At 36.0% G+C, this 144179-nt stretch overlaps 2 protein-coding genes across 3 annotated transcripts; one reads left to right on the plus strand and one right to left on the minus strand.

Annotated features, from left to right (window-relative positions):
- The first annotated feature begins 6839 nt into the window (after window positions 1-6839).
- SERINC1 (serine incorporator 1) lies at window positions 6840-39430 on the plus strand. The gene is made up of 10 exons (XM_068551120.1): window positions 6840-6974; window positions 23291-23452; window positions 26325-26494; window positions 31315-31394; window positions 31639-31776; window positions 33488-33657; window positions 33763-33853; window positions 35426-35570; window positions 35686-35916; window positions 37844-39430. Exons 1-10 carry the CDS (start codon window positions 6936-6938, stop codon window positions 37977-37979), a joined length of 1362 nt encoding a protein of 453 aa, XP_068407221.1. The 5' UTR covers window positions 6840-6935; the 3' UTR covers window positions 37980-39430.
- A 4401-nt stretch (window positions 39431-43831) lies between these two features.
- On the minus strand, window positions 43832-79584 carry HSF2 (heat shock transcription factor 2). Of its 2 annotated transcripts, XM_068551334.1 has the most exons (13): window positions 79390-79584; window positions 64581-64689; window positions 64279-64406; window positions 63299-63423; window positions 61041-61116; window positions 57688-57749; window positions 56704-56791; window positions 55020-55168; window positions 54360-54599; window positions 53600-53705; window positions 48114-48167; window positions 45294-45375; window positions 43832-44856 (listed from the first exon to the last, which is right to left on the minus strand). In XM_068551334.1, the coding sequence occupies exons 1-13, from the start codon at window positions 79480-79482 to the stop codon at window positions 44564-44566; spliced, it is 1605 nt and encodes a 534-aa protein (XP_068407435.1). In that variant the 5' UTR covers window positions 79483-79584; the 3' UTR covers window positions 43832-44563. The 2 variants fall into 2 exon arrangements, with proteins under 2 accessions (XP_068407435.1, XP_068407436.1); XM_068551335.1 differs by lacking the exon at window positions 48114-48167.
- Window positions 79585-144179: the final 64595 nt, after the last annotated feature.

The following is a 144179-nucleotide window of genomic DNA, read 5'->3' on the forward strand; positions in this document are numbered from 1 at the left end:
ATGACACAACTGGATGCTACCAACAGCTACACATAGGATTTATGCAGGTGATGCAGAATGGGTTACATATATGAAGACCGTGGTACTAGGAAATGCTGCGATGCTTTATGAAGAAATTAGGACCTTACCAGTTAATTATTGGGTTGAGTAAAACTTGGTAGGGAAAGTGTGGAAGGGTGTCCACACTTTTGTTCTAACTGCTTTTGAAGCTAAAGCAAATCTTCAAGAAAGGAAAGACTGTGAAAAAAAGAGTACCCAAAGTTCTTGATCACTCAGCAAAAAGAGAACAAGAAGAGATCAGCTTTATGTAAGAATTTGCAGAAGTGTTATATGGGGTAACAGAGAATACAGGTAGTGGAATGAGGTGTGGAGAGCTGAGTGAGAATCAACAAGCACTGTCTGGAATTATTTGAAATCAGGCTGCCTAAAATGTCAGGGACTTCCTGGGAGCACCCAATTGTTACAATTAACTCTGGAGGGAGGAAAGCTAAGGCCATAGAAACTCAGATGATAAGTTGGTTAAAACAGAATTATGGATTATTTGGAATGCTTGAAAATCAAATCTGCTGAATTTCATACATATAAAAATAGCAGTATGATAGCCTAAATAATGATAAGAACTTAACATTTACCCTTCATTCAAGTCTATTGGATTTGATTTTTATACAAAATATTAATTAGATGAAACAGATTTGATACCTGAAGTAAATGTACAGGCTTAAAACCACTTTATCCTGAAATAGCTTAATAATTTATCCAAAGAAAAGTATGTTTTGCTTGTTTGTTTAGCCTGAACTGGATCACCTGGATAACTGCCTCAATTTTTTCTCTCAGCATTTAGATATGTGTTGTCCAATATGTGAGCTATTGAACTCTTATAATGTGGCTGATCTGAATTGAGATGCGCTATAAGTTATAATACAAACCAGATTTAGAAGACTTATGAAAAATACTGTAAAACATCTTATTAATAATTTTTATATTAATGTCATGTTGAAATGATAATATTTTGGATGTATTGGGTTAAATGTATTGTTAAAATTAATTTCATCTGCTTTTTTTCTTTTTAATGCGGCTACTAGAAAATTTTAAATTACGGATGTGCCGTATATTTCTATTGCACAGTACTGATTTAGACCTTACCTTCATAACATATTTAATAAGAATTCAAAAATCTGATGAATATCCAAACAGAAATAGTTGGCTCTTTTCTGTAGCATAATAAATAACATTTTTGGGTAAATGAATGCTTGATTTTAATATTTTAATATATCTTCAATATAGTAACATTATACTTGATCAGTTTCTATGTGTGATCAGTAAATACTAAACATATTTCAGCTAACTGCCCTTGAGATGCAAAATGTTTTAGAATGCCATTAACGTTTCTTCAAGTAGTCACTATCAATGATTATAAAACATTAAACATTAGAAACATTTGAATTCTCTACCCACTTCATTATTTACATTGTGAATATTTGCTTTTTGTCCCTAAATTTACATATGTTCTGCCTGAAATAAATATTCTATTTTTGTAGTCATCTACTTCACTGGCATAAACACCTGATTGTCCATGAGAATTACTGGCTTAGATTTGGGCAAAAAAAAGAAAATCTGTGTGGAAAGAAAATTATTCATTTATATTTTTAATATTAAGTTAATAGTTTAGGAGAGTGTGCCTTAACATTATTACTATCATTATTTTAAATATCAAGATCACTGAAAAAAGCATATCTTAAATCAGGATATGGTCTCTTCCAATTCTAAGTTTATACTGACCTCTATAGGTTATTATGTCCTAATCTATTTCTGGCTTATTCTTAAAGAACATATGGTGAAATATTTAAACATGTTTACATTTAGGATTAGTCATAAAATACTTTTTTATAGGCCTTTTTTCTCCTTATAAATGCAAAATTTTACTCATCCTTTAAGACAATTTATTTCGAGGGCCCAAGGTGTTTTATCCCTCAATAGTTTCAGTGTTGGCCTACTGAGGACAGGGGAACTAAATAGAAAAATCCCTAATTTACAGTGAAATATGACCTGATTATTTTCCATTAAAAATCTGTTCTATTTTCACAATGTTTCATAGCTATAGTCCATTAAGAAATTAACTTTAAAGTTGATACAGAAATTTGTATAAAGGCAGGAAAACCTTGGGACCAAAGGTAAGTCTGATTTCAGTTAACCTTGATGGAGGGACACTAATTCTAGGTTAAACTGGGAACTTTTAAAGTGTTGTGCAAGATACTAAACCATTTCCTTATGGATATGGGTGAGGAATTACAGGAGAGGGTGAAAGGTTACAGACCGCTGGCTTCTGGGCACAGGCATCTCCAGTAGTGGGGAAGGAATTTTCTGCGGATGACCACTAGACAATATAGAGAGGAGCATGGCAGCAGCAACCAGCCAAGGCAGCAGTGGAAATTGTCCCATAGGTCATCATTGGTAATCTACAACAGGAACTCTATATACTCCGTATGCTTCCTTAAATTGCCAGCACCTGAATGAGATACTGAACTAATTTCTTCCCAGTCTATACATAGATAGTAAGAAAGGGAAAATCTCCACCTCTTAAAAGAAGAGTTTCAACAGTGTTAATTATCAGGGAGCAGGAACTACAGCAGCTCAGCAGTAAGTATGAGGTAGGCTCCAAAAGGTATAATGCCATGAAGTCCAGAATGTCTGTTCTATATTACTCTGTAATAACAAACACTCAAGAAGGAGTAGTGCATGACTTTGAGACATCTATAACTAATGTTTAGAAAGATCTTTCATTATTCATGCTTATTCTGGAGGAAAAAATCAGTCATGGACTATGCTATATGAATTTAATATGAAGCCTGACTACTTTTGTTTTTCTTAAACTTGTACTTTAATCTAATCTGAGAATTAGGGATAATCGAACGGTCTCCTTCCAGATCAGATAGTAATTTCCAGAGTATTATAGAGCAAAGATGTGTTTTGATCCTGTTTATGACTTGAAACTAGGCATGGATTGCCAGAAAAAATATTAAGTATTTTCCTTTACACTGAAGATATGGTTTTATTGCCATACAGGTAAATTCTGAAACCAAAATTATTATTTGGGTAGATACTCTCACAATACTAATGACTGATAGTCAATAAGTCTAAATTTCAGAGTAACTTATTTAGTTACATTAGGGTAAATTTTGTGCCCAGTTCATCCTGGGGATTACACTGGTCTAAGCTGATTTTTATTAATGTATTATTGAAACATTTACTATTAACAGGATAACCTTGGTAACCCTGCTTTACATTTTTCTCAGGCTAAAATTATCACAATCATGCTCTACGTGGGAACTTTGATTCTTTGTTCATCCATATGTGAGAATGAACCCAGAATGTTTCCTGAGGAAAATCTTAAGCCTGCCTATAGTATTCCAGAATTCTCTCAGCCCACTCCTGTGCATGTCTATTCTGACCTGTGTCTTGGTCTTACTCCTGAATTTCCCTGAGACTATTAATTTTAAATTCCATTTATTTTAATGCTGAAGTTTATATCTTGTCTTTAATTGGCAACATAGAGCATGCTCACATTCTTGCCAAAGAATATAACCTTGAGCTGTCTAATGCTCAAAAAGATCTAATCTTTTGATCTAATGATCAAAAGCTCAGTTATGAAAAATGATATTTTAGGAGGATTGCCAGAAGGCTCTGCAGTCCATCCTTTCCTCCATCAGCATATCTTAAACTATCTTCCACAGAATATTAATTATGATAGATATTAATACCTGTTTCTTGGAAAAGAAAAAAGGGTTTTTAAAAGTCAAATGTTTCAAATGTTAACATGCGACATCAATCACAAGAATATAATATGCAGTACCACCCAAACATATTTGAAATCTTTTCGGGGGTGGATACCTATTAGCATTTCTAATATTTTTGGAAATTGCCCACTTGAGATCTTCTAAAGTTGATCTCTGAATCAGGTCACACCATAGGAGAAATGAGCAATTAGCATTTTTTAAAACTCCTGATTTACTTACTTTTACTGATTTGTGCTTTGGCATTATGACTTTGACTTGTACTATAAGAAGTAGCCTGGAGAAACTGCTCCTATTGAATTGCTGATTTGTACTGAAAACATGTTTTGGGTTGTCTTCGAGTACAAATCTAAAAAAGCCATCATTTTAACTCTTTCACAGTTGGCAAGGAGACAATCTGTTAATTATAACTAATAATTCTTTCTTTGCTTTACTATTGGTTTACAACTAATGGTTATATTGTCCCTTAGTGGGTATCACAATAATTAGGAGTAGGGGATAATTCTGACAGTTAGTGAGTGGAGGTTAATAATACTAACAAATCTGTCTCATAAAGCATAATCTCACATAATAAAGTACTGTCTAATCTAAAATGAAAATAATGTCTCTTTGAGAAACTCTTTAGCCACTAAGAAGCTTATAGTCAAATTTATCACACACCTCTAAAATATGATCAAACTCTTATGATTACTGAGGCTATATAATTTATTATCCAAACTTGACAACTTGACTCTAAAATATATATATATATATAAAAAGCATCAAGAACAGCCAAAACAAGTATGAAGAGTAAGGTATAAAAACCCTTCCCGATATCAAGACTTACTTTAAAGCAACTATAATTAAAACCATGTATTTAGAGACGCAACGATAAAACTATGTGTTAGTAAACTATGTATAGATGGACAACTCAATCCATAAAATAGAGTTCAGAAACAGACACGTGTATGAAATGTGACATATGACAGCAATGGTATTGCTGCCATATGAGATGAGGGAGAAAGGATTATTATTCTAAAATTCATACTAGAACAATTGGTTATCCATAAGAAAAACTAGAATACAAGTGAAACTAGTGGTATGTTGGTGCTAGATCAAACCGACCAGTTGCTAAATAAATAGTCAAGAATTTCACAAGTGTATTGTTAAAACAATGGTAGATGGGAATCAGCCACAGTGGGAGTATTTATACTGGAAATCTGCAAATGCTACATATCAGGGCTATTTTTCCCCCCTGGAGAGGCAGTTTACCATCACATCATTGATTGGATTTCTACCTCATACCATACACAAAAATCAGCTCTAAGTGGATTAAAAACCTAAGTGTTTAAGAGCAAAACGTTAAAACTAGAAGAAAATATACAGAGGAAAATATCTTTAAAATCTTGGTACTAGTAAGGAGTTCTAAACAACAAAATCATGTAACTTAAGGATCAAGTCTGTCAAATTTGACTACATTATAGTAAATTTAAAACTACGCTAAGGTGTCATCAAAGGACACCACAAAAAAGTGAAAGAATAAGTCCAGACTGGGAGATGTAATTGCTCCACACGTAACAAAGAATTTGTATCCAAAAACATATTAAAACCATCTACAAATCAATAAAGTATAGATGGATAACCCAACTGATAAATGGGCAAACGACTTGAAAAGGCACTTTATTCAGAAGAGGATGTTGCAATGGTCAATAACAAAAGTTCTCAATCTTACTAGTTATCAGGGAAATGCAAATTGATAGTATAATGAGACATTTCACTTCTCTCATGTTAGCTAAAGTGTGACAAACCCAAGTGCTGAGAAAGATGTGGAGCAATTCTCATGCACTGCTGGAGAAAGTGTACATTGGTAAAACCACTTTGAAGAGCAATTTGCAACAGTCAATAAATTGAAGACATTGTAGCAAGATTGCTAGTTGGTCCCTAACATTCATTCATTATGATCATCTCTTGGTGGAGGGGGAGGAGCAATTCTATTTGTAATGTTTTATTTCTTGAAGACAGGGGAAAGTTCATGGTTATGACGTTATTCTCTTTACCTTTTTGTAGGTCAAAATATTTCAAAATTTAAAGATGTTTGTATTAATAGCTTATTGGGTGATACTTCACTTTCTTACACTTTGCATTTAATTGCCCATTAGGCATCCAGTTGAATCCCCTTACGGAGATGAAAATGTGGATCTGCCCCTCTGTCTTGAAACTCTGTACTACTTGCACGCCACTCCTTCTTAACTGGATTTGGTAGATCTTCTGATCTCCCATAATTGTAGAGCCCCTAAAATGTCTTCCCAAGGATTGTGATAAATCAAACTTGTGTAGAAGCTATGATCTTTATAGTGGAGATACCACTTTATTTTTTGATTGCATACAAGAGGTCGATCTCATATAAGCAACTATAAGCCTACCTGAGGAAAAGACACAGCTCTGCAATCATAAATTGCAACTGAGTAGCTCTCTAGATGATCAATTAAGATTAAGTGCTATATGGGTTTTATACATAAAGGTATCAAGGGGTCTCTTTTCTCAGAATATCTTCAGGGACTAATCACTATAAAAATAACTGGAACTTTTAGTGAATACATTCCATGGAGATGTCCATTATCACCTATGGACAGGGTCTAAATGTTTCCTCAACAGCTCGTGACATTCAGTAGAATCAATAACATGTTTGAGTTATTACTAAGTCTTATCTAACTAATTTAAAAATTTTAAATGTGTAAACATCTTGTAACATCTTAATAGGACAAGAAATTAAAGTGCGTTCTCAATCGCAAACAGTGATAGAACTGGAACCACCCAAATGAGTAGAAATATCCCAGTAAAACCTGGCCTAGGCACTGACCTTCAGAAATAAGTTGAGAACATAAGTGGGAAAAAAAAAGATGCAAAAGTTGAAAAACGAGACGCGTTCGGGAGTTGAATTGGAAGAGTAATCGCGCAAGAAGCTAGCCTCGGGTTCCAGGGTCGCGCATGCGCAACCCTAGTACTCCACCCTCCCCCTCCCCAGGCCACGAAGGAAGTGACGCAAGCTGAGGGGCGGGGTGCGCTCTGCGCCGGAAGTGGCTTGTAGTTAGTAAATAAGCACGAAAAGGCGAGAGGCGCTGTCTCCATCTTGTTGGCATCTGCTATTCCTGCGACGCTGTGGAGATGGGGAGCGTCTTGGGGCTGTGCTCCATGGCGAGCTGGGTAAGGTGGTTTTTAGCGGCCTTCGGGGTGCTAGCGTGAGAGACAGAAGAAAGGCACCAGAGCTGGGCTGGGTGAGGCCCAGCGGGACCGTGGCACCCCACCCAACGGGGAGTGCCTTCCTTCCCCATTTTCTCCCTGTCTCGCCTGGCCACTCCGACTCAGCTTCGGGGCCCTGAGTCTTTCGAAGAGCTGACCGGGGTGGCCGTGAGGAGCAGTGGACATGAGAAGTTGACCCCGGTGGGAGAAGTGTAGCGGAGAGCTGGTGGTCTCCCTCCCCCACCCGTCTTTCGTGAAAGCTTTTCCCGATTCTTCCAGGCCCCTTTTTGTCCTATTTTTCTTATGTCTGCCTAGGCTATTTCTACAAAGGTTTTAGGCCCCTTCCTTTTGTGGAGTACCCCATCTCTTCTCGTCATCTCTTCCCAGCGACCTCAGACTGCAGCACTGTCATCCCTGGAGGCATGTCGGCCTCTTTGTTCTGTCGCGCAGACTACAAATAAGTGACGGATATGTAGGGCAGCTTGGCAGTAATACTGATATAGTTATATCCTTTTTAAATAGTCCTAACTCTGCGACTGGGTCCTCGACCTCAATGGTATGGGAAAATTACGTACTTCTCAAGTAATAATTTATGTATCTGAAAAAGCTGGTCAGTTCTGTTGTATTAAATACCTGTTTTTTGACATAAAGATGCTTGTGTAATTTGACATCTCAGTTTTAATTAGGTGCACGTTGCATTTTGATTAGATAGCGTTGTTAGAGTGACACCATTCTTCATTATAGTGGCAAGATTTCTTGTTTCAGGTGGTGCAAATAAATTTGAGTTTGATATAACCACTCCCCCGCTCCCCAATAGACAAAAATTGACTTTACAGTTAATAAAGATATTTGTAATATGGGGCGAGATATTTGGGTTCAAGTCATATTTCTTTAATCCATGATTTATAAATTCCACTTACAACAATTGCTGGCCTGACTTCTCAGATGACCCCATTATATACATTAGCCAGCATTTTTAGTGTTTTACATACCTTACCTCTTTTTAAAAAGTTTTTGATATGGCTTGAACTATAAGTGTTAAATTTTAGTTAAATAATACATAGAGGTTACTCCAACCCAGGTCATTGTCTTATGTTATTTTTTCTTGTAGTTCGGTGTGGAAAGCTGGTATATTTTTCTTTCTTTCAAAGCTCAGAAAGTAGAGAATCTACTTGAACCCATTGAGTATCTTATAAGAGGCATATTTAGTGTAATAATTTAAATGTATTACAAAATGATTATTATAGAATTGTCTTAATTTGGGGGATGTTTAATTCGGTTTGTAAAGTCAGATTTTGTCCATTTATCAAGTGGGCCTGTTATTTGTATATAGTAAGTCATTAACTTAGATCAGTTAAGCCAGAATTAAAATGAACCTCATTCTTCCCTTGCTCAAGTTTCTTTAGACGTGAAATCAATTTTTGTAAAGGTTTTTTGTTTTATAAGACTGTAGAAAATATCTCAACTATGAAAAAAAGTATAAAAAGATTACATGTAACACTACTATATAGAGATAAGAGTGTTGATTTTTTAATTTCATTTTGTGGTTTTCTTGTTTTGTGTTTTTGTTGTTAAGTGGCCTAGAATTAGATTGATCTTAATCCTTGGTTCAAGCATGGCTATTTGATTGATGATTACTTCAAGCATTATTATAAACATCTGTGGACCTCCTGCCTAATCCTGTAACTACAACATTACCAGCAATTTATGCCTACTTAAGTAAAACCCCAATCTTACAATGCTGTTAGTGAATAACATTGATTTTTTGAATCACTGTACTTTATATACAGTAACTATCATTTTTTGCCCAAGATATTTAATGTAGTTAAGTAATTGAGAAGAAGGAGCTTGTGATTCCTGACTGCTTATTTTGTGCAGCCTCTGCTAGATTTTTATTTTTTAGTACAATGACTTGATTTTGTAGGAATGATTCATAGTTGTTATGAATAGTCAAACAGTGCAGAGTACAAAATGTAAATGTCACCAACAAAGTCCCACCACCAATAACATTTCTTCTCTCTCAATGCATATATACAGTTGGATGAGTGAACAGACAAAAATACCTTGTTAAGGAACGGTAGCATGGTGGACATGTATTTTTAAAGAATTTAATTTTTTTTTTTCTGAGTTTAACAAAAGAATGTAAAAGTAAAGGAATAGCTGAATGTTAAGTAAACATTTCTTCTCAGGAGAGGTTCTGAAAAAGAGTTCTCTAAGGAGGTGTTTCTAGAGCAGTGGTTCTCAGCTGTCCCGCAGGGAATATTTGACAATGTCTGCAGGTATTTTTCATTGTCACAACTTGGGATAAGGGGTGCTAATAGCATCAAGTGGGTAGGATACTGCTAAATATTTCACAATACACAGGATAGTCCTCAACAACAAAGAATTATTTGGCCCAGGATGTCAGTAGTGCCATGGTTGAGAAATCCTGCTTTATCCTCTTCACTTGGCCAGTGTAAGAAAGGGAATGAAATTTAAGAGTCTTAACTGCTCTTTAAAAAGGCATTCAACTAATCATCCTATTTTCACCTCTACCTTCAGCCTCACTTATGGAGGCACCTGGTGCCACCAATTCCTGATGTATATTAGGATTCTATACAAATTTTATTGCTTAACTTTTTCCTTTGATGGTTTATAATTCAACTTTCTTGACCCATTAAATCAGTTATTATTTTGTTCCTTCCAGGTTTATTCTCCTGGGTTTTGTTTTTTTTTACTTTTTAAGTTTATTCTTTCTGTTAAAAATCCTTTTCTTGTTCATTTTATTGGTGTTTCTAAAGTAATTCATATATTCAGTTTGCCATCTTTAACCAGAATTCCTTTGTATTATTTTTTATATATGGCTGTATTGTCTTATAACCATAATTCCCACAGTTGTTTAATCTTAGAACTAAACCAGTCATTCTTAAAATATCCCGGACCCAGTAGCATCAACACACTAGGAGACTTACTGGAAACAGTGACTGGGCCCCAGCATTCTGTTTTAATATGCTCTCCTCATGATTCTGATGGAAAACCACAGTTCTACACTTAAATGGATTCAAAGCTCAAAGCATTCTTTTCTACCATGGCTTCTCCCAGTTTTTTTTTTTTTTTTTAATGTTAATGTCATCTCATAATTGACCAAATTTGGTCATCCAGTAGATTTTTTCAAAAAGGATTTATGGATGATGAAATCCCTGAATTTTTTCATATTTAAAAATGCCTCGTATGTTCTTGAGAGACATTGTAGACTGGTATAATAGTGTACACATTTCCTTCAGGACTTTGTAGTTATTTCTATGAATTGTGTTCTGTCTTATCCCACCCTGGTAGTCATTCCCTTCCAACACATCTCATATACACAATTGACCTGTTTCTTCTGCTTGGGTATCTGAAGAGCTTTACTGATCTTTGAAATTAACCAAGTATGTCTGACTTTAAATCGTTTATCACTTTTTTTTTCTGGAAAATATTGTTCTTTTGAAAATACAGATTTATTTCTTTAAGGAAATTGTTATTGTATTATATCTTTGAATGTCCTTTTTTGTTTTATTTATTTAGAGGATTCTCTCTTTTAAAGGCATGAGTTACTTTCATGTTATATTGTCTTAGTTTTCCTTCCATATTATTTTTCCTATTTTTATTTTTGTCATTTTTTTAGTTGATATAATTTATATAAAATTCATACTTTGTAGTATGTGGTTCTGTGAGTTTTGACAGATCATGTAGTTGTGTAACCACTACAGAACATTTATCACCTTAAAAAATTATGCCGTCCCCATCCTGGAGAATCCCTGTTTTTTTCAGAGTCCTCCCTTTCCAGAATGTCATGTAAATGGAATCATACAGCATATAGGCTTTGGAGTCTGGCTTCTTTTACTTAGTGTAATCCATTTGAGATTCATTCATATTGTGGTGTGTATTAGTAGTTTTTTCCTTATTATTGTTGCATAGTATTCCATTGCTTGGATGTACCACAGCTTGTCTGTCTATTCACCAGTTGAGGGGCATTTCCAGATTTTGGTGATTAAGTAGCTGTAAGCACTGCTGTAAAGTCTTTTTCTGTGACTATATTCTTATCTTGTTTACCTAAATACCTTGCAGTAGGATTGCTAAATCATATGGTAAATATACATTTGACTTATAAGAAATTGCCAAACTGATTTCCAAGATGGTCATATTAGTTTTTAATCCCACCAGCAAATATTTTCTTCAAGTCTGTGGCTTGTCTTTTCATTCTCGTAATGGTGTCTTTCAAAAAGTAGAAGTAATTGTTCTTTCTATATTGATTTGCTTTGGCACTTTTGTCAAAAACTTCTTTACCATATTTGTTTAAGTCTGTTTTTGAACTCTGTTCCTTTTATGTGTCCATACTTTTGCCTAAATTACCCTATTTTAATTACTGTAGCTTTAAAGTTAGTCTTGAAATCAGGTAGTGTGAGTCTTCCAACTCTGTTCTTTTTCAAAATACTTCGGGCTACTCTACTTCTTTTGCCTTTCCATAAAAGTTTTAGAAGCAGCTGGTTTGTTTCTACCAAACTCCTGTTGGAATTATGATTGGAATTGGGTTGAATTCATAGATCAGTTTGGAAAGAATTGATATCTTAATATGGATCCTTCCAATCCATGAGCCCAGTTTATCTTGCCATTTATTTAGATCTTTGATTTCTTTCATTAGTGTTTTTTAATTTTCATCATTTGAAAGCTAGTGTATATTTTATTAGATTTATACCTAAGTATTTCTTTTTGTTGGTTTAATTTCAGTTTCCAATTGTTTGTTGCTAGTACGCAGAAGTATAATTGATATGTCCATACTGATCTTGTGTCCTGTGACCTTATTAAACTTTCTTGTAGTTCTAGTAACATTCTTATAAGTTCTTTGGGGTTTTTCATGTTGACAATTATGTGTGGAAGAAAGCAGTTTTATTTCTTCCTTTCCAAAGTATATACCTTTTCTTTCTTTTTCTTGCCTTGTTATATTGGCTGGGACCTCCAGTGTGCAGTCGAATACAAGTGGTGAGAGCAGAGATTCTTGGCCTTGTTTTGGATCTTAAGGGAAATCATTCAGATTTTCACCATGAAGTATGGGTGACAGCTATGGTTTTTTGTTTTTTGTTTTTTTGGTAAATGTACTTTATCAACTCGAGGATATTCTGTTTGTTTGCCGAAAGTTTTTTAGTTTGTTTTTTAATGAATGGGTATTGAGTTTTTTTCAAATGATTTTTCTGCATTCACTGAGTTGGCCAAAATGGTTATCCTTTAGTCTGTTAATGTGGTGAATTCATTTGATTGATTTTCAAAAGCTTAATCAGCCTTGCTTTTTCCCAGCTAAACAAACCCCACCTGATCACAATGTATCCTTTTGTATGCTTTTTCTATTTTTTTTTAAAGCAGTTTTAGTTTCACAGAAAAATTGAGAGGTAGAGATTTTCCATATATCCCCTGCCCCCACACGTGCATAGCCTCCCCCATTGCCAACATTCCCCACCAGAGTGGTGCATTTGTTACAATTAATGAACCTATCAATACATCAACACATCATAATCACCCAAAGTCTATAGTTTACATTAGAGTTCATTCTTGGTGCTAGACATTCTATGGATTTGGACAAATGTATAATGACATGTATCCACCATTATAGTAGCATACAGAGTAGTTTTCCTGCCCTAAAAATCCTCTCTGTGCTTTGCCTATTCATCCCTCCACCCACTCCCCACTCCTGATCTGTTTGCTGTCTCCATAGTTATGCCTTTTCCAGAATGTCATACAGGTGGAACCATACATGTATGTATGTAGCTTTTTCAGATTGGTTTCTTTCAGTTAGTAATATCTATTTAAGTTTCCTCCGTGTCTTTTCATGGTTTAATAACTCATTTCCTTTTACCATTGAATTATATTCACTGTCTGAATGTACCAGAGTTTATTTATCCATTTACCTACTGAAGGACATCTCATTTGCTTCAGAGTTTGGGCATTTACAAATAAAGCTGCTATAAACATCCATGTGCAGGTTTTTGTGTGAACATAAGTTTTCAACTCCTTTAGTTAAATACCAAGGAATGCAATTGCTGGATTTTATGGTAAGAAATGTTTGGTTTTGTAAGAAACTGCCAAACTGTGGGGATTTTGATTTGGATTGCATTGAGTCTGTAGATCAAGTTTGAGGAACTGACATCTTAACAATATTGAGTCTTCCTAATCCATGAACATGGAATATCTGTCCATTTTTGTAGTTCTTTGATTTTGCTAATCAGAGTTTTGTAATTTTCCTGCTATCGATCTTGTACATACTTTGTTAGATTTATACTAAGTAATTTGTGTTTTTGGATGCTAACATAAATGTTATTGTGTTATTTCAAGTTCCACTTTTTCATTGCTGGTGTATAGGAAAACAATTGACTTTTGTAAATTAACCTTGTATTCTGCAACCTTGCTGTAATCGCTTATTAGTTCCAGGAGTTTTTTTGTTGATTATTTTGCACTTTCTACGTAGGTGACAATGTCATCTGTGAACGAAGACAATTTAATTTTTTTTTTACTAATATGTATACCTTTAATTTCCTTTTCTTGTCTTATTACATTCTGGACCTTCCAGTAAAACGTTGAAAAGAAGTGGTGAAAGGGAACATCTTTGCCTGATTTTAACGGGAAAACTTCCAGTTTCTCACCATTGAATATGATGTTGGCTGTAGGTTTTTTTTTTTTTTTAAATCTGACAAATAGTGGCTTGTTTATTTATTTATTTATTTATGGCTGTGTTGGGTCTTTGTTTCTGTGCGAGGGCTTTCTCTAGTTGTGGCAAGTGGGGGCCACTCTTCATCGTGGTGCGCGGGCCTCTCACTATCGCGGCCTCTCTTGTTGCGGAGCACAGGCTCCAGTCGCGCAGGCTCAGTAATTGTGGCTTATGGGCCCAGTTGCTCCGCGGCATGTGGGATCTTCCCAGACCAGGGATTGAACCTGTGTCCCCTGCACTGGCAGGCAGATTCTCAACCACTGCGCCACCAGGGAAGCCCCCTGGCTGTAGGTATTTTGATGATATTCTTTACCAAGTTCAGAAAGTTCTCCTCTATTCCTAGTTTGAGAGTTTTTATCATGAATGAGTGTTGGGTTTTGTCAACTGCGTTTTCTGTATCTAAAATGTGATCATATAATTTTTCTTATTTTATCGTCTTGATTTGATGGATTACATTAATTGATTTTTGAATGTTGAACCAGTCTTGCATTTCTGCGATAACTTGGTCATGGTGTGGAATTCTTTTTATACATTATTGGATTTGATTTGCTAATGTTTTGTTAAGACTTATGTCTCTATGTTCATGAGAGAGGTTAATCTTTTATTTTCTTGTAATGTGTTTGTCAGGTTTTGTTATTAAAGTAATGCTGACTTCATAGAATAAGTCAGGAGGTATTCCCTCTACTCCTGTTCTCTGAGATTGTAGAGAATTGATATAATTTGCTCCTTAAGTGTTTAGTAGAATTCACCAGTGAACCTGTCTGGGCGTAGTGCTTTCTGTTTTGGAAGGCTATTAATGATTGATTAATTTTCTTTAATAGAGGCCTGTTCAGATTGTCTCTTTCTTGTGTGAGTTTTGGCAGCTTGTATCTTTCAAGGAGTTGGTCCATTTATGAAGGTTATCAAATTTGTTGGCATAGAATTGTTCGTAGTATTCTTTCATTATCCTTTTAATGTCCATAGGACCTGTAGTGACATCCCCTCTTTCATTTCTGGTATTAGTAATTTGTGTTCTCTCTTTTTTTTCTCAGTTAGCCTTGCTGGGGGCTTATCAATTCTGTTGATCCTTTCAAAGAACCAGCTTTTGGTTTCATTGATTTTTCACTATTTTCTATTCCTAATTGCATTGATATCTGATCTAGTTCTTATTTTTTCTGTTTATTTTTGATTTAATCTGCATTTCTTTTTCTAGTTTCCTAAGATAGAAGCTTAGGTGGTTGATTTTAGATTTTCTTTTCTGATAAATGCATTCAATGCTATAAATTTTCCTTAAAGCACTGCTTTCACTGTATCCCACAAGTTTCTATAATTGTGTTATTTTCATTTAGTTCAAAAATTTTAAAAAATTTCTCTTGAGATTTCTTTGACCTATGTGTTTATTTTAAAAAGTGTATTGTTTAATCTCTAAGAAGTTTGGGATTTTTGTTATCTTTTTGCTGTTGATTTTTAGTTAATTTCATTGTAGTCTGAGAGTAGTCAGTGTGTGGTTTCTGCTGTTTTAAGCTTGATAATGTGTTTTATTGTCAAGAATGTGGTTTTGGTGAATGTTCTGTGTGATCTTGGAGAGGAATTGTGTATTCTCTGGTTATTGGATAGAGTAGTCTATAAATGTCAGTTACCCATTTGGTATTGTTGAGTTCAACTGTGTCCTTACTGGTTTTTTGCTTACTAAATCTGTCCATTTCTGAGAGACAGGTGTTGAAGTCTCTTAACTATGATAGTGGATTCATCTATTTTTCCTTGCCGTTTTATCAGTTTTTGCGTTACACAGTTTGATGCTCTGCTGTGAGGTGCATACACATTAAGAATTGTTATGTCTTCTTGGAGAATTGACCCCTGTCATTATGGAATGCCTTTCTTTATTTTGTTGTTTTGAAGTCTGCTCTGTCTGAAACTAATATAGCTATTCTTGCTTTCATTTAGTGTTAGCCTGTTGTATTTTTCTCCATCCATTTACTTTTATTCTGTATATGTGTTTATATTTAAAGTGGGTTTCTTGTAGATGACATAATTGGGTCTTATTTTTTGATCCACTCTGACAGTCTCTGTTTTTTAATTGATAAATTTAGACCTCTGATCTCCAAGATGATTATTGATAGATTTGGATTCATATTTACCATATTCGTTAATGTTTTCTGTTTGTTGCCCTTGTTTTTCCTGTTGTGTGTTGGGGGAGGGGCTGTTTAAGCACTGTATATGATTCCATTTTCTCTCTTATTTAGCATATCAGTTAAACTTTTTTTAACTTCTGTAAAGTTTTATTTATTTACTTATTTTTGGGTTGTTGCCCTATTTATTAGTGCATTTGGGCTGCTGTAAAAAAAGACCACAGACTGGGTGGCATGTAAAGAACAGAAATTTGTTTCTCACAGTTCTAGAGGCTGGTAGTCCAAGATTAGGGTGCCTAAGTGGTTATCTTCTCTGTCTGGTGAAGGCCCTCTTTGGGTTGCAGACTGCGAACTTCTTCATATGTCTTCACATGGCTGAAGGGGTGAGGATCTCTCTCGGGTCTCCTTTGTAAGAGCACTAATCCCATTCATGAGGTCTCTGCCCTTTTGAACTAATTCTTCCCAAAGGCCCTATCTCCTAACATCATCGTATGCATTAGATTTTCAACATATGAATTTCAATCTGTAGCACCATAGGATTTGCAGTGTACGTTTACAATTAACCCACTTTCAAGTAACAGTATATCACTATACACACTTCAGTATAATGCTGTACCAGTTGATGGCTAGTATGAATACCTTGTAATAGCAGAACAGTCCTAATTCTTCCCTCCTTTCCCTTCTACATTACTGTCATTCACTTTATGTGTGTGTGTGTGTGTATATATATATATATAAACAATGTGTGTGTATATATATACCTGCATATACTTATGTATACAGAAGTATGTGTATACGCATATGTGCAGACATAATTTAATACATTGTTTCTCTTGTTATTTTGAGCAAACGTTAGCTTAACTAAGAAAAGTAAGTTTTAATTTCACTTTCATTTACTTTCTTTATGCTCTTTCCTTTTTTATGTAGATTAGAGTTTCTGATCTATATTATTTTCCTCATCTCTAAAGAACTTTGAACATTTCTTGCAAGTAGGTCTACAATTTGGCAACAAATTCCATCAGCTTTAATTTGAGAAAGTATTTCTACTTCTTTCAAAGGATAATTTGCAGAGTAGAGAACTATAGGTGGGTGAGTTTTTTTCTCTCAGTGCTAAAATATTTCACTTCACTCTTGTTTGTGGTGTCTGAGGAGAACTTGGATATAATTTGTTACTTGTTTCTCTATAGGTAAGGTGTTTTTTCCTCTGGCTTCTTTCAGGACTTTTTATTTTCTGTAGTTTCAAGCGATTTATCTAGGTGTAGGGTTTGTTTATTTTGTGGAGGGTGGGGTATATATGTCTGATGTTAATTTGGGAAAATTCTGTCATTTAAAAAAAATGTTTTTTTTCCTTCTTCTTCTGGTATTCCCATTATATTATACCATTTGTAGTTGTCTCACAATTCTTGGATATTCTGTTGAACAGAATATCAGTCTTTACTCTCTTGGCTTTTCAGTTTGGGAAATTTCTATTGAGATAGTCTACAGCTCAGAAATTATTTTCTCAGCCATGTCTGCATACTTCATTTCTGTTAGTGTTCTTTATTTCTAGCATTTCTTTTTGGTTCTTTTTTAGGATTTTCATGTCTGCTTCTTGTAGGCTGTCTACTTTATCCATTAGAACGCTTAACGTATTATAGTTGTTTTAAATTTTTGGTTGGTAAGTCTAACTTACCTGCCATGCTGGTTTTGATGCTTGCTCTGTCTCTTCAAATTGTGTTTTTTGCCTTTTGTTATGCCAGTAATTTTATTCCTAATAGCCAGACACTATGTACCAGCTAAAAGGAACTGCTATAAATAGACTTTGGATCGTGTGATGGGGAGGTGTGGGGAAGGAGAAACATTCCATCATTCTCTGATTAGGTCTTAGTCTTTTAATAAGCCTATGCCTCTGGACTGTGAACTTCACAAGTGTTTCTCAGTTTTTTCCTCCCCCCTTAAATGGGGGAGGATGGCTAGAATAGGCTGGAGTTGAGTATTTCTCTTCCCCTAGATTATTTATCCTCTGATAATACCCTAGCAAGTTAGACTCTATTTAACTAGTTTCTTTTGAGGTCGGGTGTTAAGAACAGTGTTCTAGTATATTTCAAAATGGTTCCTTTTCCCCTTTGCTGCAAGAAGCAGGGGGAATTTTTCTCTCATGTTTACTATGAGAACCTGGTTGAAGTCCTAGAGGAAAAGTTCACAAATTTGTGGGACCTTTGTATAACTGGGTTTTCCTGGAATTTTTAACTCTCAGACTTGTCCACAATGAGGCTCCAGCAATTCTTCAGTTATTCTCCAGGATATCCTTCCTGCACAGTGGTTCCCAAGTCAGTTTCCACTTGTGGGCTCTAGTAAGCCACGACTCCCTATACTCACCTGTCTGTCTCTTCAGTCTTCGGGGCAGTGACTTACCCTGTGTCCTCACCTAGTTTATGGATCCTAGAAGAATTGTTGATTTTTTTAGTCTGCTTGACTTTTTACTTGTTGTTAGGATGGAGTGGGGTTTCTAAGCTCCTTACCTGTGGAAATGGAAACTGGAAATCTTTGTATACTTTTTATATTGTTGACTTGACAAGATATTAGGGATTTTTTTTAATGTCCATAAAAGATATTGGTCTGTTGTTTCCTTATGATATCTTTGGATTTAGTATCAGTTTTTTGCCTCTTCAGTTTTCTGGAAGAATTTGGGTAGAGTGGTTTGATTTATTCTTTAAATGTTTAATGGAATTCACTAGTGAAGCCATCTGTGCTTGCGAAGGTTTGTAACTACAAATTCAGTGTCTTGAATAGATACAGGGCTATTCATCCTATATATTTCTTATTGAATGATTTCTGGTAGTTTGGATTTTTCATGGAGCATGTCCATTTTATCTAAGCTGTTGAATTATTGAATAAAATTGCTCATAGTTTTCTCTCATAATCATTTGATGATTGCAAGATCTGTAATAATGTCTTCTCATTTCCTACACTGATGATTTGTGTGTTCACTCTCTTGCTGTTTTTTATCCTGATCAGTCTGACTATATAGGTTTCTAAATTGTAATGTTCTTCTAAAACTAGCTTCACAGACTTCCTTGTTTACTGTTTTTTACCTCATTGATTTATCTTTATTCTGCCTATTTGGGCTACAATTTGCTCATTTAATAACTTAAGGTGGAAGCTCTGATCAGTGATTTGATATATTTATTCTTATTTAATATAGCCATTTAATGCTATAGGTTTCCTTTAAACACTGCTTTAGGTGCATTCCAAAAATGTGATATGTTATTTTCTTTCTCTTTAATTTATTCTTTTTTTTTTTTAATTTTATTTATTTATTTATGGCTGTGTTGGGTCTTCGTTTCTGTGCAAGGGCTTTCTCTAGTTGTGGCAAGTGGGGGCCACTCTTCATCGCGGTGCGCGGGCCTCTCACTATCGCGGCCTCTCTTGTTGCGGAGCACAGGCTCCAGACGCACAAGCTCAGTAATTGTGGCTCACGGGCCCAGTTGCTCCGCGGCATGTGGGATCTTCCCAGACCAGGGCACGAACCCGTGTCCCCTGCATTTGCAGGCAGATTCTCAACCACTGCGCCACCAGGGAAGCCCCTAATTTATTCTTTGATGTCTTCTGCCTGTGGGTTAATTAGACTATGCTATTTAGTTTCCAGAGATATCTTTCTGTTATTGATCAGTATTTAATTCCATTGTGGATCAAGAATCCATGTATGATTTGAATAATTTTATATTTATTGAGATTTGAGATTTGTTTTATGGCCCAGAATATAGTCTGTTTTGGTTAAGTGTTCTCTGCTTTTGAAAATAGTTTTTACTGTGCTTTCATTAGATGGAGTATTTCCTAAATGTCAGACACAGTTGATTAATAATGTCGTTCAAGTTTTCTATATATTTATTGGGTTTTTTTCATTCTATTTCAGTTAATGAAAGAACATAAATGTGGATTTGTTTGTTACTCCTTTTAGTTTTATTAATTCTTTCCTTGATGCATTTTGAAGTTCTCTTTTAGATGCAGAAATATTTAGGATTGTATGTTGTATGTTTCCTCCCTGAATATCCCATATTTCCATGTATCAATATGTCCCCTTTTATTATGAAATGGCCCTCTTTATCCCTGGTAAAATTCTTTACTCTGAAGTCTACTTTGTCTGATACTGCTGTAGCATGATATGTGTGTATTTAGTTTTTAGTATTTAGTATTTATCTTTAACTTAACTACAGTCTACCTTTGTGTGATATCCACTTTTTTCTAATTTAAGTGTACAGTAGTATAGTTGAATGTCTCCTCTTCCAGCCTATTTGTTTTTTTAAAAAATTAATTAATTAATTTTTTTATTATTTTTTGGCTGCATTGGGCCTTCATTGCTGCACGGGCTTTCTCTCGTTGCGGTGAGCGGGGGCTACTCTTTGTTGCGGTGCATGGGCTTCTCACTGCAGTGGCTTCTCTTGTTGCAGAGCACAGGCTCTAGGCTCATGGCCTCTAGAGCACAGCCTTAGTAGTTGTGGCCCATGGGCTTAGTTGCTCCGCGGCATGTGGGATCTTCCCGGACCAGGGCTTGAACCCGTGTCCCCTGCATTGGCAGGCGGATTCTTAACCACTGTGCCACCAGGGAAGTCCTTCCAGCCTATTTGTAATTGTCACACATTTTACTTCCATCTTTGTTATAACCACCAGAATACATTGCTATTATTTTTGCTTTAAAAAAATAATAATCTTTTAAAGTAACCTTTTTGATGTAAGAAAAAATACACACTACTTCTTTTGTTCATTTCTTTTGTGTAGATCCACATTTCTGCTGGTGTAACTTTCCTTCTTGAAAGACAGTTTAGATTTGTTAGTTTTGGATTCTTTTTTCTATGCCTAAAAATGTCTTCACTTTGCCTTAATTTTTGAAAGATATTTTTGCTGAGTATAAACTTCTGTGCTTACAGGTTTTTTTTTCATTCAGTAATGACGTTTGGCTTGCAGTATTTCTTACTAGAAGTCGATACCTTTCTTTGTTCCTCTTTATATAATGTGCCTTTATTATTTTGCCTGCTTTTAAGATTTTTCTGTTTATCATTGTTTTTCAGCAGTTTATGATGTGACTTGGTGTGTAGTTTTCATTATGTTTGTATCACTAGGGCTTTCTTGAGTTTCTTGGATCTGTGAGTTTATAGTTTTCATTAAATCAGGAACATTTTGGCAATTATTTCCTCAAAAGGACTTTCCTGTCTCCTGTCTCCTTCAGGAGCCCCAATTTCACATATATTAGGCTGTTTGAAATTGTGTCACAACACTAATCCTCTGTTATTTTTTTTTTAGTTTTTTTATCTCTTTAATTTTGGATCATTTCTTTTGCGATGTCTTCAAGTTCATTAGTCTTTTCTGCAGTGTCTTATCAAGTACTTTTTGGTTCAGAGATCTTATTTTTCATCTTCATAAGTTTGATATAGATCTTTTAAATTATCTTCCATATCTTTTCTTGACATGCTGTGTTCTCTATTTGAGCAAATGAAGTATAATTACAATAACATTAGAATACCATTATTTATAACTGAATTAAGTTATCTGTGTAATTTCAGGTTGGTTTTGATTTATTGACTTTTCTCCTCATTTTAGGTTGTTTTTTCCATACTGGCATGCCTACCAATTTTTTTATTAGCTGTTAGATATTGTAAATTTTACCTTGATGGGTGCTGGATGTGTTGTATTTTTAAAAAACATTCTTGGGCCCTATTCTTAGACACAGGTGAGTTATTTGAAGAGAATTTGATCTTTTCAGTGTTTGCTTTTAGGCTTTGTTAAGTGAGACTGGAGTGGTTTTAGCCTTATGGCTTATTCCCCCCCCCCCCCCCCCCCGCCAATACTGTGTAATAATAATAGCCTTATAACTCTGCTCAAGGCCTCATGGATTATAAAGTTCTTCCACTCTGGCTGGTAACACCACCCTCCCCACTCTCCCCACCCCCACTCCACAGAGTAATTTAATCAAATGCATGTACTGATCAGTGCTCTGCTGAAGACACAAGTTGAAGCTTCTGCAGATATCCGGAGCTCACTCTTGGTGTAGCTTTCTCCTCTCCTTGTTTCTGCCCTATGAACTTTAGCTGCCTTCACTTCCCTGAACTCTCAACTCTGTCCCAGCTCTGTCTCCTCAATTCAGTAGACTGCTGTCCTCTGTCTGGATTCTCCTCCCTGCACTGGAAACTCTTTCCCAGGCAGAAAGATTGGGCCAATCATAGAGTTCACACTGTTTCATCTCTCTCAGAAACTAGTGTCCTACATTGCCTATTGTTTTCTGAAAAACCATTGTTTCATTAATTTTTTCCCTTGGATTAAGGCAGTAGGGTAAGTCTGGTCACTGTTACTCTATCTTGGCTTGAGTTTATGGTACTTATCCCAAACTTTATTTATCGATCAGATTTTATTTTCAGCTGTTTTTGTTTTGTTCCATGATAATTACTGTTTTTTTAAGCATGTTGTTCCCCTTCTCGTTTCTTCTCAGCCTTGCAATCCTCCTTTTCAACTTGTTCTATTCCTTTCATTTTGAGCTCTCCTTTTTGCTTCAGATGTACCAATTTTAGGGAATTTCCTCTTCTTACTGAGTTATGTTTTATTTCAGATTGGATTTTTCAAATGCCTTTTTTTTTTTTCTGAGGGGGCATGTTTGCTTATTTTTATGTTTTGCTAAAATGTGTTTGCATTATTTCCACGACATTTATTTTTATCTTACTGAAGTTTAGTGTAAGTGGTTCTTATCCTACCTTATATTGGTTACTATAGTGTGTCTGGCTTCTACAATACTCCCTTCCTGTGGTATCTGATGGTTTGGTGGAGCTCAGCCTAGATTATGTTCAATTCTTTTGAGGATACTTTCATTTTGCCTTTCTGAGATATTGTTAAGTTCCATTACTAGTATTTGCTTCTCCTGCTGAGGGAGATATTCTATTCCCCTAGGATATACTACTAGTTTAGTGTGGAGTTCTGTTAGACAATGCTAGCTAGCCCCACTTGTTCACTTATCCTGTTTCAGCTGATTCTAATAGAAAAATTTTACTGTTATCAGTACCACCAAGTCAGAAGAGGGAAAAGATAAGGATACCAATTCACTTCTTTTCCTCCTCTGGCGTATCTGAGAAATATCAGACTTTTGTGAATTCACCAGCATGATTTCTGGGGTTAAAAGGCAGGAGTTGGAGATCAGCTTGTAATTATGAATATTCCATTCCTTTTCTCAGCTAAACTTTGGTTGCTGCTGCTGGGTTTTTTTCCCCTTTTGTTTTAACTGAGTTTACTCATTTTGCTTGATATAAAGGGCAAGCTTTACTTTGCTTCAGTTTTACCCAGAAGTTACTAAATTTTATAGTTTATAGATAATGTATGTGAACCAAATTTCTTGGTAATTACTTTAACTTCAATCCTTTCTTTTTGAGTAGATAGAATGTAAATTTTCACTGTATCATTTTAAACTATACTGATTTTTAATGTTCTTTTTCCAGATACCATGTTTGTGTGGCAGTGCCCCATGTTTGCTGTGCCGATGCTGTCCTAGTGGAAACAACTCCACTGTAACTAGGTTGATCTATGCACTTTTTTTGCTTGTTGGAGTGTGTGTAGCTTGTGTAATGTTGATACCTGGAATGGAAGAACAACTAAATAAGGTTAGTTTTCTTTTTTTTTTTTAAATGATTAACTGAACCTTTAGTATGTATATGCATAAAACTGCTTCTTGTGTATTGGAAACAGAATACTGTAAAAAGGAAGAATACTTAATCCCAGTTTTAGTAGTTCATGATCATTTAGGAAAGACAAACAGTGAAAGGCAGTTTATTAAAATTCTTTGATGATAGGGCAGAAAATGTGTTGTGTTAATATGAGGAAATCGGTAATTCTAACCGGGGAAATGTCAGAATCACTGGGTCTCATGGAAAAAGGGACATTGTAAGAATCAGTAAATTTTTGTATGCAGAAATTGAAAAATAGGAAGCAGAATGAGGATAAAAGCTTTTTGAGCTAAGTGTGTACGCCTTAGGAAGATTGATCTGAGAATTAGGATAGAAGGCAGCAGTTAAGTATGGCGGCTGTTGGAATGGTGTAATCAAGAAAGGCATAGAGGGCCTGAAATAATTCTCTGAATGTAGAATTGACTGACTCTGGATTTAAATATTGGCAGTGATAGAATAATAAATAATAACCAGGTTCTGATCCTAGATAACTGAGAGGAAACTGTTGCTGTTAACTCAGGAAAAACAAGAAAGAAAAGGTGTTTTATTAAACTTTTTTTTTCCCCCAGGGAGTCAGGTTGTGCAAAGAGATGGGGAAAATATAATCTAGTATATAATATTGTTGGCTTGTGGGTACTGCACTACATTGTGTGTGTGTGTGTCCAGCAGGAAGTAAAAAATTTGGGTGTGTAACTCATAAAAGAAATCAGAGATAGAGATGAAATTCAAACTATGGCAGCATATGCTGAAGAAGACCATTTGGAGTGAGGAGAGCTAGAGCTTTGACAAAAGCTCTTAAGGGAGTTGGTGGAAAAAAGGGAACCTCTGAAGGAACAGTGAAAAAAGAGAACCAAGAACCTGTTTAGTAGGCCTTAGGAACAGAGTCTTAAGAATGACAGCATAATGTCTGTGTGAAAAAAGTAAAGGAGTGTGAGGATTAAGAAGTAGCCTTGGGATTTGACAGCCAGTATATATCTAGTGTCTTGAAAAAGCATTTATAGAGTGCTGGCCTAGAAGGATTGGGAGGGAGAGTTAGATGGCTATGAGGAAATGTATCCAATGAGAATAGACTGCTGATTTAAGGAGTTTTGTAATGCAGATAGTAAGTCTTAGAGGGAGGCTGAATTAAAGAAGTTTTTAGGCTGGGGAGATTTAATTATTTGTATTTTGAGAATAGTCATAAGGGACCTAACCTGTGAGAGAGAATGTGATCAAGAGAAGGCATATAGAAGTTACTTTTCCTCCAAGGAAAAATGAATGATAATAGAAAATTTGAGGTTGAGAGAGTGTTCATGTCAGATAACCTCCATTTTAAACCACAGTTGTCTGCTTAGGGTTGACTTTGGGGTAAGGAAAAATAGTGTAAGTTTGGGAAATGAGCTTATTACAGTTTGAAAGTAGCATTGCACATGGCATATGTAGATGCTCAGTTAATGTTATTCAAGTCCTTGGTATAAGCAGAAGACGTTCATATGGTTTTTGTCATGGATCCAGTTGACTGTTGTTATGAATGGTTTAGTTGATAGATGATAGTTTGTAACCCCCAATATTTCTGCTTCTCTGCTTTCTGAAGGTCATCAGAGAATTGCATTTCCTAGAGTGCTTGTGATATGTAGGGTCATGTCTCTAGTACTGGTCAGTGAGTTATGAGTAGAAGTGATAAACATCACCCTCTACTTGCTAATGCAGATTCTCCTTTCTTTTCTCTCACAACCTGTATATCATTTGAGATGGTGGCTTCTCTGGCAGCCTGGATTCTTTTAGTTGACTACTTAGAACCAACCATGTACATGTACGTGAGCAAGAAATACATCTTTGCTGTTTAAGCCACCTATATTTGGAGGTTGTTACTGTAGCAACTTAACCTGACTAATATAGGTGATTGAATTAAAACTTAATGATGGGAATTAGCCAGGTGGTGTGCTGCTCTCATTTAAGGGCATGGGATAATTAAGGGTGCTAGTGAGTACATGTTGCAAGTGAGTATGGGTAAGTACATATTGCCATAATTGTTAAACTAAGTTGGGAAAGTAGGGTTCAAGTGAGACCAAGAAAGAGCTTATAGATTGTACAGGAACTAGCAAAAAGGAAGTAGCACCTGCATTAACTTAAACATAATTTTAGGTTCTTGATTTTAAAGGCACACATTAACAGTTGTATGTTGGCATATTGGTTTACTTTAACGTTTCTGGAGGCAGTAATTCACTGATATATGTGAATAGTGTATCTACTCCCATTTGTTTCACTTAAAAATATTTTTAAAATACTTTCTTGTACTCTGATTCCAGTGTGATTTTCTGAAATGGTCATCAGTCTTTTTTTAAGATTTTAAGTTAAAAAATAAAAATACAGCCAGCCATTTTGCTGTTAATCCAAATCCATCCATTATCAGAAATAACACTTGTAGAATGAGGGACCTAAACTCAAAATGCCATCATTGTTTTCTTTAGTATTTAGAAACTGATTTAGTTACTCTGTGATTCTTTACACTTTTATTGATTGTATTTTTCTCTTATACATGTGTATATCCCAGTGGAATGCAAGTTTTAAAAAAAACTTAGAATTAAGTCTGCAAGTTAAAATAAGCATCCACTTTAGGATTGACATTTGTAGCTTATCCGGTGCTCACATAAAGTAAAAAAAGAGTTACACTTCTGTCTTATGAAAATGTGTAGACTTACCTTGATTACATTTCAGCATAAACTGTAAAGTGAACTTCAATTTTCTAAACCTTAAACTATTTGATTACACAGAATTTTCATTTTTTCTTGAAAAAATTCTGGATCACAAATTCTTGTTTTGTTTTCAGATTCCTGGATTTTGTGAGAATGAGAAAGGAGTGGTCCCTTGTAATATTCTGGTTGGCTATAAAGCTGTATACCGTTTGTGCTTTGGCTTGGCTATGTTCTACCTTCTCCTATCTCTGTTAATGATCAAAGTGAAGAGCAGCAGTGATCCTAGAGCTGCAGTACACAATGGGTAAGGTTTTTAATAAACTTCAATATAAAGTCTGGATAGTCTCTTCTCAGTAATTTTGAGTCTGTCTAAAGAAAGTTTAAAGTGAAAAAACTTGAACAATCTGCAGAATTATTTTATTCATGAATGACAGGTAAGAAAATCCTCTTGTCTCTACTAGAGAATGTGTTGGAATTTGGAAATATAAATATTAAGTAGTAGCCTTGGGTCATTTATTGGTATAGTCTCTGCATAATGTTTAATAAAGTTGACCCTTGTGAACAACGCAGGTTTGAACTGTGCAGGTCCACTTATACGCAGATATTTTTCAACAGTAAATACTACAGTGTACTACACAATCCATGTTGATCTCTAGTTGGTTGAATTCACAGATGAGGAACCTCGGATACAGAGGGCCGACTATAAGTTATACATGGATTTTCAACCATGCAGAGAGTTGGCACCCCTAACTCCAGCATTGTTCAAGGGTCAACTGTATTTTCATCCTAAAAAGGAAGATTTATCATATCTGTGACTAATAATGAGGAGCTTATTCCTCCTTCTCCTCTTAGCTTTTTGTAGGCCAATCTCACTACATAAAACTGAACTCAGTTCCTAAGACGTACAGTGAAGCCAAAATGAAAAACTTTATTCCTTTGAAACAAGGTGATTGATTGATTTTCTAAATGGTTATACTGAACAACCTAGAAACTTCAGGGTCCCTTTTATCAGTCTCCCTTAATATAGAGCACTACTTCTCACACTCAATTTTGAATGTTTTGAATTTTATCACTGTTTTTTCCCCCCCATAAATTAAAAAATTTTTTTGGAATATCTGCTATCGCTTATCTATTAACATGCTACCAAAGACAGGAAGAATGAACAAGTGAAATATAAATATTAATGAAAAAAGATGTGCTGTGCCAGGTTGATTTTATTTTGTTTATTTTGTTCCCTTAGTCATTGGTTGTTTTAATTTTTTAATTTTAATTTTTTTTGCACTCTTAAAACATCTTTACTAAATGTGTTTTTAAACACTTCTCAAAGTGCATTACAGGATGGCTATCACAGTCATTTCATGAGATAACATTCTTCTCAAAGCATGCACTAAGCACTCATGTCACTGTTAATGTTTTTTTTTAAATTGAGATATAATTGATATATAACATCGTGTTAGGTTTAAAGCGTACAAAGTGCTAATTTCATACTTTTATATATTACAATATGATTACCATCATAGAGTATTAGCTAACACCTCTATCACATCACGTAATTATTATTTCTTAGTTGTGACGAGAACAGTTAAGATCTAGTCTCTTAGAAGCTTTAAAGTACATTTTTCTTTTTCAGATTCCACATATTGGTAATATCATAAATCTTTGTTTTTCTTTGTCTGGCTTATCTCACTTAGCATAATGCCCTCAAGGTCCACCCATGTTGTTGCAAATGACAGGATTTCCTTCTTTCTCATGGCTGAATAATATTCCATTGTGTATATATACTACAGTTTCTTTATTCATCTGTTGACAGATAATTAAGGTTGTTTTTATATCTTGCCAATTATGAATAATTCTGCAATAAACATGGATGTGCAGATATCATTTCAGTACCCTATTTTCACTTTCTTTGGATATATATGTAGAAGTGGGATTGCTGGATTGTATGGTAGTTCCACTTTTATTTTTTTTGAGGAACCTTCATACTATTTTCCATAGTGGCTGAACTAGTGTACATTCCCCTAACAGTGCATAAGGGTTCCCATTTCACCACATTCTTACCAACACTTGTTATTTCTTGTCATCATGATAGCCATTCTAATAGGTCTGAGGTGGTGATATCTCATAATGGTTTTGATTTACATTTTTCTGATGATTAGTGATGTTGAGCACCTTTTCATATGCCTGTTGGCCATTTGTATGCCTTCTTTGGAAAAATATTTAGTTCCTCTGTCCATTTTTTAATTGGATTGTTTGTTTTTTAATGAGTTGTATGAGTTCTTTATATATATTTGATATTAACCATTTTTTGATACATGGTTTGCAAATATTTTCTCCTATTCTGTAGGTTGTCTTTTCATTTTGTTGATTGTTCCTTTTGCTTTGCAGAAGCTTGTTAGTTTGATGTAGTCCCACTTGTTTGATTTTACTTTTGTTGCTTGTACTTTTGCTGTCTCATCCAAAAACTCATTGCCAAGACTAATGTTGTGGAGTTTCTTCCTTACTTTCTTCTTCCCAGTATCAGCATCTTTCTAGTATTGATATCTTTTATGGTATCAGGTCTTAAATGTTTAAGTCTTTAATCCATTTTGAGTTAATTTTGTGAGTCGTGTAATAAAGGAGTCCATTTTCATTTTTCTGTGGTTACCCAGTTTTCTGAAGACTGTTGAAGAGACTCCTTTCCCCATTGAGTGTTCTTGACTCCCTTGTCAAATATTCGTTGATCCAAAATGGAAGGGTTTATTACTAAGCTCTCTCTATTCTATTCCATTGGTCTATGTGTCTTCTTTTATGGTACTACTGTTTTACTTACTGTAGCTTTGTAGTATAGTTTGAAATCAGTAAGTGTGATATTTCCAGCTTTGTCCTTCTCATGACTGATTTGGCTATTTGGGGTCTTTTGTAGTTACATAACAAATTTTAGGATTGTTTTTTCTATTTTTTTTGTAAGTGGCATTGAAATTTTTATAGGGAGTACTTTGAATCTATAGGTGGCTTTGGGTAGTATGGACATTTTAACTATTCTTCAGATCCACAAACACAAGTTATCTTTCCATTTGTTTGTGTCTTTTTCAGTTTTTTTTTAAAATTCATCCAGCCACTGTGCCTTTTGGTTGGTGAATTCATTACATTTACATTTAGCGTAATTATTGATATGAAGGACTTACTGATGTCATCTGATTCATTGCTGTCTGGCTGTTTCATATTTCCATAATTTCTTTTTTCTTTGTTAATGCCTATGTAAATTGGTGATTTTCTTTGTAAATTGGTGGTATGGTCTGCTTCCCTATTTTCTGTAAATCTAGTTTAGGTTTTTGCTTTGTGGTTACCATGAGGCTTACATAAAACATCTTATAGATAAAACAGCCCATTTTAAGCTGATAGCAACTTCAGTTGCATACAAAAGACCTACCCATTTTACCCATTTACTCCTCTTTTATTTTTTTGATATCACAATTTATCTCTTTTTATATTGTATATTTATTAACCAATTATAATAGCTATTGTTTTTTAGTACTCTCTTTAATCTTTATACTACAGTTACATAGTTAACACACCATCCTATTAAAGAATCAGATTCTTCTAAATCTGTGTATTTCCATTTACCAGTGTGTTGTATACTTTTGTATGTTTTTGTGTCACTAATTTAGTGTCTTTTCGTTTCAGCTTGAAGAATTCCTTTCACCATTTTTTACAAGACAAGTTTAGTGGTGGTGAATTCTTTGGATTTTGACTGGGAAAATCTTTATTTCTCCTTCGTATCTGAAGGATAACTTTGCTGGACAGAGTAATCTTGGCTGGCATGTTTTTCCTTTCAACACTTTGAGTATGTCTCTTAAAGTCATTCTACTCTCTCTTGGCCTATACGGTTTTCTACTGAGAAATCCACTGAGAGCCTGATGGAAATGACTTTGTAGATTACAATCTTTTTTTCATCTGGCTGCTTTTAGGATTCTCTCATGTTCTTTGATTTTTGACAGTTTTCATTATATAATATGGCTTAAAAGGTTTGTTTGCATTGAGCTGATAGTGTGATCTATTAGCTTTGTGAACTTGGATGTCCAGATTTAGGAAGTTCTCAGCTATTATTTTAAATAAACTTTCTGCCCCCTTCTTCCTCTCTTCTCCTTCTGGAACCCAATCATTCTAATATTTGAATTCCATAGATTACTGAGGCTTTCTTCCCTCTTTTTCATTTTTTTCTCTGTTCACCCCTGATTGGGTTATATCAAAATTCCTGTCCGCTTTTTCTGTCTTCCATTTGATCTGCCCTTCTGCAGATCTCTATTGTATTTTTTTCATGTCTTTTGTTGAATTCTTCAGCTCCAGAGTATGTTTGGTTCTTTTTTATGATTTCTGTCTCTTTGTTAAATTTCTCATTTTATTCATATATTTTTTTCCCGGTTTTTGTTGAATTATCTTTGTGTTTTCTTATAGCTCATTGAGTTTTCTCAAAACAGCTGTTTTGAATTCTTTATCTGCTAGACTGCAAGATTTTATGCCTTTGTGCTCAATTATTGCAGGATTATTGTTTTCTTTTGGTGGTGAAATGTTTTCTTGATTCTTCATGTTCCTTGTAGTTTTGCATTGCTGCTTCCACATTTGAAGTAGCAGATGCCTCAAATCTCTACCAGTTGTCTTCAGGTAAGTTTATTGATCCTGTTATATCTAGGGTTCTCTCTGACTCTGAACACCTGCTTCTCACTTCTTGCTCCTTTCTGTGGCAGAATTCTTAAGCTTTTATGTCTTCTCTGGTTCTTTCAACTCATCTGGTAGCTAGTGGAAATCTGTTTTCCAGGCATTTATTGTGTGTTTTCAAAACTATTCATTTGTACAGTGTACCTTATTTACACTTTTCATGTACACCAATTATAATAGCTATTGGTGTAATGTAAATAAACCTGTGAAATGAAACTAATATTCTCATTTTATCATAATGAATTAAAACTGTCCTAAAATAGTTTACATGATATTCTTCACTTCTCATTTTCAGGATATCCTCAGAAAGAATAGAATAGTCACATAAAGTGTAGCTGTTCTTTAAGAATAGCTCTTCAAAGATTTCATATGTGAAATTACTTGTTGAATTAATATTTATTAATAAAAAATTATTTCTTTTTGTTTTAGATTCTGGTTCTTTAAATTTGCTGCAGCAGTTGCAATTATTATTGGGGCCTTCTTCATTCCAGAAGGAACTTTTACAACTGGTAAGAAATCTTTTTTTTTTTCTTTGTGTGATGTTGATATTTTATAAGGAAATTGAAATAATTGTTGCCTGGAACTGTAACTATTTGTTTTGTTTTTTCCTTTTCCTCCGCCCCCCCCGGTTGGCAAAATCAAGGCATTTATGTAAAATTTTATTTTTCCTTTTGTGTATTGATTGTGAAAATGAAATAATGAAAAGTGAACCAGTCACTCATTTGTGGTTTTTTGCTTTTTTTTTTCTTTCAGTGTGGTTTTACGTAGGCATGGCAGGTGCCTTTTGCTTCATTCTCATACAGCTAGTCTTACTCATTGATTTTGCCCATTCGTGGAATGAATCATGGGTTGAAAAAATGGAAGAAGGGAACTCAAGATGTTGGTATGCAGGTAAGCTTTTTGTCTTACAGAACATCTTCAAGATAGTTGAACTTTGAAAGTGAGAACAGATATGTAGACTATGGGAAAATCACGATTTTTATGGTATAATTTTCTGTGAGGAGGTTTTTAGCTTAAGTTTGTGAGTGGCATCTTATCACATTATATCAGCAACTTTACTTGTAGAGAGAGTTTTTGGCATGTCAACTAGGAACATACCCAAGAACCAGGAAATAATCCAGAAGACCATGAATGGCTAAAATAGAAGTTCCAAAGCCTATTGCTGAATGCATGTATATTTTACAGCCTAATTTCCTGGGAAGCCTACAGAAGGTTAAAAGTAAAATATTAAAGGGACAAGGACTGCTAGAAATAGATGAACAAACAGTGGTACAATTCTTAAACATCAGCAAGCAGGAAAAATAAAAAAGCAACTCTGAAACATTTTGCCTAAGTGCAAAGAATGCCCTTATGTGTAACTAACACCTAAGGGAATTTTTACAGTAGTGTATTTAATGTTTATTTATAATGATGAGCTTGAGTCCTGTGATTATACTCTAAAACAGGGATCAAAATTCAGATGTTTACAATAGGTAACAAAAATGAGGGAGGAGAACCAGGTTTAAGTGCATTTTCAATCCTTTTGCTAATAGAAGGGACTGTGATGAATTGGAGAATGTAAAGGCCTTTATCTAAAATGCATATAGCTACTGCTCGGTTCCATCTAGTAGTTGCCTTGTGGAAATGTGAACCCAGTGTTGCTTAATTTTTCTGATTTTTCCAAAAGAAGCCATAAATCTGGATTTTTATGTGAAATGATCTGAGTTTCAGCTAAAAAAAAAGAACAATTTTTTTTTTTTAATCAGAATGAAAGCTAAATCCAGCATGTCTGCTAGCTTCATATTTTCTCTCATACAACTAGTTTGTGGTATTTGATCTCAGTGGTTAAAATAAAGGGTTTGGTATTCAAAGAAATGAGCTTTGGTCATTTGGAAAATTTACTTATATAGAATATCTCATTTTTTAATGTTAAATCTAGTGTAAGAGTTTCTGCTTTGTTCCCTACTATATCCCTAGGGCCTTTGTAGGTACTCAGTAAATATTTGTTTGATGGATCCCCTGTCAGTGAGGCACATCGACATAAATACATGTATATTAAGCATACATTAGCACAGAAACTAAAACGTGTGTGTGTGCTAGAAGAAGCTTAGGTTGTCTTACTAAATAATAATGACTTACTCTTGAATAATTTTTTTTTTTTTTTAAGATTTTAGTTGATGAGGAAAAGCATTGTTTTGCAGGCTTAGCATTAACAAAATAATTTTCTTAATGCCCTTGTTTACAACTGAATGATTATCATTCTTTAAAAACCTTAATATTCTCCTCCTAGTTATTTTTTTGTATTTTGAAAATAATGGCTAATACATCTGAATGTGTTTTGGAAACTCTATGTAAATATTACTATAAATGAAGATCATATTAGTATGTTATTGTCCTTGAAAACACATCATCGTAATGAGCTATATGTTAAGACTATAAAATTCTTAATGTGATAAAGCTCAGAATATCTTTATCTACTTATATAGCCTGTGTAATGCTGACACAATGTTAGTTGCTTAAAGTAATATTTTTGAATAAAATAAGATTGCTTGTAAAATGAGCCGTATGCCTAATTCCTAATATTAGTGATAAAATCTAATTGTCCAATGTATTTCTTTCACAGCTTTGTTATCAGCTACAGCTCTGAATTATCTGCTGTCTTTAGTTGCTATCGTCCTATTTTTTGTTTACTATACTCATCCAGCCAGTTGTGCAGAAAATAAAGCGTTTATCAGTGTCAACATGCTCCTCTGCCTTGGTGCTTCTGTAATGTCTATACTGCCAAAGATCCAAGTAAGCTTGGATTAGTTCATTAATTTTTATGAAGCTTCTATTTTTTAAGTTTTTCTAAATCTTGAATGATAACAATATTTTTCTGTTTTGCCTGTTTTTTTGTAGGAATCACAACCAAGATCTGGTTTGTTACAGTCTTCAGTAATTACAGTCTACACAGTGTATTTGACATGGTCTGCTATGACTAATGAACCAGGTATGTTCGTTTGCCTGGATTTGTTTCTTTTTAATGAATCCTACAGCTTTTCGTTTTTCAAAGATGGTCATTTTGTAAAATTAAGCTTACAGAGAAATGAAGAGAATGGGAATAATACTATTTTCATCTTTGATGTATTGCTATATTTTTTCACTTAGTTTCTTCTTTCACTAGCAAAACTGTAAGAAATTATATGAAAATTATAAGAAATATACCTCATTTGTACAGTGCATATGATAGTATATGTAGAAAGAAATAAGAGCTGTTAAAATGTTTGTTGATTCTACTGTAAATAGTTTTTTTCACTTATTATTTTTTGTCTGTGATTACCTTAAAAGTGAATATAATTGGTCTTTGTAATCTTTTTATAGGCCAGTTTTATTGCATTCTGTGGGAGTAGAAGCCCGTATATGTCATTTGTGGTGAAACAAATTAGAAATAATTACAGTCGATCCTTGAACAACAGAGTTTTGAACTGCACAGGTCCACTTATCCATGGATTTTTTTCAAATATATGTACTGCATTACTACACGATCTGCAGATATGAATGGCTGGATATGGAGGCCAGCCATAAAATTATATGCAGATTTTCGACTGTGTGAGGGGGTTGGTGCCCCTAATCCACTTGTTGTTCAAGAGTCAACTGTACTATTTTTTGAAAAGGAAAAAAATGGTCTCTCTTCCTCAGAATAAAGAAAAAGTATAAAATATGTTTTCTGAATCTTATATTTCATTGAGTTTATAAATTTCATAGGTGCTTTATCACTAGTTGGAGAAAATGTTTTTGTTTTTTTTTTTTTTAGTATACTAGAGAAAGATTCCTTATATTTGTCCAGGTAAGTGTCTAGAAAAAAACTAATAGTAATTTGCTTTAGGGATTATCCTTATATGAATGGCTTAAGGATAAAAATCATTTTTCATTGATAAGGTGGCAATTGACATATCTGGCTTTGTGGGAGGAAAACATATGTGGGACACTTAAGTGAATACCAACCCCATTTAAATTCTTTATTTATGGGAGTCAAGAAGCTGAATAAGCATTAGGTCATTATGCCTTATTTGCTCATTTCCACAAACTATTTGCTAAAATTCTAGTAACTGATTTTATGTATAAACTATATAACAATGTAGTTTGACAAATTGATAATAACAATAGTCATTTTATAAAGTTTATCTCACAGTTTGTAATAGAAAAGCCAGTGCATTTTAGTTTAGAATATCTGAATTTTATTCTTGACTCTACTTGAGCTTTACTATGCTTTAGAGAGGTCATCTAAATTTCACCAGTTTCCTGATCAACAAGAAGCTTAATGTCTCAGCTCCTGCATGAGGTTGAAAATGAAATTGTTTTCCAAGCACGTCTATAAAATTAGCACTATAAAATTTTTATAAAAAGGTGTCTATAAATAAATATAAGTTGTCTTAAAGTATTTTTTTGTTATGTTTGTGCCTTTTTCTAACAAAATGTTTTGAATTTGCAAGAGTGTAAGAGTTAAAAAGAACTACATTGTGCTCTGAAAAAATTTTTATACTATTCTAACATTTTAATTTGACCTTAATTTACATTATAGAAACAGAATGCAACCCAAGTCTACTGAGCATAATTGGATATAATACAACAAGCACTGTCCCAAAGGAGGGGCAGTCTGTACAGTGGTGGCATGCTCAAGGAATTATTGGACTAATCCTCTTTTTACTGTGTGTGTTTTATTCAAGGTAAGAAAAGTTATGGATTTTCTTTTTTAAAAAAGAAGTCCAGCTATTATTCATATATGAATCTTTAAATTCCCCTTTTTTTTCCTTCTCTCTTTCTAAACTGTCTTCCATGCAGCATCCGTACTTCAAACAATAGTCAGGTTAATAAACTGACTCTAACAAGTGATGAATCAACATTAATAGAAGATGGTGGAGCCAGAAGTGACGGATCACTGGAGGACAGAGATGATGTTCACCGAGCTATAGATAATGAAAGGGATGGTGTCACTTACAGTTACTCCTTCTTTCACTTTATGCTTTTCCTGGCTTCGCTTTATATCATGATGACCCTTACCAACTGGTACAGGTACTTATATTTCATGAAAACTTTGCATGTGGAAACTGATGGCTTTTTTGTGATTCCATTGTTAAATGTGGTATGGAGTACTTTTTAATCCTCCAATATATTTCAAAATTTACAACTAAATGAATAGTGAGATCAGTTTCAGAAATGCAGGCTTTATTTCCTTGCTTCAGCAATAACAGTCATTGAAATATTTCCAAATCTTGAAGAGACTGAAATAAAGTTTCATGAAACTAACACATTGCTTAGGGAAATACATGTTGACAGTTGATCAAACACAGTGCTTGCTTTTCTTTTTAACACTAACCAGTTCCCAACATAGTACAATAAAAAGATACGTTTCTTCTGTTTTGTTCAAACTTTGTCATTAAAATCTTTGAAGATTTCAAAATTGAGGTGCGAATACATTAACATAGATGGATTCTTAGAATTCTTCAAAACTAATTTTTTTTTTATCACTTCAAAACTAATCTTTTTCTGTTAGTTGGAAGATAGCAGTTTATATTTTGTTTTTAAAAATTCTAATTTTGGGACTTCCTTGGTGGCACAGTGGTTAAGAATCCGCCTGCCAATGCAGGGGACACGGGTTCGAGCCCTGGTCCGGGAAGATCCCACATGCCGCGGAGCAACTAAGCCCGTGAGCCACAACTCCTGAGCCTGTGCCTAGAGCCCATGCTCTGCAACAAAAGAAGCCACTGCAATGAGAAGCCCGCGCACCGCAGCGAAGAGTAGCCCCCTCCTCACCGCAGCTAGAGAAAGCCCACGCACACAGCAACAAACACCCAGTGCAGACAAAAATAAATAAATAAATTAAAAAAAAAATTACGATTTTGTCCAAAGGATTACTGAAAGATTTAAGATTCAAGTTGAACTATATGGTTAGGGCAGTTCTATTTTTAATAATTTTTAATGCATAATATCCTTAACAGTTTGTAAGAGGGCTTTGAATACCAGCAAAACATGTAGAGAAAGGATTATTCTTTGCTTTATTTCTTTGAGAGCAGCCTCTACCAGCATTTATTATTGAAAAATACATATAGTTAAACATTCCTACACTGCAGCTTCTTAAGGTATAAGAACCCAAATAGTTCTCAGTAATTCACAGCTTTGGCTGTCAGGTTAATGGTAAATGTTAAGATTAGATGAAAAATATTTTTGGTATGTTTCATCAACATAAAAGTCAGCTAACTTTGGGATGTATTTCCTTCCCAGTTTCTTAAATCTGAGAAGGTGGAAGGGGTTCCCATATACACTCTGAACAGATTATATTCTTTATTTATTTATTTATTTATTTATGGCTGTGCTGGGTCTTCGTTTCTGTGCAAGGGCTTTCTCTAGTTGTGGCAAGCGGGGGCCGCTCCTCATCGCGATGTGCAGACCTCTCAGTGTCTCGGCCTCTCCTGTTGCGGAGCACAGGCTCCAGACGCGCAGGCTCAGCAGTCGTGGCTCACGGGCCCAGTTGCTCCGTGGCATGTGGGATCTTCCCAGACCAGGGCTCGAACCCGTGTCCCCTGCATTGGCAGGCAGATTCTCAACCACTGCACCACCAGGGAAGCCCCAGATTATATTCTTTATACAGTTTAGAATTGCTAAGTCTTTATGTTATAATGTCTTATTTATCTAGAGGTCACACTCCCATTTCTCTATCTCGTAATTAGTGAGCCAGAAAAACATATTCTCTGAGTATTATCTAAAAGAGCTATTTCAGAGGCCTATGTCGTCTACTCCTTTAAAGGAAATTGATTTTTTTTTATCTTCACATTAGCTATCAAAGTGGTGTGGAAAAGCAAGGCAACAGATAATTAGTCCAGCAACTGTATATCTGTTATCACAAATTATTTACAAAGAATATTTCTGAAGTAATGAAGCCTGATGGCTTGATGACCGATATTCCAACCTCTCTCCCCTTTTTGTTTTCCTTAAATTTTAGGTATGAGCCTTCTCGTGAGATGAAAAGTCAGTGGACAGCTGTCTGGGTGAAAATCTCTTCTAGTTGGATTGGCATTGTGCTGTATGTTTGGACACTGGTGGCACCACTTGTTCTTACAAATCGTGATTTTGACTGAACGGGACTTCTGGCATGAAAGTCTCACTTTGATCATCATTTGAAATTAACAGTATTCCCAACTTTCGTAAAGTTGCGTATATGTGTGCTTCCCATGTAACTTCTCCAGTGTTCTGGCATGAATTAGATTTTACCGCTTGCCATTTTATTCATTATAGTCTTGCCAAGCACATTGATAGGTGTTTTAGATTGAAGCAGAGTTTTGAGTATGTTGGTGGTGGTAAGTTAGGAGAAGTGGACATTGTTAGGTTTATCCTTTGCTCAGTACCTGTGAAAAGAATAAAAACAAAACTGCTTGACAGTTTGATTTTTAAATTGTTAGAACTTAAGCTGTTTTAGAAAAATACGAAAAGAAATGTATGGCTGCCTTCTGAAATATTTGATGCCTTGCCCTACAGGATACTACAAAGAACATGGCTATCCTAAAATTGTATAAACAAGTCAGTTAAATGCCAGTTTTCTAAAAAATCTTTTCAGATTTTTCCCTTGATATGAAGAGAAGGAACTTACACAGGTATGGAGTGTTTGATTGACAACAGTGTAGCTTATGGTGGAGATTGAGACACAGAGCTTTCAAAGAAAGATTGCTGGTGGTGGGTACTAAATTGAATACCCAAGTTGGTTTGTAATGATTCCTGGGTAGGGATGGCCTTCCTCACTTACATAGTGAACTTTGTTTTGGTCATTATAAACACATGCAGATGTGTTAAAATGTGTTCAGTGGGTTCAGTGGAGTGGTTAGGAACTCTGAAGGATTTAGACAAAGGTCTTGAAAAGGATAATCATGGGTTAGAAGGAGGCTGAAAATCACTTGGAAATTTCGTTTTGAAAATCAGAGTTGATAAACTTTTGACAGAACAGGAAGAAACTGCAAAATAGGCTTCAGTAGACAAAGTCTAATTTAGTTTTCTCATTTAAAAAATGAAGAAACTGAAGCATAGGCTTAAACACAGCTAATCAGTGGCAAAGCTGGGAAATCCCAAGTCTGTCAAAATAACTGGCATTCTTTCTGGCATTCAAAGATAATTACTATTCAAAAATATGCATAATAGGTTTTACACCTTGTGAGTGGTGGATAATTTATGTGATGTGAGTTGCTGGTGTCCAGCATGCCTTCTACACACAGACAGGCCAGGAGAATGATGGACTGCTGTAGAGTAAACTCCTGCTTACAGTATACTATACAGTTCAAAAGATGCTTTTGTATTTGCTGCCATCCAATTGAAATATATAGGTTATTATAATCTTTCAACCTGAAAATCAAGCAGTATCAGTGTTAACTTAGGTAGAAACTCTTAGTTACTTGTGTCATTAGTGTCTTAATGAATCTTAAAATCTACATTTGCTTCTTTTAAGTGAATGAAGTGTAACAATTTAATTTCCCACCTGTGTTGATATTGTGTTCATTTCAAATGGCTGTGTTCTATCTTTAAATAAATGAATTCAGAGAAAGTGTGTGGAGTATTAATTCTTTAGCAGTTCGAATTTAGGTAGTACAATATTCAGATCTACATTCTTCGTGTGTATTAAAGAACGTGACACTAAGGGTTAACTGACCATTTTCTGTACTGAAAAACTGAATTGTTTTTAAGATGATAATTCACCCTTTTGGTCCTCTGTAAGAAACTCCTGAGTGGATCTCAAAGGTAATTCAAGTGGTGTTCTCCTAAAGAACCTTCAGGAGGGAGACCAGTTAAGTTTGGAGAATATTTTTAATTCATTTGATTGATTGATAGATATTCTACACTTGCTGTGTCCTCCAGGCATTTTTTCCCTGAGTGGCCAACTGATGCTTCTTTCTCTGACAATTAAGATAGTATTAAAAAAAATAATAATAAAATGCTCTATTCCATAACAATGAAATACCAGGAAGAGAAATTAAAGAAACAATCCCATTTACCTTCGCATCAAAATGAATAAAATACCTAGAAATAAACCTACCTAAGGAGGCAAAAGACCTGTACTCTGAAAACTTAAGATGCAGATGAGGGAAACTGAAGACAACACAAACAGATGGAAAGATATACCATGTTCTTGGCTTGGAAGACTCAGTATTGAAATGACCATACTACCCACAGCAACCTACAGATTCAATGCAATCCCTATCAAATTGCCAATGGCATTCTTCACAGAACTGGAACAAAAAAATTTTTAATTTGTATGGAAACACAAAAAGCCCCAAATAGCCAAAACAGTCTTGAAAAAGAAAACTGGAGCTGGAGGAATCACGTTCCCTGATTTCAGACTATACTACAAAGCTACAGTAATCAAAGCAGTAATGGCACTGGGACAAAAAAACACATAGATCAATGGAACAGGACAGAAAGCCTGGAAATAAACCCACACACTTGTGGACAATCTATGACAAAGGCAAGAATATACAATGGAGAAAAGACAGTCTTCAGTAAGTGGTGCTGGGAAAACTGGACAGCTACATGTAAAAGAATGAAATTAGAACATTGTTTAATACCATATACAAAAATAAAATGGATTAAAGACCTAATGTAAGACTGGATACTATAAAACTCCTAGAGGAAAACATAAGCAAAACACTCTGACATAAATTGCAGCACTTTTTTTTTGGACCCGTCTCCTAGAGTAATGGAAATAAAAGTAAATGAATGTGACCTAATTAAACTTAAAAGCTTTTGCACAGCAAAGGAAACCATAAACAAAAGACAAACTGCAGAATGGGAGAAACTATTTGCAAATGATGCTACTGACATGGGATTAATTTCCAAAAATATACAAACAGCTCATACAGCTTAATATTAAAAAAAAAAACCCAATCAAAAAATGGGCAGAAGACCTAAATAGACAACTTGTCACTATTTGGCCATTGTTACACCCTTTTTAGTACTGTCCTGTTCCAGAGAGACAGACCAATAGGGTATGTGTTTGTGTGTGTGTGTGTGTGTGTGTGTACAAATTACAGAGGCTGACTGGGCTGCTTGGGTTGGTTTTGAGACTGCACAAGAGGTATTACAGCAGCTTTGGGCTCAATTCAGTAAGTCAAGGTTAATAGCAGCAGTGAAAAATCAGGTTGATGATAGCATTTACCTTTCATGTGTTGAAAGTGGCACTTCACTTCTATGATCTTTCCCAAAACTCATAATCCCAGTCTAATGGGAAGAAACATCAGGTAAACCCAAATTGGGGGGCACTACAAAATATGCCAGTATGCCTCAAAATTGTCAAGGTCTAGCTTATTTGTATTGTAGTTAGTCTGTTTGAAACCAATTCCCTGAAATTTGACTTGCTTTATGGCCTAATATGCAACTGATTCTCAAAATATTTCATGTATGCTTGATATTTCAATTAGGCTCTAATTGTCAAATGTAGCATTTTATGTATGTTCATCATGTGTCATTTTCCCAGTCTGTGGACCTTTTGTTCTCACACTTCAGCCTCTTAAGTTCCTGAGTATATACCATCCCTATGAAACACAGTGACACACCCTAAAAGAACACTTAGCTCTAAGTCACAGGCTCTCCTATGGGCCTACCTGTATCCCACTGAGGCAAAAGAAGCTTGGAGGTGGGATGAAGATGAGGGGTACCCTCTAAAGTATTCATACTATGCTATTTATTTTCCAAACAGCACACAGACTCTGCTGTAAACACAAGTTAGGTTACTTTTAAAGGAATCAGTTTCCAGATCTTCAATTTCCATGCGTACATTTTCCTAAAGTTGATGTGCCTGAAAAGATGCCTCAGGACAAGGCATCATCCCTCTTAACAATTACTCTTTTCACATTTGACAAAGGATATAAATACCTCTTAATTCATTCTGAATCTTAATACCAAGGCACTTTGGATAAAATGGCTAAACACAGAAGTAGAGACAATTTTAAATATTGGTAAGAGAACGACACGTTTAAAAAATCCTGAGGTGATTTTTATTTCTTTTCTTTCAATGAAATTGAATCAGGATGATCTAATGAAATTACTAGCTAATAAATTTTAAAATACTTAGTGAATTCTGAAGGACTTCAAATAATTGAGTGACACTGCTGTAACAAAATCCCTTCTATTCTCTTTTTTGTATTACAAAAGTTTCTTAGGACTTTATAGAAACAAAAAAAATTGATGCTCTTATTATATTCATATAAACTTACCCCCAGATAATAAAACATTTGGGGGAAAAAGGATCCCTGAGATCTGTGCACCCCACAAAAAGATGTATTTCTGGTAAAATTTTACTTTGTATGTTTAACAGTTCATCAAAATTTGGACTATATTCTGTTAGTGAACACTAAAATCTCTAACAGATCAGTCCCCCAAAATTCAGAGGCAGAACATAATGAAGGTTTGTCTCCCCCCACCCCACCTGAAGTCTAAATGAATATCCAGGATTGATGGGTGGCTCTCCTCTAAGCGGCGATTCAGGAAGCCAGGTTTCTTCCTTCTCGTGTGTATACTTGGAAGCCACATACTCCTCTGCATCAAGCTAGTAGACGGGTAAGAAGGTGAGGAGGGTTGCATGGGGGAGATGTTCACAGACCAGACCTGCAAGTTCTGAACATCACTTTTCCTGATTTATTAGAATTCAATTACATAGCTACCCTGTTTACAAAGGTGGAAATAATCTAACTGCATGATAGGAAATGGTTCAGCAATCAGTTAACAGTCTCTGCCACATACGTTTATACTGTTTTGATCAACTGTGTATTTATAATCGGAGACAAACTTTAATGCTTAGAATCTTAAGGTTACAGGATGCAATTTCAAATTTAGTTGCAGAGAAGTGCAACAATTATTTTCAATGTATGACTGTCACGCATAATAAAAGTAGGATAAAACTCTTTGGAGGAAGTGGAATGGATGATGAAGAACATCAAATCACTATGGCATTTAGATTCTTTCAGATACATTTAAAAGCACATAACAACTATTTTTTAAAATGGCAGTATTAACAATATCCTAAATTCTTCCCGAATACTTAAGATGAAAAAATTTAAATGTCACCTTAAAAAGTACTAGGAGGTATAAGGTTTTCAAAATTATTTTTTAAATACTTCTCAAGTTATCCCCAAAGGATAAGAAACTTATCCCACAGTGAGGAAGGGAAGCGAAAAAGAAAAAGTCTCTGAAGCTCTCTTCTCCTCAGTCTCTAAGCTCTTCGCACCTTAACAATCTCTAAGAAAGTGACCTCTAAAGCTTACGCAGAAAACTGTTCTGGGTTCTTAAATTAGTTCACCAAGATCCCATTGTCAGAGCCAAGTATTTTAGGATCTGCTAAGGAAGGGTTTCTTATCCCTCTGTGCTACGCTTTATTTGAAATTTTACATCACAGTAAGAGAAGTTCCAAGATACTGAGAGACTATAACCAACAGGAAGGCCATCTTTGCAATTCCTCATCAAGCAGCCCTATAAAATATTCAGATGCTAGCTCACTGCTTTCAGTCCTCTGCTTGAAGGTACAATTCTTCAAGTGATAGTGCCCTGGCCTTGCATTAAGTCTCTCTAATTCTTCTGAGCAAGTGTTCCAAAGGAAAAAAGTGATTTAACTGTTTCTCTTATCTTCTCTCAGGGCAAAAATTATAGGCCCTTGGCATCCAGTGATAATGTTCTTTACCTAATTTGGGACAATTGGAAGCATACTTTTCTCAGTTCTTTAATAGCAACATAGAAAGCAAGCCAGCATAATTTTTAAATTTGGAGGCACTGTATTTCTTCCTTGTTGCAATACACAGTCTCTCCTCTGAGATGAGGCACAAAGATCCTGGTATGACTCATATTAAGAATAACGGACAACAGATAAAGTTTACAGTTTAAGTCTGTCTACTTCCTATGAAAAGGAAAAACTGTCACATGGATGTCACCTCCAAAGAAGACACATAACAGACACTAGTACGCAACATTCATTATATTTATTTTACTAAATAGTATGCTTCAAAAAAACACAAACAAACCAGAAAACTTTTACTTAAAACTAGTCCAGTGAGGTGGATGGGTTGACACCATCCCATCCCCTTTTTCTATGTATATGGAGCTGCAACTGCATCAGACAGCAAGCACTCAAGTATATGTTGCCTTTCCTGTTGAACATGAATGAACTTCTCTGAACCAAGAGAGACAAATGAAGTTTTACAAGATACAGGCACTTTATGTTCCCAGTTTTATAAAGAAGCCAAGTGAAAAATACTTAATAAAAGCAACTGGAACAGAGGAAGCTTTAGGAGTTCTACCATTAGTTATAGTGACTTACACTCAATGCAAACAAGACAGCATCAACAAGTAAAACAAACAAACAAAAAGTTTAACTGGGGTTAATGAACATACATGTAAAAAACAAATCCAATTTGCTGTAATTGGAGAAAAACGGCCATTTGAATCCAACTTAAAGATATGCCAATACTGTGATTTAACGCATCGAATCTTATGTACCTATGTAGCTGAGTAACACCTGAAAGCTTTGCAAGAGTGTGTGGTTAGTGAGAAAAGCAAAAGGTGCTTCTGATTCCACAGTATCTGATTAAACGAAACAAAGCAATTTACAAAAAAAAAGTACCAAATGATACTTTAAAATAAATAGTTCATCATTTTGATGAATATATACACGTAGAGTCCACTTCTTGGGGATTTAGCTATCTAAAAGTGGCATATCACTATCCAGAGGTGCAGGAGCAAGTTCACATAAATAAAACAGTGTGGCTTCACTAGCTTCAGCTTCAGTCAATGGCTCCAGGCGAACAAGCTTACTTTGCGTTGGTTCTGGGTCCAAGCTGCTGTCCAGAAGCTCATCAACTTCTATGGGTTTATCTACAGAGGACATAACTTCTGATGATGCTGTACTCCCCTGTTCAACAGTAGAAGCAGGGCTCCCATCGAGGAATGCAAGAAGTGGAAAGGCAGTGTACTGTATAAGCTGCTTATCTATAACAAAGATAAGAAGACTGGTCTTTTATCACCAGCTTATATAGAGTTCAAGCTATATGGCGGAAAAAACAGAAGCAGATGTGCATATGCGGCAATCATTACCCTTATATAGCAAAACAAGAAATATCACACTTTGTGTCAGTAAATTTAAAAATGTACAAGTCAGAAAATGTATACTTTTATTCAACAATTAAGAACTGAGGGTTCTTTCAGTTCTCCTGAAGTTAAACAGGGGGGAAAAAATGACAATCTTTAAGAACTATTAATACACCAATTCAATTTCCTTTATATGCTGGAACCTTGATACGTTATGCATAGAACTCAGACTAATACAAATCTGTGTTCAATTGTTAAGCATGGCAAAACCTTCCTTCGCCCCCAGTTTCTACATAGAAATCTTTATTTAAAAAAACTAATACTACATTTATACCTACCTGTTTTGGGTTTAGATTTTCTTCCCTCTTCTGAAACTGGCTGAACTACATTGCTCTTGGTTTCTAATCCTTTATTCTCAGACTAAAAGAGAAAAAATAATATAAAAATACTTGTCTCACATTTTATATGTTCCTGAAAAATAGCAAAAAATTAAAAGCTGGTACAGTATAAGAATATTGGTACATTCTCTGAAATATATGGGAAAGGGGAGCATCAGGAAAGATGAACTAGGGAGAGAAAGAGATTTGAGTAGAGGTAATGAAACTGGCTAAGAAAACTACTGCTGTCATCAGGTGGATGAAACAAAGAACCTAAACTAGGATGACACTAAGTACAAAAAGGAGGGAGCATTTCAACAGTAGAACAGACAGAATTTGACAAGAGTAGAAGATGGTAATGAATCAAAGATGGCTAGTTTCTAATTGCTAATGAAGAGATAATTCTTTAAACAATTAAATTCATTTTAAACAGCTTTGATTTAAAACGTATTACACATTTCTTTTCACTCACAAACAGAATATTTAGCATAAGTGAACACGTTTACAGTAACTCAGGATAACATCCTTCAAACTATTTATCCCTATATTTGGAAGCCTCAAAATTGAAGTAGTGTTTCTTCATTTCCTTTTTTGGCTCTTTCAATTCTTTTCTGTCACTTAAATTGCTTCTTTCAACCACTGTCTTCTCTCCTTACATCTGATTGTAAGGGGATTAATCTTTAAATGTTAAGGTCTTCAGTGCTCCTTTCAACGATGTTCAAACTGAGGTGCTGAGGTTCACAATTTTTCCTGAATAGCTGTGAGTCCCAGATATCTGCATGCTTGTAAATTATATATGATGTAACAAACATACTAATTCCTATAATTTCCCTGATATTCATCACAAAATTAAGCAGTACAAGTTTCCAGGCTTCATAGATAATAATGACTCCAAGACATAATAAAAACTACTTAAACTTCCCCCAAAATTTACATTAAAATATTTCTCATTTAGCATTCACAATAAATAAACATTAATGAAATAATACCTTCTGTATTTTTCTACTTCCTAAAATAGGTATTTTCCAAGGATGCCACTGTTGTTATTCTAAAGCATATGAGAACCAGGATGACAAATGGGTTTCATCTCCCATACAAATTGTTGCTTATTAGTAGTGACCACTTAGACTGCTATAGTGAGGAGTATAAGGCATCCTGACTCATTAGTAAAGAGTGCTGTAATACATGTCACATAATACCTGTCATGAGCAAGGGAATGACAGCTGATGTGTCAATTATTTAAAAACAATCTAGATTCTAAAACTATGATAAAAAAATCACTCTCAATTTTAATTTTTCTATAGTACTATAGAGCAATATGTAAACTTGATGTTTAACTGCTATTTCTAAAAGCTTTTGGGAACAGGAGATGATTCAAGAATAGAGAACAACTCAATGTCTAACAATAAACAAACAGTACAGCACATTCACTAAATGAATGCATGATATGGGTTTATTCAACTTAAGGTCTAACATTCAATAATATATTTACTGAAACACAGTACTGACGTGGTCCACAGATTCTTATAATATAAACCTAGCCAAACTATAGTCCAAATGCCAAATTCAGCATCCTGTCTGTTTCTGAAAGTAAAGTTTTACAGAAGCACAGCCATACTCATTCTTTTATGTATTGTCTACGGCTGCTTTTGCACTACAATTGCAGTTGACTAGTTGTGACAGAGAACACCTGGCTTCATGCAAAACCAAAAATATTTAGTCTTCAAAGAAAAAGTATGACAATCCCTGATATAAATCATCCAAATACTGAATGTATAATCAACCTTCTAGTTCAAAAATTCACAAATTCCTTCAACTTTAAGTTACCCAGGCTATAACTTTGAAAATGTAGAAAATGTGGTCAGGCCATCCTCACACATGACAATGGTCAGAAAAATTCCACCTCCTCACTCTAATACCTCATACTTATTTAATATGTGTTCATTTTTTACTATAAAGAACACGAATAAAAATTAAATTTTGATTCCACTAATCTAGAATGTGTACACATTTCAGGGGACCTGATGTACCTTTTCATTCAACGAAAAACAGGGATTACAGAACAATTTGGTATAAATACAAGATAAATGAAGTATATACCTATTCAAGACAATAAGCTACACAACGAAACAGAATGATTTCTAAATGTCTGCTCTAACAACTTCACATTGTTCTTATTACTCATTAAAAACCAGTTCTAAAGAATTTGTTAACATCTGCTAATCCTAACTGCAGGTACTATACATTTAAGAAAATAAAACAATTACTTAAAAAAAAAGTCCAAAATCCATACTTCACTGTTTCAACTCACCTTACCTACAAATAGTATAAATCCCTGTGCTTTTACTGTATGCTAATAAAATGAAGGAACTTATTTTAAAATATTGGTACCCTTAAATTTTCAATAAAAAATGCTGAGAAGTTATTTATAGATGGAATAAGAATGTAAAATGAAGACACAGAACATGAAGAAATCATATTTTAATAATTTTTTTCAGTGACATACCTGACTATGCCAAATTTAGTCAGTTTATCTCCCAGCACATTGAGGGCTGATTTCACACTGGTACTTAATAGCACAAGGCACAGAAGAACTGGGCAATGATTCACCCCATAACCAAAAGCTAACTTTTCATCTAGAATTTTATTATCTTGATCACATGTACTAGGTAAGAATATAAAATGTTTTTTGTAACTGGGAGTGATACTGCTCTCTACTTACTAGGACTTTTTTCAAATTCTTACAGCTACGGGTCCTGAGCAACACAAATTAAAACTTACTTTTGTATTATTGATGTAATCTGTGGGATTCATCTGCACAGAACTAGTGAAAAGCTGAAAGACCAAACAAGAAAGATGATAAGTTTAAAAAATATTTTTAAAAAATTAACTGTGTGTTCAAAATTTTTATACAGCCATGTTGGGTGAAGAGATGTAGCTCCTGCACTAGGAAGTTTCCATATAGTAAAACAAGTTTGGAAGAGAAAAGCAGGAAAGCGGAAAGAAAAACGAACAAAAGCAGAGCAAGCTAGCCCATGCATTAGCTGTTTTAAGAATTTCTATTCTATAAAGTAGTAAGGTAAATCACTTGAGACAAATGGTGGTTTTCCCCACCTCCCCTCTCCTTCATTTCCTTTATTTTTTCCTCCCTAAAAGCCTCTGGCCTTAAATGGCACCCAAGGCTGAGTCCCTTGCCCTGCCAAGAGCCTTCACTGACTACCTGCTAATTATGTGATAAATTTCTAGAATCTGCTCTATGACAGTGGTTCCTAAATTACACCTCAAGTAGAGCCCTCTGACCAAATGGCTTAACTCCGTGTTGGTTCTTTTCACCTCACCTAGCAAGGGAAGCCATGAATGCAAAGACCACTGCCTACTGCTTACTGCACTCCTCAGACCAGCCACTTCACAAACATAACTTTTGTTTATGTCATAAGCTTCAAAGTCATCCAGTCCACAGGGATTTATTGAGCATCTAAGAAATAATTGACATCATGAAGAATACAAGATGAAGACACTATTCCTGCTCTCCAGGAGCTTACAATCTAAAAGGCAAAATAAGAACAACATCAAATAGCAACATATGATCAGATACAATCCAGTATTACAATAATAATGGATGGTGGGGCTCAAAAGTACTAAGGAGCTAAGAGAAAGGAAAACAGACACACACACACACCCCGTCCCTCAGATGAAACAAAAAGTCTTGATAAAACTATGTGACATGTAGTTCCTGGAGAATGGTTAGGACTTAGAAAGGAGAGGATGAAGGAGTACATTGTTACAGCATTAGCAACAACAGAGAGGAAGAAATATTTGTGAGGTAAGTTCTACAAATAAGATGACAAGTCCAAATAATGCAGAAGTTCTGAGTTGAATAGTAAGTTGTATACATAAGGTTCAAAAGGTAAGGCAAGGCCAGTGAATGGACAGGACATTCTGTCAGCAATAAGAGACTTGGGAGTGGCCTGAGTCATGAAATATACTGACTAAAGCATTTTAAGAGAATGAGCACACCAAATGGTTTGCAGGATAGAATGAAATGCAGATAGGCTCCTCCACCCTCTCTAAACACTGATTCCTCTCCTTCAAGTTCCACATTCATTGTAGCCCTAAAAATATCCCCAGCTCTTCTTTTCCTTTCATTAACTTTTCCTCCTTTCATACCACCTACTGATCCATGAAGAGGAAGAGACTCAGTTTCTTAAGAGTAGGTAACTATACATCACTGCCAATCTCTACCAGTTCAGCTTGTACTTGCCTCAGAGGTCTGACCAGATTTTGTCCCTAATGAGAGTGGCATCTGAGGAGGACCAGCAGTATAAACTCCTCACTCCTTCTTTGCCCCAATCCCTCTACCCACTGACTCAGGGATACCTTCATGCATTCCCAGCAGACACATGGTCTGAAGTCGGAAAATAGATCATGTATGAGGAGCTGACACAGTTGAATTCTAAGGTCAAGTCTCTCCTACTGATTCCACACTGGGTCACTTGCACTGAACTCTGCAGCAAGAACCCATGAGCTTCTCAGCATACTTAAGACTCCCACATGTTCTTACCATCTTTGCCATCTCAGAGAACAAGGCAACCTATGGGTAGATTTTTTTATTTATGACAATACCCCATAATTCAAGGATGAAACAATAAACAATAAAGGTCTTAGATGAGAGAGGCAACAGTGAAAATATTGGGTTGGCCCAGAAGTTCGTTTGGTTTTTCTGTTAAGATGGCTCTAGTAGCACTTAGTTGTCTTTAACTTCATTTGAAACAATCTTGCTAGACTGTATTGTGACAGCTGTCATATCAGCGTGTATTTAAAAAAAAAATTAAAATTGGTGAATTTTTATGTAGTCATTTTAATATTGAAGAGGGAAGAAAAAAAGCAACATCTTCAGCATATTATGCTTCACTATTTCAAGAAAGGTAAAAACGCAACTGAAACGCACAAAAAGATTTGTGCAGTGTATGGAGAAGGTGCTGTGACTGACTGAACGTGTCAAAAGTAGTTTGCAAAGTTTCGTGGAGATTTCTCGCTGGACCATGCTCCACGGTTGGGTAGACCAGTTGAAGTTGATAGCGATCAAATCGAGACATTAATTAGAACAAGCAACATTATACCATGCGGCAGATAGCTGACATATTCAAAATATTCAAATTGAGCACTGAAAGTCACTATGAAGTTTGTTATGTTAATATATATATTAATCGCTTAGAAGTTTGGGTTCCACATATGTTAAATGAAAAAACCTTCTCGAACATATTTCTACATGCGATTCTCTACTTAAATGTAACGAAAACATTCCTTTCTAAAACAAATTGTGATGAAAAGTGGATACCATACAATAATGAAAAGTGGATACTGTACAATAATGTGGAACAGAAGAGATCGTGTGGCAAGTGAAATGAACCACCACCAACCACACCAAAGGCCTGTCTTCATCCGAAGGTGATGTTGTGTATATAGTGGGATTGGAAGGGAGTCCTCTATTATGAGCTCCTTCTTGAAAACCAAATGATTAATTCCAACAAGTACTGCTCCCAATTAGACCAACTGAAAGCAGCACTTGACGAAAAGCATCCGGAATTAGTCAACAGAAAATTCATAATCTTTCCATCAGGATAATGCAAGACCACATGTTTCTTTGATATCCAGGCAAAAACTGTTACAGCTTGGCTGGGAAGTTTGGATTCATCAGCCATATTCACCAGATATTGTACCTTCAGATTTCCATTTACTTTGATCTTTACAGAATTCTCTTAATGGAAAAATATTCAATTCCCTGGAAGACTGTAAAAGGTACCTGGAATAATTCTTTGCTCAAAAAGATAAAAAGTTTTGGGAAGATGGAATTACGAAGGTGTATGAAAAATGGCAGAAGGTAGTGGAACAAAACGGTGAATATATGTTGTTCAATAAAGTTCTTGGTGAAAATGAAAAATTGTCTTATTTTTACTTAAAAACCGAAGGCACTTTCTGGCCAACCCAATAGAAAGTAGGGATGGTTTGTGAATGTTATTTTGGGAAATACACAGGCTTGGTGAACAAGGAGATAAAGAAACCAAGATTACTGTGATTACTATCTTGTGTGGGTAAACAGAAGTCTGATACCACTACAGAAAATAAAGCTTAAAAAGGTAGCTAGTTTAGAAAATAAACAAAGGTTTGGTGTTAAACACAAATAATTTAAGGCAAGATCTAACTGATGATCCCAAAGGCAAGGAATTAGAATTCAAGCAAAGGTTACTTTAAAAAATATTAAGAGCTGGAGATATACATTTGAGAGCAATCCTACAAGCCAAAATCCCTCCAGAGAGGCAGGATAGAAAAAAGAAGAGAGGTAGGCAAAAACAGGATAAAAGACTGGGTACCTTGGGGAATATCCACAAGTAGAAGACAGCAAGAAAAAGAAAAGCTCTTAGAGGAAACAGAATGGTTAGGGAGATAGGAAGAGAACAAAGAGGTCCAGTGCCTTTAAAATCACCAGGAAAAGTTCTATAGTAGAAAATCAATAGTGTTAAATAGTAATAGTGTTAATTACTTATAATCCTTACAAAAGCCCTTCATGTCAGGCATCAGCCATATTTAACAGATGGGGAAACTGAGCAAGAGAGGTTAACTTTCCCAAGATTAATAACTTAGCTAGTAAGTAACATGAGCCAAAAATGGAACCCAAATCTGTCTGATTCAAAACAAACCTTCTTCCACTAGCCCAGTGGCTTAATTTGGAGGAAGAAAAAAGAAAAAAAAAAAAAAAGCTGCAGGCTACTTACAGTGGATATACCAAGACAGCACAGGCTTCGAGTAAATAAGCAAGACAATCCAGGGTTTCAAAAGAAATATAGAGTGAAAAAAAAAAAGTAATGAATACAGCCACTCATTTCTACAGTTTTGTAGTGAAAGGATTAGAGAAGCAGAATGGTAAATGAGCAGAGCAACACATCAAAATGGAGATGATCTGTACCCACTGAAGGCAGCTGGAAAAGATCAAAGATAGAGAGAGAAAAACAGAGAGGCGGGGGGCAGGTGTACAAACTGGCTTTAAAAAGGAAGTACTTCCTCTAAGAAGAAAGGATATGAGATTCCACAGCTGATGAGAGTACCAGGGCATGGTGAATTATGCTCTGTGAATAGGGAAGTGTTGGCTGGATAAGGTCGTGAGGACAAAAGAATGTGATAACTGTTCCAAAGTTAAACTAAAATGACCTACTTGAAGACTGTGGGGATTTGCAGAGAGTCAGAATGACAGGATTTTATTTCCTTCTTAGTGATCTAAGGGAGAGATATTCTAAAAGGTCTCTGGATTCAGATTGGGGACAAAGACTGATAGAATCAAGAAGGGCTGTCAAGTTACTGTTAAACAAGTCCAAATAGGTCATTAACATGGATGTTGAATTCATTTAAGAGAATAACATGGAAAGGAAATCTTCAAAGAAGGTGAAATCCATCCTGTGAGGCACTGATGATTTAGGAAAAATAACAGTCATGTGACACTGACAAACTGTAGAATCTTCTGATGTGAGAGAAGCTGTATTTTAAGGAAAAAAATGCAAAACAAAGAACAACAAAACTTTTCAAGAAAAAGAACACAACAGAAAATGTTCACAACAGGAAATGGAAATAGGGGAAAGAACAAGATTCATCTGGATGAGACCAGGCCACATAGAAAGCTTTAGGTAAGAGAGAGAGGAGTGGTAGGAACAAGAGAAAAGAGAGCAAGGTTAGTACCAGAAATGACAGACAAGGATTCAAAGTCCAGACAACATAGGAATCAAGTTCATATAGGTGGTGGTGAGGACTGGAATAGGGGAATCTTAGGACTCAATACAAAAATTTTTTAAATATAATAACATATAATACATTTGACTGAAAAACATTAATTCCCAAAGTATTAGGAAGTGCCTCCATGCTGTTTCCTGGCTAATTATTTATACTATTTCCACTGATTTCTATTCAATGACAATTTACTCTAGAGCAAAACATAACACAGCAACAAGTCCAGACAAGACCTGGATTTAATAGTACTGTTGAACAGAGTTGATATGTTGTTACACAGGGATTAACTGAACTTCTACTCAGAGACGAATAGTGATCACCCTCCTTCACTGTCCTGAACCCATCTGTTCATTCTAATAAACAAAACCATTCAATTAAAAAAATAAACTGCAAAAACAGTGTAGAATTCAAGAATATGATGCATTGATTTATAAATACTATACATAAATACACAAACTGCCGGTACAACAAAGAATATTCAAAGTACCTACATCGACCAGGAGATCTGGGTCTATGCTAAACTGTCTTCCTGACAGCATGGCTTGGAAGTCCTCTAAACTGCAATCAATACTGTCAAGATAATCCAACAGCTCAACCCTAAGGAAAAAAGATTTAAAAAAAATCAAATATTAGGTTTCTTTGCTTTTATGTTTAAAATCACACTGCAGTCTAGCTAGGCAAAATATTCCTAGCAATTGCTGAATCCTTACCAATTCTTAACCTTAAGAGATCCTATTCAGTATTTAGGATTCAAAAAAACTTGGTTAATTGAGAACCCACAGACTTTATACAAAACTTCAGTATTTAAAGAAAAAAGGTTCTGCAATAACCCAGTCTGATTTATCTTTTTCCTCTATACTATAAATTATAAAATGTTTAACCTCTTACTACTGGTTATTGCTACTAACTTCTAGTTTTCTTTTGCTATAAAATAAGTTCCTTCATAGAGATTGTATTATTCCACAGTCCTGATAAGAACACAAATACACACAATCACACACACTTTTAAGACATTCAAAAAGAAGTATTTCATTACAGAAATCTGAGGAATTGACAAGAAAATCCCAAGACTGCTCTTGGGATAATTAAATCTTTCTCAAAATACCATTTGCAGAGCTCAGCACTAACCAGAACAGAAAGGTTGACTACATAGGTTCATAACCTGGAAGGAAAATCATTCAAAGAGAAAAAGAACATGTGAAGTAAACAAAGAAAGCAAATAAATTTAGACAACCTTTAGATGAGACTCACTTTCCCAAAAGATTGATGTTATCATTTAAAATGGAATCCATCATGGTCACAGGATCTTCTGTGGTCAGACTAGATGAGCCATTTAGCTGGACGGCACTAGACATGAGAGGGCTGGTGCCATCACTGCCTGAACTTAGGGATTCTCTGGCTGGTTCACTCTGATCTCCACTCTGAATGACAGGTGCATATTCATCTTCATTGTCATCTTCAACAATGACAATATCAGGGTACTGGCTACAGCTAGATCAGCAATATGAGAAAAAACCAATTACATTCTCAGACTAATTCAATAAATTCACCCTATCCAGTCACTCTCCATGGAAACTCTCTCCCAAAACCACCTGTCAAAAGGCTTTTCTTGGGTGTGTAGTTTAATGAAAAATATTGATACTTCATACAATATAAGACCACAAAGAATCAATTAAAGGTCTTTAACTCCAAACTTTAAAAATAAGAATTAATTCTCATGACTTTTTGCTGGGAGTCTTTTTGCTGGAGGGAGGGCGGTTATGTGCTTGAATAATTTGGCTTAATTTTTCAGTTCAATAATTAAAATATGAGTCAGATATCAGTTTATCAAAGAATAAAGTAGTTTTAAATTTAGATCTCTGATAAAAAAAGAGTAATATTTTCAAAAATTTTATTTCACAATCTCCTTACTTGGAGGGATCAGATATAACATCCTCATTAGTTTCTGGAATAACTGGGATATTTTCTTCATCTGCATTATCATCAGTAACGTCATAAATAATGATATCGTCTGAAATCCGCTCCCTTGGCTTTAAACCTTCAGTCCTACTGTGGGGAACCTAAAAAATCAGGTAGAAAATATATCAAAAAAATGAAATTATTTTGACTACCAAACAACATACCATTTAAAAAATGTTACCTGGGCACTGAGATAAGATGGTAAGCAAAACAGATATGTTTTCTGCCCTTATGGGACTTAATACACTAAATTGGTATTAGAAGTACCAATTTACAGAGGTATGAGATGTATTATCTGCATGCTACTTAACTATTTCTTTTACTGTAAGGGACTTTAAAGATGACATGCCTCAGAATGTTTCTATGAAAAGATCTTCAAATTTTAAAGTATTTTTTATACCCAAAGAGTAAAAAAGTCTTAGGACTTCATCAGAAATCTCAAACATAACCAGATGGCCACTGGGCTGATGGGGATTATTTCATCTTAAGCTACTCTGTTTGACGCCATGTTTTATTCTTACTCATTAAATGGTTTCTTTAATAGGGGGAAACAAACACTTCAACTATTCCACAGCTAAATGTCAGTCTGGCATTTTAGCAATTATTATTTTTCTTAATTCAGCTACAGCTGTATTCAGACTATGGATACACTAATAAAAAAACATTCAATTCTCCAAAGCAAACTAAAGTCATTATTATAATAGAAAATTCTATCAATTTCAACTCTAGATAATACAGAGGCAAAAGATGTAAATCAAGATAAATTAAGAAATCTTCACCCATTTACATGAGTCTTCAATCCTAAAAACAGGTATGCTTGATTATTTAAACAGTGGGAAGAGGAACCAGATGTCAGGTTAACTCTGACTTGCCTGAGAACAAAAATCTCAATACTTTAATAATAAATCTAAAGCAGTATTTAGAATTCTAAGATTTGAAAGTAACAACGATAATCAGGTATTAAAAGAAGTCTGGACTCAACTAATTGCCACTGGGTATAAGTTTGACAATTTATCCAGAGAGCTTGTGAAAAAATGAAGGTAAACAAAAGTATTTTTTGAAATTGCTACAGTAAAAGAGTCTAGGTCTGTACACATTTATAATAAAAGTTGGAAACAACTTAAAATAACCAATGGACAAGTGCATAATTACATTATCATAATATTCAATTAATCTCATATAGTAGTTAAGATCAACTAAATCTCTATGTTTAATAAATCTCAAAAGCAAGACCAAGTGAAAGAAGCCACACTGCAAAATGATATGTACAAAATAATATCATCTATAAAAAGCTTAGACATATGCAAAATAATACCAAATATTGTTCATGGATTCACACATCAAATAGCCATGGGAATGATATATACTAATTCAAGATAGTGATTTATCTCTGGGTGACAGGGGAGACTGGAGAGGGAGAGAAAAATGAACTTGGGAACAGGCAACTGAGACAACTATATTTGTAATAGTTTATTTCTTAAAATAATCTAAAGCAAATGATAAAAAATGTCATGATTTTTAAAAGCTGGAGGATGAACAGTTAGATTATTCACTAAACTTTTTCAAATGCACGACATACTGCTGTAATAAAATTTAGTTTGAGATAATAAATATAAAACAGAATTTTAAAAATTACTTTATGATGGTGATTATCAGCTGGTTCTTTTACTATGTGCTGAAACAAATTCTTCTTTTGAGCTCCATTAGTGTTTAGAAGTAGCGGTCTGAAAATCAGAAGATATACATGAAGTTCAGTGCATGGAGTTTAAATTGCTTCTAATAATTTAGCCACATATAAACACACTCATTTTAATAATGAATAAAAAATTTCAGTACACAAGAAACTCTTAAAAACGATTACCTCTTTGGAGGGGTATGGGGGATGAGTGTATCTACGGCTTTTATTTCTCCATTCTTCTGTGTTATCTTTGTTATAATAAACACTATAAATTACTCTCCCCAAATCTACTTCATTGCTGACTGAACTATATAACTCTTTATGGTACTTACATAGTAAAAAGTAGGTAATATCACAAAGACTCAGTGGAAGTAGAGTTAATTCTACAGCATAAGCTGTAAGTATAACCAAGCTCTGCTAAAATCCTTTGCCTTACAAGATAATCTTTTTCTCCTTCTACTTATTCCTTTGTCCACTGTTTTCCTTATGTTTTAATTGTGACAAAGGTAGTTACTGACATTTATGGGTATCACAACTCATGGCCAATGTACAGGTTTTTAAAGACCCTTGTGAGTGTATTAAACATGAGATATCAAAAATTTTTTTATGCTTTTTTCAGCATGCATCCTCTTTTTAAGAGTTTCTCTCACTGAGGCCTTCTAATGCTACAATAATTTGCTAATGTGAATGGAAGATGAACTCTTTATAAACCGTATGTATGTAAAACGACCATTTAGGCTATCCTAATCTCTCAAAAACAGCAAGATGACAATAGTAGGAAACACCACCACTCTTGAAATGTTAGAAGTATAATTTAACAAGGGAGGACTGTTCATCTGGGACAACACGCATATACTCAGCAAATGTAGACCATTCATGATTAAATTCTAACATGTCTGGTTGTCTATAGATAGGTCAAAATGTATTATCATAAAATCTTACCTTTTGCGTTTTAAACTCACAAGTTGGTTATTCTGAACCAACGTAACAATAAACTGGACAATCTAAAAGGAAAATATAAATAAGAAATACTCCATCATAGAGTCTTAATTCTTTAGTCTATATTACAAGTCTTATAAAATTAATTCAGGTACTGTATGTCCTCTATTCTAAGTCACATAATTTCTCACATATTAACATTTTAAATTTGGATGCATCTTACAATGATATTTAAAGAAATATACCAGCATCCAGGCAGAAGAACAACCTGTGATAAAGTTGCTGCTACCTAAGATATAGAGGTACCTAGGACATCCATCTACCCATCTATCTATCTATATATCTAGCTTCCTACCCACCCATCCATCTATTTATCTATCAAATATTCAGTTCAATTATTTGTCTTGATGATAAGTACCAAGCATGCCTGGATACAGATCCCTATTTTTACTTAAAATTCTTTCAAGAAGATTATGATGCAGAAAAGAAAACTGATGTTTGACAGATATTTTTCTTATACCAGGTAATACAATTCGAGGCAAAAGAAATTGCCAACTCTCTCAGAATAGATCTTAATATTTTCAAGTTAGAAAAAGTTTATTGGCTAACTCTAGAAAAATTATTATTGAGACACCGAACATCTGTCAAAGCTTCCTGCTGACAATCACGGGAAGCTGATTTAATCTTCAAAGTCTGATTAAATTTAGAAAAAGACTATTAAACAGATCAAGACATGCAAACAATCCTTCATATTTTATGATAGTGTTTCTTAAAGTGTGGTCCATGGACCAGCAGCACTGGCCTAGGAGCTTTTTAGACATGCAAATTCTCTGCCTCACTCCAGAATTGCTGAATCTTAAATGCTGAGGATGAGGTCCAGCAACATGTGTTGTTTAGCAAGACCTCCAGGTGATACTGAGGTGAATGTGAGAACCACTGGTTTAGGGTATGCCTTGAAATTATACTGCCTAAAGGAGTTAAAAAAGTAAACTATTAAAAGCAGTATAGGGGCTTCCCTGGTGGCGCAGTGATTAAGAATACGCCTGCCAATGCAGGGGACACAGGTTTGAGCCCTGGCCCGGGAAGATCCCACATGCCGCGGAGCAACTAAGCCCGTGCGCTGCAACTACTGAGCCTGCGCTCTAGAGCCCACGAGCCACAACTACTGAGCCCACGTGCCACAATTACTGAAGCCTGCGCGCCTACAGCCCGTGCTCCGCAACAAGAGAAGCCACCCCAATGAGAAGCTTGCGCACCACAACAAACAGTGGCCCCCGCTCGCCACAACCAGAGAAAGCCCGCATGCAGCAATGAAGACCCGAGGCAGCCCAAGATAAATAAATATTTTTTTAAAAAATTTATTTAAAAAAAAAGCAGCAGTATATCACTGAGGTGTTATGAATAAAGGCCAAGTGACTGATGACAATTTAGACTCTGCAGAAGAGTTCCTTGTACAAGCTTTATGAAATATAATTACGTAATTAAAATAGAGAACTGTCCATTGAAAACACACATTGTATAGCTTTAATATTGTACATTCTCCTCCAAACGAGGCTACTAAATGGTTTGCCTTACAATCAGTATTAACTTTGCCATGGAGAAAAATATAGACATTTTAGTTGAATAGTTAGACAGCATTAGAGTCTATGAAAAGGAGGTTAGCCACTAAATTGCTTATTCAAAAGAAAATGCTGACAGCTGATGAAAAGACAACATTTAACCTTAAAGGTATCTATGAAATAGTCCAATTACTTTTGTTAATTTATAAAAAAGTGTTAGGGAAAATTCTTAAAACATTAGTTGGCTGAATTTACAAGAACATGAATCTCTGGCTAAATTTCTCCTGAAATTTGCTGTGTATTTCAGGTCTCTTTTGACACTTTGGCATTATGTTTTAGAGTTCGTTTCCTGAAGGAGAAGATGAGGCATTTAACATTTACATCACTGGACTTCTTTAGCTGACAAGTTCTATAACAGACACCTCCCATATATTATTCCAATTAATCCAAGGCCAAACAGTAAATGGTAGAGTTAGAAACAAATTCCAGGACTAGAGAAAAAATTATCGCCTGTCATCATGCATTACGTAAACTCCCTAACCCCACTAAAACACATAGATTCAAACTCAAATTTGAGCAGAAAGAATGTTAGCTTTCATGAAAAACTGAAATGTTAAATAAGTATTTTACCAACTATCCTTGCTTTCAAGAAAAAAACCCCAACAAATTATGGAGTACTGTGAGTTGATATTTAACCATAACATTGTTTTCTGAAAAAGATAAACAGATTTTAAAAATAAAGGACAGGTTAAGGTAAACCTATCATTTAAAATCAGGTATTCTTAAACAGGGCTTCAAGTTGGAATCAACTATGGAAGTTTTAAAAATACATGTACTTGGACTAAACACTTAAAGTTGAATCCTACATTCAACCTTCACTTGCATACTTATTTTTAAAAATCAGTATATCTGTTTTGACTATGGGCCAAAGGCTACAGCTACCATTCATCTCTGTGTTCTAAGCCTGCTCCACTACACCCATATCCTTTCAGTCATAACACTATTTTTAGCTAACGGCCTCTGACTAGGAACAAACTGAAGCTCTCCCACCCTCCCTGCCCCCATAAAACCTGTTGCTTAAACTTAGTCCAGTTTACTCATGAGCAAAAAATAGCTGCCTTAATTACTTTTATGTTTCACCTCTTATTAACATATGAAAGCTGATATGAGAAGATTAAATCACAAGGACACAATTGCAGCAGAGAGATTTTCTGTTCCCCCAGTAATTTTCAGCTTATATACTAAAATCTAGGATTTATTTTACAACACTACATTAACTGCTTTTCTGCACATACTAATAGTGGCATACACTTATAACTCATTTTTTTGAACACATAGTTTGATCGACTGACTTGAAAATATTAGTCATTTATCTTCCAAGACCATATCTATGCCTTTTAGAATAAAAAATAGTAAGACAAAAAACAAAAAAAAAATCCCACACAGTAAAGCTATGTCTTTTATATAAAATGTTAAGAAATTGGTAGTATATTGATTATACTACCAAGAATGAAGTATAATAAAGTTGTTATATCAGGCAAAAATATTTTACTAAAAGTTAACGAAACATTATCTGGAGGTATGGAATGACTACATTTAGCTAATAAGAAATTTTTTTTATTACAAAGAATATGTAACACTTGGCTTAATTTGTTTGATTTCATAGTTTTACTTCTGTGTGCCCAATACATAAGAAACTAAGATCAATCACTGACTACTGAATAGAGATTTCTGGGGGGGTCACAAATGGTACTCATTAAACAAATGCAGATTACAGTCACAGAGAAAAAAGCTTACCTTTCGAATAACTTGTTGCTGTTGTGCATGTTTTGCTCGTAATTCTGACACCTCCTTCCAAAGGGACTCATTCTCACTATGTTATCATTTATGAAAAATAAAAATAAAAAAATTCAGTCAGACAAGCCAGACCTCAATATCTTTAATTAAGAATACCAGACTTGAACTAGTTTTTACTATATATCTTTATGAGACTAGGAAAACTTTGGTTCAATTACACAGACTGGCAACTAACCTTGACACAACTCCAGAATCCTTCCTTCCTAACTGTAGTATCTTCTACTCATGGCAATGTATGCACAAAAACTTAAGATTTATGCTTACATCCATACATAGTAGGCCATTTACTCCTCTGACAATCTGCTTCATTACTTCTTGTTTAAAAAATAAGCTAACTTTTCAACTACGGCTACCATGTGAATTCAGGACTTGTGCTTAGGAAACGATTCTTAAAGGGGAAATGACATTTACCCAACACTTGCTATGCCAGGCACTATTCTAAACATTTTATGTGTATTACTTAAACTTCTCTAAAATCTGTCAAGAAAGGAATTATCTCTATTTTATAGATGAGAAGACAGACTCAGAGAACTGAGAAGACTTACCCAAGATCACACAGACAATTTGGTTAAGTATTGATGTCGAGCTAAAGTCTATAAGACTCTAAAACTGTCTAAAGATCTGTCTCAAACACAAGCATATAAATGTTTGGTTTTTTTAAAGCATATTAAAAAATGTGTTTTTTTAAAAGCATATCTAAATACATGACAAACCAATTATATGCCCAGCAGTAATAGTTTTTTTTTTCTTTCATTCACCACCTTCTATTGAAATTGCAGTTATTAAATGTTAGCAGCAATGATAATTTTGAGAAGGCCTGAAAGATAATTCCTCTATTAAATGCTCTAATTTTTGCTCTTTTGTTAATTTACACAAAAGCCATCTTCCTCAATCCAAACTATTACAAAAGGGACTGAATTTAAATATAGAGGGCACAGAAAATAAGATTCTGATACTTACTGAATAACTACTGTACTTTTTCTGACTCAGAAATATAAAGATACTGTCATCTGCCTACTAAAGATAAGTAGGAGAATGGTTACCACTAAGACTTACAGGATGAATTTGGGATCCCACTCCTTAAAAGCTAAACCTGAGATTCAAGGAACTGGGTCAAAGGGCACTTCAACAGACACAAGATACATAGAGTAAACCAACATAAGTGCTTAAATAAAACATGCAAAACAAGCAAACTTCAAATTAAGGCTTACTGAAAAAGGGAATCAAAGTCCAAGGTTACTCTCAATGAAGATACTTGAGTTAAGAATAGCTAAACTAACGTCCCACAATGGAAATGGGACAGACAATACATAAAATAACTACTCTTAAGACCTTGGCGCCTATTTACTGTAAGAGAATTCCAAGTACTTACTAAGAAGAGAAATATAGGTCTACTCTATACACAAGTTGTTACTGTGGCATTAGGATAACGGTGCCAAAAATTGTACTAAAACAAAATACAGCACTTTTCTGTAGATAAAAGGTTTGAATATCACTTTCCCAAGTCTATGTAAAGTAAGTATCAAGTAGGACAAGCCTCTAGTGTCCTTTTTTCCCTATTTTTTGTGTCCTACTTTTTCCTAAAAGATAGGCCACATAGAAAATGTCCTAAGAAACTTCTATGAAAGAAAAGTTAGGTAACGTATGTGGTATTTTTTTTTTTAAGATTTTTTTTATGTGGACTAATTTTAAAGTCTTTATTGAATCTGTTACAATATTGCTTCTGCTTTTTTATGTTTTTTGGCCACGAGGCATGTGGAATCTTAGCTCCCCAACCAGGGATCGAACCCACACCCCTGGCACTGGAAGGTGAAGTCTTAACCACTGGGTCCAGAGAAGTCCCTGTAGTATGGCTTGTGGTCCTCATGTGTGTGTAAACATATGAAAGTCAACCTAAGTAGAATCATAGTTTCCTACACCAACTTAATGATCTATTATTTCATCAGTAACACTTGTGTATCAAATTGTTTTGACTGACCAGGTTTATATATTCTTTCGACACCATCATGAAAATACAATATTGGGGTAAAGTCTATGGCTACAAATAAAAAGTAAAGGGAATCAATACTTAAGAAAAAGGCTTTTGATCTTGGCTTCAACAATGTAATCTAGGTACTTAAAGCACCAACCTCCAAACCTCAACACACACATACACACCAACCCCCATATTAGGATTATATTTGGAAATACTACTTTACCTTTTTAATTCAGAAAGCCTGGACTCAATAGTTTCTTGTTTTACTTGCACCTTCTGAGCACTGCTTATAATTTTTGTTAAATCTTCCTGACGAATTTTATTTTCTTCTGGTTTTGCAGATGAAACCTTTCAAAAAGTAAATGTAGGAAATTAAACAAATACTAAACACCATGATTATAATTCAAAACTTCCCTGTTATAAGACGTTTTTGTAGCCTGTCCAGGAAGTGAGATTTACTTCCAAAAGCCCAGGAAAAGAATAGACTTCATAGCTCAAAGAGAGGATAAGGAATAATCAGTTTATTTATATATTTTTAATGTGGAAAAGTTTCCATGAGCAGGAGCAACTTAAGGGCTTTTTTTTTGTTTTCATTTCCTTCTGTCAAATTCCCTGTAATTTCCCCAAGCCTATTTATTATTGCATTCCACTTTTAATTAAATTTATGTAGAACAGTTGCACGCTAAGACCATGTTCTTTCACGGCCCACTACCCTTTTACCGCCCCCCACCCCACCTTGTGAATGTAGTCAAAATACCTTATTTCAGCAAAACATATCATCCATTCAAAAATGTATTATTAAATTCCTACTATATATAAGGGACTTATTCTGAGCACTAGATATTCAGCAGTGAACTAAAGAAAAAGGCCCTCCAGACAGCTGACTTTCTAGTAGGAACTTATGTTTTTTAAGCTAAATTATAAGGAGTGAGCCATCACAATATAGATGACTCCTTATCCTAAGTCAGAATGTAAACATTTCCTTTCCTCTAAAAAGTGTTTAAAGACTGAGCCCTCCATACAGTTGAGCACAGAGGAAAAAAAAAATAGAGGACAAAATAATTAAAGCTTTATTAGTTTAAGTTGTCCCAACAAGAAAACCTGTGTATTTCAGTACCTTCTTAATTTCAACAAATGAAATATGTCTTGGCCAAGTATACTACATGTTAATGCCCTAATTAAATCATGTTAACAATAGCTCACCTTCCTTTTAATGTTCTCCAACAAGTCATCCTGGCCTTGTTTGAAGTGAGGATGCTGAAATTCAACAGGACCATCTCGTTCTTGCTTCACAATTCCAGAGTCAATATGTACTACTTTACGAAAACCATCTGAAAAAGATTCAAAATTCAGATTTTGAATAAAATTTTAAATAGACAAAAGTAAAAGCTTTAAAAATTAATGGTGCTTCTATGGAATATATTTTCCTTTATCAACCTAATGGGGGAAATGGTTTAATCAGTGACTGATGACAGTACTCCAATTAAACTGCTGTCCATACTTACACATATTTAGTTGCCTCACAAAACTTGCCATGTTATTGTGCTTGAAATATTTGGGAAGAATTTCTTTTGCAAATCTTTGTTCATCCAAAACCAGAAAACTTTGGCCATTCTGAAAAAAATTGAAAACGTCAATTAGTTAAGATCCTCTGAAATTAGGTGATACATATGAACCCCAAAACTTGGCAGTCCTTCCATGACACCTTCAGACCATCATTTTATTCCTGTTAATAGCAGCAAAAACAAACTGCAATTAAGTTACAAATTTCAATTAAGCTCCAAACTGCAATTAACTTTTTGATGTCAATCTCAAAAGTTTAGGAGTATGTATCAAACCAAAAGCTGCATCAAACTTTATAGTTAAATATTAGAAAGATTTCCATTCTTCTAATCAAAAACAAATAAAATACAGTATGTAACTAGTATAATTACTTAACAATGTTTTAAAGCCAATGCAATTAAGACAAAAATAAGATAAAATTTGAAAGTCATATTTTATCAATAAACATAATTATATCTTTGTACAATCAACTGAAAAACCACAAGAGAATTCAGTAAGATATCTAGCTACTAATTAACACACTAATAACGAAAGTTCAGAAAGAAAAATTTTTTAAAAATCCCATTTACCACTGCAACAAAAAGAATAAAATACATAGAAATAAACCTACCTAAGGAGACAAAAGACCTGTACTCTGAAAACTGTAAGACATTCATGAAAGAAATCAAAGATGACACAAATGAAAAGATATAACATATTCTTAAATTGGAAGAATCAGTATTGTCAAAATGACTATACTACCCAAGACAATCTACAGATTCAATGCAATCCCTATCAAATTACCAATGGCGTTATTCACAGAACTAGAACAAAAAAATCTTAAAATCTGTGTGGAGACACAAAAGACCCTGAATAACCAAAGCAATCTTGAGAAAGAAAAAATGAAGCTGGAGGAATCAGGCCCCTTGATTTCAGACTATACTACAAAGCTACAGTTATCAAAATGGTATGGTACTGGCAAAATAACAGAAATATAGATCAATGGAACAGGATAGAAAAGCCCAGAAATAAACCCATGTACCTATGGTCAATTAATCTACAACACAGGAAACAAGACTATACAATACAGGAAAGACAGTCTCTTCAATAAATGGTGCTGGGAAAACTGGACAGCTACCTGTAAAAAAAATGAAATTAGTATACTCTTTAAAACCATACACAAAAATAAACTCTAAATGGATTAAAGACCTAAATGTAAGACCAGATACTATAAAACTCTTAGAGAAAACATAGGCAGAACACTTGACATAAATCACAACAATATCTTTTTCAAGCCATCTCCTAGAGTAATGGAAATAAAACCAAAAATAAACAAATGGGACCTAATTAAATTCCTCTGCACAGCAAAGAAAACCACAGACAAAACAAAAAGACAAACCAAAGAACGGGAGAAAATATTTGCAAACTCCAAAATTTACAAACAGCTCATGGGGCTCAATATCAAAAAAACAAGCAACTCAATCAAAAAATGGGCAGACGATATCACCTCACACCAGTGAGAACAACGATCATCAAAAAACCTACAAACAATAAATGCTGGAGAGAGTGTGGATCAAAAGGAAGCCTCCTACACTGTTGGTGGGAATGTAAATTGGTTCACCCACTACGGGAAACTATGAAGGTTCCCTAAAAAACTAAAAATAGAGCTACAATATGATCCAGCAATCCCATTCCTGGGTATATATCCAGAAGAAAACATGGTTTGAAAGGATTACATGCACCCCAATGTTCACTGCAGCACTGTTTACAATAGCCAAGACATGGAAGCAACCTAAATGTCCATCGACAGATGAATGGATAAAGAAAATGTGGTACATATACCCAATGGAATATTACTCAGCCATCAAAAAGAATGAAATAACGCCATTTGCAGCAACATGGATGGACCCTGAGATTACTATACTAAGTAAAGTAAGTCAGACAAATGTCATACAATATTGCTTATATGCAGAATCAAAAAAAAAAAAAAGATACAAATGAACTTATTTTCAAAACAGAAACAAACTCACAGACTCAGGGAACAAATTTATGGTTACCGGGGGAAGGGTGGGAGGCAAGGGATAGACTGGGATTTGGGGATTGACATGTACACACTACTATATTTAAAATAGATAACCAACAAGAACCTACTGTATAGCACAGAAAACTATACTCAATATTATGTAACAACATAAATGGGAAAAGAAATTGAAGAAGAATAGACACACATATAACTGAATCACTTTGCTGTACACCTGAAACTAACACATGGTTAGTCAACTATGCTCCAATATAAAATAAGAATTAAAAAAATAGTCACTAGTGTATTTCCATATAAAAAATAAACAATTTGAAATTTCCTTCTAAAATAATCAAAATAATATGGTAGTGACATAAAAACAGACCAATCAATGGAACAGAATAGAGAACCCAGGAATGAACCCTCATACATACAGTCCAAGAATTTTTGACAAGGATGCCAAGACAATTCAATGGAGGGACTTCCCTGGTGGCGCAGTGGTTAAGAATCCACCTGCCAATGCAGGGGACATGGGTTTGAGCCCTGGTCCAGAAGATCCCACATGCCGTGGAGCAACTAAGTCCACGCGCCACAACTACTGAGCCTGCGCTCTAGAGCCCACGAGCCACAACTACTGAGCCCGCGTACCACAACTACCGAAGCCTGCACGCCTAGAGCCCGTGCTCTGCAACGAGAAGCCCACGCACTGCAACGAAGAGTAGCCCCTGCTCGCCGCAACTAGAGAAAGCCCGCGCGCAGCAACCAAGACCCAACTCAGCCAAAAAAAAAGGCAATTCAACGGAAAAAGAACAGCCTTTTCAACAAACAATGCTGGTAAAACTGGATACTCACATGCAAAAGAATGAAGTTGACTCCTTACCTTATACAAAAATCAACTCAAAACAGATCAAAGGCTTAAACGTGACAGCTAAAACTATAAAAGTCTTAGAAGAAAACACAAGGGGGAAAAGCCTCATGACAACGGATTTGGCAAAAATTTCTTGGATAACGCCAAAAGCACAGGCAACAAAAGCAAAAACACACAAATGAGGCTACCTCAAACTTAAAAACTTTTGCATAAAGAACACTATCAAGAGAGTGAAAGGGTAACCCACAAAATCGGAGAAAATATTTGCAAATCATACATCTGATAAGGGGTTAATACCCATAACATACATTAAAAAAAACTTCAACTCAACAACAACGAAAAACAAGCCACCTGATTAGCAAAGGGCAAAGGACTTGAATAGATATTTCTTCCCAAAAAAGATACACAAATGTTCAATAAACACATAAGATGCCTAGCATCACTAATCATTAGGGAAATAAAAAGCAAAACCACAATGAGATATCACTTCACTCATTAAGATGGCTATTAAAAAAAAAAAATACAAAAACCCAAAAAATAAGTATTGGTCAGGATGTGGAGAAACTGGAACCCTTTTGCACTGCCGGTGGGAATATAAAATAGTGCAGCTGCTATGGAAAACAGTACAGTCGTTCCTCAAAAAATTAAACACATAATGACTAAATGATCCTAAAATTCTACATATAGATCCAGAAGAATTAAAAGCAGGGGCTCAAAAAGATATTTGTACACCGATGTTCACAGCAGTATTATTCACAATAGCCAGAAGACGGAAGCAACCCAAACGTCCACTGACAGATGAATGGATTAACAAAATGTGGTACATACATACAATGGACTATTATTCACCCTTAAAAAGAAAGAACACATGCTACAATGTGGATGAAACTTAAAGACATTATGCTAAGTTAGACTAGTCACAAGAGGACAAATACTGTATGATTCCACTTATATGAGATATCTAGAATACTCAACTTCAAAAAGACAGAAAGTAGAATGGTTACCAGGGGCTAAGGAGGAGGGGATTGGAAATTACTGTCTAATGAGTATGAAGTTTCAGTTTGGGAAAATGAAAAACATTCTGGAGATGGATGGTAGTGACGGCTGCATAACAAGTGAATGTATTTAAGGTCACTGAACTGTACACGTAAAAATGGTTAAAATGGTTAATCTTAAGATATATGTATTTTACAACAAAAACCTAAAACTAAAATGGAATAAAAAACTCTAACAACAGAAAAATATCAAGTATCTAAAAATAAATTTTAAGACTACACAAGACCTTTAAGGAAATATTAAACTACAGAGAGACAGTGTTGTAAAGATGTCAAGTCTAATTAAGTTAACCAGTGCATTGACTTCTCTCTCAATTAAAAAAAAGTTTTTGGAGACAAGGTGAATAGACGCTAACACAACCAAATATTAGATACTAAAGTTCATTTCATAAAAATTATGTAACAAATAGGCAAGAAAATACTGAAAACAATGGAGAGAGAGGTGTTAACCCTACCTTACACAGACAACAGAATTATAGTGTCTACAAGAGTTTGGTACTAAAGAAGGGATACTCAAATAGCTGAATGGACAGACTAGAGAGAACAGAAGCAGCAGCAAATCTATTTGAGAATTTAATAGGTAATAAGTAAGGGCAGCATTCAAATCAGGAGGAAAAATTAGGAGGGAAAAGGATTAGTTAATAAACTTTCCATTTGGAAGGAAAAAACAAAAGCTCAATGCTAACTCAAAGCTACCTCACTCTTTATAACCAAGCTTTTGAAAGCATCACATAAAAAACCCCAGAAGTCATACAGGTAAAAATTAATAAATGTATTCATGGAGACTACTAGCTGCCTACCTTATCTTCAGATTTCTCTACTTTTTTTTATTTTTTAAAACTAAAATTGTATATATTTAAGATGTACATGATGATTTAACATATATTCACACATGCACAGTGAAATGACTACTACAAGTCAAGCTACTTCACCAAACTAAAAAGCTTCTGCACAGCAAAGAATAATCAACAGAATGAAAAGACAACTTAATGGAATAAAAATATTTGTAAATACATATCTGATAAAGGATTAATATCTAAAATACATAAGGAACTCTCACAACTCAACAGCAAAAAGATGCAACCCAATTAAAAAATGGGCAAAGGATTCGATTAGACATTTTCCCAAAGAATACATACAAATGGGCAACAAGTATGTGAAGAGGTGCTCAACATCACTGATCACCAGGGAAATGCAAATCAAAACCACAATGAGATATCACCTCATACTTTTTAGGATGGCTATTCCTAAAAAAACAAAAAAACGAACCAACAAGTGTTGGTGAGGGATGAAGAGAAAAGGGAACCTTTGTATACTGTCAGTGGGAATGTAAATTGGTAATGTCATTATGGAAAATGGTATGAAGGTTCCTCAAAAAGTTAAAAATAGAACTACCATATGATCCAGCAGCCCTCTTCTGGGTATATACCCAAAGGAAATGAAATCAGTATCTCTAAGAGATATCTGTGCTCCCATGTTCACTGCAGCATTATTCACAATAACCAAGACACAGAAACAACCTAAATGTCCAACAAAGAAAGAATGGATAAAGAAATTGTGAGATATATATATACATACTTTATACATATATTGATATATTTTATACATACATACCCAATGAAACATCATTCAGCCTTAAAAAGAAAAGAGATCCTGCCACTTGCAACAACATGGATGCTCCTCTAATTTCTTACTAACACAATTTTGTCTGATGCTACAAATACATTTCTCAGTCCCTCTTGGAAGCAAAGGTGGCCAAATAACACATCTGGCAAACAAGATATAAGCAAAATGGATTGAGCGGAGCTTCCACAAAAGCTTCTAAAAGGGAAAAGACTCAAAGTGTCAAACCCCTACATCTCATATTCCTGCTCAGAACCTGGAGCCAACGGCTAGAGCTCCAGCAATCACTGAAGTAGAGGAACTAAGTATGGCTGAAAGGTTGAGAAGGTGACTCAGTATCTTCAGATGTAAGAGAAAAATACAGTACATCTCTATTTTGTTTAAGCCATTGTTGTCTGGATTTCTATTACTTGTGTCTGAACTTAAACTTAACTGGCAACAGACATTTAAAAAATTCAATAAAGTTGAAAGCTTACTAACATAAAAATATATCCAACATTTATGACAAACGATTAACTGCATTAATTAAAATTTTTCTAACAAATCAGTAAGATGAAACACCCAATGTGAAATTTAGAAGATCGGATCTCATTCATAATAAAATGTACAGCAAAATAATGATTTTCACTTACTAGATTGGCAAAATTTTTAAAGTTTAAAAATAACCACTGTTGGTTATTAGGTAGTAGCTATTAAAATTTTAAAATGCATACATCTTTTTCTATCTTAAAAGGACTTTCCCTCTACCTTACTTCCTCTCAATCTACCCATCCCATTTGTCTTTTCATTCACTGAAAAATTTGACAAACAAATATTTTAAAGCCCCCTTCTCCAATTCAGGGCCATCTATTTACTCTCACTAAAATTTGGTTTCAGTTTTTGTGCCTCTACTGAAACTGTTTTTTCTAAAATGCCAAATGCCAAATTCAATGCCCTCTTTTCAGTCCTCATCTTCCTACACCTCTCTGTGGCATTTCATTTGGCACTTCTGACACTCCCCTTCTTAAATGCTCTGCTCTTATGCCTTTGAAACTATACATTGGGTCTCCTATCTCTCATATTTCTTTTCAATTGTCTTCCAGCTATCAAGAGGTAGTGGGTTTTTTAAGTTTCTATCCTTGATTATGATACCTTTTATACTCTTTCCTTAGGCAGTCTCATCCACACCAATTTCTCTAATTACTGACTTTATTATGTATAATGATTATCACAACTATACCTCTGCCCCTGACCATCTCAAATTTCCCACTTGAATTTTTCAATCGTTAACATTTTTACACAATGTTCTTTGACTCACTCACTTGTCTATTTCAAACCCATCATCCTACTCCAAAATCAACTTTTTCCTGTATTCTCCATCCCGGCATGCCCTGTCCCCTCTAAGCTACCCAATTAATTTTGTCATCAATAACAAAAAGGCAAATTAAAAATTCTCAATTTTAACAGCTAATAACTTAAAGGGGAAATATTTAAAACATTTCCTTTAAAAATAAGAGAAAGGGATCCCATGATCGCTGCTTCTATCTGACACCCTGAGGTGTCTTAGCCACTGCAAAAAAAAAAACAGAAGGTATAAGGGTCTGAAAATAAGAACAAAACTGTCATATCCAGACACCTATGGATGTACACTTAGAGAATCCAAATCAGTAAAATGATTAGCTCACTGGTTTATTATCCATATACAAATGTTACTTGTATTTCTAATAACCAGCAACAGCAATTATTTTTCATTAAAGGATATCATTTAAAATATCTCTAAAATCTAACAAAGCTGTGCAAGATCTAATTGCAAAAAATATAAAACTTTATTAAATAACAAAATGAATTTAGAAAAATGCCTTGTTCCCATGAATATATCATATCATAAAGATACCTATTTTCCCTAATCTGATTTACAGTTTCAGTACAATTGCAATTAAAAAAATCCTAACAGGTTTGCTTTTTTTCTTTAATGGAACTTGATTTTAAAACATATATGGAAGAGCAAAGACCAATAGTAGTCAAGGCACTCCTGAAGACTAGGTTGCCCTCCCAAAAAGCTTTACAGAGCTACAGTAATTAAGACATGTGATACAGGAAAAAGGATAAATTATCCAGTGGAACAGAATAGAGAACCTAGACACAAAAACACAATCTACATATAATTTTGCTTATAAGACAGAGGTAGCAACACAAATCACTAGAGGAAGAAGAAACTGTTCAATAAAGGGGCTAAAACAACCAAATATGGAAAACAATGAAACAGGATCCCTTATACCACACACAAAAATCAATTCCAGTGAATTAAAGATTTAGATATAAAATTCAAACCTTTAAAACTTTCAGAAGAAAAAAAAAAAAAAAGAGATGGAAAAGTATTTTTCTCTCCTTGGGGTAGGAAAGCAAAAACATCCTGAAGAAACAAAGAACATGAACCACAAAAAAGGCTGATCTATTAAATTATACTAAAATTAAGAACTTATACTCATCAAAAGAAAGTAAAACAAAAAGCCACAACTAGGAGATGACAGAGGCAACACATACATCCAAAAAGATGCAGAATTACAAGTAATTCCTACAAATAATAAAAGATAAACCACCCAATAGAAAAATGGTCAAACATTTCATAGAATACGAAACACAAATGGCCAATAAATATGAAAAAGTGTTTGAACACATTAATTATGAGGGAAATATAAATTAAGACCTCACTGAGATAATATTTTATATCCACTAGATTGGTAAAAACTCAGAAGAATGAGAATATCAAGTTTTGAAGAGACAAATTAATGGGAAATCTCATGCATGGCTAAAAGGAGTACAAGCTGATTTGACTTCTTTGGAAAATAATTTAATCTTGAGGTTGAGCATGTCTTACCTTATTTTCCAGAAATTCTACTCTTCAATGTAGGTGTAACTACCTTAGAGAAATTTTTGCTTATATACACCAGAAGAGGTGTATAAGAAAAGTCAAAACAGCATTTGACATGGTTGATCATCTCTTTCTTGAACCATTTTCTTCCATTAACTTATATGACCTCACTCCCTTGTGTTTTCTCCTTTCTCACTGTTCCTTCTCAATCTCTCTTGCTGGCTTTTTCTTGTCTTCATACCCTCTAAATATCAGAATACCCTATCTTGCAAGTCCTTCTATCTTCATCTGTCTCCCTGGATGATCTCATCCAGTCCCATGGCTTTACCACTCACAAGCTCCAAACTCCACCTTGAATGCCAGAGTGTTACATCATCTAAATAACCTACTCAACATTGCCACTTGAAGGTCTTGGAGTACAGAAGTCATTCATGCTGTTCTCCTTTCCAGCACTGCACTTCCCCAGCTCCTTTGAAATAAGGTGTGGTCGTATGACCAAGTGTGGTCAGTGAAATGCAAGCAAAACAAAACATGTCTGAAGTAATACTAGCGATCCATTTGTAATCTCAAAGTTAACATGGCCAAACAGAATCCCCACCTGCACTTTTCCGAATCTTCCCGCATCTCAGCAAATGGCACCATCATCCATCCGTTGCTCAGGCCAAATACATGAGTCATTCTAATTCTTTTCTATCTCTCCTCCAACTCCAGAAAATTTATCATTAAGATCCGTGACCTTGCCTTCAAAGTAGATATTACATCTGCTGCTCACCACCTCCACTGCTATTACCCTAGTCTCAGCCACGCTATTTTCAATCCCATAGTGGAAAACTGTGATAGTCTTCTAACTAGTTCCCTCAATTCCAATCTCCTTACCATGCCCTAAGGCCCTATACCATCGGCTTCTGCCTACCTCTCTGACCTCACTCTCATGTTATCTAAAGATAATCCAACCACATGGGGCTTCTGCAATCATATGAACATGCTATGCTCAAGGCCTTTACATTTTCCATTCCCCTTTGCCAGACCCATCTTTTCTAATCATTCAGATCTCTGCTCACATATCACCTCCCCAAAGAGGCTTCATCGTCACTCTGCCTAAAATACAACAGATTCCAGTCATTTTACATGCTAGTTATGAACTTACTGCGCCAAATTCATTCTTCAATGTCTGCTCTGCAAATATGGAGCTGAGTCTTAACTATCTTTCTTTTCGAGCACGGTGTTAAGCTTTGTCATGGAAGATACTAGAGAGATATTACAAGAGGAAGGGATTACCCTTCCTGGTTCCAGTGTGTCCTTGGCAGGTTCCTGCTGTGCAGGAAGGTTCTCCAGCACCTAGCTCTTGCAGTGCACAGAAGGCAGCAGCACCCTAAGGCCAGCAGCTTCCCCCAACACTCCCTCTCCCTTGGGAGGGTTCAAATCAGAGTATCTCTGGCCAGGCATCTCTCCATGAATAGCTTTCTAGGGTACCCTAGAGCATAGGTTAACAAACATGTTCTTAAAGGGCTAGACAATAAATATTTTAGGCTTGCAGGTCATAAGGTCGTAACTCTGCCCCTGTAGCAAGAAAGCAACTACAGACAATATGTAAGTAGACTGGGCATGGCTATATTCCAAATAAACTTTACTTTTAAAACACATGGTTGGCCCACAGGCCATAATCTGCCAACCCCTGCCCTAGAAAGCATATTTCCCGGCAAGTTCTGAAGGATGGATTTCTAGTAAGTCCCACTAGTGTGGCATCAGTGAAGTCTTTGCCATTCAGTGAGATATGGTCATTCTCTCTCCAACAAGGTCTTAGACTTCGGGGAAGGGCTCTTACTTGGGCACTCGCTCTTAGGCCTACCAGTGATGGTTGCTTCTTATAACTGCTATTCCTATCTTCTTTAGAGTTTTCTTTACCCCAATTCTCCTGATATAGTTATCCTATTAAACTTTCTCTGTTCAAAATACTGTGTGATTTCTGTCTCCTAATTGCACTCTCTCTTTACCCTGCTTTATTTTGTTACTTATCACTAACTGAAATTATATTATTTGTATTTGCTTACTTCTTAATTATCAGTATCCTTCACTAAAATGTAAGATCTATGAAGGCAGCTATTTTGTTAACTACTGAATGAATTCCTACTACCTAGCACACTGTCTGGTTGTAACAGAGTCACAACTATTTGTGAGTGACAATAAATGAGTCTTTGATCACAGTGGACCAAATTATATTTTTAGAATTTCAACTCTTGGATTATATATATCAAATGAGGAGATGAATGCCTCTTGTTTATATTGCTCTTTCTCTCAAACACACACAACCCTAACTCACTAATATCATTCTGTGTCTCTGCTTATGGTATTCCTTCAGTCTCTACTTCAAAATTAGTAAATAACTTCTTTGAGTGCAAAATTTCTACCTTACTGCTGTTTAAACCTGTGAAGCTTAAGCACTGCAACACAGAACTCTCCCTATGCATTTTATAAGGGACAAAAAGCCACTATTACTCAGTAGGGTGGGAAGGATGGTAGCTTCTCTTTAGGCCTAACCCATAAATGTTAGCAAGCTTCCAAATAGTAATTGTTTCTGCTCAAACTGGTACTCTTGGTTATAAACGTCCAAAATACTCTTAATAATAATCTAATACTTCAGCCCCATTACTTTAAAACAGTTTCCAAAATAGAAATCTCTTTTTTAAACAACCAGTCTATAATTTCTTAATGTTTACCAACCATTCCTTGTGAGTCTCTAGCTCTTTCTCTTACGTATACAAATAAAAAATACTTGTCTGTGAATCAGTCAACTTTTCTGTAGGTCCATCTAAAGTGGATTTAACCCCTATTCTGCCACATTTGTGGCCTTTCTTGTTTTCACTTGAGAGTACTGCTGGGAAATTCAAAACAATACCATAACACTGGCAAGTCTAAAGATCTACTGTTCAAATTCATCCGAAACAGCTAGAAAACACTGGACAAATTCTGGTTTTGCTCCCTTTCCCTCCTGTTTCCTGATTTGTCTCTGCTGACTTGAGATGGATAGGGAAGTAGAGACTGCCATAGGGCACAAAAAGGTGGAACAGATGGGTATGAAGTCTTTAGTGGAAATCCCTTCTTGGTATTCTCAAGCAACCTGAAGAACTGAGACAAAGGCAGTAACACTGGTAAAACAGTGACTTTACAGTTCTTTCTTTTTTTAATATTGCTTCACTTCAACATACACTGAGTATCATATATCAGTAACAGTAAAGGCTGTTCCTTACGATCAATGGCAAGAACTTCCATTCAACTTCCACAACTTCTTGCCCCTGAAGATCAAGTTTCCCCAGTTGCTACCAAGCTAAACCTGTGCCCTCTGTTTAGGACTCTGTTACATTTAAAACAGCTTTAGGTTGTTCAACAGTACTATCCCTGTCCTCGATTCTGGTAACAGACTGCCTACCAGAGCCAAAATAGCTATAGGAAATGTAAAAACAGGCAAAAAAAGAAAGAGAAATATCAGTGGGGAATTTGGGGGATGTACTGTATGTTTTAAAGACACTCAGAATCTAAAGACATTTCTATTATTTGAGTCTATAACAGTATAATTTTGATTGTTCAGAATATTATATTTCTACAATTAATGACATCAATGGGGGTATTAGTTCATTTCTGTCATACTACAAATTTCAAGGAAAACTAAAGTTATATAAGTCTTCAGGAATATTAAGCCAAGCTTTTCAAACTGCAGTTGGTAAGTTTTCTCTCCTTGCCTTATACTCTAGCTAGAGTAAATTATTTTCCACAAGTGAAAACAATTGCATAAAAGATCGCCTCCTTTCCCAAACATCTGCTACTTCTAAAAGGTCTTAATATGATTTTCACTCAGAGAGTATAAATGCTAAATTACCTCAACAGAAGTCCAGCAAAACAAGTTTGAAGGAAACCAGAAACAATCATAAACAGCAACTTATAAAAGATGAGAGTAAATTATTTTGGTTTTTCCATCTAACATCATTGTTCAATTAAAGTTTTACCTTTCATTGTTAACACTGTTTTCGGAAAAATCTGTGGGAATGTAAGACAACTTCCTTAGGCAACTAAGCATAGCCCTAGACATTAATCCAGAATTGTCCACTGACTTGTGGAGGAGTAACATTTTGGTATAAAAACTAAATACTGTGACGACCTGTATTAAGTGTAGGGCCGTTGATGGAAGAATGATCTGGGAGCTCAGAAATCTATGTTAGAGCCCCACCTCCAATAATGCTAGCTTTGTAATTATAGATAAATAATCTAACCTAAGCTTCTAAGCTTCAAATCCTCATCTATATAATGAGACTAAACCAGATGATCTTTGAGATTCTTTTCAGGCATCATTCCACTTTTATCATTCCTACCATTTCCATTACATAGTCCAAGGATTTCACTGCTTCATCAAACATTTATTAAGTACCTACTGGGTCCCTTGGCACAGATACTGTCCCTGTCCTCACTGAATTTATACTTTAATTGTCCCACTATGTGTTTAAAAAATGAGTAGCCAAAACATAAGCTTAGACTTAATAATGGAAAAAAAAATAAGAATGATTTTTAAGTGGTTTGTTTATTTGGCTTAGAATTCATAAAATGATGCATTTATGGATTAGTATGAAACTCTACACATTTAATACTGCCCATAAAATAAAAATATTATTAAAATATTTGGCTAATGAGAATTTATTAGACCTGCTGACAGAATATCCTTTAACTAAAACCAATTTCCAATATATTTAGGTACCATTTCTAGGCAATAAAAACAAGAAGGCCCACCCAAGACAAATAGGTGTGATAAAGTCAGCTTGGGAGTGGGGAGACTCTCAGTCCAATCTCTTACACATGCACAAGGCTCAGTAACTGCAGTCTGTGCTGATCCATCCTTGTCAACTTTTAATCCTTATGACTGATGAAAAGCATGAGACATCTGTTTATTTTTAAGTGTATACTGGTGGCTGGCTTCCTTATTTTCACCCCTTCTTTGTACAACTGTGCAGAATTCATCAAATGCCTAATGCACAACATCCACTCGATGCTACTGACCTTCAAGAAAATTAAGTCCTAGAGGGAGATAAAGAAAATAAACAAATGACAGCAATATAAGGCAGACCGTGGTGTTACAGTAGTCAAAACTTCACGTACTCAATACAGTGCTCCCTGTTAAGGTAAAATAATAAAACTGAGGATTCCTAGCATAGGAAACAGAACAGAAAAGGAACAGAAAAGAAAGTGAGAAAGAGGGGAGATAACATTTACTCAGCACTTAACAGGTGCCAGGCACTGTGCAGGTAGTTTTCACTTACTCTTTTCCAGGCCTCTAAACAAGATAATATCCAAAACAAATGACCATCTAAAATAAGAGAACTCCACTCCCCTTCACAAAACGATTCCAATAGCCTAAGTGTATTGTAACGCGAATGCTCTGTTTGTGTAATAACCATTCTAATTAGAATCAGTATTTGGAACTAGAGGGGGTCTTGGATCACCTAAGTAACCTATTCATCTTATGGACGACGACACTTGGGTCAGACGAGATAAGGAGCCTGTTTAGTGGCAGAATTGGGATCAAACCAATAATCAAGACATCTATACACCACACTGCCGGCAACTGTTTAGTGAAATTCAGTGATTCGTTTTTGCTCTCCACTATGGTACTGAACACCTGTCTATTGGCACTTTTATTAAAGTAACCATAAAAATCCGTTTATGAAAATGGCTCAGAATCGCGAAAGAATAACGTACCATTTTCTATATAATATTTTCAAGCCTCCTGATAAGCAGTAACCTGCGTTTGAACATTTGCCTCCTTCCCTGACTGCCGTCCTCATAAAGATCTCAGATGCGAGGCGGACTGTGTGTCTGTTTTAGGGGCGAGAATCAGGTCGCGAAGGTAAAGACTGCCTCACATAAACCCCGCGTTGAAGATCCCGGCCAGAGCTGCCCGTGCCCCCAGCGAGCCGCAGCCCGCGAGCCCGGCGGGAGGACGGAGGATGAGTGTGCAGTAACGTGGCTCCCGCTCCCTCGGCTCGTCGGCCGCCCTCGTTCCGCCGGGCTGGTTCCGAACGCCGCCCGGGTCGGACCGTTACGGGGTCTCCCGGGCCGCGGCGCCCCGCGCCGGCCGCCCCTCCCCCACCGCGGCCTGAGCCAGCGGCGCCGGCCGGGACCCCCGCGGCTCCCCGCGCGAACAATACCGGGGTCCCCCGCGAGGCTGCACGCCGAGGCCCGTGCCACCCCCGCGCCGCGGGCCTCACAGAGGGCGTCGAGCCGCAGGCCGCGAGAGACAACCCCGCGGGAGAGCGCGAGAGAGGAGGACGTTAGTTAGGGGGTTCGGAGGCCGCCGTGCCCTCACCCTTACCTGACTCCAGGTGATGAACTCGTTCGTGTGGGTTTCCTCCACAAGCGTCCACAGCTTGCTGAGGAAAGCCGGCACGTTCGAACTCTGCTTCATTGTTAACGAGGCGCAGGAATTCTTAATTCTACACCCAAACGCGGCGGTAGCGGCGGAGGCGGAGGCGGCGGCGGAGGCGGAGGCGGCGGCGGCAGCAGCTGCTCCGCGAGAACGGCCACAACGCAGGCGCAGCAGCTCCCGGGCCCCGCCCACCTCGCCCCGCCCCGCCCCGCCAGGCGCGCAGTGAGGCGGGGTAACCCGGCGGCCGCACGTGACTGACCAGTCTCCCCGCTCGGCCTGTGCTCACTGGTCCCGCGCCGGTCCCGTTCCCGACCAATCCCAGGAGCCGACCGCACAACAGAGGAAAGCAATTGGATGCTGCCGATGGGGAGGGGTGGGAGCAAAGGGGGACGCTGCTTTCTCATTTGCCCTGTCTATAGGAGCTCTCGCTGTAGCGGATCTTCTGCTTGTGGGACTGTGTTTGGTTGTTTCACGTGGAAGCAGCTTTGGATGTTTGGGCTATGTCTGCAAGGCTACAGAAAGTCCTCAGGGGCCTTTGAGTCATAAGTTTGGTAGGCAAAGTGTGGGTTGCGCCAGTCAGGCAGGAGGAAGGAGTGTAATAGTTCACGCGGGGGGAAAAAAAGCAGCTTTCAAGCATGATTTGCTAGGCCCCAAATTGAAACTGTGTTAATAATAATGAACCTTGTCCTTAAATTTTCATTAGGAAAAAAATCGTTCCTATAAAACGCGTTTATCAAATAGAGGAATTTAAATAAATCACTCTTTACTAAACACGTACTACAGTGAACCAAGAACTGTAATAGGCAGCTTACATGCTGTTTAACAGACATGGAATGCGCACTATGTGCGCAGCATAAAAAGAAATAGTATCATTTATTCTGTTTTAATCAATTAAAATAATTGTTCCTGTAAGTACTTTACAGGTATGTTCTTAAGATAATTATCCCTGTATGTCCTTTACAGATTTGGAATAGTGGAAGAAATATTGGACAAGGAGTCAGCATATGAGTTTAGACCCAGCTTCAAGGACACATTAGTGGATATTTAATTACACTGGTAGTGTATGTAATTAGAGCTATCCCTTAACCTGTCTGTGCCGGTCTTTCCCATCTCCTCATTGGGAATAAAACTGTCTCTCTTTTCACCCCTTAAGATAACATTAATAACATAGGAGGTTTGAAAATATAAAGAATTGTACAAAATTTAAAATTTTTTATGAGTCAGAATGTAAACATAAGAATGTACAAAAAGTCAGATAATAATTAACATTTTATAAGAAATTCAACATAGGATTGGTTTACCTCCTGGGTACATGTAATTTAATACAATAAAAAATAAAATACAATTTCCAACAAGCATATATTTATTGAAATTTGTGTTTGACTTTGTGTCTAGCAATGATCTGTTTGCTGAAACAAAATCAGGTGTGTGGTGGGAGACATCCAATAAATGAACTAATATTTGATGAGCACTTACATATGCCCAGGGTATTACATATATTATATCATTTAATCCTCACAACAACCCAGTGCAGTAGGTCTTATTAACCCGTTTTTCCAATGAAGATTCTGAGACTCAAGAGCAAATTTACCTATATCACAGCTAGTAAACAAGAGAGGGTATTTACACTCAGGCTTTATTGAGTTTGAAAGCCTATGTTCTTTCCATTGTATGATGATGACACCATCTCAATACTTAAGATGTTTATACTCTGACTTAAGACACAAGAGGAACACAATGATGAGCAATCATTAATATTTTAAAAAGAGCTAAATATGTCATATAACTAGTACTGAAACGTTTAGAAAGAGTTGAGTGAGTTAAGGTCGTAAGGGAAGAATTCTCAGAAGATGGGGACCTTAAGTTGGGTCTTGAAGTACAAATGCATTTGGCTAGCTAAAAAGAAGACAACACTGAGCAAAGATGGGGAGGCCGATGAGCACCGTCCGCCTGTGGAGACTGACAGCACAGGAGGTAGTGTCTGAGGAGAAAATGTGGCCCACTTTCATGGCATTGTATTGTTTCCATCTAAAAACAAAACAAAATGGTGTGGTTAGATACAAGCAAAAACTCCTCTTTGGGCATTCAACCTGTGTAGTTGTAGGCCTGTGCTTAGTAGGGCCCCTTACTTGGTTTAATGCTCTGCTGTCACCGTCTTGAAATTCTTAGTTTTTGATCAAAGGACCCTGTATTTTCATGTTGCTTTGGGCCTCTCAAATTACATAGCTGGTCTGCTTCCAATATATTACACTTATAGACCAGTGGTTCTCAAACTTAAGCATGTATCCAAATCACTTGGAGGCGGAAGACTGTCACTATAACAGATGATCAGGTATCACTTATAATACTCACGAGGCCAGCTATGGGGTTATTAACCAGATAATGTGATGATGGCACCAGGAAATAGATGATGTGTCTAAAATCAAATGTCTGAGGTTGGAATGGAAACCATGTCTTTCATAGTCTGAAACATATGCTTTCTTCCTTTATATCAATGTGCCTCAAGCTTTAACCTACATCAGAATCACCTGGAGGGCTTCTGAAAAAACAGACTGCTGCTTCTCCCCCACTCCCCAGCTCCAGTCAGTAGGTCTGGGGTTCAGGCTAAGAATTTTTATTTCTAACAAGTTCCCAGGTAACGCAGAAACTGTTGACCCTCGGACCACACTTTGAGAACCATTGTTATATAGGAAAAATTAGTAAACTGACTTTCCCTTGCTAACATTTACAGACTTATTGCTACTCACCCTTCACCTCAACAAAATCCAGACTTTCCAGGAATAATTTAAACTACTGTGTTTTCTTTTTCTATGAACATAATCTTTAATATTTATTGTAATTAATAAACTCTTTGAAAACTTTAAGTACTGATTAGAGACATTTGGGGGAAAAGAAAATCATTATTGGCTCGTTTGCACCTAAATATAAAACTGAGAAGGGAAGAAAACCAAATCAAACTAATTCTCAATTATTTGCCACCTACAATATCCCACAAATATCAGAAGAAACATATTTGAGCCAGGGTCAACAATTTTGAAATGTTTACAATATTAGAGGATAAAAATGTCATTTCCTTAAAGTGAATTGCCTCCTGTTGCCTACAAATTAGAAAAGTTGGAATATTTCCATGGCTCACTTGCAGCCTGGAATGTAAGATTTAGAAGATATAGAATAACATTAGAAAATATGAGTGACCCAGACCTTTGCCTAGGAAATAGAAAAGCACACTGTGGTGTGCTTTGAAACTTCAAAGTGTCTGATTCAAATTGAATCAATTCTATCTAATCGATTATGCAAAACTACTTAGAGTCGGCACTACAACCGGAACTAGCTTGTAATTATTATTTTCAAGGGTAGCAAGACTGAAGCCAAAGGCTAACTGCATAGAGGTTCCCAGCTATTTATATTCCTATCTGGACCAAGTGTTGATTTTCGTCAATTTTGGAATGGCCTATGGGCCTTAAGCCAATCACTTGACACCTCTAAATCTTAGATTCTTCTATGTAAAATGTGAGTAAAAATACCTGTTATACTCACTTCACAGAGTGGTTTTGAGAATTCGATAAACCGCTTCTTCCTTCAGTCCACGCTCACAATCTTTACAGAGATCTTTCCAAGACACAAATCTGAAAAGGTCACTTCCTGACTTAAAACTGTTCAGCGGCTTCCCATTATTTTCAGAATAAATCCAAACCCCTTAAAGATGGCATAAAATGACCTTCTGTGATCTGATGCCACCTACAGTTTCAGTCATTGTCTACCACTCTCCACAAACACCTAACCCTTAGCCACACCCAATTCTTGTACTTACCTTGCAGATCCTGTGCTTCCATACCTTTACATATGTCCATGAGATGTTGCCTCTGTGTGGAGAGCCCTTCTTCTTCCCCATTGTCCCAAAAGAAAGTTCCTCCTTAACCTTCAAGGTCAAATACAATTCCATACAGAAGTCACCTCTTTCAGTCAAACTCTCCCCGGAGGCCTTTATAATAGCACTTATTAATAACTAAATAAATAACTACTTGTTATTTATTTACATGTGTTTTTTTCATACTAGACTATGAAACACTTTCAGCATAAAGACTAAGTCATATTTACATTTATTCTCATCTAAAATGGCTCTCACAGTGCTGGTACACATAAGACTCTCAATAAATATTTACTGAGTTAAGCAATGAATACGTGAACAGATGAGTGCTAACCATCCGTTTAATCTTCCATGACCCCCAAATTTGGATGACTCGTTCCTCCCCTGTGCCCCCATAGCATGTGGAACTTGACCCTCATGGTATTTGCCACGTTGCAGTTGCTCATTTACTTCTCAGCAACCCTCACTAGCCTAGCAGATTGTGCTTGCGTTGTTCACTCTTGTATCCTTAGCAGTTAGCACAGTGCTATAATATAGCAACAGCTCAATAAATATTTGTTAATGAATAATTTTAGTTTCTGATACCTTTTGCATAAAATGTACTCTACTTAATAATAAAGAAACACCTTACAACTTATTAGGGCTCAGTCCATACAAACTTTTTAGTTTATAGGAGAAGAAAATGAAGGGAAGGGGAGCTTAAGGATAGCTCAGCTGAAAGGTATGTGATTGAGGAGCTATTTGTGGAATAAGTATCAGAATCCTGGAAATGCCAGACATTAATGGAATGTCATAGAGTCCCAGGCTTGAGGTCATTTGTCTTTGAAACAAACAAACCTTTGGCGATGGCAGCAAAATGCTTAAAGATCCTATGGCTTTTGAATAAGTAGAGGGCTAGGAGACTGTGAAAGTTAATTTCTTAAAATTTTCAAGAAGGTCAAAGAAGAATCTTCTTTCTTTCTAAGGCTACAACTTGGATGTAAAAGGGACTGGCCGGAGGAGCTTTTTAAGTAGGAAATGTGTTAGTATCACTGTACCAGCCTTGGGCGGGCACTGCTGTACATGAAACTTCCATTGTATGCCACATGTGCTAAAATCCAGCCAATCACCCAATGACAGTAACAAACTGGTCCAGATTTGTGCAGGACTTTCCCATTTTAGTACTGCAAATCCTATGTCCCGGGTACTACCTCAGCCCCAGGAAAACCAGGAATGTTCATCACCATAACTCCAGCCTCTTCAAGCTACCAATGTTGGACAGGAAGCGTTGACTTATCAAGCTAAGCCAGGTGACTTGTGTAGCAGCTAGCACAAATGAGAGATCTACAACTTTAATGCAGTTCTTAGCCTTTCTGGAAGCAAGGTGGAGGTACTCTTTCACAGGCACCCCCAACAGATAGCTGATAAAAAGAAGGAATCTATGTACCCCACAAACCAATATCCTAGTGGAGGCCCAGACCCAAGCTGAAAGATATTGATAAGGAAGAGAACTCAAGGCCAGAAAACTTAAAAGAACTGGAAGCATTAGAAAAATGTAGTAGATTGGTGACATGGCCTGTGATGTAAGCCTTCCACTAGAATAGCATCGTGCTAGGGGTCCGGTTTCCATTCCCTTGGGACTGGTTTTGCTCCAAGTGGAGGTGGTAGCCAAGATAGGTGATTGGACTTCATCTTTCTAGACAGTGGGGTTTAAATGATCGTTTTATTGAAATCATTTGACGGTGGAGACCTGAGCCCCCTCAAATGAGTTGGGTGGGTTATATGGCTTGTGTACAGAAATTTACCCATACCTTGAACCCAAGATTGAACTGGAGAAATTGGCTTCAGTGAGGAGATACCACTGTCAGCGATGTGTGCCATGATCTGAGAGGTGTGTAGGGAGAGGTGGCAACCACTTCTGACCTGTTTACATTTTAGCCAATTACTATGAGCAGCATCGAGGGACCAGCTGGAAAGGGAGATGTCCTTTCTAGTCTCTGGGCTCACAGTGTGGGTTCTGAACAGCAGATATCAAATTGAGGTCTGTTAGGATAGAGTTGAATGATTTCTGACCTTTCAGAGAAAAGTCTGGGCATTGTTTGAATGCAAGAACATATTAAAGACCTGCTAGTTAATGGCAGAACTCATGATTATAAAGCCCTTATATACGGTGATTGTTACATTTGCTATAATTTACTTTAAAATACTGCTATTTAAACAGTGGTATATAGTGTGATAGTTCAGTGTAATTTGCATCCTAAGGGCAGTTAGTTAACATTTGAATTACCCTAGTTAGGTATGCAGACTCCAGGGGTGTTAGTTAGCACTTGAAAGATTAAGCAAAGCTCACTCTCTGAAGGCTTTATCTTAATTTCATTAAAAAAATAAAAATAAAAAAAAAAATTAACCAAAACCAAAAGTTTTGTTAGTTAGGAAAATGGATGTGGAAGTGATTTTTCCTTGGCGAAATGAATGAACTTCAGGATACATGTATCGACTAGAAACATCAACTAGAAACAGAAAGCCAATAGGCTTTCTCCACTCTCAACTGAACTGAGTAACAAGATATCCTGAGCCAGTAGCCTCTGCCACTCTGTAGGTGCTCTAACCTTAGGACTCTCATAAATCCTGCGTTCAGAGTGCTTTCCAGGCCCGTTCAGGAGATTCCGGTAGCCTGGGTCAAAAGTAAAAATAGAGGCCCGCATACGCATTTTAGAACCTTTGAACATCACAAATCAAGTTAACAAACTGTAAAAACAAGGTAGAAATCCTCCTACCTTGACAAATATATCTTCATAATAACATTTGAAAGATATGTGTAAAACTATAGTTTTATAAGGACCATAAGTTGGCAAAATATCCAAAAGACCAAATTTAGTTATTTTTGTCTGGTGTCCATTGAATAGGAAGTGTTTTACATGACTAATAAAATAAAGACATATATAATTCATAAATCATTATATGTTTATTCTATAAACTTTTTTTCTTGCCTTTATTTCAACAAAATCATTAGTTAGGTTGTCAAGATTTGATCTTGTCAAGATCAAGATTTTTGCATAATCTGTGTTCTAATGGTAATGATCAAATAATTTAAAATGTAATTGTATTCAAAGCATGATTGCATTTAAAATCCAAATTTGAATATATTTTACAAAATGTATTTCAAAGTAAATGTAAAAGTATTTAAAATTAAGGTTATATTAATATGTTTTAAAGTTATAAAATATTAAGAATTACAGGGCTTCCCTGGTGGCGCAGTGGTTGAGAATCTGCTTGCCAATGCAGGGCACACGGGTTCGTGCCCTGGTCTGGGAAGATCCCACATGCCGCGGAGCAACTAGGCCCGTGAGCCACAACTACTGAGCCTGCGCGTCTGGAGCCCGTGCTCCGCAACAAGAGAGGCCGCGATAGTGAGAGGCCCGCGCACCGCGATGAAGAGGGGCCCCCGCTTGCCGCAACTAGAGAAAGCCCTCGCACAGAAACGAAGACTCAACGCAACCAAAAAAAAAGAATTACATAATCAAATTTTAAATGCTTCCACCTTTTGACTATTGTGAATAATGTTGCTATGAACATTACTATAGATACATAGTTTTATGCATTTTGCTTTCCTCACTTGACAACGCAGGGTGGAAATTCTTTCAAGTCAACTGACATAGCTGTAATTTACTTCTTTTAATGACTCCATGGTATCCGAGGTGTGTGTGCCCCACAATATATTCAGCCATTATGTTACTGGCGGGCATCCATTTTGTTTCAAGGCTTTTATTTATTTTTTCACTCTGAAAGATGCTGAAAAAAAAATCCTTAAATATAAGTTATTAAATACTCGTGTTTTATCTCTCTGGATTAGTGAGTTCAGATATTCATGTATAATTTGCATGGTAAATCTATACATTCGATTATTGTACCAGCATAGAAAAAGAAAGTCCTGCTGATTAAAAGGTCCCACATCTGAGCTGACAGAATGCTATTGTATACGTACCCAACACTATGACACTCCTAGCAACCAGAAATGTCAACACTACGCTACTATGGCAATAAGCAAATGTTTAAGCTTAACAGAAAATACTCTAATATGTGGTGTTCAGGGAAGTTTTGACTATTAGATAGACATTAAAGGAGATACCTTTGTTCTTAGATATTTCCATAACATATTAATGCAAAGTCAGGAAACTGTAGATTTATTACATGTGACTTTGTGACACTGGTGGCTGAAGATACATTCCATGTTGCTACTGGCCCGATTTAGTTCTGGTTTACTTTTCACTAGATTACATTTATAATTGGTAATTATCTCCTCCAGTCCTACTCAGCTGTGCAAAAAGGGTAAAGAAAAAGAACTAGTGTTTATGGAGATATTTACTGAATTTGAGACCCAAAGAGGTGTGATCACATTTTCATAGATTCACAAACAGTATGTTTCATATTTAGTGTCTTGATTCAGAACTTTTTCACTTTAAAGCTGATGTCTTTCCACCACTTTGTTTAGGACTTACCCTTCGGGGACTCTAAAGGAATCCAAACCAAACCTGGTATCCCAGGCCTCCTCTCTGATGTACGTGGAGTGAGGGTGTGGCTTTCCCGGTCCACAGTGGCAGCCTTCCCTTTCAACTCTCTTAACTCCTGTGGACCCTATAACTGGAATTCAGTCATAGTCTTCTGATTTGCATTCTAATTCCCATGTTAGGTCAGAGTCCTGCCTTGGCTACCCATCCACTTACCTGGGCTGCTCCCTTAGCCCTTAGCCAGGATTGGCCACAGACTGGCTAAGACCCTTTGAGGCCAATTAACAAGACTGTTATCATAAGTATAAGAAAATGCAAAAAAGTTCTGCTTTTTCCATGATGACTGTTTTGATGCTTTTTAAACATATCAAAATCTGCAAAAACAAAACAAAACAAAACCCCAAAATACAAACAAAAACATGTTTTGGTTCTCCTGCTTTGCCTAGTGCTTAGTTAGGTAATTGAGTGCTACAGTTCAAGTCTTGCTTTAACCAGATAGATGATTCAGATCTTGATGCTAGGTCTTATGGGCTGGATTGTGTCTTCCCCCACCCCCCCTGCCAAAAATTTCTATGTTGAAATTCTAACTACCAGGACCTCAAAATGTGACTGTTTGGAGGCAGGACCCTTAAAGAAGTAATTAATAAGGTCAGATGGATGGGCCCTAATCCAATATGACTTGTGTCCTTATAAGAAGAAGAGGGTTAGGACACAGACAACACGCAGACCAAGGGACGAGCACGTGAGGACATAATGAGAAGGTGACCATCTGCAACCCAAGGTGAGAGGTCTCAGAAGAAACCAAACCTGCCAACACATTGATCTTGGACTTCTAGCCTCCAGAATAGTGAGAAAATAAACTTCTGTTGTTTAAGACATCTAGTTTGTGATATTTTGTTATGGCAGTTTTAGCAAACTATACCTCAGGTGAGCATTACAGCACCCCAACTACTCCTTGGGTTAGCTTTCTTGCGCATCAGTCCTGGCCCAGGTAAGGAAGAAGTTCACCTTACTCTGTGATATTTGTCATTAGCTAGAAAATGTTTAATGAATAAGCAATACTTGATACGTAAAAAGAAAAAAATGGAACTGGCGGAAAGACAGGCTCCATTTAATAATGTATTAGCCCTACTCCAAGTTATCAAAGAAATGACCCACTAATGGGGTCAATAAAAAGTTTAGGTTGACCCTTAAAAACATGAAATACAAATCAAGGTACTTTATTGCTATTACTTTTTCCCTCAATAAACATGTATCTAAGATTTTCCATACCACTTGTAAAAAATATTACAGTAGTAATGATTTGAGACTTTACAATAAATTTACAGAGTTCTAATCTTTTATATTAGTTACTTTTTGACATTTGCTAATTCTTGCTAAATTTCCTTGGATAACTCTAGAAATATGCATTTTGATTTTTTATTCTCACTTTATTGGTATTTCCATAGTTGTTTTGCCTGTGTAATATAACTGTTTAATCCAAAAAAATTATTTCTCCAATTTATCTTACTTCTATTATAGAAGAGCACATACTTGGAGTTTGGTAGACATGGATTTGAACCCCAGCTCTGTCATTATTAATGACAGTGTGACTATAGACCTTTCTGAGCCTCACTCACAAAATCTCATAAGATGGTTGCAAAAATTCAATTAAATAATTAATTCATTGTGGATAAATAGATATGTAAAAGTAAAATATCTGACAAATGTTCCCTGATACTGTCAAATAACCCTGAAACAGTGAAATACTGTTTATTTATTTGAGCAGTTCTCAGATTTCTTCTGAGCTTACTAATAATTTTCACTTTCCACTAATGAATGTGCAGGCTTACATGTCATACTAGTCACTTATTCACTTCTAAGACATGGAATACATTGATGAGTTTAGCTGATGCTTCTTTGAGTGTCTCTTAGGTGCCCTCAATTATATTAGTTTCATGGACCAATCAAGCAAGCATACAATACTTTGTGGGACCTGCCAAAAGGAATTTATGATCCAATGAAGACACAAAATGAAAATACATAAAATAATTAGAGAATAAATATTAACTGGGTAACAGTGTCTAGGAGTACAGTGAAATTAAAAGTCAGAGTGAGTTGGAGAGATTAGAAAAAACTTTATGGAAAGAGTGTAGAGTACTATTTGAATTGGCCTCAATTAACTCTTAAGATAACAAAAACACCAACAGTAAGAAATACTTTTACAGCACTTAATATGTTCCAGGAACAATTAAAGTACTTTACATTTATTAACTCACTTAATTCTCACCAAACCCCTATGAATTAAGTACTATTTTAATCCCATTTTATGAAGGGGGAACGAGGCAAAGGAAGGGTGAGGATTAGTAATTGTGATATTCGGTCTTTCCTACCAAGTCTACAGGAAGGTGGAAGAGGTTAACCGAAAGGGAGAGTCTATTATGAATATTGCAGACGGACCATCCTCGTTGTTTGACAAATAACGTACAAAACCCCCAGTTATTCTTTAACACGCTTAAACTTCTCCCTCTCTCACCTCGTGTTATTATTCATTTTGTTCTCTCCATTTACACTCATTGGTAACCCTCCATCCCTCAAGATTCCTCACAGAGGTTGTGTCCTTAGAAAGTTTTCATGTTAATCCCTTATATCCCCATAGAAAAATAGTATATTTTCCTGATAGTACTGATATTATACTGCCTTGATATTTATTTGTGTCTATTTCTTATTATATTATGAGCGGCAAAGGAAATGAATAATGTCTTTTTCATTTTTATTTTCTTCATTCATTCCTTATTGCTACCCCACCCTGCAACCCTGTTGCCTACTACATATTTTTCATACTGTAGGCATGCCTTAAGCATTTATAAAATAAGTAAATCAGTGATTACAGCAGCAGATTTTGTTATTCCCATTTCACAAAAGTGGAAATGAGGTAGCTTTTTCAATGAATGTGAAAAGAGAAAGAAGAAAAGAAAAATTTTGAAACAATGGCTGATTATAAAAGAGGGGAAGCTTGCAGATGGAAGAAAAGGATGAATGAAAAAAGGAATAAATTATGAAAAAAAATTAAAGAGCAATAAAAATAGGGGTTGAAATAAAATGTGATTGGAACAAAAGATAAAAATAGAAAACATAGGTGTCATTTGGAGAAAAGGAGTTGTAGAAATGAAAGAAAAATTAAAAGAAGTAAAATACAAAGGAAAAGAAATATATGAAAAAATAAGTGAGAAAAACATGAGACAATAGAGAAGAGAGTAGTGAATAGGCATTTTATTTATTTATTTATTTATTTGATAGATAATTCTTGTTTATTGCTTACAATCCGGGGCTTTATATAGAATACTGATATTGGGAAAATTGAGTAGTGAAACAAGCATCCACAAAACGGTCAAGAAAAGCAGACCATCACTGGATTCTCCTCAGGGTTCTTGGGTTCATGATGTGAGTATGCGAGACATTAGCCAGAACAACAGATGCTGCCGAGATGAGCAGGACACCCAAGGCCTTGCAGGCAGCCCTGTCTCCAGGCTTGTCTTACCGCCTCTCAACGTTGAATAGGCATTTTAAAACGCCTCACTTGTGGGAATAAATCTGTAACTGGGCCACCCTAGCAAGTCCTTCTTAGTAGAAGTCATGAGTCAGATGATTTGTTTTGGCATAATTCCCCATCCAGGGCGTCAAGTCTTCATATAAGTATCCCAGACTCTGCACTGATTGATGATACTCACAATGACGATCACGGAGGTGGTGAAATATTTGCTAATGGTGTTTCCAAAGTATTTAAAAAATATAATTTCCTAATTATATTTGCCCATGAAATAGTATTTGGCGAGAATGAGCTCCATTAAGGGTAGTTTGAAAGTTTCATGCTGTTTTTGAGAATAAAGAAATCTCTCAATTATTTCCACCAGTACGCATTGTACGCCCTCACGTTGCGGAGTTTTGCATATGCATGCCTCCTAGGAGTTCCAGCGTGGTTCAGCTGTAGTCGTGAGACACTAGGCTCACTGACATTCCCAGGTTGGCCTGTGCCTCTAGCTCCCTCTGCTGTTCACGCTGCATTACTGCTGCGACCTGTGAATCCACGCGTTATTTTTGGCCGCTCAGTGAAAAATATATACAGCAGAAAAAGACTACTTATAAGAAAAAATGCCTATTAAAGAAAGATGAATCTTATTTTAAGAAGCCCCAAATGGTATTTAATTTGATTAATTTCCTAAGTTCCACTATCCCAGCACTAGAATTGCTCATTCTTAGCAAAGCCACATCACTGAGTATAGTACTTCAGAGAGTTGTTTCCTAGGATCAGATTTTTCTCACCTTGGTTAGTATCAGTTTTATATTTAGTGATAAGACATGAATGCATAGCAAGTGATTCTATTTGTAGGTATGTTTTTTTAAAAAAAGTGTCTACATGATGCTAAAGGCACATGATTTCTCTGAGTATTTCAATGATTCACTAGAACAATAGAGTTTTGTAATACCCTTAGAGTATGGTCAATATTTATTTAAACATTTTTAAAAGGTTATTTTCTTACACTTTAAAAGTGTGGTCATTTCTGAGATCCTAGGAAATGATGCCAGCATTATAATATAGAATAAATTGCATTTATAATATGTATTACAATAACTATGTTATGTTATTGATATAAATTTTAATTTCTGAGAAAACTATTTCCATGGTCACCAATCCACTGAGTATTAAATACCCCCAAGAGGGATAAGTTAGCACTGTAAGACAGGCCACTAACATCCTAACGCTTAGGCAGGGCAACCAGTATAGAGGGAGAGAAGACAATGAAAGAGAAAAAGGGATGGGTGGGTTCGGGGGGGAGGGGGAGGGGTGGGGAATGAAAGGAAGTGAAGGGGAAAAAGAAAGGAACAATTGATGTATGTAGCAAAGGGGAGTAGAGCACCAAAACATTTTTGCCTGGAAGATCATAGAAGGATGAGAATTTGGGTTAGTTGCACTCATATTAATCCTTTAATTCAATTTGACTTTATAGAGGTGTTTACTACTATTATGAGAGAGCTTAAAAATTCATCATATAAATTTAAATTTGGCTTTTCTAAGCTTTGGAGTTAACCTTAATCAATGGTAAGACATGATTTTGAAAGTTATTTTAAACAAGTACTTCTCCTGTTATCAGAGCAATACTTATTCTTGTTAAAAGAAATAAAATAATAAGAAAGGTAAATAATGAAAATTAAGAGCCCTGTGGCTCCCTTCCCCATCTCCACCCGCATTACTCATCAAGAGGCATAAAATACACACACACAAACACACACACACGCACACGCACACACACATTTGTATTTGGCACCCACAATATACCAAGCAGTACAGTTGGCCTTCTATAGCCACATGTTACGATCTGTGGATTCAATCAACCCTAGATCAAAAATATTAGAAACAAAAATCCAGAAAATTCCAAAAAACAAAACTTGAACTTGCCATGCACACGTAACTATTTACATGGCCTTCACATTGTATCAGATATTATAAGTACTCTAGAGATGATTTAATTATACACGAGGATGAGGTAGATTATATGCAAATATCACATCATTTTATATTAGGGACTTGAGTGTCTTGAGTATGATTTTGATATCTAATACCCTGAAGACACCGAGGGATGGTAAGGGATTTTATGTATATTAACTCATTGAATCCTCACAATAAACACCATGAGGTATGTACTATTATTGTTCTTATTTTACAGATGAGGAGATAGGCATAGTGGTTAAGTTAATTTAGCTCTCACACAGTAAACCTCTATCGCTAAAATATGCTTATATATCTATTGCTAGATTTATCAGTTTTATTCTTTATTGACTTCTTGCTATGATAGATCAGGATTTAGCTCATTTTTGCCAAGCTTTCCAGTATTCCCCTGCTTCTCAGTATATTTTTATCAAAAATTTAATCTTCTATGTAGTAGCTTTAGTTTAGTTTAGCTAGTATAATTTTTTACTATCTTGATTTCTTGTTTCTCCAACTATAGAGTATCTTTTGACACTTCTCTATAAACACAAACAGTAACCCTGTTCTTCAGTTTTCCTAGTTTCCCTTCCGCCTTCACCTTTTGTCACTGAACTTTACTTTTTTCACGGTTCACATCACATACATTCTACGCTATAACCACGATAATTTTATACTTTGTCCATAAGTTGATTTTAACATAAAATTCAGTAGACACTGTTCATGTTTTTAGTGATTGTGTAAAATATAAATGTCATTCACTGAAGAGGCAAGTAGTGCATTATATTTATATTTCCTTTTACAATTGTTTCTTTCTTGTAGAGTTTCTAACTGGTTTTGTTTTTTCCTTGATCATTTGCCTTTACTGCATTTTACATTTTGTTCAAACTACCCATCATGCGGTCTATGACACTGTGAATTTTTTTCCTGCCAAGCTCTCTTGCTTGGAGCCCTCCATCATCCTCATGATTAGCCAGTATGACTTGCTGTTCGGGTGCTCCACTGTCATCCTGCGGCTTATCTTTACTGCCCTTCTGAGAAGAAGCCACTCTTTGCTGGTATTTTACTTTTTCTTGGATTATCCCTTCTTTTTTTTGGCATATATCCTAGAAGGAATTTCATCAGAAAGCACCATGGTAGCTGAACTTTCCGACTGCATACATGTCTGAAAATATTTCTTGTTTCTGCCCTCACAGTTCATGGGTGGTTTTGCTGTATACAGACTTCTAGGTGGAAAATCATTTTCCCTCAGAATTTTAAACATTCATCCACTGGTTTCTATCATCGGATACTGCTGATAATTCTGACGACAGTCTGTGTTTTGTTCCTTTTTATGGAATTTGTTTTTATTTCCACACTAGAAATTTAAAGTATATTCTCTTTGTTTATTGTTTTGAGGTTTTAAAATGCTATGGCTCAGTGAATGTCTTCCTTTTAGTAATTGAGCCAGACATATCACTGAGCAGACTTTCACTGAAGTACTTTAGCTGTAGGAGATTTCTTCTAGGATGATTATTAGTATTTATTATTATTATCACCTCTCTTCTATGATCTCTGTTCTCTCTTTCTAATGTTGGGCATCTTGTTTTATATTTTTTATTTCTTGTCTTTTAGTTCTATTACGCTGGAAGATTTTTAGTATTCATATTTTAATTTGACATATATTGTAACACATTTGCTTTATGATATTTAATCTTTAATAGCATCCTGTTCTTGTTTTTTTGTTTGCTTTATACATGCAATAGATATGGTATCTTCTTGAATATTTCTTAGGATACAAGTTTTTTTTAAAAATCTCCTTGTTGAGGAATTACCTCTGTTTTTCCTAGAGTCATTTTTGCTTATTTTGATCTTTTTCATTCATAGTGCAGGTTTCTTTCTTCAGATATTTGGTGGTTCTTGCTTGTTTGTTTATATTTTAGAAAGAGGTAATAGAAAAGCTGAGTGAGTTTTTGTCAAAGGCCGTTACTGCCCTGACAAGCCTTGTTGAAGGCGTGTGGGTGCGGAGATGAACATTATAATTTGGGACTCTTAAATGTCAGAGTTCCAACTCCTACACAAGCTGCCCTACTTCTTCTCAAGCACCGTATTCAATTTTTATAGAGAAGAATGGCTACTTTTACTACTTCCTTTCTTCTTTTCTCCCTCCCTCCCTCCCCCCGCCTTCCTTCCTTCCTTCCTTCTTCTTTCTTTCTTCTTTTTTTCTTCCTTTCACCCAGCTTTGGGATGAGGGTGAATGCTAGGTAATTGGACCTTCTGAGAAAGATGTTGGCTGAGAGAGGAGGGTGCAGGGGGAGATAACATGTTTTCTCTGAAGTCTTTCAATGAATCTCTTCATTTTTAGCCCAGGCCTCACTTCTGCTCTCCACTGTAGTTGGCACTTCAAAGTTCTCAGTCATCTGGATTCCACCGGGCAGATTAGCTTTCTTCTACAGCTCACTCTGTGTGCATACGTATAGCATCTTCCTTTGCCTTAATTTATCAGTCACTAGTTCATCATCATCTGCTTTCGGTCTTCCCCAAATTTGTTGCAATCATTTGGTGAGTGCCACACTTTCGATCTCTTTCTCATTGTCCATGTATATCATTTTTGTGTATACCTCTATATTGTTTTTATTGAGTCTTGGGAAAGAGAGGAGATAAACATAGGTACTCTGTCTTTCATCTTGATTTTTTTTCTTGGAATGAGGACAAAAATGGCCTTTGTCGTTCATGTATTTATTCATTCATTCAAGAAATATTAAGTGCTTGCTAACTCTATGCCATGCACTGAAAATACAATGATAAGCAAAACCAGAGAGTTTCCCTATGCTCATGAGGACAACAAAGGGGGCAGATAAGAGAGGGCATCTGGCCTAATCTCAGAGGGCAGGTTCCCTGAGAAAGTGAATTTGAGTTGAGATCTGAGGAATAGGCTGAGAATGAGGTGATTAGATTAAAATGGGGTAAGAGGAAGCATGTTCTAGAAAAAGCAAAAGTTATTTACAAAGGTCCAGGCTGGGAAAAGAGAATGGTGCTTAGAGGAACTGAAAGAATTCTGGTGGCTACAATGTGGAGGACGAGGGGAAGAGCAGTGTGACCTGAGATAGGTAAAGCAGGTACTGGCCAGATATGATCAGTGAAACTAGCCTTCTTAGGTAGATTCAAGACTGGAGTATTGGTCCCTAGGAGCACTGGGAAGCCACTGAAGGATTGTAAGAGGGTTTCGGGGATGGGAGCAATGTGATGAGAATGGCCTAGCTGTTGAGTGGTAAACTGAGCATGGGTGGGAGTGATGAAGGGAGATGAGTTTGGACATTAGGACAGCTGCCCAATTCAGAAGTGTCGGTTGTTTGAACTAGGGCTGCAGAAGTGGACATGGACAGCAGTGAACAGATTTCAGAGCTATTTAGCGGTTTGGACAATGGAGTAGATTTGAAGAGCAAGGAAGAGGCAGTTTTTAAGGATGACTTTCAAGTTTCATGGTGTCATAGCCTCAACAAAGGGGAGCTGCACGAGAAGGAGGCTTGGGGGGGAAAGAACATAATGGTTCTGAACAGGTTGAGTTGAACTGTCCTTGAGATATGCAAATAGAGATACTGAGTTGGCTTTTGAATATGTAGATGTAAGATCTGCATACTGTATACGGATACTAATTTGGAGTCAATAATGTAAAACTATTAACTGAGACTTTATTTTTGAATGAGACTAATTAGGAAGAGAGAGTATAAGTGAGAAGAGTTGAAGGCATAGCGTTTTAGTCTTAAGTATTTTCAATATAGCATAGTAAGGAGCCTCTTCTCATTTAAAAAAATTGTGTTTATAAGTAATATCAATAATTTTTCTAGAAAATAAATTGAATATATGCCATAAAGACAGAGTTGCATATTAAAAATGTTTACTCATAGAGGGTAGTGTAACTATTAATTGAACACACTTTGCTACATAGAGGCTATGAGGCCCAGAAAGATATCTGGTAAAAATGGTCATGAAATTCAGTTATTTTTCCTTCTCTTTTTTGGTAATAAAACGTTTAGGTTTGGAAGTTTTTATAATCTACATTTCAGTTTCCCTGTCAGTAATACAGTTTTGTTTTGTTTTGTTTTGTTTTGGTAAGGAGAATAAAAGAGAGAGAGGTTTTTCCTTGTTATTTAAACTATTTGTTGGTAACACAAGTGTTACATTTAATTTTAAATAGATAGACTTTGGTATAATGTTAGAAGAAAATCTAGCTGTAAGCTTTCCAATTTACGAAGGGAAATTAGAGTTTAAATTATGTTCAAGAAAAAATTTTTAGTAACTGCAACTATAAGTATTTATGCTAGACTCCAACTGACATCTACTTCATCTAGATAAGATTGGAAGTCATTCCAGCAGGACTACCTGAAAATCACCGCAGGCAGATGAAAGTAGTTTCTCTTTTATAACTCTAATGGTGAGATTTTTCACTCAGTCTCTATAACCAATGCAACTATGTTCAATATAAATTTTACATATTTCCTCTAGGTGGTGCACAAAGCACAGTTTTTTTTGTTGTTATTGGAAAATCAATAGAAAACTCCTAAAGCCTTTCTCGATTTTATCTTGCATCTGAATAAAACCAAATCTTCTCTATCTATCTATTATAATTTAATAATTGAGATGACATTTTGTCATATCTTTGAGATAGTGGCATGATTACAATAACTGCTTGGAGTATACTAAATTGCAGATATAATTTTTTTCTTGGTATTATTATAAAATTAATTTCTAGCCCTCAGTGAAGAAAAATTTAATATATCCTATCCATTTCTTTTAGTTATTTCAAGTGAATCATACATTTTCAAATATCATTACCATCATTAACCATACCGCTATCAATGTAAAATGCAAAGTAGTCTACATTCAAGTACTTCATATTAGCTCTTAGAGGTGTTTACTGCTGCTGTGCCTTCATATACATTAAGTAATTCCCATCTCTTCCCTAACAGCAATGAAAGATACAGGAAGTCTGAATGCCGTGGCTTATACAGTTTGGATTAATTTTCTTCCCGTTTGTTGCATAGGACAGAAGCCACCACAAGAGTGCAGGGCAGGCTTTTGTAAGAAATTGTACGGCAGTGGATTGGTGAGCACTGGACTGGTGTGGCTGGACGGAATCCCTTTTTAGGTGTTAATCTGAGTTTTCATAATTTTTAAAACTTAGGTTGTTTTTCTAAAAGAAGTAGCAGTATTCAAACAACCCTTAAAATCTTTCTTTATTAAATCTGAATAATTCTTTAAGGTTGCATTTTGTTTTCTTCTGATGACTAATTGACCCAGAAGTTTAAGACTATGGTACTTAATTAAGGTCTGTGTTTTTCAAATTAGGATCTTCTTTATTCTCCTCTTTGTGGTAGACAATATGGTACAGCTATTTTGTGAACAATCCATTTTTAGCAAATATAAAGTATTAGTATTGCCATGATAAACATTTCTTGAGAACCCTGCTATCCCAGGGTTTAGTATTTCAAGGAAGACTTTTCTAAATCCCAAATACATAGTGTAAACAATAAGTAAATACCTCTGGAGTTCAGAGTTCTATTGAGACCTCAGGCCCTCTGTTGGGCTTTGAAGAAATGGCGTGAGCAAAGGTTCAGACAAGAAAAATTCCTTCTTTCCCTTTCTTTTCTCTTTCAGTTTCTTCCTACTCATTATCCTCCTGATCAATTTTAAGTTATAAATGAAATACATGCTAATACAAAAGAAAGTAAAACAATAAAGAGCTGGCCCCCAACTCTTCCTAACATTGCCTAGAGGTAGCCAGTATCAAGACTTAGCTGAGGATATTCCCTGATATTTTAATACATAAATATTCTTATATTTTACACCAATGAGATATACCAATCTGTCTATTTTGCAACTTGTTCTCTTTATTTTTGTTTACTAAAAGGTTTATTAAAAGATCATAAGGTTATGTCAGCATGCTCTATAATTCTAACCTTCTTTATACAAAAGTGATCTCTTAGTGTACTAACTATATTCAGCCTTCCTTTCTAGTAAGACTTGCACAGTTGTTACACTCACTATTATATTATATTTTGTGTGAACACAGTAAGAGTGCCTATATATTTAAAAATTTTTTTAATTTTAACATAATTATATATTCACAGGAAATGGCAAATATGTGTATGCGGAGGTCCCATGCACCCTTCACCTACACTTCCTCAATCTGTAGTACAGTGTCAAAACCAGGAAATTGATATTGGTACAATCTGCAGAGCTTATTCAGACTTTGCTAGTTATATATGCACCCATTTGTGTGTGAGTGTGTTTGTGGGTGTATACTTCAGTGCAATTTCATCATAAATGCAGCTTCCTGTAGTTACCACCAGAATTACAGTACAGAACTGTTCCCTCACCACAGGCTCCCTGGTGCTATCCTGTTACAGCTACACCCGCAGTCCCTCAACCCTGACCATAAGTAACCTGCTCAACTCTATAATTTTATTTCATGAACGTTCTGTAAATGGAATTGTATACTTTGTAAACTTTTGAGATTGCCTTTTTTTAAAACTCAGCATAATTCCCTTGAGATTCATTGATGTTATTGCAGCAACTTTTTCTTTTTACTTAACGACATATCATAAATATATTTCCATATTAGCACATATAGATCAATCATATATATATATATATATATATATATATATATATATGTGTATATTTGTTAATTTCCAAAGTGCAGTGTGCCATTGTGTAGATGCATCATAATTTATTTAGCTGGTTACTTATTTCTTATTTGACCTTTGGGTTGTTTCCTAGATAGTATTTTTAATAGCACAATAATGTTTAGTAAGTAAATGTGTATATATATATATGTGTATATATATATATAGGCATATATTATATTTGCCTACTTGTGTTAGAGACTTTATAGCACAAGTTCTTAGAGTTATAAAGGATGCCTTTTAAATTTTTGAGAGAAATAGCCCTCCAAACACTGAAGTAATTTGTGTTGTCAATGAATTAGAGTGCCTATTTTCCCACCTCCTTATTAACACTGAATGTTATCAACCTTCTAATTTTGTCTTTGTCTATGTCTTGGATTAAAATTTTATTTCATTGTTTTAACTAATATATCTTTAATTGTGAGTAAGGATGAACCCATTTTTTGTGTATTATTTGTTGTTTGCATTTCACTTAGGAGAAAGAAATGTAAGCATATATTCAGGGAACTATGAAAAGGCAGTTTGGAGCTGAGTCTTTGATCTGGGGATCAATAGGATATTAGATTTGAGATGTAGGTCCAGATTGTGACAAAATAATGAGAAGTTTAGTCTAAAGGCAATGGTAAAGGATCTAACTGAAGGGCTGATGTAAAATTGATACGTAGTGTGTCAAATCTACTGTAATTGGGAAACTAGAAACAGGAATTCAATTAAGGTTCTATTGTGGTGCTTCATGATCTAAAATGATGGGGGTCTAGGCTAGGCAGGATAGTGGTCCTGAAAAGATTGGTGAGAGGGGCAGTCTTAAGAATCAACAGGAGAGGCCAACAACAGATTCTGTGAGAGTGGACTCCAGATTGATGTTGTGACCTAGGGGTAGAGGGATGTGGGAAATGATATACTTTATAGAAGAAGGAAAATTGACAGCAACTGATTTGGAGGCTAAGAACTGGATGGAGGTATATGATTTTGTTTCAAATATTATAAGTCAAATGAGTGAATATTACTCCAGTGCGCACAATGTGCTGGCACCATGTCCATGCTTTTATATACCGTGTGATGTTCCAAACACTTTAAGATTCCTGATATTTTGCCCTGGAAAATGTTGAAAACAATTGGAATTTGGGGGGAAGGTGATGGGAAGAAAAGGGCAAGGCTGTCAGGGACTAAACAAGAAATGAAAATGTTAAGGGTTCCCAAGTCAGGCAGACCCAGCTTCCAGTTCTGGCTTTGCTTCTTTCTAGCTTTGTGACCTTGGGCAACATTTAACTCCTAAGCCTTATCACCCTTCTCTCTAAAACAGAAATAGTTACAGCCATTATCTCAAAAAACTGGTACATCAAGCGAAATAGTCCATGTAAGAGTGCTCAGCATAAGTCCTTGCATATAGTAAATCTTTTAATTAATTATGTTTATTATTATAATTATGATTGGATAAAATTGTATAAGTGTTTTCAGTTCTACCCCTCTCATTTCCCCTGAAGAGGATTCTGGCTGTGCTCACTTAGCCTCTTCCCCTCAACCACCTTCCAAAGGGATTCTGATATTTCCAGAAAGGATTTTAGGTTGTTTGTGATGCTGAGTGATGAGAACAGGTGCAGATATGGAAAGGATAAAGTCAGTGGGCTGATTCTTGCAGAGAAAAGTCATGGACATTTTAGATGACATCCCTCAGGAAGATAACATTTCAGGAGCATCAGGTGTGAAGGTAGATGAAGAGAGAAGATGAACCGGGCTCAAGAGGAGGCAGCAACAAAATCTCTGAGTTAAAAATTGGGTGTTTAGAGACTGAGAGTTTCTGGAAACCTTGGGGGAGCAAGAGAATTGAGGAGAAAAACGAACTCTGCTGTGTTTTTGTGGACCATGCATTTAGACCTCCTTTTCCTGTTCTTTGATGAATGCAAGTAAAGGATTTGGATCAGACATCTTACACTGTGCTGTATGTTATGTGCTACTGTTGCTACTGCTGGTGCTGCCAGGCAGGAGACAATGGGGTGACTGGCAAAGAGCTTCCTTCATGCTTTTTCATCTGTGTACCACTAACTCATAACATAGTTCCTGGCACATGGATGTGCTAAGAGTAGTGATATCATGCTGAGCTCTGCTTTCCCATTTCTTTTAACAGGAGCACCGTCATTTTTCAGGTTCCTTTCTGTTTCCCCAAATAAAATGTTTGGCATCATCTATGAAGTTTCCTTCCTTTTACCAAACTGGTACCAACCTATCACTAAATCCCATCCATGCTCCTGCTGTGATTATACTGTTCCAGGGGTCATATTTAAATATCTACTTGGGTCAGATCGGTACCAGAGCTGTCTGGTGTGAGGCAATATGGTTTTGGTTCATCTTGTAGAATCAGAGAGATCTGGGGTTTGGAGAGGAGCAGTGCATAACATCCACCTGAATCTTTCCTCTTAATTCTGATTCAACTGGGATAGACAAAGAAGTCTAGCTGAGGAGAATCTAAATGTTAGTTGTATTATTGCCAGGGCTGCTGGGACACTCGTCTTGGGTATGTGGCAAAGATACTGAACCCCATAAATATTGAATCCCATAAATATCCAGACTTTCCAACCCACAGGCCTGTCTAGACTCTGGCAGGTCTCCTCCCCCAGGGCAGAGATGTAACGTTATAGTTGTGTTAAGGATAGAGGATAATGTGTACTCTCTGCAAACAAATTATTCCTAAAAGGAAGGTGAGGAGGGGAAGGATCTCAGCTCTGCTTGTCTGGTTCTTGTTCCCAAACTTGTCAGTTGAATACTGAGTTTCCCCCATTCTCTATTTGCCACATTCCATGGAGTTATTGTTTTTGTTGTTTTTAACCCATTGGGTTTAACCATTAAGGCCATGGTCGGGACTTCCCTGGTGGTATAGTGGTTAAGACTCTGCGCTTCCCCTGCAGTGGGCCCGGGTTTGATCCCTGGTTGGGGAACTAAGATCCCACATGCCATGTGAGTGGCATGGCCAAAAAAAAAAAAAAAGACTGTGGTCAGTTAGGAGTGTGGCTCTCCCTTTTTTTGGGAGAAGATGAACATCTTGAGACAGCTTCACTCCTCTCGAGGGCATTCCCCTCCTACTTGTTATTGAACTTCTACCACCACCGGTTGTCAGTATAGATTTAGCACTCAAGGCTCTGAAATAAGTCAGAACATCATACCAATTAAATTGACATTTTGTAACCAAGGCTGACCATAGTATCCACAATCGCTTAGCAGGGTTTTGCCGTGAGGTTGAATGCAAACATTAAGATACTCTGGTAATTAAGTGCTATCAACACAGAGATGTCCTAAATTTGAATATAAATCCCTTCTATGTATAACATTTCTGGGGAGATTCCAAAGATTTAAAGTCTCGAATCAAATTGTATTGCTGAGGTTAAATTAAAATCAAAGGACTTCAAGTCTTCCCCAATTTCTTATTCTCTCTCTGGTGCCTGGGTTGTGTCAGGTTTTCTTTAGCATCTCTGGCTAAGGTTTTTCACCAGAAAACATGTAGTGCCTTCAGTTGTAAGAGTTAAGTCTTTCATATCCTTGTCTTTAAAAAAGTGTCCAAATAGTTAACAGAACAAAAAAATCATCTGAGCACCAACCCCTCACTAGCCTAATTGAGAAAGTGGGCCAATTCCCATCTCCTAGAGCAGTGGTCCCAAGCAAAAGTTTGTCTCCAGGGCCTTTCACTTAGTGTTGCCAAAGTCCAAGTAGTATTTGAGAGGAGAAAGTTAGATTTTTCTCTGTTTAGAGTTGCTGCAATTCCTGTCCATGATTAGTTCTTTGAAATCCAAATCTACAACCAGGGAACTCAAAAGCCTGAGATCTCTCCTAGCAAGAGGTAATTTTGGCAAAATCCCATGGCCAGAATTGGGGAGCGGAACGTATCCCTGTGCTGTGTTATTTTTTCTCCAAGCTTAGGAGTTATGATGGTGGCAACTTTGGCCCATGGGTCTCATTTGAAATGTTTTTCTTTACCTTCTGTGTATTTAAACTCTTTCAACTCCCAGTTTTCCTTTTGAATCTTGTGCTTCTGGCACTCCAGAGCTTAATGAGTGTGGACTCTTACCAGAGGTATAGCCATCCAATGTCTTGTCAGCAGGCATTTTCAGACCCGTACCTGTTCTTTCCTTTTAATATGAACAGCCTGATCCCAGAAACCTGTTGCTAGGGAATTTTTCCCCTGGCACCTACCTGAGAATCACTCAATAGATTTTTCAACTGAAGACCCTTTTGATAACTGTGAAAACTGCACCCCTAAGGGCCGGCTGTTTAAGGCATTGTACTTAGTTTTTAAATGTCTTGAGTAACATTATTTTCTCCCAAATATTTTTCTGTAGTTGTAGAATATTTGTCTCTAGTTTCACTTATCTCTACTATTCTGTTACATCTTCAGAGAAGCTCAACTGAATTTTTAATCAGCTTCTTAAGTTGTTTTCTTTCCTTTTCCAACACGGTTTGCTTGATCTATTCACTTTTTTACTTTTAATTTATTCTTTCTATTTCTACCCTATTCCTCCAGATTACTTGTAGATGCTAATAGTGGTATAGTATGATTCCAGGACTGCCAAAACCTTTGCTTGTCAAATATATCTTGCCCAATTTATATGTTTTGGGTTGGATAATCTTACCCAGGAGCTATTCTCCCATCAGACCAACATCGAATTCAGACTCCATCTGCTTTGGTCTTGCTTGGCTCCACTTTTGTGTGCCCCTTCTTTGCTTTACCATCCCTTACAGTCCTAATTTCACCCATATTTCTGGTATGTGCTTTCAGGGCACTGTATTACTCTGAAACTCACCTGATAGTTCTTGGAGTATTTTACTGTGGTAATCCCGATGTTCTCCCCTCAAATATATGCAGATTTTTATGTTCTTTAACAATTTAATATTGCTGTCCTAAACTTAAGAGTTTGTTCCCCAATTACTTTTACAATGGAATCCGTATTTGTAGCTTAAGAAACCACATCTTAATAGTTTCCAGGATCCTGGCCTCCTTGGGGAAATCATTCCTTTCTTTCTTTTCTGAGACTTTACCTCTCTCTTCCTCTCTCAGATGTTGTTGGGCTCTAGTAGCCATTAGATCTTTCTTCCTTTTCTAATGACTTCTTTAACATCAAACATTCCTGGATACATCTCTTTTTCCTTTTTATATGTTTCTATTCAGACCTTCAGGATCTCATTTTTTTCCATCATATTTGTTTATCCTTTCTTCCATATTTCAATTTTCTCTTGTGAAGATGTCTCTCTTTCTCCAGCTTAGTTAGTCTCTTATTTGTGTTCAGTTTTCTACTTGGAAAATAAGTTTGAAAAGGCAAATTTGAGTCAGATTTTAGAGGGCCTTGAATGCAAATTCTATCCTATAGGTTGCTCTAATGTGGCTGCATATTATAATTATTTGAGGAGCTTTAAACAAGCCAAAAACTCGGGCTCATTTCCAGAGATTTTGAGTTAATTGATTTGATGGAGACTGGCATGGTGTTTTTAAATATCCCCCAAGATGATTCTAATTCTTAAGAAGAGTGACGGGTCTGAAATTTTACTCTATTTGCTAGCTAAAAAGTTAGTCTGCCACAGTTTCAAGGATGCTGGCATAAAACATGAGATTCCTTAGTTAGAGATGAAGGGCAGCTTATTATTCATAGAAATATCAACGTTTTTGGTGCTGGTTCCTCGAGCCATAAGTCCCATAGGGTGATACAAAGAGGGCCAGATGATACCTTTACACATAGTAGGTTTCATTACAGAAGAGGATTCATGAGTTTAGGGGACCTGCATATTTTATACTAGAAAGTAGCATGCCTACCCTTTGCTCCAGAGGGAGAGACGCTATCTCTATCTTCTATATAAACATCCTTGAAAGATAATGTGAAACAAAGGGCAGTCAGTGCTTTGTTTCTCATGATGAACCTGTGGTAGACCTGTGCAAAATTGACTCTCAACAGAGTTGAGACCACATCTATGGACAAAGGGGAATCTTAAAATTATTTTAAGCAGATGAATAAAAGAAATGCTTTAAATAATATATTTAACCAGGAAAGAAAGAAAGCAGAGTCACAACTTAGAAGCTATTATACTAATTCAGGCAAAACTTGAAAAAGGCTTTGACCAGGTAGTTGTAGAAGACAGAGATTAATGCAAGAAGAAATTTTAAAGAAAAATTGATAAGCATGGGTTATTGATTAGATGTAGGGGAGAAAGTGACTGACAATGAAATCTAGTGTTCTTTGTGGGAAAGTTATTTTTGGTTTCTTTAATAGATAATGAGATATTCAGGTTATCAGTTTCTTCTTGAGTGAGCTTTGGTAGTTTATATTTTTTAAGGAATTTATCCATTTTATCTAACTTGTTGAATTTACAAGCATGAAGTTTTTCATTAGTCAGACAGGGATGGGATATAAAAATAATTGCCCATTACAAGGATGTGGAGAAAAGGGAACCCTCGTGCACTGCTGGTAGGATTGTAAATTGGTGCAGCCAGTATGAGGTTTCCTCAAAAAATTAAAAATAGAATTGCCATATCATCTGGCATTTTCACTTCTGGGTGTTTATCTGAAGGAAAAAAAACATTAATTTGAAAAGACACATGTGCAAAAATGTTCATTACAGCATTATTTATAATAGCCAAGATATGGAAGCAACTTGTGTCCATCAATAGATGAATGGATAAAGAAGATGGGGAATATATATATATATATATATATATATATATATATATGCCTACTATCCAATATTACTCAGCCATAAATAATTGAAATCGTGCCATTTGGGAATACCATGAATGGATCCAGAGAGTATTATGCTAAGTGAAGTAAGTCAGAGAGAGATAAATATCATATGATTTCTCTTTTATATGGAATCTAATAAACAAGACAAATAGATAAAACAAAACAAAATCAGACTCATAGATGCAGAGAACAAACCAGTGGTTACCAGAGGGGAAGGGATGTGGTGGGGAGAAATAGGTGAAGGGGATTAAGAGGTGCAAACCTCCAGTTAAAAAAAGAAACCATGGGGATGTAACATACAGCCTAAAGAATACAGTCAGTAATATTGTAATAACTTTGTATGGGGACAGATGGTTACTAGACTTATTGTGGTTATCATTTCATAATGTATACAAATGTCAAATGACTATGTAGTATATCTGAAACTAACATAATACTGTAAGTCATTTCAATTAAAAAAAATTGCTCATTCGTTTTAAACAGTTGAAAATATAGAAGTTTTTTTCCCACTAAGAAAATGATACTTTTTTCTCTTCCTTCCCTCCCTCCTTCCTTCCTTCCTTCCTCCCTCCCTCCCTCCTCCCTCCTTCCCTCCCTCCCTCCTCCCTCCCTTCCTCCCTTCCTTCCTTCCTTCCTTCCTTCCTTTCTTCCTTCCTTCCTTCCTTCTCTCTTTCTTTCTTTCCTTGTCTTTCTACGTGTCTGGAGAAGTAGCATGGCACAGGAGAAAGTGTCTTCAACTTTGGAAGTGTTCAGACCATCCATCAACAATTATTGATCGAACATCTGTTGTGTGCCCGGCACTGTTTTTGGAGCTAAACTCACATTAGTAAATTGTACCATGTTGGCCCTGATGGAGATAATATTCAAGTGATTGAAGACACTATCTGATGTCTGAACTCTAGTTTCCTCATCTCTAAGGCAGAGTTTTCCTAAAATAAAGGTATTGTGACTTAATGAGGTAATGAATACTAAGTTCTTGAAACATAACATGTATTTATGAAATGGTACCTATTATTATTATTAGCATATTTTCTTTGGTCTATAAATAAGCTTTTTCAATTTTTTTTTGTTGAAATTTACTAAATTCCAGGTAGAACAAGTGGAAGTCTGAGGTCCCTTGGCAACAGGTACAGTTGTCATGAGTAGCTCTCTTGAGCTACCCAAGCAGGTAACTCAAAACTACCTGTTGAAAATTGGTGATTAATCTTCTCTAAAAGTTCTTTGAGGCTAACATTTTCCTTCTGAATGTATGAAAAACACCTTTCCCTTCTTTACCTCACTGCACACATGGTCTTTTTGACTCACTTGTCACATGAGTGACTTTAACAATGTATCAATGGCTAATTTACTTAGTATGTGGCCAGAAACCACATACAAGCCACAGAATTTCTGTTTAAGCTGGAGAGTTATATCCATAGTTTCTATCCTGTGGTACATTTCCAACCAAAGTTTGTGAACATGAGGAGAAAACACCTAATAGATTTTTTTTCTTCTTTAGTCTATATTAATTCCATTTTACAATATCAGTATGAAAGCCAAACAGAATAATTTCTTGCTGTTTCATGCAGTTCTTGTGAATCATTTTGCTTTTGGCCTCAGGCCTTACAACAGCCACTTAAGGTACGGTCTGTGATAACCACTCAGAAATGTGCTGCCTAGCGGTCTGCCGTGCTTAGATAATCCAGTTTTGTTATTTCACTCAGCAGTAATGTGGCTTTGAACAAGATGAACTTAATACCAAACACTCCTTTCTAAAGGAAAGCAAAGTTTAGAGTCTTAAAGGAGAGGATATCTCATTTTAAGAGGCTTCTGATCATTGAATGGTATGTGGATTATTGCCTTCTCTGTATGATAAAGGAGTAACCAACACTTTCATTCTCTTCCTTAAATCAGAAAGTGTTTCTGGATTAAAGTAGATTTGAAGGCTTTTTCTAACATTTTCATGCATGACTGAGGTTTTTGGTAACTGAATATATGACTATATTTGGAACTAACGCATATAGCTAACTCTTGGGTTTTTGGAGGGGCCATCAAGAGTTCATAGATCATTCTACCCAGATAGTTTACTTGATGACAGATTGATTTCAGTGAGGTCAACATGACTGGCTCTCTCTATGTGTTGGTTAGTGTCACACAGAGACACACATTGTTCCTTAGCCACAGGCTGTATTCAAGTTTCTGGTTGGCTGTTCCCCATATGCTTGTTCAAAATTGAAGGTTGGAGCAAACACATCTATTAATAGAAATCAACTTGAAGTTGCATCTTGTACGAATTCTTTGGAATTTCATCTGTGAAATCATCTTATCACTAACTATTCTTTCTAGTAGGGAAATGTAGAGGAAAATAAGAGAGCAATTAAATGCATATTCACAAATATGATGCACTGAATAGTGTGGGGATTTTTCTAAATTACTTAGAAGAATTTTTTAGTTGTATGTGCATCGGTGATATTTTAAGAAAAAAATAGTCATGGTATTTTCTCCGAATAGCCTATCTGTTAAAGTAATTACATAAGTAGTTTTTCTGTAGTTATCAGCAAATGCAATTAAATGACCATATGTGGTCTTCACAGTAAATGCAATAACTCATTGTCTAATTCACATATTTGGTGGATCACCTGCATTTATTGATACTAGTGGCAGCACAGAGCTGCGGAGAGAAAATTTCTTTTTAATTTTTAAAAATATTTATTTATTTATTTATTTTTGGTCGTGCACCATGGGTCATGTGGGATCTTAGTTCCCTGACCAGGGACAGAACCCGTGCCCCTTGCAATGGAAGCACAGAATCTTAACCACTGGACCACCAGGGAAGTCCCGAGAATAGGTTTTGGAGTCAGAAAAATTTAGATTAGAATTCTCATCCCCTTCATTGGCTCACATTGAGTCATGATAGTCTTTAACAGAAGGTCAATAATATCTACTTCCTAAGGTTGCTGTAAATATTGTATTTAATGCCCTTAGCATCAAAACAGGAACACAGTAGTTGTTCAGTGAATTGGGTTACTTTTCGTCCTGAGATTTTCAGAAGTGTAGCAAGGGGGATTGACCTATGCCCAGGCTTTTTGCCATTACCATGAATATTTGCATGATTAAAACTGTAAGAAAAAAGATCATCCATGCCACTCTAACATACTGATGGAGAAAACATCCAACAGAGACATAGTAATTTCTGATGTTGGACAAAAATGTGAAATATCTTCTTATCTTTCATTAGTTCAGAAGTCTGTATGGTATCTATATTCCTAAAAGCAAAAAAAAAAACAAAAAAAAAAAACTAATAAATCTTCTGATTGAAGTTGATTTTGTTAATTTTATAAAGGCATTTTATAAGAAGCCTTGTTATTTTCATGTATTTCTATTTTCTCTATTTAAAGATGCACACAAAAAAGAGTTTTTAGCAAAAACGAGCACCCACTCCTGAGAGTAAGTGAGAAACCAAGCAAGCCTCAGCTTTTATCTTTCTTCTCTATTGATATATTTCTATTGAGGGTTTGAGAGGTTAGATGTTCAAATTTTTATTCTTCCCATCTCATTATTTATGCCTAATCTTCTCCTCTGGGACCTGCTATGGAAAGTAGAAAAGGGTGAGGAAAATAATACATTGACCTGGATTCTGAATCCTTACTCTTTTGTGCAAAACATTTTTTCACCATCTCTTGATTTATTTCCCTGTCAAGCATCCAATAAGTCTTTTGCACAAAAACCATGCTAACTTTGAAGCACTTAAATTAGTGTTTTGGTTTTCAGTGGGGAAGGATAAAATTCATGTGGGTTATTGCTGGAACAAGATGTATATTTGAGACTCTGGAGTTCTACTATGATTTTCATCCTTTTTTTTTTTCTTTTTTGGTAGCAACGATCAGGGCTGGGTTATAACATTTGTGTTGTTGTTGCTTGTTTAATTTATCTTTAAATGGAATTGAAGTCTGTACACAAAACGAGTTTCTGCTTGTTAGAGCATCAGTGTTGGCGATTTAGAATGGGGAATTATTCTTTTGAAACAGTTCTGAATCAGTACCTTACAATTGAATTAGTCCTGTGCTCCTGGGAAATCTTAAAGTTCTGACTTCTTAAAACCTCATGAAACTTCTCCTTGATGGTAGCAGTTCTCTAAGAACATTACTAAGGTGACAGTTATTTGAGCTGTATCTACTTTTTCATTTTGATAGTTACTCAGCATCATTTAGATTCCCCATGTCCTTTCAAATTGGTAACGTTATAGTCTGTCATTTGAATTTAATTTGTTTTTAGTGATTTGCTTCAGTAGCTATTATATTTCATCCTAGGAGTATCTCAGTTTTACAGGTGAAAATGAATTACCTGTATCTTGTAAATGAAGCTTAGTAAGAGGATACAAATGATAGGATGATATATATGGTAAAGATCAAAATACAATTATTGTTAAACTTGGTCTCAGCACTGAGACAACAGCTAAGGAATAAAGCTTTTGTGGTAAAGAAAGCCTTGAACTAGAAGACATAACATTTGGCTCCTAGTCTTAATGCTGCCACAAATTTGCTATATGATTCTGACTAATTAAACTATCTGGGCTTAGTTTCTTCATCTATAAAATTAGTGTGTGTTCCACAAGAGTTTTTCCTACTTTAACATTACGATTTGAGTCGTAAGAAGCCCAGAAGCATTCCTGAGTACAAAAGACTTAGTTTGAAATGCCATTAGAACCTAGGATGAAAAACAAGAGCGTGGGTGTACTTGAATATGGATGTCAGGACTCTGGTCGGACTCAGGAGGAAACACATGGCCCAGGGCAAAGCAGGCTGGAGGATTCGAAATCTGATCGGTCTGAACTTAGGGAACTGACAAGAGCCATAAGTGTAGGACAAATGAATAGAAAGATAGATTTAAGGCTCTATTCCAACATTTTGCCTCCTCCAATCCCTCATACACTTCCTGTTCAGGCAATGACAAACCCCAATTAAGTCTGGCTTAAGAATTGAAAGAAGAGAGAGTAAAGCAGGAATATATTGCTGATGTAAACTGAATCTAGGTAAAAAAAGAAGACAGACTAACCCTTACATATGTAAATCAAGCCATTTTTCCCCCTTCATTTACGATTTTTAACGAAAATTGCTTTCTTATATTGAATTTAGGCATGTCTTGATATCTAAGGTGACATACTGTAAACCATCCCTTAAATTCATAATTTTCCTGGTGTTGATTATTTAATTTTTAAAAAGCAATGTCAAGTTAATCACATAAATATTTTGAACCTCCATGTCTTTGCAACTGGGGCTATAAACCAGGAATTTGATATTTCTACAAAAATGGAAGGATTCATTTCATTGAGTTTTCTTTTCTCTGGATCTAAAGGTATGTAAGCGATAACAGACAATATAGATATGACTTTTAGAAATGAAAAATGAAAGGGAAGGATTCAGTTCCTAGGCAAAAATAGAACTTAAAATACCTATTGGATATGTCCATTTGAAGATCATGCCATCAAGCCATCTTCCGAACTCCCCTCTCTCTTACTCTATAATTCCTTTTATGTTTCTTATTTCTTCCAGGTATCCAAGTCTAAAACTCAAAAATCATCCTTTACCTTTTCCCCTCTCTGGCCTTTTGTAGGCAGGTAGTTCTAAGACCTTTTAGTTCTCCATCTAAAATGTATCTAACATCTAACTTATTTTTTTTTCATGTCCATTCCCCAAACTACCATTGCCTTCTTAATTTATTCTCAATATATTCTAATTCAGAGGTTACTTCTGCACATCCCTTTATTAATTTTCTCATTCTGAATTTTATATTTTGAAAAGTTCTAACCATAAAATAAACTGCATTTATAAGTTGGCATGGTACTTAGTTAATTTACCTATATTTTATAAATCCAAGATATGTAATGTGTAACTACCATAAAAGTTTGATCCACCTGTAATAATCAGCATAACCACACAAAGAAAATATGCTCTTTTAGCACCCTGTGCAGTCCTCCATTTGTGGACCACACAACTTGGGGCTACAGGCTACATACCACTGTTCTAATCCATTATAGTGAAATACTAATTTCATTATGTTTAGAGCAACTATAGAATTTATTGTTCAAACTGGATCACTTTGAACAATGAAAGGGAGGATATTAATAATTATTATAATTACTCCTAGGGGTATAAACTAGAACTGTCCCAGGCAAAGTGGGAAGTAGGTTCATCCTAGTCATGTCACTCCCATCTATAACCTCAGTGCCTTCCATCACCAATGAATAGAACTAATTTTTTTAGCTTGGCATTCAGAAACTTCATATTAACCCTTCCTGTCTCTCTGATGGGTGTATTCACTGATCTCCTCACATCCTTTGTTTAAACTTTTCGACCCTTGCACCTTTGTTTACATTATTCTCTCTCCTTGGAATGCTATCTCCATACTACTTCACCAATCTAATCCCTATACAAATTTTAAAGTAAAGTTTATCCCTCCTATTTCTGATAAAGCTCCCATACTTTTAGTCTGCTGAGATTACTTTCTCTTCTCTCTGAACTCCTAAGCACTGGTTGATCACTTGTCTTATACATGTAAGCTTGCACTGATAACAGATTTTTAGGTTTAATTATCTGATAACTCTCAAATGGATTTCAGATTCCCCAAAGGCACCTTTCCTATCTTATACTTCCTTTTGGTACTTTAGGATCTTCTTTTATTCTTTCTCTTCACTCTTGTTATCTAGACAAGAAGCTCTGGAGGTGATGTTAAAATGAAGGAAGGGATTCTAGAGATCAGAGACTACAAGAGATACTCTCCATTGAGATGAGAAACATGGAGGCTGGACAGATGGACAAAGAGACAAACTGTGTGGCTACACCAATAGTTAATAGAAGGGGAATTGATGTGAGGCATCATGACAGTGGGTCATGGAGAAGAGAATAAGTAGGTTGGGAACAAATCATGGGAAAAGTTGAGAGAAATGGCTGTAGTAGAATCTGAATATTGTCTAGCCCTTGAAACTTGTTATTCAAAATGTTCCACAGTCCAGAAGCATTGGTATCACCTAGGAGCTTATTAGAAATGCATATCATCAGGGCCTGTTCTAGACCTGCTGAGTCAGAATCTTTATATTAATAAGATCTCTAGGCAATTCCTTTGGGAAGTACTGGCCTAAAGTATCCATTTGTCTTTGCATATAGATTTTATGGTCAAGCTGGGTTCTGGTGCATGAGTGGATCTGTCTGAGTTGAATATTCAGGGGTGACCCTCAGTATATCCAGTAATAAAGGTGAGTTGATTAAATGCTAAGTTTAAATCTAGTTTTAATTCCCCATTATTTCCTTAGTGCTTCAGATGATGGTATAGGACTTGTATAGACTTTCACAGAGATGGGGATGGAGGAGATTTGAGCTCTGTGTGTGTTAGAATAATATTTTTTCAGATAACAAACTGTGAATTAATAAGAGTTGGGTGGGGAATAACTGAAATCATCTAATTATTGATGAACCAGAGTTTTCAAGTGTCTGTTCATGTCATTAGGATCTGTAAGGTTTTTGACCTCATATATATTCTTGCCAGTTTCAAGTGCTTCAGTACAGGAAAACAGTTGGCCATCTGGTTTTACTAAACACTTTCTCATGTACAAGGACAAGATGTATTACTTGGAGCAGCTAGAATTGCACTGTTGGAAGAATTTAGGACACTTCTCTATACAAACTATTACTCAAAGATGAAGAGCTTGGCCTGCATCAAAAATTAAAGAAATTTTTGTTGAGAGTACTTCTGATTCTTTCTTCAGATGCTTCAGTTTTCTGCAGCTGTGTATAAATAAGCATTTGTTTAACTAGAGAAGGTATTTCACAGTTTGAGCTACACATAGCCACTTACCCACCCTTCCCTTCGTGGAATAGAGGATTTGCTCTCCAAATCTTTAAGTGAATCGGTTATGTTTTACTTGTTGCTTTCATTATTAAATTGGAAATGACACTTAACTAGTTAAAATTTTGTTACTTAACAAGAAAAAAGTGAAGTCACAGATTGAAAAAGACTAATGGTAAATTTCTGATAAAACATTAGTTGTATTGTCCTATAGAAAAAAAAGCAACATTAAATAATAGAAAGTAACAAAATTCAGGGTATGGTGTTAAACATACTGTTTCCACTACGGATGTAACAAACTCAGAAACACGGAAACCTTTCAACTTACTTAAAATAAATAAATCTTTTCCCCCCATGATTTGATCTAACTAGTTTTCAGCAGACTTTCTTTTTTCCAATGATCCCTGTACAATTTGTCATAGGATGCTTTGATCACAGTTAATAGCAGCAGAAAAATATAAGGTCAAAACTACCAATTTATATCTAGGAGGACAGAATCAAACAGATGTCAGCTGGCATATGTATTTGTTCAACCACAGGCAAGATTACTCAGCAAATAGTTAGTTGATGTGTTTCTCGACTTTTGTATTTGATCCAATTGTTTGTTTAGCTAATAATTTGTGCTTGAGGCAGTAACATACAGGCATTTGTCAAAATATTGCTTATTGTAAGATATTAGCCAGTAGCTAAATTTTAAATGTAATTTAACAGGAGGAGCAAGATATTTAAACTGGGGATCAAGAGAACTGGCAGAAAACAGTGGCATAATGTCCTCAAATTCAGTCAGATTGGAGTAAATGTATTTATAGAGAATTTGTGACCTCAAGGACTCCTTACACATGTACAGGCATAACTCAGAGATATTGTGGGTTCAGTTCCAGACCACTGCAATAAAGTGAGTATTGCAGTAAACCAAGTCACATGAATTTTTTGGTTTCCCAGTGCATATAAAAGTTATTTACACAATACTGCAGTCTATTAAGTGTGTAATAGTATTATGTCAAAAAAAAGTACATACCTTAATTAAAAATACTTTATTGCTAAAAAATGCTAACCATCATCTGACACCCCTACCCCTCATCTCTGGGAAATTAAAGATTGTTCATGTAAGAGGCCTGTCTAACTCCTGATACTTTCAATTTCAATACTTGTACTGGTTCCTTTCAATCAAAATTCTAACTAATTTAGAATCATGGAAAATTTATTATGCTGATGTTTAAACTTATTTGGTGGTAAATGTGGCAAATTCTTTTTAAATACCATGATGACGAAAAATACTGACAAAAATCATTTTATGGGTTTTCACGTATTTTTTTAAAAACAGTAATGGTGACACATTTTTGAACACTAAAAAAAAATGAAATGTCATATTTAAAGTCAGACTCCAGGCAATTTGTTTGAATAACAAATCTGGTTCTAAAACCAGCAAAACAATTGAGTTTTAAAAAATTCAGAGGCTAAGTTAGTACAATAAAGTATACTGTATTGTTACGTGCAGGAATCACTGCCATCAATAGAGAGACCCCTGCAGCATCTACACAACTCATAGCTTAAAATGAAGTAGCAATTCAGGGAAAAAGTGTCACTCGAATATTTCCTTTTCTTTTCCTTTTAATCCACTTGCTCATTGTATATACAGTAATCCACTTTTATTTATTTATTTATCTATTTATTTATTTGGTTGCACCGGGTCTTAGTTGTGGAAGGCAGGCTCCTTAGTTGTGGTACGTGGGCTTCTTAGTTGTGGCATGCATGTGGGATCTAGTTCCCTGACCAGGGATTGAACCTGGGTCCCCTGCACTGGGAGAGCAGAGTCATATCCACCTTACCAAGAGGGAAGTCCCAATATTTTCTACTTTTTTTTAAAAAAGAGAGAGCTATGATATTTTTTAGACCATTAGAGTTAGCTCTTTAGTTATCCAGTGACAAACATCATGAGGCAGGTATATTAGTTTTCTATTGCTGCTGTAACAAATAACTACAGATTTAGGGGCTTAACACAGCACAAATTTATTATCTTACAGTTCTGTAGGGTAGAAGTCTGACACCAGTCACTGGACTAAAATCAAGGTATTAGCTGGGCTATGTTCCTTTTTGGAAGCTCTAGGAAAAAATATGTTTCCTTGCCTTTTTTTAACTTCTAAAGACTGTTCACATTCCTTGGCTCCTGACCCCCTTTCTCCATCTTCAAAGCCAGCAATACTGTATCTCCATGACAATTCTTCAAGACTCACATCTCTCTCTTCCTCTGATTTACTCTTCCATCTTTAAGGACTACATTGTGATTACATTGAATTACATTGGATCTACCTAGATAACCTCCCTATTTTAAGGTCAGTTGATTAACAACATTAATTACAGTGGATCTACCTGGATAACCTCCCTATTTTACATTGGATCTACCTGGATAACCTCCCTATTTTAAGGTCAGTTGATTAACAACATTAATTCCATCTGCAAACTTAATTCCCCTTTGCCATGTAAACCTAACATATTCACAGGTTCCAAGTATTAGGACACATCATTGTTGGGGGCATAATTGTGCCTACCATAGAGGGAGATGATGTGGAGCTATGAGAAAACAGGTGGAAATGCTAGAGCCACATGAAGTATAATTCTTTGGGGGAATCTTTGGAATACTGTGAAGATGGCCCAGGGTCCTGCTTTGCAAGGTCTGGTCCATGGATCAGAACATGGGCATCACCTTGGACTTTGTTAGAAAGCAGAATCTTGGACCCCACCACAGACCTACTGATTTGGGAATTGCAGTTTAACAAGATCCTCAGGTGAGATTCATATGCATATAAAAGTGTGAGAGGCAAGGTTCTAGAAGAGGGGCTCTGTTCCTTTAACCAGAGAAACTTTCAGTTGTATGTGCTTCAGTTATTGGGCTATTACTAAGTTTTCACTTGAAGAAATTGTATGGGAACTGAAATAAAAGTTTGATAATCCCAGCTGTAAAAGATGCAGAGACATTCTCTTCTCAGACGTTTCTATTCCCACTGTAAGTCCATGACTTCATTTGGCATTACTGACCTGCTTCTTTAAGTATCACAATTTTCTTATGGGGGGGTGGGTGCTGGGGAGGAGTGGGAGATGAAAAGTGACAGAAAAGTGTAGACAGCTAATTGTTAAACTTCTGGAGGATGAAAAGAGATGGTTAAGTCTAGTATAGAGATTTAGAATGAGGCTCTATTTAGTGACACACTGAGCAAATTTAACTTTACTATCTATTTCTAATATACTGGTTTGTGCCAGACTTTTTTTGGCTCAACTTATCCATGTTAAGTACCTTTTCAGTCTCAATTTAACATGCCATTCTTTTTTTTTAAAACATCTTTATTAGAGTATAATTGCTTTACAATGGTGTACCATTCTTATAATATATAACCTTATTAATGTTTACTGAGTTTTAATGTTTTCCATGTGACTCTCAACTATATGTATTATTATAAATTCTTTTTGGTATAAGCTTATGCTTTAATAAATATGTCAGCACATAAAGTTAGAAAACAGTAGTTTCCTAAGTCTTGAGAACAAGACCTGAAAAGATAATCTCAAACTCTAGGAAAAGTGTAGAATGCAGTAACAAAAAAACGGCGAGCACTTTGGAGAATTTTGGAGAATTGTGACATCACAAGGCTTCAAAATAAGTTCATTGGAAACAAGCCATAATATATTTTATATCCTTCTGTAATAGAGTTGTTAATATGGTAAATCAGGAAAATATGTGCACAACATAACTTGAGTAAAGTACTTGATATGCTTCGTGTAATTTTCATTTGTAAATCAATTGATAAAATGCAGGGTGAATGACAGAAGTGATAAATTCTGGTCTGGTTAAAAACACTGTACTCAAGGTGTGTTGCATGGTGATTTACACAGAGCAGAGAGGTCGAAGGCTTATGATAGGTGTCTGTCCTTGACTCCAAGCTACTCATTTTTATAAAAGCCATTTAAGAAGATGAAAAATGATGTTTTTTTCTAATCTTTGATTTAAGGGTTTAACGAGGTGATGAATAGAATATACAGTACGGGGAACTGGAATTAAAAATTGTCATTCTTAAAGGGAATGCTGTGATTAAAGTCACAGTGAGTTTCGTCAGTGTGGAGGAAAATTTCTTTACATATCAGTAGACAGAGATGGTGATCTGCTTGTAGAAACACAAATGAAAAAGAACTAGGGTTCTAACTGATCATAAGTTTCCCATGAGCTAACAGTGCAATACAGCTATATGAGGGCAGGGACTAGTTGATTTTGAATCCCCAAAGTCTAGCCTAAAACGTAGCACTTAGGTACTTGGTAAATGTTTGCTGAATGAATAATTACTGAATTATATAAAACCTAGCATTATGTCTGGTTGTAGTAATAGAAGTCTAGAGTCTATAGTATAAGATGATTTACACCCAAAATAGTACATCTGCTCTGGGTACCATGTTTTTAGAGTTACATTGATAAAATGCTATGCAGGAGAATAAAATGGAAACTCGAAGAAAAACTAAAAACTGTGTCCTATGGGGAATGTTATAGTGGAACAAAAGAGAAAATTGAGACATTTTAAATAGTCATTATTTTTAAAACTTTATGTAAACATGAGGACAGGTTTGTTATTATAATATGTTAAAAGCAAAACCAAAAGTAGGAAAAATGCAAAGCTATAAATTACAGTTTAACCTAAGAATTTTCTAACAAGGCTGTCCACTGACGGAACGGGCCTCCCTTGATGGTGATGCTTTTCCCATCACTGGAGGCTATATGACCATTGGTCAGAGATGCTGGGTAAAGGAGTGTTCATGACATGGAAGGATGCCTTAAAGAAACTTCTGATTCTCAAGCATGTTAGGGTGTGGTTTGCAGATTTTTATTTTTAATCTATCATACTATTCAGGAAATATTTATTGACTTGGCATTTGTTAACTTTTATGGGGTTAACGTCTCTTTAGTTTGCATCTGTAAATTTGAGTGAGCCAAAGGGAGAGGGTATGGTGCATAAGGAATGGGAAGGAATAGGACTCTTCAAGACATTTAGGAAATTCAGAAATTTCTAGTTAACCCCTGGCTGCTAAATTTCTATGCAGTCCTCTTATTGATTTCTCTCCTACAGTGAATAAGTAAAAAATTTAGACATGCAAATGAAGCATCTCTGGGTTTCTTCTAATTCCTAGTAATTACATTAGATTTGTATTTCTTGAAAACTTTTTGTTTAATCATTCACTCATATCTCTTACTTTTAGGAATAAAAAAATATTTAAGACATAATCCCTCAAAACATGAAGGGGGACAGAAAACTTACTTACTCTTGTAATATAAAAGTGGAGGGGGACATTCAAGATGGCAGAGGAGTAACACGTAGAGATCACCTTCCTCCCCACAAATACATCAGAAATACATCTACATGTGGAAAAACTCCTACAGAACACCTACTGAATGCTGGCAGAATACCTCAGACCTCCCAAAAGGCAAGAAAGTCCCCATGTACCTGGGTAGGGCAAAAGAAAAAAGAAAAACACAGAGACAAAAGAATAGGGATGGGACCTGCTCCTCTGGGAGGGAGCTGTGAAGGAGGAAAGGTTTCCACACACTAGGATGACCCTTCACTGGTGGAGACGGGGGATGGCGGGGGGGAAGCTTCAGAGCCAGGGAGGAGAGTGCTGCTAGAGGGGTGCAGAGGACAAAGCGGAGAGATTCCCACACAGAGGATCGGTGCCGACCAGCACTCACCAGCCTGAGAGGCTTGTCTGCTCACCCGCCGAGGCGGGCAGGGGCTGGGAGCTGAGGCTCGGGCTTCGGAGGTCGGATCCCAGGGAGAGGACTGGGGTTGGCTGCATGAACACAGCCTGAAGGGGCTAGTGCGCCACAGCTAGCCGGGAGGGAGTCTGGGAAAAAGTCTGGAACTGCCAAAGAGGCAAGAGACCATTGTTTCCGGGTGCTCGAGGAGAGGGGATTCAAAGCACAGCCTAAAGGAGCTCCAGAGACGGGTGCAAGCCGCGGCTATCAGCACGGACCCCAGAGACAGGTATGAAATGCTAAGGTTGCTACTGCAGCCACCAAGAAGCCTGTGTGCAAGCACAGGTCACTCCTAACCCCCCAACCCCAGGAGCCTGTGCAGCATGCCACTGCCAGGGTCCCAAGATCCAGGGACAACTTCCCTGGGGGGAACACATGGTGTGCCTCATGCTGTTGCGATGTCATGCTGGCCTCTGCCACAGCAGGCTCGCCCTGCATTCCAGTTATCACTGCCGTACCCCTCCGCCTCCCTGGCCTGAGAGAACAAGATAGCCCTAATCAGCCGCTGCTTTAAGCCCCGCCTGTCTGGGTGGGGGGAAAAGATGCCTGAGGGCAACCTACATGCAGAGGCGGGGCCAAAACCAAAGCTGAGCACCAGGAGCTGTTCGAACAAAGAAGAGAAAGGGAAATTTCTCCCAGCAGCCTCAGGAGCAGGGGATTAAATCCCCACAATCAACTTGATGAATCTTGCATCTGCGGAATACCTGAATAGACAATGAATATTCCCAAAATTGAGGTGGTAGACTTTTGGAGCAACTGTAGACTTGGGGTTTGCTGTCTGTGACTGATTTGTCTCTGATTTTTATGTTTATCTTAGTTTAGTTTTAGTGCTTGTTATCATTGGTGGATTTGTTTATTGGTTTGGTTGTTCTCTTATTTTTTTAATTAAAAAATTTTATTTTATTTTACTACTTTAAAATTTTATTATTATTTATTTTTTATTTTTTACTTTTTTTATGTTATGTTATTTATTTTTTTTTCTTCCTTTTCTTCTGAGCCATGTGGCTGACAGGGTATTGGTGCTCCAGCTGGGTGTCAGGCCTGAGCCTCTGAGGTGGGAGAGCCGAGTCCATGACAGTGGACCCCAGAGACCTCCTGGCCCCACATAATATCAATTGGTGAGAGCTCTCTCAGAGATCTCCATCTCAACACTAAGACCCAGCTCCACCCAACGGCCAGTAAGCTCCAGTGCTGGATGGCCCATGACAAACAACTAGAAGACAGGAACACAACCCCACCCATTAGCAGAGAGGCTGCTTAAAATAATACTAAGTTCACAGACACCCCAAAACACACTACCGGACATGGCCCTGCCCACCAGAAAGACAGGATCCAGTCCCAGCCACCAGAACACAGGCACCAGTCCCCTCCACCAGGAAGCCTACACAACCCACTGAACCAAACTCACCCATGGGGGGCAGACACCAAAAACAATGGGAACTATGAATCTGCAGGCTGTGAAAAGGAGACCCCAAACACAGTAAGTTAAACAAAATGAGAAGACAGAGAAATATGCAGCAGATGAAAGACTAAGGTAAAAACCCACCAGACCAAACAAATGAAGAGGAAATAGGCAGTGTACCTGAAAAACAATTCAGAATAATGATAGTAAAGATGATCCAAAATGTTGGAAATAGAATGCAGAAAATACTAGAAATGTTTAACAAGGACCTAGGAGAACTAAAGAGCAAACAAACAATGCTGAAAGCACAATAAATGAAACTAAAAATTATCTAGAAGGAATCAATAGCAGAATAACTGAGGCAGAAGAATGGAGAGTGACCTGGAAGATAAAATAGTGGAAATAACTGCCACAGATCAGGACCTTTATCCTGATGAGAAGAATGAGAAGAATTGAGGATAGTCTCAGAGACCTCTGGGACAACATTAAATGCACCAACATTCGAATTATAGGGGTCCCAGAAAAAGAAGGGAAAAAGAAAGGATCTGAGAAAATATTTGAAGAGATTATAGTTGAAAACTTCCCTAACATGGGAAAGGAAATAGCCAATTAAGTCCAGGAAACACAGAGAATCCCATACAGGATAAATCCAAGTAGAAACATGCCAAGACACATATTAATCAAACTATCAAAAATTAAATACAAAGAAAAATATTAAAAGCAGCAAGGGGGGCTTCCCTGGTGGCGCAGTGGTTGGGAGTCCGCCTGCCAGTGCAGGGGACACGGGTTCGAGCCCTGGTCTGGGAAGATCCCACATGCCGTGGAGCAACTGGGCCCGTGAGCCACGATTGCTGAGCCTGCGCGTCTGGAGCCTGTGCTCCGCAACAAGAGAGGCCGCGATAGTGAGAGGCCTGCGCACCGCGATGAAGAGTGGCCCCCACTTGCCGCAACTAGAGAAAGCCCTCGCACAGAAACGAAGACACAACACAGCCATAAATAAATAAATAAATAAATAAATAAATAAAATTTAAAAAAAAAAAAAAAGCAGCAAGGGAAAAGCAACAAATCACATACAAGGGATTCCCCATAAGGTTAACAGCTGATCTTTCAGCAGAAACTCTGCAAGCCAGAAGGGAGTGGCAGGACATATTTAAAGTGATGGAAGGGAAAAACCTACAACCAAGATTACTCTACCCAGCAAGGATCTAATTCAGATTCGACGGAGAAATTAAAACCTTTACAGACAGCAAAAGCTAAGAGAATTCAGCACCACCAAACCATCTTTCCAACAAATGTTAAAGGAACTTCTCTAGACAGGAAACACAATAGAAGGAAAAGACCTACAAAAACAAACCCACAACAATTAAGAAAATGGTAATAGGAACATACTTATTGATAATTACCTTAAATATAAATGGATTAAGTGCTGCAACCAAAAGACATAGACTGGCTGAATGGATACAAAAACAAGACCTGTATATACGCTGTCTACAACAGACCCACTTCAGACTTAGGGACACATACAGACTGAAAATGATGGGATGGAAATAGATATTCCATGCAAATGGAAATCAAAAGAAAGCTGGAGTAGCAATTCTCATATCAGACAAAATAGACTTTAAAATAAAGACTATTACAAGAGATAAAGAAGGACACTACATAATGATCGAACGATCAATCCAAGAAGAAGATATAACAATTGTAAATATTTATGCACCCAACATAGGAACACCTCAATACATAAGGCAAATGCTAACAGCCATAAAGGGGGAAATCGACAGAAACACAATCATAGTAGGGGACTTTAATACCCCCACTTTAATCAATGGACAGATCATCCAAAATGAAAATAAATAGGGAAACAGAAGCTTTAAATAACACATTAAACAAGATGGACTTAATTGCTATTTATAGGACATTCCATCCAAAAACAACAGAATACACTTTCTTCTCAAGTGTTCATGGAACATTCTCCAGGATAGATCATATCTTGGGTCACAAATCAAGCCTTGGTAAATTTACGAAAACTGAAATTGTATCAAGTATCTTTTCCGACCACCACGCTATGAGAATAGATATCAATTACAGGAAAAAATTTAAAAATACTTACACATGGAGGCTAAACAATACACTACTAAATAACCAAGAGATCACTGAAGAAATCAAACAGGGAATTAACAAATACCTAGAAAAAAATGACAATGAAAACACAACCACCCAAAACCTGTGGGATGCAGCAAAAGCAGTTCTAAGAGGAAAGTTTATAGCAATACAATATTACCTCATGAAAGAAGAAAAATCTCAAATAAACAACCTAACCTTACACCAAAAGCAATTAGAGAAAGAAGAACAAAAAAACCCCAAAGTTAGCAGAGGCCAAGAAATCATAAAGATTAGATCAGAAATAAATGAAAAAGAAATGAAGGAAACAAGAACAAAGGTCAATAAAACTAAAAGCTGGTTAATTGAGAAGATAAACAAAATTGATAAACCATTAGCCAGACTCATCATGAAAAAAGGGAGAAGACTCAAAACAACAGAATTAGAAATGAAAAAGGAGAAGTAACAACTGACACTGCAGAAATACAAACGATCATGAGAGATTACTACAAGCAACTATATGCCAATAAAATGGACAACCTGGAAGAAATGCACACATTCTTAGAAAAGCACAACCTTCCAAGACTGAACCAGGAAATAGAAAATATGAACAGACCAATCACAAGCACAGAAATTGAGACTGTGATTAAAAATCTTCCAACAAACCAAAGCCCAGCACCAGATGGCTTCACAGACGAATTCTATCAAACATTTAGAGAGGAGCTAACACCTAATCTTCTCAAACTCTTCCAAAATATAGTAGAGGGAGGAACACTCCTAAACTCATTCTACAAGGCCACCATCACCCTGATAGCAAAACCTGACAAAGATGTCACAAAGAAAGAAAACTACAGGCCAATATCACTGATAAACATAGATGAAAAAATCCTCAATAAAATACTAGCAAACAGAAACCAACAGTGCATTAAAAGGACATACACCATGATCAAGTGGGATTTATCCCAGGAATGCAAGGATTCTTCAATATACGCAAATCAGTCAATGTGATACACCATATTAACAAACTGAAGGATAAAAACCATATGATAATCTCAAGAGATGCAGAAAAAGCTTTCAACAGAATTCAACACCCATTTATGATAAAAACTCTCCAGAAAGTTGGCATAGAGGGAACCTGCCTCAACATAATAAAGGCCATATATGACAAACCCACAGCCAACATCATACTCAATGGTGAAAAACTGAAACCATTTCCCCTAAAATCAGGAACAAGATTGCCCAACCTTTGGTAAACAACAAGGTTGCCCACTCTCAACATTGTTATTCAACATAGTTTTGGAAGTTTTAGCCACGGCAATCAGAGAAGAAAAAGAAATAAAAGCAACTCAAATCGGAAAAGAGGAAGTAAAGCTGTCACTGTTTGCATATGGCATGATATTATACATAGAGAATCCTAAAGATGCTACCAGAAAAATACAGAGCTAATCAATGAATTTGGTAAAGTAGCAGGATACAAAATTAACGCACAGAAATCTCTTGCATTCCTATACACTAATGATGAAAAATCTGAAAGAGAAATTAAGGAAACACTCCCATTTACCATTGCAACAAAAAGAATAAAATACCTAGGAATAAACCTACCTAAGGAGACAAAAGACCTGTATGCAGAAAACTATAAGCACTGAAGAAATTAAAGATGATACAAACAGATGGAGAGACATAACATGTTCTTGGATTGGAAGAATCAACATTGTTAAAATGATTATAGTACGCAAAGCAATCTACAGATTCAGTGCAATCCCTATCAAACTACCAATGGCATTTTTCACAGAACCAGAACAAAAAATTTCACAATTTGTTTGGAAACACAAAAGACCCCAAATAGCCAAAGCAATCTTGAGAAAGAAAAACGGAGCTGGAGGTATCAGGCTCCCTGACTTCAGACTATACTACAAAACTACAATAATCAGACAGTATGTACTGGCACAAAAAGAGAAAAATAGATCAATGGAACAGGATAGAACTCCCAGAGATAAACCCACACACATGTGGTCACCTTGTCTTTGATAAAGGAGGGAAGACTTTACAGTGGAGAAAAGAGAGCCTCTTCAATAAGTGTTGCTGGGAAAACTGGACAGCTACATGTAAAGGAATGAAATTAGAACACTCCCTAACACCATACACAAAAATAAACTCAAAATGGGTTAAAGAGCTAAATGTAAGGCCAGACACTATAAAACTCTTAGAGGAAAACATAGGCGGAACACTCTATGACATAAATCACAGCAAGATCCTTTTTGACCCACCTCCTAGAGAAATGGAAATAAAAACAAAAATAAACAAATGGGATCTAATGAAACTTAAAAGCTTTTGCACAGCAAAGGAAGCCATAAACAAGATGAAAAGACAACCCTCAGAATGGGAGAAAAGATTTGCAAATGAAGCAACGGACAAAGGATTAATCTCCAAAATATACAAGCAGCTCATGCAGCTCAATATCAAAAAAACAAACAACGTAATCCAAAAATGGGCAGAAGACCTAAATAGACATTTCTCCAAAGAAGATATACAGATTGCCAACAAACACATGAAAGAATGCTCAACATCATTAATCATTAGAGAAATGCAAATCAAAACCACAATGAGGTATCACCTCATTCCGGTCAGAATCAAAATATCTACAAACAATAAGTGCTGGAGAGGGTTTGGAGAATAGGGAACCCTCTTGCCCTGTTGGTGGGAATGTAAATTAATACAGCCACTATGGAGGTTCCTTAAAAAACTAAAAAAAGAACTACCATATCACCCAGCAGTCCCATTACTGGGCATATACCCTGAGAAAAACATAATTCAAAAGGAGACATGTACCACAATGTTCATTGCAGCACTATTTACAATAGCCAGGACATGGAAGCAACTTAAGTGTCCATTAACAGATGAATGGATAAAGAAGATGTGGCACATACATACAATGGAATATTACTCCACAATAAAAAGAAACAAAATTGAGTTATTTGCAATGAGGTGGATGGACCTAGAGTCTGTCATACAGAGTGAAGTTAAGTCAGAAAGAGAAAAACAGATACCATATGCTAACACATATATATGGAATCTAAAAAAAAAAAAAGGTTCTGAAGAACCTATGGGCAGGACAGGAATAAAGACGCAGACGTAGAGAATGGACTTGACATTTGGAGGGGGAAGGGTAAGCTGGGATGGAGTGAGAGAGTGGCATTGGCATATATACACTGCCAAATGTAAAATAGATAGCTAGTGGGAAGCAGCTGCATCTCACAGGGAGATCAGCTCAGTGCTTTGTGACCACCTAGAGGGGTGGGATAGGGAGGGTGGGAGGGAGGCACAAGAGGGAGGGGATATGGGGATATATGTATACATATAGCTCATTCACTTTGTTATACATCAGAAACTAACACAACATTGTAAAGCAATTATACTCCAATAAAGATGTTAATAAAAAAAAGTGGATATTTAAAATTCATAGATATAAGGATCACTTCCACTAGAAGTGTTGTGTTGTTATTCAAGGACATGCTTTACTTTTGATGTGACCTTATAGTGCAAACATTACCTCTGGACTAGAACGATTTCCTAAGGGAGACATGCATTCAGAAAAAAGACTGGCACGTATGATGGTAATACGCTAGAATATCTATGGCGATGGGGGGAATAGTGACAAAATCTCTTGGTAGGAAATGGGAAATTACAGGCTCAAGATTTTCAAGGTACATTGTAGTTTCTAATAACCTTTGTATTAAATCAAAGTGTAAAGGTTCTGTACCACAATCAGACTACGTAAAGTTCTGGAAATGCTCTTTGTGACAAAGTTGCTGCAAAAATACATAGAAAAACCAAACAAAAACACTTGAATTGATGTTTGTCATAACTTTTCCCCTGGTGGATTTGAAGACAAAGCCAGTGTTCTGGTTAAACAAAGAAATTGTTCGGGCATAACAATGTGAAATAAAAGATTTTCTGTCTAATTCTTCCCATATGTTGGACAAACTAAGTTTACTGTTTAGAGTACTTTGATAGAGCAAAAAAGTTAATGAAGTAAAAACAAGTAATGAATCCAGTAAATTCATTATAATTCTAAGTCTCCCACTGTCAGATGTTGCTATTAGTTGTTATTACATTGCCACTTCTCTAGGGTAGGATCTACAAATCATGTTTACATTTAACTAGAACACGATTTTTTTCTAAAAAGAAAAATGTGTTAAGGCTGCCATTTTTGAACACTTTTATCATCAGTTAAAAAATATGCTACTTGCTACATAACAAGAATATATGTAACTTATATGTGAATTCTAATGTATAATTATATAATGGACACCAAAGAACTCTGCATTGAATTAAAAAATGCTACCAATGTTTTATATCTAAACTGGATGCTCGTTTCCTCTCTTCTCTTCACTCTGAGAATCAACACAGAGGTTTATCATTCTCTTGTCTTAAATTAAAAAAATATGTGTATGTAAGCCTAGATGATATAGTATTATTTTTGCTTGTTTTGAGCTATAACATTTGTGTCATACTGGAAATAGCCTGCAGATTTGTGCTTTTTTTCATTTAATTATGTATGTAAGAGGCCATCTATGTTGTTACAACTTGTAGTTATCCATCTATACTATTTTATTATTCCATGTGGGAGCACACTACAATTTATTTATCTATTTTCTTTTAGATGACCATTGGGTTTTTCTAATTTTACTTTATTACTATAAACATTGCTACTGTGAGCTTTTTGGAGCACATGTGCAAGAGTTTCTCTAGCGTATGTGCAAAAATTTCTTTAGAAGTGGAAATTCTAGGTTATGGGCTATGCACGTGTTCTGCCTTTACAAAGTAACGCCACACTGTTTTCCACAGTGATTGTTCCAACTTACCCTAGTCCTCATGTAAGTGTTACAGTTAACCCTTATCTTCTCTAACACTTGATATTGTCAGACGTCTCCATTTTTGCCATTCAAGTTGTCATAAGTAAAATGTTTTATTATAAATGTGAACATTCACAGACATTTTTAAACAAAAGGAGACAGTAATAAAATGGCAATCAAGGAAAAATTGATGTTGTTCATTCATTCAACAAGTATTTATTGAATGCCTACTGCTATGAAAAACATGAGTATATAAAGGAAAAATGTAAAAAAAAATATTCTCCCTTTAAGGAGATTACAATATACATAAAACTGAAACATTCAAATAATAGTACAAGACAGTATTATTATCATTTTTTGGATTTCCTTCTCCTCTCCCTTCATATTCTTTGTCTCTATAACTTAGGACTTCCCAAGAAAGAAACTTAAGTGGTTTCTACCTTCAAAATGACTTTGACTGTCTGTTCTGTTTTATTCCTGCCATTTATCCTATCAGCTTACACTCAGACCATTGTCACAATCTTCTATTGAAGGATGATCCAGATCTGAATATGAGCAGAATGGAGAGTTGGATGAGTGAGGCTTTTCTACATGGTGAAAAGATATGCAAGAAGATAAAAGAAAACAAGGTGCAGGGCCTTAAATGGAAGAATGAAAGAATTTGAACTTTATCCTGTAGACAGCAGGGAGCAGCTAAAGGATTAAAATATTTTTTTCTTAGTTCCTGATTTACTCAGAAGGGATAAGAGATTATATTTAGAAGAGATCTGATGAAGCTAAATGTACAAGGAAAAAAGGCCATATATGTAAGTCCCTGGAATATATTTTTTAAAATTTTTATTGGAATATATATGATTTACAATGTTGTGTTAGTTTCAGGTGTACAGCAAAGTGAATCAGTTATACATATGCATATATCCTCTTTTTTTTTTTTTTAGATTATTTTCCCATATAGGCCATTACAGAGTTTTTTTCTCTTTTCCTAAATAAATTTATTTACTTATTTTTGGCTGCTTTGGGTTTTCGTTGCTTCGTTCAGGCTTTCCCTAGTTGTGGTCAGCGGGGGCTACTCTTTGTTGTGGTGTGTGGGCTTCTCATTTCAGTGGCTTCTCTTGTTGTGGAGCACGGGCTCTAGGCACATGGGCTTCAGTAGTTGTGGCACGTGGGCTCAGTAGTTGTGGCTCGCGGGCTCTAGAGCACAGGTTCAGTAGTTGTGGCGCATGGGCTTAGTTGCTCTGCGGCATGTGGGATCTTCCCGAACCAGGGATTGAACTCATGTACCCTGTGTTGGCAGGTGGATTCTTAACCACTGCACCACCAGGGACGTTCCTGGAATATTTCTTTCATGAAAAAAAAAAGAGTAAAATAGCATATGGTACCAAAAAGCAGTGTCTAAGACAATCTCTAAATTAGCATTTTCAATAAATACAGTAAATTATACAGACAACATTATCCTGGAAAAAAATAAAATAAAATCAACCTTCTTTACTTCTTACCTGGTATAAATTATTCTGGATAAATTTAATGCCTACCATAAAGCAGTAGTATTCTGTTTCTAAATAGTTTATTGCTTTATTTTTAAACTTTTGTATTGTTTTAATGTCAAATATGATTAGCTACTTTCCTAATTTGTATATAACACAAATTCCTACCAAACCTTGTAGCTCAGTATTCACTGATTTGGATTCTTAGTTTACATATCAAACATGTTTTTGTAAAGAATATGCAAAAAGATCCAGAGTTCGAATGAAGTATGGAATGAATGAGAATCAGGCATTTGGCTGAATGACATTCAAAATGTCCTATTTCTCTTAATACTTCTTTATAGCATAGTTTTTATGAGACTATTTTCCTGTGAGAATCTTTTCTAGTGAGTTGTGATGCCTTGGGGAGAAAAAATATTATTAGTTAAGATAAAGTTCTGTAAGTAGATCCACTGTGGTTCAAGGATAACAATGAAGGGAAGAGAGAAGAAAATTTCACGGTAGAAACCAGTCTGGAAACTCTTTTATGCTGTAAATGGTGTACGGCATTGTTTTTGGCTTCATTGTATAATGTTTACAGACCTAACTTTACAAAGTAGATATTAACCTTTCAAAAGTAAACAATGAAACCTAAACATACATACAATCATAAAATTACAATTTAGTTTACTCAATCAAGTCTGGGACATATTTGCTTATGATTGAAGGAAGCTGTTTTATGCCTTTATTAGAATAGTTTATTTTTGTATTTTATTCATTCCCTTTTATTCCTATTCTCTTTTTCCGATCCCCACATAGCCAATAACTGTAATGTGTTTGATGTGTATGTTTTACATTGTATGTTTGAAATAGTCTATACAACTTTCACTATTAAAGCAGACTTCTAAAAGCAAACTAAGCTAAAATTTGTACCTTATTCTTTCTCAGTTACATTATTCTTGACCTAAAAAAATAGCAATAATTTTCTTTATTTGGTGTGTGGCTATGTTCTGGCTGGGTTTTTTTGGAGAAAAATGTGGAAAGTACTAATCAGGATAAAGTATGGGAAAAATAAATCACACATAATTCTACTGCCCAGAGGTGACCAGTTAACATATTGGTTTACTTCCTTTTAAGTTTTAAAAATAGTTCTTTATAAACAGACTTGAGATCATATTTTAAAAGGAATTTTGTGATTTTTCTACATGGGCATTATAATATAAGCATTTCATTTAAGTATTTTAAACAAAGTTTTATTGGCTATATAATATTCCATGTATAGTTATATCATAATTTATTTAATTACCCACTATTGTTAGAATTTTTAGTTGTTTTTGATTTTTGTTATAAATAATATTGAACCTTTTTGTACATAAATATTGGTCTTATATTTTATTTATTCCTTATGATAAACTATTAGGCATGGAAATACATTGCCAAGTTATTTTTAGAAAGGCTCTACCAGTCGTCATTTTTATCAGCACTTATAAGAGTGCTCACATTATTAAGCTCTGGCAAATATTGAGTATAATCTTTTTTCTTATTTGGTGGGTTAAGCTAAGGTAGCGTTACATTTTTACTTATTTTGCATTTTTTTCAAATATTCACTATCCATTTGTAATTCTTCTTTATGCATTGTCCATCCACTACCTTCGTTCATTTATCAATGAAGGCTTAGTATTTTTCTTATTTATAAGCATGAGTTTTTGTTGTATTTGCAAAGTATTTAAAATTTTTTTTTTCAGATTTTGATCAATTTTTGCATTTTTATTTACTATTTAATGTTGCAAAGTTTTAAATTTTGGGTTATTCAAAAACTTTAAACTTTTGTTTTTTATTATTTTCATTGCTTTTATTTTAGAAAACTTTTTCTTTTCCATAGATCAGATAAGTATATATTTACTGACTAAATGTAACTTGAATCCATGTGTAATTTATACTTACTGAGTATCTAAATTATATATTTCCCAAAACTCATGTACCTCAGCCTTGTCTCCTCTTCATCTCTAACTTATGATGTCTCCTCTATTGTATCTGAGATTTGCTGGCAGTTTTTCTATTTCTCTGATCTGTCTGTTCTTACTATGCTGATTTAATTTAATTTCTGTAGTATTTAGCAGCTATGTTGCATATATCTGATGGGACTTGCCCTGAAAGCTTGGATTTGAGGAATTTTACCCAGTGGTTGCCCTCAGTTTTAGGATTGTTTGGCCTCAGGACACTTCTTCACTGCTTTTCCCTCAGCACATGGATGCACCTTCATTGTGTTTCATCCAACGACAATAGACTAATAACACTCTGGTCAAATCCTAGGAGCTATAGGATTCTTGGCTATTAAAACAAAACCAAACCAAAAAAATGAGTCAGCAAAGCAGCTGCTAGTGACTACAGCACAAAAGAGAACTAGGCAAGAATCACCTGCAGCCTCTGAATCATCTGTGAGGAAGTGATGGGCAAAAAGAACTCTTAGAACAACATATGGCCTGTGACCTGACTAGGAAGGAAATGGCCAATGGGTAAATATCCACATGAACCTTGAGAGAATTTTGTGAGTGTGAAACTGTTAGGAAAGTTCAAGAGAATGAATATAATTGTCTCTACTGATTAAGACAGCTTCAGATCAGCTGGGGTACTCAAATCTTTAATGCAGTATAAACTCTCTGAGAGTAGTTTAGTAAGTTATATGATTATTGTAGTCAATTAGATGTGAGATAAAAAGTAAGACAATTTAAATTCCAGGTAGAATTGCATTTCGGATCACCAATTGGAATGAGACTTGCATAAATGATCGTCGTGATGCATTCTCTCATACATTATGCTAGTGAAAAGGAGGTAAGAAGAAAGAGAGCTCAATGTTTTCCCTTCCCTACATGCACAAGCAAGGAGGAGTAGAAGCTTAACTGGCACAGAAAAGCATCTAAAGGCAATAACTCCTTTGGAGGGAGTAATACTGATTATTGTTGGCTGTCTAATGTACGGGCTTTAAGAGGAGGGCCAAGACTGTGATTTCCCCAAAAGAGGGGCTAAGGGAACCCCATGTTGTTGTTAATTCCTTCTTATATCCAGGCTGCTTCTTACCCAGAGGTCATCATCTTGAATATGAAGCCTCCTTTAGCCCTGTTTAGCATCTACTGTCTTCATCCTAAAGCAGGAAATAGGCAGTGGAAGAAATATATATATATATATATCCCAATTTCCCATCTCTCAAGAAAACTAGCCAGCAGGATACTGAGTGAATAAACAGAGCTGGTATTTTGAGCATTCATTTGGTTTGATTTTTCTAGCATTCCAAGTTATGTAGAAAAGATTTTACCATTATCTTGACAATTGACATAGTACTTCCTATTTCCCATAAGGCAGGATGTTAAAGAGAAACAGCAGCACAGCCCCCAATACCACAGAGTCAATACCCTCATGTCTTTTCTTTAGTAAGAAATATATTTTAAAATATTATCTTTTAGAGCCATCAATTCTCCCATTACCTTAAGCCAAAGGCTTTTGCTGGCTAGCTGTAGTCTTATTTATGCACATAATTAACTATTTTTCCAGCAGATGGTTATTTCGGCTAATGGTTCATAGTAAACCTTCTTAACTATCCATTTATTATCAGACTATGGAAGGTGTGGCCAGTACTACCACAGGATGCTAGAAGTTAGTTTTATGCAACCATTAACATTACTAGAATAGGATATCTTGAACAAGAGATTTTTAAAAATCTAAGGCTTACATAATTTTAAATCATGAACAATCTTGTGATATCTATCAGGCTTCCAACCATCTCCCATAACAGAAGCCATTGTGCAAGGCCTTACTGTGGTGTGTGCCAAAAGAGGGTGGCTCTCCCTAAGCTGGCACAATGTCAGTGTTAGGAATACCCAACTGTGATGTAAAAGTACTAATCTCTCCTAGTGTGTTTATAGAACCTTTTCCTAGAGAGCCAAAGGCACAGAATCAATACCAACACCCTTTCCTGATGGTAGGCTTATTGATTTAGGCTCATCAGCACTTACTCTCTATTAGCCAGATACTGTGCTTGGTGATGAGACACAGAGAACAACACATAAAATATGGGCCTTGCAGTTCAGTGACTTTCGAACTTCAGTGTGCCTAAGAATCATTTTGGAGGCTTGTTAAAAATGTATATAGCTGGTTCTCTTCCTCAGAGATACTAATTCAAAAGATCTGGGCTGGGCCTAGAAGCCTAAATTTTATCAGGTATTTCAGGTAATTCTGGTGCAGACAGTTGTCAGGAATCAGTTGATGAAGGTTTAAGGCAGGACACAGACTTTGCGATCAGATTGGTCATGTACTGGTTCCCCAGTTACTATCTGTGTGATGAAATGAGTTACTAGTTCCTGGACTCAGTCTCAGCTTCCTTATTTGTAAATTCCTACTTTATAGAATTATTGGGAAGATGTATGGAAGGTACTTAGCAAAGGGCCTCATCTGGAGTAGAAACTCATTAAGCGAGTGTCTTTGTTAGTATTAAAAAGCAAATCTGGACCAACTTTACTACTTTGTGCAATCCAGTTGGGAAATGTTCAAAGTAGGAGTCTGGGGATAATTGAAGAGTCTAGGAGGAATCCACTTATGATGAAAGGCAGGAATGATTCAGCATTTACATCTGTAAAAAGTTAAAAGGTTTAGAGTGGTTGTGGGAAGAGACATAGCTGAAAGGCATAGAGAAGACATCCCTGACCAAAATGCCGAATAAGATGATTAGAGTATTTGATGCAACTAAAGAAAGGAAAGGGAAATTGCAACAGTCTTCCTAACAATTGGCAGGGAGGGTTATGGTCATCCTGATATGTGGGAAGGAACAATAATCTAAAAAAAATGTTAAAATACCATTTCAACAAGAGCAAAAAAAAAAAAAAAAAAGCTGTTCTTTGTTGATAAAAAAAAAAAATAAACAGACAAACAAACAACCACCCTAGGGAACTTTGTCTCCAAAGAGCAAAGAAACAACAAATTGAGGACTTGGTAAGGGATGGAGATCATCAGATTAGAGATCCACATCCTGGGATTATTATTATTTTTCAAATGTCATGCAGTTAGAGTGAAAATAATGAACTATATCTGTTTTTCATAACATTTTAGTGGTCTTATTAATTTATAATATAATTAAACCAAAAACTATTATTTTAATTTTTTTCAAAAATTTTTTATTGCATTATTTTTTATTGTACTATTTTTAGCACTTTATTCGCAAACTTATATAATGCTTGAGTAAGGAGTTTCTGAACAATGGAGATAACCACTATTTTTGTAAAAGCTTATACAGTATGTGGTGTATGAGGCAATAAAGGTAAGTAAAAAAGTCATTAAAAGTGAATCATTGGAAAAATAATTTACCTTTGTGAATTGCTTGAACCCTAAAGCAGAGGACCGGATTGTCTTTTATTGAAACAGGAAAACCCATATGGCCCTAACCTACCTGGAAATCTTTAAGCTATGTTCCAGTATAGGGAACCAATCTAAAGCTGCCAAAAGCCAATCGGAAAGTCTCCTCATCTTACTTCCCCAAATCCCACCCACTAGAAAACCCCACCTTAACAGAACACTGACCAATCAAAGACTTTCTTAAAATATCCTCCTTTTGGGCTTCCCTGGTGGCGCAGTGGTTGAGAATCTGCCTGTCAATGCAAGGGACACGGGTTCGAGCCCTGGTCTAGGAAGATCCCACATGCCGCGGAGCAGCTGGGCCCGTGAGCCACAATTACTGAGCCTGCGCGTCTGGAGCCTGTGCTCCGCAACAAGAGAGGCCGCGATGGTGGGAGGCCCGCGCAGCGCGATGAAGAGTGGTCCCCACTTGCCGCAACTAGAGAAAGCCCTCGCACGGAAACGAAGACTCAACACAGTCATGAATGAATGAATGAATGAACATGAATTTCTTTAAAAAAAAAAAAAATCCTCCTTTTGCTCTATAAAATTTACTCTCCTTTCAAGCCCCTTGCAGTCTGCCAGAACTAAACAGATAGTAGCTAACTTCTCACTAGAGTTAGCTCTGAATAAACAGCATTTGATTAATTCTGTATGTGGTTTTCAACCTTCTGACAATTTTAATAAGGATTGATTTTTAGTATTCCTTATTCACGGCCATATACTGTGAAAATGTATCACTCGAGATCACAGAACCTGTGTCACATCATCGTCCCCATACATGTAGAGACACATCACAAAACATATACAAGAAGTTGTTCAGCAAGCAGCTTCCCCCACAGAAGCAGAATATACAATCCTTCAGTGTTTTAGCAAAAACAACTCCAGAGAAAGTACCTTTATGTTGGAACATTTGGTTCATTCTGGATGACAGTGTCATAACTTCACTGAATCGTCGGTTTTTTCCCAGTTTACTGCTATTGGCCTACCTCTTGCCCGTCTCTTCCGCCGGGTGATGGACATCATCCATCCTCATACCTTTATTGTCTGTCAGTTTTGAAGAAGGGGGGAAAGACGAGGAGACGGGACAGGAGCAAGTGTCAGCTGTGAGAATGGAAAAAGGTATAGTTAAATACAGGGTGAAACAAAAATCAAATAATGATTTGTAACTAAGCAGGTTAATGCTTGCCTGATACATTGTAATGCTTTGTAAATATTTTAAAATAAACTGGTCATTAAGAAGAAGAGTATACGTTCTTAGTCCTCAAATTAAGTTAATTCCTCTCCCACCCATGATTATAACATGAAACAGGTAGTGGATGGGATTGAGGGTACTTTCAGAGCCAATCTCACCTGTAAATGAGTCAGATAGTTAATGTGGTTTGGTAGATTCCTAAAAGTCTATTCCTTCAGAATTTCTCCCATACTCAATGGCCATGGTGACTAAAACTTTTAGCACTGGAGGAATTTACTTTTAGAGAATCCTGGTGAATTGATTATATCTAATTTAGGGGCCATTTAGAAGTCTCAATAAGGTATCTGGAAACGACGACACATTGTTATGTTAGTATCCATTAATCCTTAATATTGACTTATTCATAGGATTGAGAGTTTCAAAGGACATGATTCTGAGGGAATGGGAGTAATTATTCAAACAGGGACAGGAGTCATAAAAGAGCTGTAGGTAAGAGTGGGACACAAAATTTACTCATGCTGAAATTTTGGATAGGGTTGCCGAAAGCATTTCTCTATATTGTTAATTACATGCAGTTGGAATCTCTTCTTTCAATTTCCCTTCCCTCCTCTCCTCTCCCCTGCCCTCCCCTCCCTTTCTTTCTTCCTTCTCTCTTTCATTTTACATTTAATTAAAGTAAAATCTTACAATTGAAGATCCTGTTAAGGGGTAAAATTGAAATGCCTAATTGGTATGATTTAGCATTCATTAATCACATAGATCAAAATATTGATAGCTTTAAGAACATTGGCAGACCTCACTGGGGAGAATGTAAAATGGGATAGTTTCCCAGCTCACCTCTGGAGAAAAGGTTTAGCATAAACATGACCTGAGAGGATGAGCAAGTCCCACCCAGATCACAGCAGGCCTGACTGAAGTCTTATTACATGACCAGCTGACTTGTCTGGGACCTAGGGAACTACTCATTAAATGAGGTCAGCAGTTGTGAAGAAAAGAAAGCTTGCAAAGGAAAATACCTCAAGTACTGGGCCTAGGGCATATGCCAGGAATCAAAATAATGTAAGGGGATTTATTAACAACAGCTAACGCTTATTGAGCACTTGCATGATTTCAGGTACTGTTCTAAGGATTTACATGTTCTAACTCATTTATTCCTTACAACAACCCTGTTAGGTAAGTATTAATTTTATCCCCTGTTATGGATGAGAACCTCATCAATATTAACAGTAGAGCAATGACCCTTCTTGTGCGTGTCTCATGGTGGTCCATCCAAGAGTTTCTTTAGGGTACCTACTTAGGAGTGGAAGTGCTGGATCAGAGAGAATGCACATCTTCTCCTCACTAGATAAGACCAAATTGTTTTCCAAATAGCTTGCACCATTTTACCCTCCCAGTAACACATGAAATCTCCCAATTTCTTTATGTGGTCAGGCTTTCAAACTTTTGCCAATTTGAGGGGCGTGAAATTGTATCTTATTTAACTTTGGATTTCTCTGATTACTAATGCTTTATCATATTTTCATATGTTTATTGGCCATTCCGGTTTCCTTTTCTAGGAATTTACTCTTTTTATTCTTTCCTCATTTTTATCATTGTACTTTTTTTATTGATCACATGTGATTATACGCTTTGGCTACTAATTTTCTGCTGGTTATATGTAGTGCAAATATCCTTTCCAAGACTTCCTCCGTCCCTTCCTTCCTCTTTTCCTCCCTCTTACTCTCTTTTTCTCATAGTGTTTTTTGACGTACATAAAATGTTTTACATTTTAATATGGTCAATTTATCAATCTTTTCCTTAAGGGTTTATTCTTCCCATCCTGAAGGCCTAAAGATATTTTCCAGTATATGGTAACCTCATCTTCATCATGTCCTAAGTTCTCAAATATTCTGTTTCTGGGCTTTCTTTCTGATCTATTTTTCTTCTTTTTTTCTTAAATCCCTGAGCCAATATCCCATTGTCTCAATTAGTTTACAGTTAGCCAAGAGATCACAAGGGTGATTCTCCATACCTTATTATTCTTCTTCAGTATTGTATTTCTTTATCTTGAATCTTACTATTTTTCTTCAATATTATATTTAGTATTCTTGGGTCTTTGCTTATTCTTATACATTTGATAAAAAGTTTTGTTAACTTCAATAAACTGACCTTCTGTGAGTTTGGATGTAACTGAATGATTTAATAGATTAATTTGGGGGTGTAGATTTCCATTTATTTAGATCTTCTTCAATGTTTTCCAATAATATTTTATCATTTTTTTCATGACATCTTTTGTTAGCTTTATCTCTGGTATCTTATTGCTGTTATAAATGGAAACTTTAAAAAATTTCATTCTCTAGCTGTTTGCTATTGGTGTATGGGAGTATGATTGATTTTCTGCATTGATTGTTACATTGACCATGCATCTAGCAACATTACTAAATCTCTGATTAATTGTAGTTATTTGGCTATCAGTTCTCTTGTGAAAAGAGCACTTTTATTTTACCTTTCATATATGTGTGTATACATATATATATATAATAACAAAAGCACACACACATATATATATATAACATATATGTAGATATCATAATATAAATAAACATCTACGTATCTATGTATCTATAACCTATATACCTATCATCTATCATCTATTATCCATCTTCCTATTCTTGTCTTACAGAGCTAGCTAGGTCTTCCAATACAATATTATATGGCATTGTTGACAGGGAGCGTACTTCCAGTGTTTCACTCTTTAGTGTCATCTTTGCTTTAGGCAAAGAGGAAATTTCCTCCTACTTTTGGATAGGATAGGTTAGGCTGTAATAACAAATGACCTTAACATTTCAGTGGCTTTCAAAGAAAAGTTTATGTCTGGCTCACACTTTTTCTCCATTACAGGTCAGTTGTGACTCTGCTTCCATCACCTTATGCCAGGTAAAATGATAATGGAGTTGTCTCTGTAATATTACCAGTTACATGGTGAACAGTGTCTTGGCTCCTAAAGCTTCTGCCTGGGAGGGGCAGGACACATCTCTTATGCTTATATTTCATTGACCAAAGGATGTCTAATGGCCATGCCTGATTTAAATATGTTGGGAATATATAATCCTCCCTTAGTGGGAGGGTATCATAAAGAGAGGCTGCAAATATTTTGAACACTAGTATAACTGCCCACAGTGGGTAGAGTCAACTGCTTTAATACCTATGTCTATTTAAGTTTTATAAAAACTTTTGCCCACAGTTTAAAATTTATGGAGTTATTTTATTCTCCCCCCTTTCTCTTTTTCTAAACCCAAGAAAGAATTTATGAATAAACAAGTAAACTTTCCTAAGTCTAAAATGTCTTGTTTAAATAATCAATATCATTCTTCACTTAGTTAAAAAGCTTTTGGGGTGAGAATCCTTAACCTTTGAAGCTAACTTGTTGGCATTCTTCTCTGTCTTGGGTCTGCTTATAACTGTTGTGATAGACACAGGAGAGCTAAAAAAATGCATACTTTTTTTCTTGATATAAAACCTATGCCCCTGGGCTTCCCTCGTGGCACAGTGGTTAAGAATCCGCCTGCCAATGCAGAAGACATGGGTTCAAGCCCTGGTCCGGGAAGATCCCATATGCCATGGGGCAGCTAAGCATGTGAGACACGACCACTGAGCCCGCGTGCCACAACTACTGAAGCCTGCGCACCTAGAGCCTGTGCTCTGCAACAAGAGAAGACACTGCAATGAGAAGCCCACACACTGCAACGAAGAGTAGCCCCCGCTCACCACAGCTAGAGAAAGCCTGCACACAGCAACGAAGACCCAATGCAGCCAAAAATAAATAAATTTAAAAAATAAATAAAATAAACAGACAAACAAACCTGTGCCCCTGAGATTAGAATTAGATTCTGGATATTAGAATTAGATTCTGGATATTAGAATTAGTACTGGATATTAGAATATTGTCTTCCATGATTGACATTGTCTTAGGGGACAGCATTAGGGAATCCATAATGGTTTGAGATTATGATTGATTGTATTTTAGGAAATAATATATTTTTTAAAAGATAGGAAAAGCAAAAGGGAAATATTGGAAGACTCATTTGTCAAATATTATAGATTATCACTATGGAATGTGAATTAGTATAGTAATGGGAAGGTATATGTGTGCGTGTGTGCCTGTGTGTGTGTATATGTGTGAAGAGAAGAAAGTTAGAGAAGAGATTGTAATAGCTGCCAGAGAGTCATCTATAAAAACATTTTATGCAAGTTTTCTGCTGTGTCAGACTTGAGAAGAGTACAGTCTGCTTCCATGGTGTTCCTGGGCATGAATGTCAGTTGAACAGCCCAGGACTCTGAGGTACTCTGGCTAGTAGAGAACCTCAGTATGCTTGCATCTCAAAGACTGAGATCAGAGTTTTTTACACTCTTCTTTCTCATCTATTTTACTTTTTCCTTCTTTTGAGTAAGTAACCCAGGGCCAAATCATTTAGTCATATGTATTATATTAGATTTCTAAAACTGCACACTCATTTTGAACACTTACCTTAAAAGTTTTACCTATTTTTAAAAATAATATTTCAAATATTTTAAATATAAAAACTTCTTTAGTTTTCAAACATCATTATGTGAAAACTACAAAAGTAACTGAAGGCATAGGTAGAAAGATTCTTGGAATGGGGGTCAGAATGCTTGAATCCAGACTCTTAATAAGCTTCTTTCTAGTTATGGGATTTAGGTAAATAGTGTAACCTCTCTGGGTCCCCTTATTCCCAGTGGTTAAAATATGTGGGTGGGAACAGGTAAAATTCATTGAGTAGTTTTTCACTAGGGTTTCTAAAATAACTTCTTATTGCATGTATTCTCTTCAAGGTAGGTCAACCTCCTTCAACACAAGAATGAGGAAGTAGGTGGCAAAGAGAAAAGGGTCTATTCTTATAATTAAAGTTAAAATATTTTTGGAACAGCTAGCACAAGTCTGTAATTCCTTAGCTAAGCATACAAGTTCTTCCATTGACTGACTGCTGCTTGTCTCTTCAATGTTACCATCTTTTCTCATGCCAAGCTAGTATACCTGTAACTTTCCCAGATAAACCGCATTGTTTCATGCTCTCAAGACTTAATACACACTATTTGCTCTGCTTTGAATGTTCCTCTTTACCTTATCTGTCTTATGAGTCCTTAGTTAATCTTCAATTTAACAGCTCAAACCTTCTCAATCTCCTTCATGAGCCATGTTTGCTAATTTCTTTGTACCATAAGTGTTGCCTAATATATTCACTTATCATGTCCTTCATCGTGGACTTATCTGTTTGTTGAAAAGGAGAATAGATAAAATCCTAGCACAACACTTGGCACATAAGTTGTACCCAAAAAATGTTGGTCATTATTATTGGGATTATTGTTCATCTGTCTTCTGAGCTCCTTGAGGATAGAGACTATACATGGTTTATTTTTACATTGTTAACAACACATTAAGAGTCTGGTACATGATAGGTGCTCAAAACACATTTGTTAAATTAATTAATCAGGAAATCTTTAGGAAAAAGTCTCTCCTTTAATTCATTAGCCCGTTCATTATTTTGAATTCTTATTTTTATACTTAAAATTTCAATTTGAAAAGGAAATTATTAAATCCATGTTTTACTTCTAGATTCACATAAAAATGGTTTCCACAGGCTGCAATCAGAGAAAATATATCTGTTACTTGGTTAAAATTAATGGCATTCCCATAACAAGATGATTTCGGATGCCAAATGTCTTTCCAAAGGCTTTTTGTTTTTTTCAACATGATATTAGTTTTTTATTGTGTGTAACAATTTACCACAAACTTAGTGGCTTAAAACAATAGTCGTGTATTACTTCGTTACATAACTTACTGTTATATAAGTCAAAAAACCAGGTGGGCTCAGCTAGTTACTCTAGTCTCACAAGGCTGAAATTAAAGGGGCAAATACGGTAGGCTTTTATCTGGTGGCTTTACTGGAGAGGCAATGTGCTTCCAGGCTTATTCAGGTTTTAACAGTGAGGGCTGCTGGTTGGAGGTGGTTCTCAGCTTCTAGAGAGTTATCTGCATGCCTTGACTCATGCGTATTCCATCTTCAAAGTCAACAAAGGCATGTTGAATCCTTCTCCTGACTTTCTCTTCTCCCACCAGCTAGAAAAGTTCTCTTCTTTTATGGTCAGTGTAGATTACATTAGGACTTGTGTGATCCCCCTAGTTTAAGGTCAATCATGCTCTACAATATTATATAATCATCGGAGTGATAATAATATCATATTCATAGATTCTGGGGATTAGAACAAGACATCTTTGGATGACCATAGTTTTATCTACCCCAGTCTACTGCCCCCCTCCAAAGGTTCATATCCATTTCACATGTAAAATACATTCACCCCATTTCAAGATCTCCAAAAATCTCATTCCAATACAACATCATCTCAAAATTCAAAATCTCATCATCTAAAGCATCTGAATCAGTGCAGATGAGGCTCCTGTGCACAATTCCTGTCATCTGTGGACTGTGATACTAAATAAACATCGAATCTGTTTCAAACAGAAACTGGTGGGACATCAAGAAGATAATAGTTACAGACAGTATGGCTCAAAATGGGAGAAAAGGAAAATAAAAGGGAGTTTCTATTCCAAAGAAGTTTTGAAATCCATCTGGGCAGACTCCCTTAGGTTTCAAACCCTGGGAACAGTTCTCTGTGGCTCTCAGCTCTCCCCACTGAGCTCTCAGTTCTACTCTCTGGGCTCTAGGCCCACTTCCCACCAATGGAATTTCAGGGGTCCAATAACCTTTCATTTTGTAATTTTTTTCCTTTTTCTTTTTTTGGTCTATACTAGCAGTATTTCTGTTGACATAGATTTCTCAAGAAACTTGTGCGTCTCCCTGGCACAGGGATTCATCTCAATAGACAGATCTCAAGTCCATAACACATTTTGAGATAATCTTTTCTCTATCTTTGGCTTCTGTTGAAATGGCTGATGGAGAGTACCCTTAAGCTTCCTAGAAATTCCCTGTTTTAAGAAGATCTGTGAAGCAAACCCTTAATCTCTTGAGACTTAATATTCTGACCTTCTGGTCTTTCCAAAATTTGAGCAAAGGGGTGCCCAGACACACTCAGCTTTTTCTCTGTGCTTCACTTTCAGAAACAATCTCTTAATTTTAGCAGTTTTTGCCATCAGGATAGGCTGAGGATTTCCCAGAGCAAGTCCTGGTTCCTTTTTGTTTACTGTTCTTTCATCAATTTTTCTCTCTCCTCTCACATTTTACTATAAGCAGCAGGTAAAAAACCAGGCAGCACCTCCAACACTTCGCTTGGAAATCTACTCACCTAAATAATTAAGTTTATCATTTAGAAATTCTGCTTTCCACATAAATTCAGGACAAAATTCTGCTAATCTTTATGCCACAATATGATATTGATCCTCCTTTCCATAGTTTTCAGTAACATGTTCCATGCTTCATGCTGAGCTGTCCCCAGTCTATGTACTTGACATCCATGGTTCAACTAACAGTTTATTCATGGCAGTCTAGGCTTCCTCTACAGTGCTCCAT

The sequence above is a fragment of the Eschrichtius robustus genome, chromosome 9 (assembly GCF_028021215.1).
Source record: "Eschrichtius robustus isolate mEscRob2 chromosome 9, mEscRob2.pri, whole genome shotgun sequence".
Taxonomy (NCBI): domain Eukaryota; kingdom Metazoa; phylum Chordata; class Mammalia; order Artiodactyla; family Eschrichtiidae; genus Eschrichtius; species Eschrichtius robustus.

What these genes read in the sequence shown, in the direction of transcription:
- SERINC1 (XM_068551120.1), top strand. Translation starts at nt 6,936, where the DNA reads ATGGGGAGCGTCTTGGGGCTGTGCTCCATGGCGAGCTGG. An exon ending in AGAAGGAACTTTTACAACTG is followed by an intron (nt 31,395 to 31,638) that starts GTAAGAAATCTT and finishes TTTTTCTTTCAG; the next exon opens with TGTGGTTTTACGTAGGCATG. An exon ending in CTGTGTGTGTTTTATTCAAG is followed by an intron (nt 35,571 to 35,685) that starts GTAAGAAAAGTT and finishes TCTTCCATGCAG; the next exon opens with CATCCGTACTTCAAACAATA.
- HSF2 (XM_068551334.1), bottom strand. Translation starts at nt 79,482, where the DNA reads ATGAAGCAGAGTTCGAACGTGCCGGCTTTCCTCAGCAAGCTGTGGACG. An exon ending in AGTTCATCACCTGGAGTCAG is followed by an intron (nt 64,690 to 79,389) that starts GTAAGGGTGAGG and finishes AATTTTTTTCAG; the next exon opens with AATGGCCAAAGTTTTCTGGT. An exon ending in CTGATAATCACCATCATAAA is followed by an intron (nt 55,169 to 56,703) that starts GTAATTTTTAAA and finishes CTGATTTTTTAG; the next exon opens with GTTCCCCACAGTAGGACTGA.